At 39.6% G+C, this 117829-nt stretch overlaps 7 protein-coding genes and 2 long non-coding RNA genes across 24 annotated transcripts; 7 read left to right on the top strand and 2 right to left on the bottom strand.

Moving 5' to 3' along the window:
• Positions 1–5497: 5497 nt before the first annotated feature.
• LOC147870857 (kinesin-like protein KIF21A) lies at positions 5498–42399 on the top strand. Of its 3 annotated transcripts, none has more exons than XM_087341815.1 (19): positions 5498–5737; positions 6560–6796; positions 10896–11114; positions 11484–11648; positions 12307–12415; positions 13946–14148; positions 15355–15544; positions 17956–18153; positions 19881–19931; positions 20049–20249; positions 22615–22814; positions 23643–23892; positions 24413–24536; positions 26456–26687; positions 28041–28202; positions 29821–29954; positions 31471–31710; positions 33574–33723; positions 41923–42399. In XM_087341815.1, exons 1-18 carry the CDS (start codon positions 5549–5551, stop codon positions 33644–33646), a joined length of 3177 nt encoding a protein of 1058 aa, XP_087197941.1. In that variant the 5' UTR covers positions 5498–5548; the 3' UTR covers positions 33647–33723; positions 41923–42399. The 3 variants fall into 3 exon arrangements, with proteins under 3 accessions (XP_087197941.1, XP_087197939.1, XP_087197940.1); XM_087341813.1 differs by having other exon boundaries at positions 33571–33723; XM_087341814.1 differs by lacking the exon at positions 41923–42399 and adding an exon at positions 33873–36762 and having other exon boundaries at positions 33571–33723.
• An 11135-nt stretch (positions 42400–53534) lies between these two features.
• On the top strand, positions 53535–58296 carry LOC147870856 (uncharacterized). 2 transcript variants are annotated; one of them, XM_087341795.1, is made up of 5 exons: positions 53535–53674; positions 54073–54251; positions 55213–55293; positions 55404–55464; positions 57341–58296. In XM_087341795.1, exons 2-5 carry the CDS (start codon positions 54111–54113, stop codon positions 57616–57618), a joined length of 561 nt encoding a protein of 186 aa, XP_087197921.1. In that variant the 5' UTR covers positions 53535–53674; positions 54073–54110; the 3' UTR covers positions 57619–58296. The 2 variants fall into 2 exon arrangements, with proteins under 2 accessions (XP_087197921.1, XP_087197922.1); XM_087341796.1 differs by lacking the exon at positions 55213–55293.
• Positions 58297–58451: 155 nt separating this feature from the next.
• Positions 58452–63637, top strand: LOC147870855 (calcineurin-binding protein cabin-1-like). 3 transcript variants are annotated; one of them, XM_087341801.1, is made up of 4 exons: positions 58452–62190; positions 62670–62789; positions 63148–63313; positions 63505–63637. In XM_087341801.1, the coding sequence occupies exons 1-4, from the start codon at positions 62000–62002 to the stop codon at positions 63517–63519; spliced, it is 492 nt and encodes a 163-aa protein (XP_087197927.1). In that variant the 5' UTR covers positions 58452–61999; the 3' UTR covers positions 63520–63637. The 3 variants fall into 3 exon arrangements, with proteins under 3 accessions (XP_087197927.1, XP_087197926.1, XP_087197925.1); XM_087341800.1 differs by having other exon boundaries at positions 62673–62789; positions 63148–63608; XM_087341799.1 differs by having other exon boundaries at positions 63148–63608.
• A 159-nt stretch (positions 63638–63796) lies between these two features.
• Positions 63797–104212, top strand: LOC147870851 (peroxisomal multifunctional enzyme type 2-like). Its single transcript, XM_087341793.1, has 25 exons — positions 63797–63965; positions 84161–84244; positions 84767–84904; positions 85132–85284; positions 85758–85902; positions 86354–86481; positions 86710–86826; positions 87221–87420; positions 87809–87869; positions 87943–88106; positions 89420–89543; positions 89722–89894; positions 90292–90468; positions 91216–91377; positions 93829–93969; positions 95158–95326; positions 95721–95920; positions 96354–96414; positions 96488–96651; positions 97698–97821; positions 98000–98172; positions 98573–98749; positions 99497–99658; positions 102109–102250; positions 102604–104212. Exons 1-25 carry the CDS (start codon positions 63962–63964, stop codon positions 102663–102665), a joined length of 3405 nt encoding a protein of 1134 aa, XP_087197919.1. The 5' UTR covers positions 63797–63961; the 3' UTR covers positions 102666–104212.
• LOC147870853 (uncharacterized) lies at positions 67328–77286 on the top strand. Of its 2 annotated transcripts, none has more exons than XR_015533109.1 (5): positions 67328–67465; positions 68656–68810; positions 70018–70180; positions 70563–70692; positions 75302–77286. It is a non-coding gene; the product is annotated as an uncharacterized LOC147870853 (long non-coding RNA). The 2 variants fall into 2 exon arrangements; XR_015533108.1 differs by lacking the exon at positions 75302–77286 and adding an exon at positions 73066–73380.
• On the bottom strand, positions 70938–73068 carry LOC147870854 (uncharacterized). Its single transcript, XR_015533110.1, has 2 exons — positions 72562–73068; positions 70938–72142 (listed from the first exon to the last, which is right to left on the bottom strand). It is a non-coding gene; the product is annotated as an uncharacterized LOC147870854 (long non-coding RNA).
• LOC147870852 (uncharacterized) lies at positions 79335–82531 on the bottom strand. 2 transcript variants are annotated; one of them, XM_087341797.1, is made up of 2 exons: positions 80946–81664; positions 79335–79954 (listed from the first exon to the last, which is right to left on the bottom strand). In XM_087341797.1, the coding sequence occupies exons 1-2, from the start codon at positions 80974–80976 to the stop codon at positions 79458–79460; spliced, it is 528 nt and encodes a 175-aa protein (XP_087197923.1). In that variant the 5' UTR covers positions 80977–81664; the 3' UTR covers positions 79335–79457. The 2 variants fall into 2 exon arrangements, with proteins under 2 accessions (XP_087197923.1, XP_087197924.1); XM_087341798.1 differs by lacking the exon at positions 80946–81664 and adding an exon at positions 81809–82531 and having other exon boundaries at positions 79339–79954.
• Positions 104213–104402: 190 nt separating the features above from the next.
• Positions 104403–109318, top strand: LOC147870850 (BLOC-1-related complex subunit 8 homolog). The gene is made up of 3 exons (XM_087341812.1): positions 104403–104543; positions 105885–105992; positions 107492–109318. Exons 1-3 carry the CDS (start codon positions 104539–104541, stop codon positions 107547–107549), a joined length of 171 nt encoding a protein of 56 aa, XP_087197938.1. The 5' UTR covers positions 104403–104538; the 3' UTR covers positions 107550–109318.
• A 1106-nt stretch (positions 109319–110424) lies between these two features.
• LOC147870849 (transcription-associated protein 1-like) lies at positions 110425–117084 on the top strand. 9 transcript variants are annotated; one of them, XM_087341811.1, is made up of 9 exons: positions 110431–110484; positions 111322–111751; positions 112348–112497; positions 112982–113079; positions 113579–113666; positions 113911–114131; positions 114493–114701; positions 115236–115449; positions 116170–117084. In XM_087341811.1, the coding sequence occupies exons 4-6, from the start codon at positions 113067–113069 to the stop codon at positions 114077–114079; spliced, it is 270 nt and encodes an 89-aa protein (XP_087197937.1). In that variant the 5' UTR covers positions 110431–110484; positions 111322–111751; positions 112348–112497; positions 112982–113066; the 3' UTR covers positions 114080–114131; positions 114493–114701; positions 115236–115449; positions 116170–117084. The 9 variants fall into 9 exon arrangements, with proteins under 9 accessions (XP_087197933.1, XP_087197928.1, XP_087197936.1 ...); XM_087341808.1 differs by having other exon boundaries at positions 110432–110484; positions 114490–114701; XM_087341807.1 differs by lacking the exon at positions 113579–113666 and having other exon boundaries at positions 110425–110484; positions 113937–114131.
• Positions 117085–117829: the final 745 nt, after the last annotated feature.

The raw sequence follows: 117829 nt of genomic DNA, 5'->3' as shown, positions 1-117829 counted from the left end.
CCTGAAGCCTTCTTGTGCAGATCGTCACGTGAGAACGCGGAGGGTAAAAGGTTGCGAGTGGGAGTGGGGGCAGTGCTCACAAACGAAAAGAGTATTTAATGGGAAAATAAACTTACGAATGAAGAAGGTAATTTTTTTTTAAGAAAAGAAACTGGTATTTGCTACTGAGCCTCCTTCCTTTTCGTTTGCGGCAAGGTCATGCCTGCGCCTGCAGCCGTTGATTGCACGAAATGTAGAAGGTGCGTGATGTGGGGAGAGCGATTCATCCCGCTGTGTTTTGAGTAAAATGGAGCATTGCGACACGGCACGTCGGAATTCTGCTGCTGTCTTGCAGATGGATCCTGCTCTTATCTGGTGCTACGAACATTGCAATAAAATGTAAGACTTGAGGTTCTCACAGCGGTGAGTATGAAGATTTCTGTCTTCTGGGTTATTGCGCAATAACCCAGAAGACAGAAATCTTCATTGCAATAAAATGTTTTCGAAATTCCACCCGTAACTTTAAAGATGTTATTCAGCCGAGTAATTTTGTAAGAGGAACCATAACCACCGCGTACAACGAAGTATTCACGTTGTCTGTCCCTTGGAATTCTTGTGGGAGTTTGCGTTTGTTCCATCTGTTAAAGAAAAGTGTTTTTTTCTCTTTCGACCTTCACGTAATTGCACTCAGCTTGTGTACTTTAGAGTTTGCTTAGAAGCAATAAGACGTAGGCAAATCGAAGCCTCGGGTAAAACAGAAGATCTGCGATGCCGCGGCCACTCCGCTAGACCAAATATTTCGTTTACCAGCAACCGTGAAGGTCGTCGCTTCTGTGTGAAGGTCGGCATCGTTGTTTCGGCATACGTAGTATTGGCGGGAGGTTAAGTGAAACTGTCTTCCCGTCTCTCAGTATTTGAACAGTATTTATTTAACTCGTGGTGCTTGGAATAGTCGAGGCCTGTCCGGAGGTAAAATCCAGGCATCATTTTTTCGGGTGTTGTGGAAAAACCACGCAGAAAGCCAGTCGCTAAAACAAGCAAGTCGTAGCCGGAATACCGACCATGCCGCCCAGGCAGCTGATGCGCCCCGTCCACACTCCGCGTTCTGCCGTAACGAAACAACTCAGCGCTGAGAATCGTGTGTGGGCGAGGCGGCGCGCAATTTTGGCGAACGCCTACAACGTCCTTCGCCGTTCGCTTAAAAACCGAACATCAGCTAATGTCGACAGCAACATCGCCCACATACGCGCATTCGCTGTTACGACACGTTCGTTGCGTTAAGGCAAGATGTAGAAATGTGGGCCGGGCTTAAGAACGGCTGTCGTGCCTTCTCCGCGACCGTGATGGTTGAAAATCGGCGAGGGAATCAGTTGATAAGCAGTTTTAATTTCTTATAGCGACTTGCAGAGCAGCGTCTCATAGAAGACGCACAGACCTTCCCTGTTACCTGAAGTATCAATGTCTTGTTCGTTGCTTCCTCGTCAGGTCACGCGTTGCCAAACGTTTCGCGAACAGGAGCAGACGATTTAGATGCGAATTAGTGTTCCAGAGTGAACACGTCATGTTTGTACCCACTGAGCTTTTCCAGCGGCTTACCAACATCGGTTGTCGTGAGCGGAGAGTCACGTGAGTCGTTTGCGAGGGGGTGGACCCGATTCTGATTTAATGTTTCTTAAATTCGCCGCCACTCAGAGCCACGAGCGAACCCGTTACCAGTACCACTTTTAATAAAGAAAGGTAAAATCTATTGCGTGTAAAGTTTTTAAAGATATTTAATAGGCCAATACGCTGCAAGGAGAAAACTGAATTAAATCTTTGACGCATCTGTCGTCCTCCTCAGTTTTATAAGAACGCGGAAGGATTGTTTTGCGAAGGCGAATACTCCGCAGTAGAAGGTCGAAGGCACCCGTTTCGAATCCCGGCCGAGGTGTTGGCTATTCTGAGAGTGCCGAGGTGTCTCTTCGGGGGGGGTGTCGTTATTATACTTTCAAATAGGGCGTACCATTCATGATCGTCTCATTCCAGTCGACCCATGCAGTGAAACAGCGTCGTTAAACAGAGAGGTTCACCGTTAAGAATAAAAAGTGATATTTCAGTGGCCGAATATTGACTCCAGTTGATTCTTAACCAATTTCCTTTTTCGCTATTTCACTTCCATGAAATACTGGAGCTTCACGTCGACCCAGAAATTAAAGAGGGAAACAAATTTCTGCACGCAGTTTCCGTCAGAAGTTAGTCGGGCGGAAGTGACAAGAGGAGTTGGCAATTCGTGCCTGCACAACAGCGGACTATTTGCTAGCGGGACAGTGTTTTTCTTTCTGCAACCTACGCTCTTTGGCCGCGTTTTTGTATTCTCATTTGTTGACGCTGTCGAAGGAAACGCGTACCTCGCCTACACGATGTTACCTTATGAGGTCACACGCGAGTTTCGAGATGCTAACTACGTCAAACCTTCACAGATGATTGTCTCAACACCGAGTTCTATGCGAAGCTGTTTCTAAAACGTCACCAGCCCAAGCAGAGGCTGCAGGGATGTGCTGTGTGGAATTAATTGTCGCTTCGTCTCATAATCCAATCTCTCTGCTCACCTTTTCTCCCCCCCCCACCTCTTTTATTTTTTCTTTCTGTTATTATCTTGTGTTCTTTGTACCTTGATCACCTCCATTGTCCACAGAACAGTGTGTAGAAATTTCTGATAACTTTTATATCACAAATGTGAATGATCTGGAACCGACGACAAACCATAGCACATGCCAGACGACACTGCTAATATCTTATTATTTATTTATTTAGTGTTCTGTCTGAGGACAGGTCCATATATACAGGATCCTTCCATCCTTTTCTCTTCTCGGACTGGGACCTGTTCATATACGTTCTTGGCAGATGATCCAGAAGTGGTTTGCCATTGCCTTCTTCTGTGTGTGAATGGAGTAATTGTTGGGGTGCCACGGAGAAACCGGGGAAGCCCCCGGAGGAAAACTCCGTGTTGCCTAGACCACGGCCTTGCCCAACACAAGTTATAAATTCGATATGATGATTTCATAATGTATGTGTAATTACAATCTCAAAATTAAACCCACGCCGTCAGTTACAAACTAAGTGAGCCACTAGTTCTTTAAGTTACTGCCGTAAAGGCTGTTTCTGCACCGTTAATTGAGATACATCCGAATGATTACAAAATGTAGGTAAGGATTGCGTTCATTCCGATGCGCTGGACGCTCCGTTTTGGAGCAGTTTGGCGTACAGCAGGTAAGGGGGCTGCTCCGATGTCGCCAGAAGGTGGTCAGAACGCGATAGCCGCCTTGTCCACGGATGCATTTCAAACGTGACTCCGTTCACGCGTCTGGACTAAGGCTCGAAAGGTGACGTAGATCGTACATAATCTCTTCTGTTACGACGTAACTTTCATAATTACATCATCAAATAAGTTGTACATCCTTGGCTGTTCAGTTGTCGGCCAAGGCCACTCGGGAAATAAAACACGGAACTGATGTTTCTGTTAGCTTACGTGGATTTCGCTAAGTGAAATGGCCGCGTGATACATCGAAGCCATCGTCAAAAAGAATATTCGTAGGCGAGCGTGAACTGCTTAGTTCTTTAAGATACATAGATAATAACTTCTGTTTAGTTTCGTCGAATTTGCCGATGGATTGATTATGTTCTCTGGTTTCGTTGCTTCAACCACGAACTGTGGGCATTTCTAACACCAGCCCTGAGAATTGTTCACATCGTGATTCTGTCAGGATCTCTTGTAATAAACGTCTTTTGAAAAGTCATCGTGAAATGCTTCGACAATGTACACAGAATGTGCTGAAACGTTACCTCGCCGTGCGATCAGCTGATTTCCGCGTGCTTCGTGCGAGTCCCCGCAATCAGACAACGGAAGCTAAAAGAAAACATTTTCATATACAGGGAGTCCTAAAAAGTTGTTCGCACGCATTCAGTGAATGAAATTGAGATATTTTAAGAAACTAAACCATTGCATACGTCGGCATTGGCACTTGGCGAATCTAGTCGTGTAAGGCACCTTCCCGGTACAGTCCACAGCAGAGAGCAGCTGACTGACAAGGCTAATATTCCGTATTGTAATGTGTATACATGTTTTGGGATGCTGGCACAGTGCAGAATTGGTCTTTGTTGCCGATATTTCGAAGGAACCTGCTTACCCGATCTTCAGGGGGAAGTGTGAAGGGCAGTGATCCCGCACTTCGCATGTTATTTTTTGAAACGCCGGCGACGCAGCCCACTTGCGCGTGGGGCCAGCAACTAACTAACATTTCCCATTGCCAGTTAGTCGGCACTTCCTGCCTCATAAGTGTGCTAACGTTTTTGCCGTCCAGATGACTGGCTCCAGAAAGAGCCCTTTGTTTGCGTGGGAGGGCGGAAGCTCCGGAATCAACCGGCCAGGCAGGGAGGCTGACACGGGGTGCACGCTGGCGATTTTGGGATAACCTCACTCACCCCGCAGCGTCTGCCACCCCAAACCAAACAAACAATCGTTCGATATTCCACGAAAATATATAAGTTGTATTGTAACAGAAAAATAAAGTCGATCCAGTTTTTATCACGTGTCGACACGGTGCGATGACGGGCTGAGTATCGCCGAGGCTTCGGACATCTCAATCTTATAGGCGAAGTACATGTTTGGGTTTGCGTATGGAAGGATTACAGATATCCGAAACGTCGGCGATACAACCCAGTTCTATACTGTGCCATCACAAAAACAGGATCAGTGTTGGAAATGAACGGCTGCGAAAGCCAGAAATTGTGGGTGTATCCGAAATGCGTTTCATTCATGATTATTGACCTTAAACACGGCCATAATACGTTTTCTCTATCTGCCCCTCCACAGCAGAAGGAACTATTCCTACTACAATTCCAGGGAATAAAGCTTTCGTGTGGTAATGAGTAATGTGTAATGCATGATCAGGCATATGATAAGCCTTGGGGCAATGGACTGATAAGAAATGGAAGTATTTGTCGGATTTTCCCACATTTAGTTGTGTGCAGTAATAGTTTTGGATAAAACAATTAGAAGTCTGATAAATCCTTCATCAGGGTGCTTTCCTGGTTTTGAAACCAGAATGTTTCTCAGAATTACATACACAACTTACACAACCTCTCTGATTTTATACAGCCTATAAATTGAAATGGTGAATGTATGTTATTCATTTTTCTAAACCGATTGGAGAACAACAAAGTTTTTTTTCAGACTTTAAATCTTAGCTCCTCCATAATTTTCTTTTCTACTCCTTTAAGCAACTGTGTTCAAAAATAAGGTACTTGTGAGTTATCAGCACACATCACTTTAAAAGTAGGTTAGGTTAGGTTAGGTTAATGTGTGTGGATAAATGACACATACTTGAAAGTTATTATATTTTATTTAAATAAATTACAACTAACCTAACCTATTTTTAAAGCGATGTGTCCCAATAACCCACAAGTACCAGAAATAATATTATGTGTCACATCGTCATTATTTTAAATTTCAGAACTTCAGTAGTTGAAACGAAATTCATCTGTTCATTGTTACAGGATCAGACCGCAGATAGCACGGGAACTCATCGACATGTGTCGGATTTGTACCAGTGTTACGCCAGGCAAACCCCAGGTGACGCTGGGCTCAGACAAGGCCTTCACATATGATTATGTCTTTGACACGAATGTCCAGCAAGAGGATGTGTACACAACCTGTGTAGAAGCTCTTGTGAACGGATCTCTCGAAGGTTACAATGCAACTGTTTTGGCATATGGACAGGTGAGAATTTGTTATTATGAAAGCATTTTTTGGGAAATTCTTCACAGACTGTGTTTATCACTTTAGATTAAAGTAACCTACATTTCAGAATTCGTTTTCTTTATCCTCATGGACTCTGCGTCATACATAAATCTGGCTACACCACACATTCTGCATTTGTAACTCATGGGCCTCCTGTGTGTGTGTCAGAGCCTTGTTTGTTGTGTCTGCATCTTGTTAGTAATAGCTACGTGTCTTCTGCTGCAGTTCACGCATTCTTGTTTTTCTGAGTGATGCCTACCTTATCAGGGTTATGTCCAAATAGCAACCCCATTTCCACATCAGATTGAAAGTAGGCAGTAGATTCCTTCTAAACGCTGGGAAGCACCTCAAAGACTACATGGTGTTGCGTCCAAGGACACAATCAAAATATTATTCTGGTTGAATTCTTGGTTTTGAACAGTATCTTCTGTGAAAAACATGTTTTGTCATTAGTATGTTATGATATGTAGGATTTGAGGTTTCTGCTGCGGGGAGTCTGAAGACGGCTGCCTTCTGGGTTGTTGCGCCGTGTAATTTGGTAGTTTACTAACATTTCAGAGGTCCTTTCTGCCTTCATCATCAGGGCGATGATAGTGGAGGTAGCATAGATGTCTACCAGAATTCACAGCACAACAACCCAGAAGAATGTCATCATCATGTTGTGATATGTTTGTTTTATTACGTTGTTTTTCTTTGTTTTGGCACCGAGCCTACATTGTGCCAAAATTCAGAAGAACGTTATCATCCTCACTACCACGAAAACCTCAGATCTCATATGTTTGTTTTATATTTGTTTTGCAGACAGGATCTGGAAAAACATATACTATGGGCACCGGATTTGATGTGGAAGTCGAGTCGGAGCAGATTGGAATCGTCCCACGGGCAATACGTCACCTCTTCCATGGAATTCAGAACCGCGCAAACCAGGCTCAGGAAGCTGGTCAGCCAGCGCCAGAATTCAAAATAGTAGCACAGTTTATGGAACTGTACAATGAAGATATTATTGATTTATTTGATCATTCAAGGGGACAATATGCGGTAAGGGTGAATATAAAAAAGGTCTGTTGAAGATTTAAACAAGGTGCGGTGTAGCAAGGACTCCGTGTGGTGTGAATCAATTCAGTCAGATTTACTGATCATATTCGTCCACTATCTCTCATGGCGTTCACATCTTATTTCACAAACATTTATTATGTCTGTTTACATGAAGTGATTCAGGTTGATATTTTAGTAACACTAATAACATTGTATTTCTAAAATTGGAGTCTGATTCTGAAAAAAAGTTGTAAACTTACTTTTTAAGGTGTTCAGTTTTTCAAAGAAGAGTAGACAATAGGTGCAGAGTTGCCATACCAGAAGAATGTAATGCTTAGTATGTAGTAGTAGTAGTAGTAGAACAGTCAAGTTCCTGAAAAGTGTCTAGGAATATCACAATTATGTGGTCTGTCTCTTGGTTCAGCAAGGTGCCTTTTGCGTTGTACACTGTTGATTATACTCGTATACTCTGTACAATAGAAACCAGGCGCATGAATTTTTTTAAGTGCCAAACCAGAAGTAACGTAAATGTACAGCTGACATCATAACTCCGATCATTCGTAATCTTTTTGTATTTGTTTGTATGTGACTTTTTTTTGTATCTTCCATTAACTACGATGACTTATTCCTGATGGCCTTTAAACAAAGACACCAATATGTCTGCTTATTTTAGGAAAAATGAGAATTTATGTTTCTGTCTGTCTCTGCTCAGTCGTCCATGGTCCGTCATAGTCAGTTCTCTAGGGAAGAGAGTTATTGTTGGAATGGAGATTACGTGTATGAATTTTGATCCTGATGTCTGCATTTTTTCTTTTAATGATTGTGTTGTATTTGTAAAAATAATTGTTGGAATTTTTCTCTTGTATATTATTCATCTACGTGCTACAGACTCAAAATATACTTTGATATTCTGGCCCTTGTACAGGATTCTTTTAAGAGCTGACATTTTCAGTAAGATGTTCAGAATCTCTGAGCCCCAACCATGGATCTCATTCATCTTCACGTGGACTCAGTTATAGATTGCACATAATGCTGAGGTGAAGCAACTTCATCTGAAGTTGCTAAGACAAGGGTCAAAAGATCATCTCTTTTTCTTAGAGGGAGGTCAGGACAGGTTTCCTTCATGGTCCGTAAACTAGAACCGGCCCATCATTTGCAGAGCTGAATGTAGAGTTATCAGAGAAAATGACATCCGACTGGTGATCCACGCTGCCTTCGGCAAATGCTGGGCGGTTTAGTTTATGTTCATCGCTAATTACAGCCTTCACTGACCAGTGTATTTTAGTCTCAAAGCAACCAGCTACGCCGTTCTCTCCGGCAATGCCGGTAGCAGCCTCAAACGTGCTTGCACTGGCGAAAAGGTTCCTTTGAGCTTCGGCTGCTAACACAGCTTCCTGAGCTACGCTGGAATGCGCCATTACCCGGTTCCTCGACATCTTTATAGTTGTCCATCTACATGATATTTCTGTACTCATGCTCTTGCTGTGCGCCCTGGTCCACTATACTGTCCACCTCTAGCACTAGCACTTAGCCTGCCATCTTCAACAAGAGTGATGACTTGTTCATGGACAGAATTTTTGTTGGTAATGGTTCAAACCTGATATGTCAGCTATATTATAGAAGATTGACTGGCGAACATAAATGGACAAAATACACTGGGTGACTCAAAGTATGCTATACAAAATCATTTGTGTTTCTCATTTACATCAACAACCATAGGTCTACTGATGTGCAATTCAAATAACAAGTCAGAAATCACAAATGTAACCCACGATGAATTTAATTAAATTTGGTTAACGGTGACGTTGGTTGATCTCAGTGTAATGTTTGATTTATAATTGAGTCCATGCCGACAAATGAGATCCATGGTTGAGGCTCACAGATTCTGGATATCTAATTACAGATGTCAGGCCTTAAAACGAGTCACTTTAAGGGCAAATATATTGAATCGTATTTTGTATAAGTAATTTGAGTATTTTACAAAAACAAAAATGCTTCTAAGGTTTAACAAAAACAAAAATGCTTCTAAGGTTTAACAAATAAAACTATTTGTCTGCAGTCAGATTTGAACACAAAAGTTAGAATGTCAGCAAACAACAAATAATGGAAAAATAGAGTAAGTAACCGCCACCCTCACAGTTCTCTCCTCACTAATGTGACATAATATGGTAATAATATGAACGATAATACTGAGATTTACATATTGCTTGTTAACGACAAGTTACTGGACTTGATGAGATTTACAGAGAAACAACAGTTAGATGTTTTGTTTTAAATATGATGATCTGCTTGCTTCAATATCCATTTCTGGTATGAGTTCCACATAGAAGTTTTAAAACATATACGAGGTGCGATCGGAAAGTTTCAAGACTGTGTCAATAGAGGGCGAACCAGATGTAGTACGAGCTTCTGCCGCTAGGGGGTGCGGCCTACATTCATAGTGAATCAGTGTGCCAGCCGGCATCATCGAATTAGCATTTGTTTCTTAGTTACGGGCGTTTTGGTAGTGCATTACACCGACCCTCCTGCGATTTCGGAATGGCGGATTTTCATGAACAAAGAGTGTACATCAAATTTTGCCAAAGACTCGCCAAAACGGCTACGGAAACCTATGAAATGCTAAAGCAAGCATTTGGGGAGTCTGCAATGGGTCGTGCACAAACTTTTGTGTGGCATTCACGTTTTAAAAATGGCCGAACCTCTGTCGATGATGACGAGTGTTCTGGACGATCATCTTCGAGTACAACGCCCGAAAATGTTACGAAGATTCGGCAGGCCATTCACGAAGATCGACGTCGTACCATCAACGACTTGTGCGACATTGTTGGGATAGGCTATGGGACCTGTCAGCTGATTCTAAAGGAAGAACTCCACATGCGACGCATCCTGTCTGAGCACCAGAAGCAGAATCGACTTCTCGTTTGTCAGGAGCTCAAAGATCTTGCAAGAACCGACCCCAACTTCCTTTCTAAGCTCCGTGTGACTTCTTCATCATGCCAAAGATGAAAATTCAGCTAAAGGGAAGGAGATTTGAGATGATAGAAGAGATTCAGGCAGAATCGCAGATGGTGCTTGACAGGCTGACAAAGAAAGATTTCCAGGGATGCTTCCAGGCTTGGCAGCGGCGCTGGGATCGTTGTGTTCACTCCCAGGGGAACTAATTCGAGGGTGATGGATGAATTTAATACCTGAGATAAGTGTACGGGTTTTTATACGCACAGTCTGGAAACCTTTCGATCGCACCTCGTAGTTGTATATTATACGCGTGCCCCATTTTAATTAGTGTTTGTGCAAGTACAACATACAAGACAAAGAGATGCAGACCTCAGGATTTTAACTCTAATGCAATATTTACTTCAACGTTAGCCTGACACTGGTGACTGGCCTATGATGGAACATAAAGTGAAGATAGCCTATTAAGACAAAGATGGAAGGATACAGACTAAGCAAAGCCTGGTGTTTGTCTTCCCACCCAAACTATCTGCTTGACCACCTTCGTCAGTCAGCAGCTGCTGGTCTTCATCCACGGTGATGAGCATCGTCTGTTTTAGATCGTACGTGAACGTAGTCTGTACTATGTGAGATTTTAGGTTTTCACTGCATTGACAATGTTGAAGATGTTGTATTTGGTTCTTTTGCTATGTGGACTAGCCAATAAAAGCCAACTTTTTGGAGAAGTATCATGTCTTCATCTTCAGGACTAAAGTGACAATGCTGGGAATTGCTAAGCAGCATCCAGCAAAGAGGCAGGCTGCACTCTCCACCCTTGCTCAGTTAATTGTCTCTTCCAGATCTTTGTAAGGGAACCCTTACACTCTCAGACATTCAAAATGAATATGCCAATTGCAGTGCACGCTGAATGTTTGAGAACATGCGAAAGTCATCGTGGCTTATTTCTGAAAGCCATAGGCACACATGATGGAAGGAAGTGGTTGTGGCTTAGTGTGAGGTGTTGCCTTGAAGGACTGAGGTTGAGCATAAAGTACTTGTCTCAGGACATCTGTACTCCTGGCTGATAGGTAACCCAGGAATTCCCAATACTCAACTGCAATGTTCATTGCTTTGGGGTGTTTTAATTAACATTCAGATTCTTTAATTTCAGGGGAAGGGCGGAATTAAAATCCACGAAGATGCTTCTGGAGGCATTTATGTAATGGGAGTAACTATGAAGCCCATCATGTCGGCTGAGGATGCTCTTCAGTGCTTGCGCATGGGAGCACTCTCGAGGACAACGGCCAGCACCCAGATGAATTCTCAGTCTTCACGCTCACATGCAATATTCACACTTCACATTAAACAACAATGGATGGTGAAAGTGGAAGTGAGTACCTGCTGCTCAGAGTGCTGAGGTGTGTCTCATTGCCACCAGAATTGATCTCTGTGGTTAAATCTAAAATTGATTATGTGAACTGCAATGGAATTTCACTAACCTCATTTCTGGAATACACTTGGGGTAGAAATGATGTGAATTGCATCTTCTCCTAAGTGCTAATCTTCTCGGGTCTTCCTCTGTTCTGGTGGAGAGAGACTCATCACTCAAATCTTTCCAGCAAGTCAGTAGTTGCAGTGTCCTCAGTGGCAAATCAGACAAAGAGATTCAGTCTGCCTGTGCTCACCAGCCCACGTCAAAAGAATTTTAAATTTGTTGCCGGTGCTAGTACAGTTCTTGCATTTATTTACTTTGTTTCAGAATGTAGATGATGGGGACTGTGTGGTAGCAACTGATCCATCTAGTGAGTTTGAAACCCTTTCAGCCAAATTCCATTTTGTTGACCTAGCAGGGTCAGAACGCCTGAAGAGGACCGGAGCCACTGGTGAACGTGCAAAAGAGGGAATCTCAATAAACTGTGGTCTCGTAAGTTTTTATTTGTACCATATAATAATTTTATCTGTATGTTGATTCAGGCCTTCTGGGTCATGATGCTGTGAGATCTTGTTGCTCTTTACATCCAGAATAATTACTTGTACATTTCTTTAACAAAATCTGTATAGAAACATGCATTTTATGCTAAATATGCTGTTTCCATAAGTCTTATGGTTTTCAAGATAATTCAGCTAGACTTATCTTCATTGTGTTATCTGTACCGACTGACTGACAAGATTTGTAAGATAACCCCTAAAATTTGCATTCATAAGTTCAAAATTTGGATGCAATAACAGAACACATGAACTAGAATTATGCTATTCTTACATTTTCTAGCTTTTTCATCCTCGTGCACATTATAAGAACATCTGTACCGTTATTACTTATAGTTCTGCACGTTATCAAGTGTGTGAAATACTTTTATAAATTTATTTTAACTACCAGTATCTAAGCTGCTAGCCTTCACTATTTCAAAATGCAAGGGTTATTGTAATTCACCATTGAGAAGATTGTGGACTTTGGTCAGTGTTTGATTAAATTTTGGTTGCATGTCTTTACTTTTCTGGTATAACTTTCATGTTTCATATATTCAGAATTAATTATAGGCCCGTCACAATTCTTTGTGCATTTTTTGACTTTGCTTTTACAGTTGGCTTTGGGAAATGTGATATCAGCTCTCGGTGACAAGTCAAGAAAGGCGCTTCATGTGCCATACAGAGATTCAAAGCTTACAAGGTTGCTTCAGGACTCACTTGGAGGTAAGAATGCTCATGTGTTGCACTTCTCCTCCTCCTCTCTATTTTTTAACCAACTTATCTTCTTATGTGTTCTGAGTTAGTTATGGATGTAGTGATATAAGACTGGCTTTTATGGCAGCAAGAATTTGGATTACCAGACTGCCTTTCTGCTTACTGAACGACTCTTGCTCAGACAGGACTTCTGAATATCTGGCTGTGAACAAAGTTTAGTACTTCTTAAGGGAAGGATGGATTTTAGACAAAACGGAATATGAGTTACCACAAATACGACAACACGCGTTACAGTTAAGCGCTTTTCAAAAAGGGCAGAACACAGATGTAAGCTGAACACAGATAACTTTATTTCCTCTCATGACTTCTTGTTCTGACTAAACAGAAAATTAGATAACGTGAGAGAATGGGAATGACACAAGACATGGCCAAACAAACCAATAGAACGTGATATTTGGTCCAGGACATGAGATGACTTGAAGACAGTGGTCTGCAGAGGTACATGTAATGTGTATGTGCTGATAAGTACACATAATACACCAGCAACAGAAGACAACTTTTACGACAAACATGGAACTTTAAACTTAAATGGAAATGCTTTCAAGCTACAAATTGTGCAGGACTATAAGTTGCATGTGGGATACTTGGGCAAAGGAGACATAATGATGAAGAGTTAGTGAGTTCAATGGCAGATATGGAAATGGATAAAAACCTTTTTCCACCTGTTGGACCTTACTATTCTAAACAGCTTATTCCTCTTTAGATCATGTGATGCCACAGTTGAACATAGAAATGTGCAGCTAGTTCTTCTGCAAAACTTGACTGAAAATGCTGGGAGTTTACCGTGTTCCCATGGAGAGACTTGACTCGAGGTAAATTTCAGCAGTCACTTACCACTGCATTCCTCCAGAGTGAATTGTCACGCCCGTTTTGAATGTGGGATACACAAGAGCATGCTAATAAAATGTGGGGAGTGTTATATGGGGCAGCGCATTGGTGTTTTGAAGTGTACCATAAAAAACACAAAAGTGTAACATATTGAAGAGTGCTGGTAGCTTTTGAAGCCATAAAAAATCTCATAAAACATAAATGTAACAGAACATCTAATGTATTTTGCAATGTGTTCTGGTGAGTGAAATGCATGAAGCCCAGCGTATGGGTCATTTGTAGGATGGGGTACTAGGATTTAAAAGCCCAGCATGTGGGTCTTGCATAAAATGAAGATTGAGCACCATAAATGTTTACAGTAGTCCAGGGTTACAGCATGTATTATTAAAATTTGAATATTATTATATTAGAAATTAAGAAAATGTTATAATTAGTATATAATGTCCAATACTCTACTCTGTTCAAGCTAATCCTTCCATTGTAGTTAATTATTATTTTCAAAACAAAGGCATTAAATAAAATGTAACTTATGACTCATAGAACACAGAGTTTTTTTGTGAGTGTTATTAACTTTAATGTAACCAGTAATCTGATCTATTATCTGAATGATATATGAAATCATAGAAATGAACAATGCTCGACTGTTTGCAGGTAACAGCCGAACAATAATGATAGCATGTGTGTCACCCAGTGATTGTGACTTCATTGAAACACTGAATACGCTCAATTATGCTAACAGGGCACGAAATATCAAGAACAGGGTTGCCATAAATCAGGATAAATCATCTCGGACCATCGTTCTCTTACGACAAGAGATACAGCAGTTGCAGCTGGAACTGCTGGAATACAAACAGGTTTATTTCAAAGTTACATTATCAGTAGCAGTTATTGAACCAAACCTTTCACATCTTCTCAGACATGCATGAAATTATGTTCCTTTCCAGTGTATGATTGAGTGCAGCAGTTTTAAAATGAAGTCGGACCTTGTTTTGTGTCATGTGTTCAGATAAATGTATTCAAAGGGACATTAAAACTGCTTCAGTCCATTATAAGTCCTATAAATGAAGATGACAGTCTTCTGGGATATTGCATCAAGCAGGATGATCACCCTGATGATGGAGTCAGTAAGCACCTCTGAAACATCAGTCAACTTCTACAGGATGATTCCCAGCAGAATGTTGTCCTCTTCATACTCACCAACATGAGAACCAGAAATCTCTCATAAGTCTTACAGTTTTAAATTAAGATAAAATAAATTGGATCTGGTGTAATGTACATTGAAATAAGTGGAATTCTTAGAGACTGAAGGTGTGTAATACAAGACCTAGTGGTTCTTGAATATTATAGATACTAACTATTGGAAAGAGAGGGTTAGAATAAGGCATTGTTACTGGCCCCCCATTAAATATTTATTGCAATCTAATACAAAAATAAAGTATTTTCAAAGAAGTTATTCCTTAGGAACAGTGGCCACAAATGTTCCCGATGTTTCACTCGGGAAGTGATACGCTGCAAGGAAATTCAGAAAGAATAAATTCCAGAAAGTGCATAGTCTTCTCTAATATTTGGACTGTAATTTTCTGATATATTTTTTTGTTGTCACGTGTGTGTTTTGAATCTACAGTTAGATTGAAGGGGTCTGTATTGTTGAGAACATACAATTCTAACAATCTGAACAAATGGAACTTCTTTTGATTTCTTTGCACATAATGCGACAGTGTTTTTCCATGTTATAATACATTTTATTGCAAACTGACTGCTGAAATTTGCATTTTGTCATTTGATGGGAAGATTTTACTTTCAAGATTTATCTGATCCTCATCTGCCTCGTGGCTCCGTCCAGTTGTAGAATGTAATCGTCATAATTGGTATTCAGTTGGGGTAACAACCAGCTTTCCAACATGTCCAAAAATGAGTCACCAGTCACAGTTGCACCATTCTTTTGTGTATATCCTGTATAGTGAAAGTACAGTTTTGTTTTTTGTGGAAAAGTAAACATAAGCATGTAAGAATGTAGTGTTGCGTAGTATGTGTGATTCACAAAGTTGTTTTTTGTTTAGGGCAAAAGGATGCTCGGCGAAGATGGCGTTGAGACCGTAAATGACATGTTTCATGAAAATACTATGCTGCAGACAGAAAATAACAATCTGAGAACTAGAGTAAAGGCCATGCAAGAAACGATCGATGTGCTCAGCAGTATGAACACCCACCTTCTGGCTGAAAGGGCTGTTGGTGGCTGGATACAAGCAGGTAAACTGAAGTGTCTGAGTTTGTCAGTCAATTTGCCTCTAGGTGAGCTGTCATAACATGTCGATGCTCTGAACATTCCAAAATTTCTCTTGTATTTGAGTCATTATATTCTTCTTTCTTTCACTCATTTCACTTATGTTCTGCTGTAACTGCACAGAGTCCAGTTTAATTACATTGGCTTCCGAATGTCTTCCCACTTAGATCTACCCATTTCCACACACTTGGTGATCACGAGATTTGGATGTCGTGGGGGTTGTCATTTATGTTCCAAAGTAAATTGAAGTAAATAAAAGTGTTTACTTAAAATTACTTTTGCACAGTGTTATTGTTGCTAAAAATTGAAAAATATTGCCTCAAGTATCAAAATCATCTTGAAGATATGAAACTTTAAAAAACATTGTTGCCATGTGACATTTACATATAACTTTAGTTCCTGCAATCTCGTAACACAAAAGTCCTGCCATCTGTTACACTCTGTGGTACTACAAATACTTCCTCTGAACATTAGAGTCATCTGTCATGGCATACAACTTCTTATGGCAGAGAAATTGGTCTGTTGGAACATCTCGTAAGCTCTGGGTGTATATATGTGATTTCTACATGTGAGGCACTGGTCAGGTCTGGATATATCCGTTTTCCACTCAGGAAGAGATAATGGACCAAAGAGCCAACAAAGGAGACTTTTGAGTGTAAGTAAGGAAGTTAACCTATTAGAATCATGGCTGTCAGAATTAAGAACAATTTGTAACTACAAAATTTTTCTATCCCAGTGGGATTGACTCTGATGGTGGTAGGTGATAAGAATGGCTCTGATTCCTGTTGAATTTTTTCACATGAGAGGGGTGCAGTAACATGGCGATTGCCTCTTGAGAAACACATGTTATGGAAACTACAAATCGGTTTACATTATAAGAAACCAAAATATCACAAACACCAAAATTCAGGTTCAGGGATTTAATAGCCATTACAGTTGATGCCTCTCGCAGTGGATATATCCATACAAACATGGAAAAAGGCTTTGATACACATGAGAGCTTAAGAGTTGATAGACTATGAATTGGGAAATTTACCAACAAAATCAATGAATAACTTTTCAAGAGGTTGGCTAGCAATATCTGAACCCAGCATACGGGCTTTATGTTGGAGAATGTCTTTTGAGATAGAATACCCGAGTATGGTCTCATGACTGTCAGACTTAGACAGCCTTAGAGTATCGTCCGACCTCTGATGAGAGCTAGTATCGAAATGCAGCATGAAAAATCTAGTAAAATAGGAGCAACCAAAGGAGAAAGGGTGTCAGTAACAACATTTTGAGTGCCATGAATATGATGAACCGCAAACTTAAATGGCAAAAGTTTGATTACCCGGTGAGCTATTGTACCGAGCTGATGGTGGTGCAGAAGACACCACTTTTGGGCCTGATTGTTGGTTTCAAGGTCAAATTCAACGTGTTCATGATATGACCTAAACCTTTCCAGGCCAAATGAGAGAGCAAGACAGTCAAAGTTCAAAGGCCAGAAGTTTTCTGTCCTGAGGAGACACAGTCATGGAGGCATATGCAATAGGCTGACAGTCATTACAAGGGCCTTATAGATGAATCCTCACTTGAATAATAGGATAATGAAGGGGAGAGAAGGGTAGGATCAATGGGGAAGACATGCTATACGATTACTCACAGTTTCTAACTCAGCCCAAACAATAATTCGTATGTCCCAAATTCAGTGCGACAACCGTACATCAATAAAGGTTTAATATGAAACAGAATGTTAAATCCTTGACAACAAATACTATATTACAATGTTTTAATCAGAATAACATACCCAAAAAGGCAACAAACTCAAGCACAAAATGAAACTTGAGGATCCTTTCAGTACAGGAGGAAACACAAAATGGTAGCCTCCATAAAATTAGGTCAGATGGATGACCAGACAGCCACAGTGGGAACCGTATATGCCGAGGTAGCGTATGCCGGGCAGAGTAACTTAACCAGAGCAGCACAGATTTTCGAACCACTAAGAATGCACACAGAGTTTAGGTCTGAAAGAACTGACCACGCCAGCAGCAGGAAGGCAAGTGTCACAGGAAGGGAAAGAGAAAGGAAAAGGTAGGGAGAAAGGAAGATGGAAAGAGGAAATGGCCAAGTTTGGCATTACAAGTTGTTAACATGTGTCAGCAGCTGCGGAGGGCGTCTTCATGTTTTCCTGCACGAGTCCCACTTAGTCCTCATGTGGCCATGACAGGTGAGTTGCCTGCTGATCTTCTAGTAACATTGCTCCTTATGTTGGTGTGGCAAGTGATTGGTTCACTGCATTACTCTAGATAAATCTTTTATAATTTACTCATCTGTGTTTTCCTGCACTGTTAGGTAATTGAGAGAAATGTAATTAATATTATAAATGTTCTGTTGGCAGGCAATTTTGACATAGCACTAGGCGATACATCTTCTGTGGGCAGCCTGATTGCTGAAGCAAAGAAAGGGCTACAAAAGGACATGGAACTGCTGTCTAGAAGCAGTAGAGGCCAGCAAGGGGAAGGTGATGATGGCAAGAAAAATGGTGTGGAAGATGATGCAGAGGGTGAAAGTGATAATACTGATAGTGAAGAGAAGGGTTAGTATGTAGGATCTGAGGTTTTCATGGCGGTCAGTCTAAGGATGGCTGTCTTCTGGGTAGATGCACCATGTAGTCTGGTAGAAGTTTACTGATGTTTCAGAGGTATTTGCTGTGTCCATCATCAAGAGACTCATCAATCAGATGATGGAGGCAGCAAGGACCTCTGAAACATCTGTAATCATGATTCTTACAAATGTTCCCACGCTTGGAATGCATGTCTTAGTGTAGTGCTTCTTCATCTTTGCTGAGTCACGGACCAATAAAACAGTCATGTATTTCCTCAGGACTGATAGGTATCCTGTCTGTCCCACAAATAAGAGTCTCCAAACCTACTAAATACTAGCATATTAACACATTTTTATTTACAATATAAAATCAGTATGTTTATGTGGTTTTACTTTAATTAGATGCCATAATAACTTTCACTGAATGTTTGCATTTAAAAAAATAATCCACAAAGATAATTTGTTATGTGTTTGTATGTTTGTATTTTCCCATTTTTGAGGTATGCATTGACTGGCTCCAATACTCTTTCCTTCCCGCTTGGCCAGAAAGAGAAAGAAATGTTAAACACAAGTGGTTTGATGATCGACAGGAAATGTAAAAGTAACTAATCAGAAAAATGTGATTTTTCTGTTGTGTTATTATAATGCTGACTATAATTTGCAGTTCAACTACAGTCACTGACCACCAGCAGTTCATGGACCACTGGTTGAGGTCATTCATTTAAAGAATCCTTTTAGAATAATGAAGATACTTTAACTCGAGTATTTAACACAATATGATGATAAATATTACTTTAATTTTCAAACCAAAGGTTACTTGTCACTACATATATTTTTCTTATTTTTGTTTAACAATTATTTATTTTCATCCGTCTTATCACAATATTTAAAATTTCTTATAATTAAGATAATAAAATATTATTGATGTTCCATATCGATTGATCGATTTACACTTTGGAACATCCTTTACACAACATGTTTCAGTTTTTATAAAACCATCTTCAGGTGTATAAGATTTTCGAACTTAAAACTCAAATATTATTCCATTTGGTGATGTTTTATGCCATTTGTTTTTCGAATTTGGGCGAGGTGTTGTCTTTTCTTAAATTTAATCAGATGTACATATCGGTCTGTAAGTAGAAGATTGAAAGAAACACTAAAGAATTTGAAAGAATTTATAAAAGAATTTAGAGAATAAAATGCAAAATATATAAATTATAGATAAAAGTAGCAGTAAGATATAAATAAAAACAAATAAAACATACCTTAGATGTAGGATTGATTGTATGTTCCGATATGTCCAGAAGTACGACTGTCATCGTATAGGTGTGGGTCAATACTGACTGTGGTTGCTTGTGGAAGGAGTAAGTGAAAGGTGGCTGTCGGGGTTGGGGTTAATGATCTGTAGTGCATTGAAGATGGGGTTATTAAGGAATATGTTATTGTCATTTAGACAAATGTTTTGTTTATATGTTTGTTGTATGTAATATTTTTCTATTGTATTCCTATGTTTTTTGTTTTGTACTATTTTTAATATGTCCATTGTTTCGTTTATTGTATTATATGCATGTCCTGTATTTGGAATATGTTTTGCGTATTTTTGTTTTTCTATTGTATTTTGGGTTACAAAAGAATTTCCCTCTCATTCCATTATTATGTCTTTAAATTGTCATATTACTTTTAATTTTGATGATTGAATATTTTTATTTATTATTGCAGCTGGTGAAAATGAAGAAGACAGTGACAGCGACACAGACACAGAGGATAAAGGTAAGCATTCCATTTATTCAAACTTTGGGCTCAAAGCATCCATAATTTTTCATGATTTGTTATGTGTATTACAATTATAAATGAAACATTTGAATTACGTCTGTGGTAACTTTTCAGATGAAGAAACTGCACGTTACGGTTTGGAGCTGGCGGAGTTGACCTCAGAGATCAACATCAAACAGAAGCTGATAGAGGAACTGGAACGGTCTCAGAAGCGAATCCAGTTTATGCGACAACACTACGAGGACAAACTTCAGCTTTTACATGAACGAATCAGAGCCACTCAAGAGGAGCGTGATACTGTTCTTTTGTCCTTCAGTGAGTAATTGATAAAAGCAAACAGACTGCTTCATTCTGACTGGAGATAGTATCATAGAAATTCATAAAACATTAAACACTTAATTGCATACTCTCACCACACTTTTGTTTGCGAGTTCCCTGCATTTCTTTTCTGTCCCGTGTCAGAATCTGTTGAGAGATTTAAAATTTTTCCCTGTGCATGTTAATTTGTAGGAACTTAGGGGGAATAACTCATATGTCTCCAGATTAGTCTGTAACATTAACTTTGGCTGAACAGTGATGAGGTAGGAACATATATTGTTTTCTCATTTTCTTTATCTGTAATTTTAATTATGTGTTTTGGCTACATAAGGAGGGTGATTTATTATATGAGGAAAAGATGAAAACTGATTTCATTCTGCTGCAGTAACAAACCAAAATAGGAGGTTGACAGTTTTAGTTGTTTTGTAGTGTGTGTAAGTGGGTTGGCATGCACACATCCACACACACAGGCAAGCGTAACTTACAAATGTGCTTGCATACTCCATGTGGTTTTAAGCTAACCTAACCTTTCCTAAATGGACTTCTCTTAACACAACCTGAACTAATATGGCCTAACATATATGAACACTTCAGCTGATTCTCCACTTATATCAGTATGAACCATGGTTATCATGGTAACCAAGGAAAATATTCAAATAATGCATAACCATGGTAATTATGGTAATCATTGAAAAGTAATGAATTCATATTTAAGTAGTTCTCAAGTTGGCCACCAGCTTGCAGCACCACAGTGGCCTACTGTGTGTGTGTACCTCACGATTTTCTATGTCTTTTTTATGACTACTATTGGAACATTCATAAGTACGATTTTGACATTCTGCAGAATGGCACAACCTCCGTACCAGATTTCTTTCCAGTCCATCCAGTGGTTCTCAGGTGTAATCAACTGGACAGACGGATAGATGTGACCAGCCCATAATGCATTTTTCCCATGTGCTTCGTGCAAGTAACGCATAATAACTGAGCAATATTGTTTGTGTCATTACTCTCATCAGTACTAAACAAAAGCTTTCAAATTGTTTTGCTTTGTTTCTGAGTTCATTAAGTAAGTCACTACTAATATCATTGTTGCACAGACAAACTTATAATGTGAGGAAAAAATTCTTTTTTGAACATATTTCTTGCGCTGTGTGTTGAAAATATTTTCTTATGAATTTCCCATCAGAAAGAAGTTTGCTCGTTAATCGGCAAGTGAGTAGCAAAATAATTTGCTTGCAGTGCAGAGGAACTATCACTCCATTGTTGTTACTCAGGCCCCCTTTTTAAAACCACCACTTGTTCTTTTTTCAGAGCACTGATACAGTTTTTGTATGTTTATTTGTGCTTTTAATTTTAATGTCTGACAGTATTGTATTCTTTCAAAACAACAGTACTCTCCCATTTGTAGAAACAAATTCAGATTGCGCTTTACTGTTTTTGATAAAAATGTTATGTATGGTATTTTCTTTAATGTAGCTCAATTTTCTTTAATTATGGTTCCCCAAAGCAACTAATGCCAAAGAAATGTGCGTTCTGCATACACTTTGAAAATTACATACCAGAGAAAAGAACTCATATAAATTTTGCAAAGAATGATATTTATGTCTGAGAAGGAAATGCCACATTTCTGTCTTGAAGCAAACAACAGTAAAGTCTTGAGGTTTCAGGTTCTCATGGTAGGAAGTCTGAAGATGGCTGTCTTCTGGATTGCTGTACCGTGTAGTCTGGTAGAAGTTTGCCTACATTTCAGAGATGCTTGCTGCATCTGTCACCCTGGTTATGGAGGCAGCAAGCACGTTTGAAACGTCAGTAAACTTCAGATAATACAGCATAACAACCCAGGAGAATCCATCTTTACTGTAAATTCGGTTGTGTCAACAATGCACATTGCAGTGAGCATGAAAATTTATGGTCTCAGTTCTGCAATAAACACACCGTGAACATCTGTAGATGTTGGCTGACTAATAGGCCTACTTGAGAAATGCATTTTGACTTGAACGTGTTCTGGCAGTAACTTTGAAGATTACTGTCAACCCTAAGTACTGCATTTCTCTTGGAGAACCGGTTAGGAAATTCTCACTCCCCAAACTAGGTGGCACGTGTAGAATAAGTACTAATATTTGTTGTTATCGGCAGTCATGCTCTTGTTTGAGGTAACTGACCACTGCCTCACTAAATCTTTGTGAGGTCTTGACCACCTCTTTCTAGTGACAGGTTTCATATAGATTGTGGTTCATAGGTTGAAGACCCTTGATGTGTGTATGTGTGTGTACAGTCGACACCATAATGCATAATAATAATGAATAGCAAAGAGAACAGACCTTATTTGTCAACCAAGCTATGGTGCATGCCATGTTCACAGCTAATCAAACCAACAAACCAACTGAGAAAGAGCGGAAAGTACGTGATGAGTATGAACGTAAACTATCAGAAATGCAAAAGGAGATGAAAAGACTTCAGTCGGCAAAGAAAGAACATGCAAGATTACTTCGCAACCAGACCCAGCATGAAAACCAGGTGAAGGCACTGAAGAATGACTTGGCTGAAATGAAACTTGCAAAGGTGAGCTTGTTCTGATACTTTACGTATTTTTAAGATCTTTGAAACTTGTGTGTGTTACATTATAACAATCAGACTAAGGTTTTTCTTTCTTCTGAAAATAAACTACACTTAGCAATGCCATTTAAAATTACCGTTCTTGATATTGTCAGACTGTGTAAGTTGTTGTCTTTTAAGTTTGAATGCTGCACAGTCTTGTAGGTGGCTATCAGTGATTTGGAGGATTATGTCACCTCCATCTACTGGGTGTCTCTGAAAAGTTGGTAGCCAAGTACAGTTTTACACAGCATCATAACCCAGAGGACCACCGTTGACATCTTTACTGCTATGAGAATTTCAAATCTTGAACTGTTAGAGTACGTAGTTAATGCATAAAAGTAAATGAAAACTTAAGGGCAGCTTTATTATAAGTTTTGACAATTTTTACTCTGTAGTTGGACATATATAAATTATTATTATTATTATATTTTTTTTAAAAAAGAAATGGCTTCTGCTTTTTAACTATTCAGAGAGGTAGATTCATCAGAGAATATTACTGTCCCACTGGTGATCCACACTGCTCTCAGAAAATGCTAGGCAGTGTAGTTGATATTCATTGGTTGAGTACAGCCATCACCACAGCATGTCATTTTCTGTTGATCACTTCTTCAGCACAGTAGAGTCTGACTGCTGACAGAGTTTTTAAATAAACTAGATAAAGGAAACATTCTGTCTTCAGAAAAATCAGATTACATATTGTTCTTTCTGCGAAGAATTTGATTAGGCCTGTGCGTTAGATTACAATTTATAGCACTTTTGAAAATGGGACTGTATCTGGCCTTTCATTCTCAGGTAAAACTCTTGAATAAGATGAAAGAAGAATCAGCAAAGCACAAGGATGTGGAAGTACGAAGGAATCGTGAAATTGCACAATTGCGAAAGGAATCTCGCAAAAGGGAAAACACGATTCGATCCTTGGAGGCAGAGAAACGGGTAAAAGAAGCAGTTTTGAAACGCAAGCACGAGGAAGTTACTGCTTTGCGCAAAATGCATCGTGGACCACTCAGCAATAAGGCCGTTGGCAGAATCGGACCTAGGCACGGTAGGTTGTTGGAGTATTTATGGTTATTTGATATTATATATACATGTTTATTGAAGGTTATGGCATGTTATAAATTTTTATTCTTCTATTTCCTTCCAGTTAGATCCATTGTATTAAATGACATATTACTCTGAGTTACTGCTTTGTGCAGCAAAATTTATCAGCATCCACAGCTGCCTGTAGTGCCATATGTGGGACTAAATAATAAAATTTTGTTGAATTTTGTAAATCATACACACTCTAGTGTGGTATAGGTGATATGTAATGCTGAATTTATAAAGTAGTATGTTATGTGTTGTAGTTATGTGACATAAGGTATTTGGCTGTTTGTACTCTCAAGTATTGTGCTGTAGGTGCAGAGGTTATAAATGTTTAGTGAACTTACACGAACTCAATACAAATGTGGACTTAATACCAAGTGAATTCTGCTATCTTTCAATTCATAGTCTTAAGTTGTAGCATTGTTTGCAGTCAGTATAATTTATTATTTCTGAGCTGCATTTTTTTTTTTGATAAACAGCTTCGAAACGACTTGGTGTTTCTCCAAAGCAAGTTAAACATAGATGGCAGCAGTTGGAGAATAATATCAGAAAGACTGCAACTAGCAAACAAATTGTTGCATCCATGGAACGTGACATGGACAGGTACTGAAGCATATAGTATTTTTAAATGGAATACCCGGAGTCTGTATAGGGTCTGTTCTCTTGAAACAGTTTTAAGAGAATTAGCAAAGTATGAATTAGGTTTGTCAGAGCTTTATGTCAGGTAGGAAAAGGGAAACACTAAATAAACAGTCGATTATACTCTTTTTGTGGACGTGGGAATTCTAATTGTTGCTTAAGAACATGCTTTTTTGTGCAGACAGCAGTCATATCAGTTAAGAAGGTAGAGTCTGTTAGAGATACGATGTAATATTTATATAATATTCAGAAGTTGTGGAGTGATGTTATTGTTCTGAACATGGGTGTATCAACTGAGGATAAAAGTGTTGATACAAAGAACACATTTTATGAGGAGATAGAGCTTGTATTTTCTCAGTTCCATAAACAAATGAACATTTTTTTTTACAAGATTGCAATGCAATTGCCAATTGATAATGAGAGTTTACATGAAAATAGTAATGATAATGTAATGAGGTTAGTGAATTTTGCCATGTGAAAAATGTAATTGTCAACGTTACACTGTGCCCACATCACAGAATTTGTTGATGCATTTGGACTTTAACTCATGGAAAGGTATGCTTGGTAGCTGTTCTTTTAGAGGGGCTGACTGTGATGCTGACCATCATTTGGTGGTAGCAAAAGTTAGATAGATTATTGGTAAGTAAACAAGCAATACAAACAAGAGTTTCAGTCTCAGAAAGCTAAATTATGAAGAGTATCAGGTTAAAATCTTGAGCTGGTTTGTGGCTTTCCAGAATTTAGATGGTAATGCTGACATAAATAGGGCTTAGGAAAGTGTTTGGAGGGGATCAGAACTTTTTTTTCAGACAAAGATTTTGACCTCATTGCAAAATGTCAACTCATTCAGGCATCTTTCCTTGTGACAGCCACCAGACTTCACGATGATGAAGTACATACATGTAGTCAGAACCAATGTCAGTGCATCTGGCTAAAAGTCCTGTTGTTGACCAACCTAAATTTTATAAAATTAAAACTTGAATGACTTCTTTCATTATAATATCAAGCTCCTCCAATAGCTTCTTAGAATCAGTATTGCCACAGTGCAGGAGGCAAAGAATTTTCACCAGATTCACTTCCTTTGCTCTGGCACAAAAGCCATAGCGTGCTCCAGACTTTGTTTGTGTAACGTCAGTCAGTACACAAACTGAAACACAGATTCAAGATCATACTTTATTAATTGAAAAATTAGTCTTTTTTTTTTAATATCTTCCCCTGTTGTGGTCGTAGTCAGTGGCTGGCAAAACAGAAATTCTTCTTCCATGTCTATTATCCCAGGATAGCATACTTATGCTATGAGCTGTGCGTTGTCACTGACATCAGTTGTTTCATACAGCTGAAGACTAAAGTGCGTACTTGTCTTTATAGCTGCAGTCACGTGCTGTTTAATAATATTGAGTAATAGGTACAGAGTGATGTGTGTAAAATGAGCTTCCAGCATGTGGCAGACACTGGCATTGATGCACTCACTACATTCTTCTTCCTCCCCACCTCTATTTTGTTTCTTGGTGGTACTGACAGTCATAGCATGGCACTGCAGTGTGTCGTCACTTCACTAGACGGCATGGGTTGAGACAGTCTCAATACAGTGACTTTGCGGCTGCCAGGAAAAATGATTTGCTGCAAGTACATCTGGACAGTTCTTGAAAAATAAGTGGCTGTTAAAAGCTGTTTCTCAAAATTTAAGTCACTTATATAAAAAAAGTAAAGCTATTTTTGATGTGTTGTGAATGCATGGATTATCCATGTTTTGTGATTATTTGTGCATCTTCTCCTCTTCATTAGCCCAGATAATTTGAAGTTTGCTGTATTTACTTTCTTGATTTTGAATGTTTGCCATTGTCATACTTCAAAATGCTTGACATTCTTAGAATTCTGTGTAGATGGCTGATCTTGGTGATGTTGGTGTGCAGGCAGCTACGATATCGGGAGGAACTTGGACGATCTCTGGACCAGCTGATGCATCGTAGAGACCATGCTCTTATAAGTCGCCAGGATTTCTCAGTGATTCGTGACTTGGAGGATCAGATAGAGCGCATGAAAGCCAACATTGATTATGTGCAGGAAAGCATTGCAGAATCTCAGGCAAACATAATGCAGATTGAGGAGAGCAAGGTTTGGGCTGGATTTTTATTTCCTTTCACACTTACTCTGGAATCATGTTACAGCTGTCTTATTATCTTTGTGAGGAAGTGGTTAGGTTATTCTCATTCAGAACCAGTCCACCTGGCCTGGCCTTCTCATAACACTAAATAAGCTGTCCACTTACTCACTTCAGCTCACATAATGGAGGCAATAATATATTCATCTGAAATGCTGATATTCAATCTAAGGTCTGTATGGTGAAGTAGCCCTTTGGGTCAACATCCATTCTCACATTACTATGAAAACTTCAAGTCCAACATATTTTATGTTAGTTGATACTCAAATTGATGAGAGGGCTGTCCCACGTCAGTCCTGAAACTTTGGTATGTTCCTGCAAATCCACATTGTGTTACAACTAGGAAGACCAACATTAACTTAGGATACACACATTAATTCAATTTTTACTTGTGTTCCAACTGTCAGATGATTTTTATGCAAGTTTATGTGCTTATTGCCATATATATATACACACACACACACATACACATATATACACACACACAGGTTGTCCCACCTAACTTTGGAACCTAAATTTTATCATTTTAAAGTTTACAAAACAATAACATTAAAATGTACACAGTGTCTAATGGGGTATACATTAACCAATAAAATATTGATTATGGAATCGTTGTTATGAAGTTATCAAGGATACCATCTCTTTTTTAAATAGAAGTATTTTTAATCTAGAATTACTGCCAGATTTGAGACGTTTACACAACACATTCATTTTTGATGAACTGTTACTGAGATGTCACCACATAAACTATGAGAGACAGATGCATCAGTACATATTTAAATTGAAAATTTTATCTTTGAACAAAGGTTACAGTTAATAACTATTAAAAATGGTGACCACTGTCATAATTAGTACTTCACTGCTTAGTGTATAGCCTATTAAACATGATATACATTTTGTTTGAATCTTTTTTTTGTGTTAAAATGAGAGAATGCACACATATACTTATGTATGTGTGAATGTGTGCATATATATGTATGTGTGTGTATTTATCACATGGATGGACATGTTAGTCCAGTGACTGTAACTGCTATAACTGTAACGTGGGCATGTGAAAAACGATTCCTTTCTTTCCTTCAGTCACTGTTTCTCTGATTGTAAGATCTTTATTCTTTCTTAGTAAATGTTTATATTGATATGAATTATTTCCTCATGTACTGTTTACCCTAGTGCCATGTTTTCAGAATATGAAGTTACATTTCTGGAGGAAGGAAGATTTGCATCTTTCCAGATCTGTGACCACACATTCTGTTCAACGTGGTTTTATAGCTGTTACGATTGTGTTCATACTGACATGAAACTTGCAGGAGAACTTGGATACTCTGGATGTAGCAAGCTTGGTACAAGGCCTGACAGAGATGGACTCAAGATACCTGATTGAGAAACTGTGTAACATGGCTATCAACCAAAGTTTCTTGGCTGCACAGAAAGAACTTGCTGTCAAAGAGATGGAAGCCAAGCCAAACGAGGTAGTGTATTAACTTTTAACTCTTTACGTGGCACACTGGGTGGACGATTAATTATTCTGTTGTTAGCAGAATAAATATATTAAAAGACGCTTTAACTTCGGATTTCCAAGTTCTTTTAATTTAAGTACTGCTATAGAGATACTAATAGCACCCAGAAAGAACACTTGGCACGAAGTCAAACAAAGGTCGTACGAGCTGGACAGACAAGTCTTAGCATGATGTCAAGCTGTGGGTAAGGAAAGTTGATACATTTATTACCAGTCGTATTTACTTCGTCATGCTTGTTACATCCACCAGCCGTGGTTTTGATACATGTATATTTTCCAATTTACTTGTGAATTTTGAAATGCATCGTATAGAATGCAGTGAATTATTACTGTGTTCAGTAGTGTGTCGGCTGTGGTCATTATAGCAGAGAGCAATGAAGTTCACAGCAGTCAAAAAGGAAGAGTAGAGTATCAGTGTTCATCTAAATATAAATGTGATTGGAATATTATTTTTTATCTCCAGACATGCAGCATATCATCCAAGTACATGGATGACTATAAGAATAAATAAATATGGTTTTAGATAGAAGAAAGATTTTAAGGAGAATTTCTTTAACGTTTATACTGCACAACAGTTTTGTGCTCCATCTTATCAAAACTGGTTTGCCATTGAGTACACAATGATTAAAGCTAGATGGGTCTACACCACACACACACACACAGCAAATGTTGTCTTGGACTTCACACAAGACACTTTCAGTCCACATGTGATTTCCCATGGACATCCTGCTTGCCATGTATGTGGACAGAAGTGGCCACCCAGTAGCCTGGATATACACCCCTTTGACTTTTTCTTTTGGAGTTACCTTAAGGAAAAACTGTTTGAAAGAACAGCTTTGATAATGCAATGCAGGGCTGTGGACATTCAGATGTGTGGCGAAATTATGGAGGATTTGTATTGTCAAATGTAGCCATACATGTTTTGGAGGATACATAATAGAATGTTGGTCATACTGAGCATATGATCCATAAAGGATGAATCTGTTTGTGTGTTTATATGTACAGTTATATGGATATTACAGCTTTTATTTAATGTTTTAATCAGGTATCATTTTATGTGCTACCTTGTACACTTTATGGTGTTCATGAGCATTGGTGCTTCCAATGTGAGAAGTGAAGGTGGGTACTTACTGTCTCCATCATCAGGGCAGTGAGTAAGCTGCATGTGAGATTGGGTTTGAGGTGTAGGAACCAGTCAGTGAAGGCAGAACCTCGGCCAGACCAGCGGGGACGTGGGTGAGCATTGACAATGGCGAGGTAGCCAACAGCAGGGCCAGATTACAGCTTCCTGATCATCCTGATGATACAGGCAGCAAATACATCAGAGACATTGGTAAACTTCTACCACGCTACACAGCGCTACAACCCAGAAGGCGGTCGTCTTTGTACCTGCTGCCATTAGAGCGTGAAATTGTACTTCTATTGTTTATGTAACCATTTTCAAGTTGTGTTCTAAAATTTTTTAAAAGAACTGGTTTGAGCTCAGATATGTGATCTTAAGTTGTATCTGTCATGAAGGTTTTTATAATTTTCTGTTCCTCTAACACTGGTTTTTGTCTGCATGTTGCCAGCTCAAACAGGAGAATAGCACACAGCAGCAGCTACTGGAGCATCTGTTGAATGAGCGTGCTGATAATGACAACATTGCAGTATTATCATCAGATAGTTCTGCAAAGTCTTCAAGGTCTAACTCTCCTACAGACACGTAAGCAATTTCTTATACAGTATTAAAGTTTTGCATGGACTTCATCTTTAAATTGGCACATGAAAATAATATTACAGTCACCTTCTGAGATACTGTCCCTCCTTCAGAATCTGTTCTGGAAGTTTCATTTCAGAGAAACAAACTGTTCCTGTCTTCAGGGCTCCATCTCCTTGCCTTCCAAGATAGAAGAACACAGAATCTAAGCAAAGATTTGAATAATGATTATTTAGAGAAATCTGCTATGTTTTATTTTATTAGAAGCATGTGAAACCTTGAAGATATCCATCTTCTGGGTTATTGCCCTGATGACGGAGGCAGTATGACCTCTGAAACGTTGGTTAGCATCGACCAGACTACACAGCGCAATAACCCAGAAGACGGATATCTTCATACTCACCGCTGTGAGAACCTCAAGTCTTACATGTGAAACCTTTGTTGTGTCTGTGGTATTGTATGAACAAAACAACATTTCTTGTTGAGACAGAGGCAACTTTTTTCTCAAATGGAAAAGGGATTAATGAAGGTTATGCAATTATATCTCCATGTTATTTGGATGTGGGTTCAGATTCTACCTAAGAGTTGGAAGTTTTTGCTTTTTTATCTGTGCTTATCATCTCCCAGTAATCCAGAAGTAATATAAAATTCACTATTCCATTAACTACATCCTCTCACCTGCAGTATGCTGTACTTAATTGAAGTGTTTGAAAAGATATTTAAAAAATTGGGATCCAAGCCATAAGGAGTAAATATGGTGGGAAAGCTAGTGAGGTAATGCTCGAGGGGAGGAAAATCCCTAAAGGGTGGCCAAACTTTAATGGGATGAAGGCCAATTGGGAAAGAGCCCTGCTGGGACAAACCCCAGGGTGGAACCCCCAGGGAGATATAAGTACAAGCCCCTGGGTTCACTTCACCCCTTGTGGATACTTTGGTGGGGGGAGGGGGGGTTAGCCTTGCATGGGGTTAGTTGAAAGATCAGACAGATGTGCATGTTCCTATAAGGTGTTCTTCGTTTTACACTGAAGTGTGAGAAACACCAAAAAGTGATGAATACAAGGAAAATATTCCACATTCAAAAATAACTCTTGGTAAATAATTTATTCTTTTGTCTGAGATAATATGAAATAGCCTTTAATGCTTTATTAGTAGCTCATGATAGCAGCAAGATTATTTATTTTATGATTTGTATTTAATTCCATTATTGTCTCTCCAAGTGATTTTTTGATGTGTATAGTTATATATATATATGTACTATTTCACAGTTAACTTTAAAAAAGCTAATCTGTGCTCCAAGCAGCAAATAATTTGAAAAGGTAAAGGTGAAGCGCACACTAAAGTTTATTTTAAACTTTTTTTGGTTTCCCCATCGAGTATCAGTAGACATTGTTGGTGTATTCTTAGGCCTGTTTGTTACAAGTTATGTATATCCTTCTGATATGTCATAATGTAATGTTAAGTGACTTTGCCTAAGTCACTTTCAGTTGTACATAATATTGTTTAATGTTTTTTGTGTCCGCAGCTCTAATGATAATGCGCAACGAATGAGTGTTACAATACCGCACAAGATTCGACGCTTAACGGCATTACCAGAGGAACTGCTGTATCCCATTATTTCATTAACCACCAACCAGGACCGGCTGACTTGCACAGAATTACTTGGCACCACAGCCATTCGAGAGGAGATGACAGACTCAAATTTGATGCCACCGCCATTAGCTGGTGGCATTGTGAGGGTGCCCAGTGCACCAGGTGCTCTCAAGTATGTGAATCTTTAGCTTATTCTAATATTTTTGTGATATAAATTGCAGCTAAAATATCAGTCTTCATAATACAGGGTGTTGCACCCTTGTCACAAGTCCCTGTTTGCTTCAGAAATGTGTTTTCCTCCAGTTAAATCTGGTTCAGATGTTGGCAGACAAAGAAATGCATGCCTTTTGGTAGAATGTTAATGTCTTAACCCTTTGCATGAGCTCTGAGACAGTACTTGCAAATTTCCCAGTTATCAACAAGGCCAGGTCATCAGTGCAGCCTTGTGCACTGACCCTCCCTCTTGAGCCATGCAAGATGTCCATCCCTCACCAGGGTGCACAGTAGTGAGGACGAACCCCTCCCCTACAGACACCCTCAACCAATAACTCATTCGGGCTGTCACAGTTTTCTAGCTTCCAAGCGTCCATTTTATTACAGCCCAGTCCACCCCCTGCTGTTTACTTACCTTGTACATTGAAATGTGGTATTGTCAAATGGACCCTCTGTCCAGAAATATTTCCAGAGTGCTAAGCCCACCCTTGAGTGCCCTCTCAGTCTTGTAAAGAAGACTGAAGAGCTGTCTCTACGGACCTGCCGGTGTGGTATGCATGTTGTTGGGAGCACAATGGTTATTCCACCAAGGCTCTGTATTTTATATATCTATCCATGAGCCCTTTCATTGTTTTCAAGAGGAAAAGCTTGAAACTGATATGATGAAAATATTTTGCCTGAACATAACTCAAATGCCCAGGTTTAGGTATCATTACCAGTGACGTCCTCTGGGCCCTCTCGTGAGATAGACAAGAAGACGGCTTCCTCCCCTTGAGACTTAGAGTCATATGGAGTCTCCCAGCACATCTTCTGTTCTTATATGAATGTTGCAATGGGTTCTCCAAACCATATGCCTGCCCATTCACTATCAGGTTGTGTTCCTCAAAGAAGGCTGTGTGTCCCTCTTCCTAGCATCCTTTAAATATGCAGTCGGACCCCTCTTGCTCTTCCTTGCTGCCATTGAAAAGACATTTATGCCAACTTTCAAGTTTCTTATATTTTTCACCACTTCCAGCTTAGTAAAAGTTAAATTTGGATGTACAGACAGCCTTCCATTGCCTGTTTAATTTGGGAATTATCCATCCATTTTCATAAAATGAAGAATTCAACATTCTTTGTCATTAAATAAGAGTCATGTGAACAAGACAGCAGCATTAGTCTGGAGCATGTATGTTAACCATATTTTTGTTGTTATTAGGCTGAGATGTGTGTTTGGTGTGAAGTCAGCAGTACTGTTAATTTTTTCCTAGCCAATACCTGAAATGTCCTGTCTTTACTGTCTCCAAAATTTCAATATTTGTGGTATTATCAGTCCTATTACATATCAAATTTTCCATGTCTTGAATTAAATATGTGCATTTTAGGAAATATACTTTTTTGGAACCTTCTGAAATTATACACACACTAACCTTCTAACTACTCTAAGAGAGAGAGAGTTTGGTAATTTTGATTGCTTGCAGTGTGTCTACGCGTGTTAGCCTTGGACATTACCATGATAAATCTTTAATATTTCCATGTGGTATTGACCAATTTTATGCATTTTTATTTAAACAGCTGTTTACTTCCTTAGTACTTGTTATGTGAATAGCTACATGGTATAGCTGAAAGTGAAGATATAGATAGCTCCCTTTCTTTGCGGTACGAGTTCTGCAGCAACATGTTCAGTTGTTACCTGATGTTGGTGTTGTGCTTGGGCTACACACACATATTTGACTTGTAGGGTTTTTTTCCAAAGTTTAGAGTTGGAAGGAATGATTCTTGTGCTTCATTCAGTAATTTTTGATGAAAGTTGAAATACTATAACCTTGTGTCATTTCAGCAGAACACTAGTAGCCAGTAGGCCAGATCAGCTGAAACCATCACCAGTGGCAGCACGCAAAGTGTATGACCGATAGGAATCAATCTCTCCCCGTCTTGGTCGACGCAACATGAATCTTGTGCAGGGCAACCTCTTGGGCAAGCCAGGGTCCATGTGAGTAAAATTAAAACCTTGTCACTGGTGCGAAATTACCTTCTTTTCCAGTTGAATTGGTGGATTCCATCTTAATTTCTTCTTAGTTTTAAATTCTACTGTGTAGCTGAGCAGGAATGCTTTATTTCATGTTGATTTTTATGTTGTAGATGATGAACTCTCAACTTTTTATGGGTGTTTCTAGCTGCATACTAAAAGATGGTTGTCTCTATAGTAGTCTTTGATGTTACGATATTGAAGTTTGTAATCAACGTGATAATGCTGGTTAGCCTTATTATATGCAACACTGATAATGACTCAAAACCTTGTTATAGCCATGTTTTAATTTTGGACAGATCATAGTGAGTGGTAGTGGAGATTGGAATTACTGAAATTGTCACAATGCTGTGAATTTCTTCAGAGGGACTTGGACTGACCTGTTTTATTTTTGTGTAGGGTCACATGTCAGAACCCCAAAATTAGGATTTTCATGCTAAATGAATGTAGACACGTGCCCCTTACAGTCAGCTTGCTAATGTAGTCCAAGCTTATCCTTTGCAATTGAAAAGTTTGGAATATGTCAGTGTACAGAATGAAATCACGTTGTAAAATTAGGTAATAAAGTTCATAATTGAAGTTATTATAGAGACCTATTTTTTTGTTGGTTCCTTTCTTGGGTCTCCAGAGGATTGTTATAACTTGGAAGGCCTGTATTATAATTTGTTTAGATACACACTCATTGAAAACCAGAATAGAAAATGTAATACCTTAAAGAAAGTTCTGTCTGCATTGATTTGTTATAACGTGTCCAGAATATACACAAAAGTTGTTATGAGTGTTCTGACCTTAAGATTTTCAGGTGGGAAATGGGAGGAAGGTGTAAAATATGAAATTTCTATGACTGATACAGAAATTATCTTCTCAAGTGACCATCTGTTTTGATAAGTGATTAAACCTCAATGTTTTGGAAGCTGCGTCTTTGCAGGCTGAGATGCACACAGCCGGTCACTCAGTCTCCAGAAAGTTGTATAAGAGGCAAATGTCTCATCACACAACGAAGAATCAGAACCCTTACCTCGTTCCCTGTCGCGAAATAAGCACCCACTACTTTACTCTCCCCTTTTAAAATAAGAAATCCTCACGTTACTTTCATGCTAAAAATTAAATTCTGGCTTATGGTGAACTGCTCAGTCATTGATCATCCATTACTAATCTTTGATCCTCTCTTTCTCTGTTTAATACCTGTAAGTAATGAGAAAAATAATCATTCTGAGTCCCCCCCCCCAATATGGGCACCATCTTACTTTAAACACTAGAATATTCCGATGTTTTCATTGTTATGTAGCAACCAGGTAGATTATTGCACAGAATAGAAGCCGCTGTGATAAATTGTTTCCTTCCTTTCTTGATTTCTTATTGAAATATTTACGCAAAAGACATTAAGTTTCAAATATTATTTAAAATTTGGTATGCAACTATTCTTTTCATTATACATATTGCATTATTGTCAGTCCTGCTCTGAGGGACCCCTTTTCCTTCTGCTTTGATCTTTCCCACATAAATGCTTATCTGTTGTTTCGAAGCATTAATAAATACTCTGTCATGACGTTTGAATGTTATTGCACCAGAAGGCATGCTGATTTGAAGATTATTGTTATGGTCACACTTTCAAGTCATTGTGTGTGTTTATGTAGGATTATTTTTGCATTTCACGTCGGTGTTTTTAACCAATAACTATTTGTAATACATGTGTAAAAATTGAAATCTCATGCTATAATAATTAAAATACCGAATAATAAGTAGTTTTCCGTGTGGCTGTCATCCATGAAATTCAACATACCTGGATTTGATATTTTAAAATTACATTTTTTTGTGAAGGAACTTAAAGGAAATGAACATCTTGGCACAGCTGAATACTAGCACATACATTTGGATTTGCACAATTTCACTTGTGCTCTCTCGCTCTCTCTCTCTGACATATCATATATACTTAAATCTTAGTGTCTGACCAGTCCAGAGCCAAAATTTTGTAAAACAGCAGAGATGAAGTTGCTAAGAAGACAGCACAGACTCCATTGTTAAATGTTAAAATCCGGGTCACTTTAGCTATAAAGATAACTGGCCAATTCAGTCATAAGTTTCTTGAATCAACGGATGTCGGTGACAGTGCCTAATTTGTATCTTGTGTACATCATCATGGTTCAGCAGGCATGGCAGAAGAGTTTTTACTTCGCTTTGCTTCCTGTTACCCACTCCCAAAGCCAATGAAGATTGTCAGGTGGTACAGAACTGAACTGGAAATCATTCCTCCATTGATGGTGCATCATCTGTTTTCGCTGCACCATTTGTGAGATGTAGAAAAAAACTTGCCTATGGCAGAAGTCTGAAGTTAACGTGGTTGGTTTTTTGTGTCAAGAGCGTGATGCAGGATATTTCAGCTTGCTGCCAATGAGATGTTTTCACATTTAGTTTAGTTTATAAAGTAATGTTACAAATTAATGTAATTTAGGTGCAATTTGCAAAGATAATGCTGCAATAAATTATATTACTGTTCAACACAAAAAATCTTAATTTCCATCAGCTTTGATGGTACATAGGTTGTTATGCAATATAATATTCCCATTGGCCAATATTCTGTTATTTGCATTTATGACACTGCATAATTTTCACTTTGTGCATTAAACCATGGCCTTGCAAAACCTGACCTATGTCCAGTTTCAGTATGGCCTGCAAGAGCTCATAATTCATATTAATGTATTGAATATCTTGTGTCTGTATTTTGTTTTCTTGTTCTGGTCATGAAGTTCTTCAAGTTATGCAAAAGGCTTAGATGTGTGGCACTCACAGGAAATACACCAAATGTTTATGAAGAAGTTCTTTTTTGAGACTTTGTCATGATGTGGTCCTCTGTAGAAGACGAGGAAGATACGTTATAATTCCATTCTCAAGAATATTTTTTTAAGCTCATCATTTAGGGATTTTAAATATAAGTTCTTGTCAGATGTAATCTTCTCTCTTAAAGATTCTAGTAATTAATATGAAATAAAACTGTTGCATGAATATGTAATTACTCTATCTGGCAGTTTGCTACTGTTTGTACAATTCAGAATTTAAGAAGATTTTCGCACAACTAACAAGAGGAGGAAGAACAGTTCCAATTATTATTTATATTCATACAGAAGAAATGGGCAAAATCTTTACAAATATCTTTGAAACTTATTGTTATAGATAACACTACAAATGCAGATATTTAAGGATAACAGATTTTTGTTTTGAAATTAACAATGCCCGTCAGATGAGCAGGCCTGTGATAAGCTTGTGGGTAAGAAAACCTGATAAATTCAAACACATGTTAAGTTTTCCCTCTGTAACACTGCAGGCATTCTGCTGGTGATAAAGGAAAACGCATCTCAAGTCCATCAGAAATGTGATTTGAAATCATTATCCAGTTCAGATGTGCTGTCAGTATCATACCATATTGATCAGAAGATTCTCCATTGTTTCTGAGTCATGAAGGGAAATTGGAATTATGAGCTATCAGTGTGTACTTGTTAAGAACATTTGCTTGTTTTCCTGCTGGCAGATAACAATGTTTTTGGTTTTCCACCACTTTATTTGAAAACATCAAGTTTTTTGGTGCAGAACCATCAGTTCCTGAACTATTGCCACCATATAGGTCTGAAGTCACGCATTTGTCTTGTCCTTCAGCCAATTATTGAACAGTGTCTGTATGAGTTGGTATGACGCAGAAATTTAGACGATACATATGTTCTCATAGCATCTCATAGATCTGATATCTTAACATACATAACACCGAGGAAGCTATTTTAAATCTTGTTTGTCCGTATCATGTGATCCTTCCATATGGCACGTCCATTTCCTTGAGAAACAGCCGACAGCTGAGAGGCCAGCATCTTGTGCCAGGTGATTGGTTTCATTTTAAATCTGTGTAATATTTTTGTGCATGTTTTCAAATTTTAATTTTTCTTGCAGATCTGCATCTGTGTTGCTGTCGTTCATGTTGGCTTTACTAATTTATACTTGTTATGCAGTTTGTTGAATCTTTAGAGTTGCTTTTAATCATGACTACACTGAGTACGTGAAGCACAAAATTTGCCATAGAAAATTCTACATTGGAGAAAAGAAGGGCTTGTTATCAGTGTATTCATATTTTAATATCTGCTATAAGTGTCACCTCTAAGTAAAGTAATTTAGCATTCTGTTACAATGGGTGTCATAGGTGTAAAGTATAACCATAATGTTACTATAAAACAAAGCCACAAATATGTTTAATTTTATAATTTTAACAGCTTTCATGGCAGCTGAATGCGATGAAGTCTTCTTAGGAGATCAGGCATGTGAGAATGTGATTAATATCCAATGTTTTAGAGGCTTCCTATTCTTCTATTATCAGGGTTGATATGATGGCCTATTGTATTTGTACTTACAGCTCTTAGAGCCCAGTGTCCTTGTCCTTATCTTAGAGTACTACAGCAGCGATACAGTGACAGGAGTTTGGAACTCAGTCATCTCGTAATCTCTGTTTCTTAATCTGTACAATTTCGGATGATTGGTGCCATTGCTTCTTCCCTCTACTTCTCTTAAATGGTCAGTAGCTGTATTCCATGATTGACTTTGAGTGAATTTGATGTCTGTTTAAATCATTGGAGCGTGACCATGTCTTGATGGCCTCCTTCACAAAGGAATCCATGTAGCTAATACAATGGTGCCCTTGAAATTGTTACAATCCATAGCCTCCGTGCTGTTGTCCAGTTGGTACAGACATGTCCTTTGCATGGTTCTTGCACCGTGTCTCAGTGGCTCAGTCCATCTCTGCAATGTAAACTTACCACATGTACATGGAATGCAGTATGTGCCTGGGGCATTGAGGTATAGATTATCTTTTACCAGTTTCAACAGATATACATTATTTTGGTTTAAATATGTACAGTTCTTTAAGAATAACCATGCCAAAAGCATGCAGATCTTGTCAGAAGTGCCCTGCATATATTGTGGTTATGCCTGCCAGCTTCTCCAACTGTAAATAAGGTCTCTTTATGGAAATGAGGGCACAGTATTTGTCTGATTTTAAGGTGAGACATCCTTTTGTAATATTATAAATTAAAATACCGTTGCCATCTGCACAACAAATGTGCTTGCATTGTAATGAGTCTCAATTTCTTGCTTGTTCTTTACAAAGATGGATTTATTAAACACTCAATTGTAATTAATACGAACTTCTTCTTGACTGCATTCAAAGCAACTGAAGGAATATCACTCGAAATTATCGTTCTCCAGTAGTTACTTTTCATGTCTTTCAGTTTGTCGGTCTCTAAATCACATTTGTTCTCTTGACCACTGCTCGTATTTACATACCTCACATCGTTCTTCTGTCTTTTTCTGTTTCTGGTAGCTATTTGATTCACGTTGCACCTCACACTTAGGTTGTTGTTCTTACAACAAATATACCCTGTCCCTCAACTACGCTCGCCTTTTATAAGTGCATATAAGTTCTGGTCTGTCCTAGAGGCCTGTGGAACCTTCCACTTGCCAGTTGATAAGAAGGAAGGCTTCTAGTTATTCTCTTGTGTTCCACATTGTGTTACTACATTTTGCAGTGCAGTTTTAATAGATTTACGAGCTCGGTAAGGGCAGGCTGGTTTTAATGTATGGGTTCATCCCTCAATACAGTTTTGCTAAAATGGCTTTTCTGCTTCTTTCTCCATTGACTTGAATGAGAAATGTGCTGGATTGATTTGGTGATAAGCATTAATCTCTTTGAAACTTGTTTTCCCAGGCTGTGGTATAAATGTAATTTTCATTTGTCTCCGGGCCCTATGAATATATCGATATGCCAGACAGGCTCTGAGAATATGTAAGACAACTGTGAGTCTAGATGCGCTGTCCCATGCTCCAAAAGTGAAATTATAGTTTAATATTTCCTGCCAGTTAAATTGGTGAAAATGTCCTTATTGCCATTATCATGCACTAGTTACCCTACAGTGTACTGAATTTGAAAGACATTTGTAGCTCAGAGTAAGTTCTTGAAAGAACAATTACAGTAAACTTTGTCCATCGTGGTGTTCTGGTGTACGATACCATGTGTACGTGGAGGTAGTATCAACAGTTTAGAGGAGCTTATCGTTGGAGAAGTTTGTTATCTAACCTAGAAGTCCACCATGGAACCATGGACATATTTGCTGCAATGACAGTCTCATGTCTCATTATGTGAACTGTGTGTAGACATACTGATCTGTGGTTGGGATGGACGTCTTGGTAAGGAGGGTATTAGTTCCTTTGACAAGGTAAGGGACTTGCATTTTTCAAATGAAACTTAGCACAGAGCATGCATAGTTGGGCAGTTCATTGTCTGTCAGCAGAATGCATTTGCATCTTTTCGTCAGTGGAACAAGCTGTACATGACAGGCCAAGGAACAATTAGCATTAATAACAGGTAACAGTTCTGTATAGCTTTACCTCAGTTTTGCTTTTGTTTTGATGTGCTTGAATACCAAGGCCACAGTGGAAGTACCGAAGTCTGGGACTTTTCTGTTGTTTAACTTGTGTTGTTCATGTAACAGTTGTATTTTGCTATTATTTATGTTGTACTGATACAAGAGTTTTATTTCATGTTACTATCTTATATGCCATGTGTAGAATCAGTAATCTCATAAGAGAAGTGGCACATGTGGCATCTGGTTACTGAGATATGAGATAGGTTTGCCCAAATTGTAGTACAATTGTTATGAAGATACACTATCTATAGAAGACAGTGCAATAAAACAGGGAAACGTTTTCCAATGCTGGCTTTTTATGTAGCTTCTTTGGTTTTATTTATGTTACCATATTTTTAGATAATATTCTTCAAGTGTATAGAATTGATGGTTAAGCAGTCTTGCTTTGTTTTCTTTTAAGACTGGTATAGCCATTTGTGTTACATGTAAAAAGTTAAGCTTTATGCATAGGAAATAATGAAATTGTTGGCAATAATGTAAGACTTACAATTTTTCATAAAATCCACATAGAGATGATATAAATATTACCACATATATCACTTAACAAGAATTAAACACTATTACTGCTTTTATAATGGCAACTCAGGATGCATTTAAGATAATAACTCAAGGACCAAAATAGCTTTTAGAATTAGTGCAGTGTTGTGTCATTTTGTCTTATTTTTAATTTTGTGTTCCTGCAGTTCATGGGCATGTGAGTGCTGTGTATTTACTTGCATCTTTTATATACTAATATTTTTGGTTCCATCATTGTTGTTTGTGTATATGTTTACAATGAAACAATTAAAAGGGTGTAAATTTATCAAGTGTGTTTTAAGTTATATATTATTAATCTTTGAATGTGAAATTTTTACCTGAAAATAAGGTGAAAACCCATGTGAGTCTAGTTTCTCAGTTGAATTTGTGTTACATACTCAAACCACCCCCCCACCCCTGGAAAGGAAACTGTTCATTATAAGAAAATATGTGTGCCTGCCATCCTTAAGATCTGTGACTTGAGCTTCAAAAATATGCCAATTTTAAAAATATATATAGCATTTAATTCAGGTAATCTAGTAATTTGTCGGCAAGTAGTATAAGATTCGTTAAGTATTCTTCAACTGAATCAACTTGCAGTTCACATTCTCGTAATGTGCACACAACTGAGGAAAGTGTATTCCGTACCGGAATACACAATATCCTCGTGTGTTCTCTGCAACATGCATTTAGAGGAATTAAATTTGTTCAATAATTTCTACTTTGTCCGCCAGGCTACAGCATCTCATTGTCTACCTCATGACTTCCATCATTCTGTTATCACTGATGCTCGTAGAATATTCAAAAATATGATTTTGAGGTCATACAGAATAGCACAACCTCCACATCAAATTTCATCCCAATCCATCCAATGGTTCTGTGGTAGAATCGACTGGATGGGCAGACAGACAGAGTCAACCCATAATGTGTTCTCCCTATGCACTTCATGCAAAGAGCACATAATAACTTATAATTATGTATTTCTTATAGTTATTTTTGTGAGTTTCACAGTTGTGTAATAATGCCTATTGATTAGGAGAGTGTGGTGAAGTGTATTTAAAGATGAGATTGAATTGATGCTATTACTAAGACAGATAATGAATGCTTAACATGTATGTTTCTAACCAGGTTGAGAATCTCATTACTGATGTAAATTTTGTACAAACATAACAGCGTGTTTTCCTTTCAGTGATTGTGCCATCCGTTTCTGGAAGCTTTGCAGCCACGATGACATATCTCCGGATGCCGGTGATGACATCTGAAACCCTGCTAACTTTCAGAGACTAATCTGGTGTCCATCGCCTTACAGTCAACATCACAGCATCATCGTGTGTGCAGCATTTCATGAGGTGACTTGTCTCATACTGATCTCACATTGTTGCTGCATGCAAGAAACCAAGAAGTCCATTGTGATGTGTTGTGAACAAAAGATTTTTTGGGACCACATTAATACTCATTATGTTCCACTGTTACCTTCTGAAAAATTTTAAAAGTTAGAAACAACTGCAAGGTTGTGTGATTTGGATTATATTAATTTTGTAACTAAAACACAAATATTCTCTTTTAGATGATTTTAATAACTGTAACATACCGTTTTAATTGTTATTTTTAAATTTTAGCATCTATATTATAGAATTACTAATAAAATAATTTTATTTGTATAGAATGCTGATAATTCATATGCAGAAGTCCATAACAATACTTTATATTATTTGTATAGATGCGCTAGACTAAGAGTGATACTCTGGTCCTCCAGGTTGGGGGTTGGGTGTAGGGCTAACAACCTTTCACCTTTAAAAAAATATGTGTTACGAAAAAATCAACCAAGCCTCGGATCAGGACGGACTCTTTGGCACGACCACAGCAATTGAAAAAGGACATGAGATTTGGTACTTGGAACATTAGGAGCCTCTATAGGGCTGGGGCACTGAAATCAGTGTGTAGGGAATTAGGGAATTATAAGTTAGACTTAGTGGCAGTGCAGGAAGTGCGATGGGAGGGGGAGGGCACGATCCCAGTGGACAATTTTACATTTTTCTATGGAAAGGGGAATGACAATCATCAGCTAGGGACGGGTTTTTTTGTTCATAGCAGAATTAGGGCAGCAGTTAAGAGAGTAGAATTTGTTAGTGACAGGTTGTCTTACGTAATTTTGGAAGGACGTTGGTGCGACATCATTGTCCTTAATGTTCATGCCCCAACTGAAGACAAAAGCGATGATATCAAGGATAGCTTTTATGAAGAATTGGAATCAGTATTTGATACATTTGGCAAGTATCACATGAAAATTCTGCTAGGAGATTTCAATGCAAAAATTGGGAGGGAGGATATCTTCAAACCCACAATAGGCAGCGAGAGTCTCCATGCACTTAGTAATGATAACGGTGTTAGAGCAGTAACCTTTGCTACGTCAAAAGATTTAATTATAAAAAGTACAAAATTTCCACACCGTGATGTTCATAAATACACTTGGACTTCTCCAGATGGCAGAACACACAATCAAATAGATCATGTTTTAGTAGATAAGAGAAGGCAGACAAATGTAATTGATGTGAGATCATTCAGAGGAGCAGATTGCGACACTGATCATTATCTGGTGGTAGCAAAAGTGAGGGAGCGGCTTTCAGTAAGCAGACGAACTAAACAAAATTTTGACACAGAAAGATTTGATTTGAAAAAATTAAGTGAGGGAGAGGCAAAGGAACAATATCAAGTTGAAATTTCGAATAGGTTTCAAATTTTAGAGACAAATTAGGATAATGAAAGTGTGGACATCAACAGGGAGTGGGAAAATGTCAGAAACTGCATCAACATTTCAGCAAAAGAGAAACTAGGATACTACAGGAGAAAGCAAAATAAACCGTGGTTTGATGAAGAATGTTCAAAATTAATAGATCGAAGGAAGCAAACAAAATTTCAATGTTTGCAGAACCCAAACAAAACAAATGCGAATAATCTATGTAACGTGAGACGTGAGGCTAGTAGAACCTTTAGGACTAAGAAAAGGGAATACCTGAAGGGCAAAATTGCTGAACTTGAGACAAATAATAAGGGAAAAAAACATCAGAGACCTGTACAGAGGCATTAATAACTTTAAGAAAGGATATCAACCCCAGACCAATTTGGTAGAGGATGATAGTGGCAATTTGCTTGCAGATCCAATAAAAATTGTGAATAGGTGGAAAAATTTCTTTAGCGAGCTCTTAAATGTTCATGATACTGGTGATATTAGACAGATTAAAATGCATACAGCTGAACTGTTGGTGCCAGAACCTAGCTTAGATGAAGTGGAACTAGCCATTGGGAAGTTGAAAAGTTATAAATCTCCAGGAATTGATCAGATTCTGGCCGAATTAATTAAAGCAGGTGGCAAAGGGTTGCATATGAGGATCCATAAGCTTATTCAGTTAATTTGGGATAAGGAAGAGATGCCACAACAATGGAAGGAATCCATAATTATTCCTATTCATAAGAAGGGGGACAAGACTGAGTGTGGTAATTACCGAGGAATTTCGCTGCTATCAACCTCATACAAAATTCTATCCAACATTCTTTTGGCAAGATTAACCCCATATGCGAATGAAATTATTGGGGATCATCAGTGTGGGTTCAGACGAAACAGATCAACGATTGATCAGATCTTTTGCATTTGTCAGATACTAGAGAAAAAATGGGAGTTCGGTGGGACCGTACATCAGTTATTTATAGATTTCAAAAAAGCCTATGACTCTGTGAAGAGAGAAGTGCTATATAATATTCTTATTGAATTTGGTATACCAAAGAAGCTAGTGGGTCTAATAAAAATGTGCTTAAATGAAACCTGTAGCAAAATTCGAGTAGGTAAATATGTATCTGAGACATTCCTCATCAAGAACGGTCTAAAACAAGGAGATGCTTTGTCTCCCTTGCTCTTTAACTTTGCGCTAGAATACGCCATCAGGAAGGTCCAAGGTAGGCAGGAGGGTTTACAATTGAATGGGACACATCAGCTATTGGCATATGCTGATGATGTTAATTTATTGGGGGACGATATAAGTACAATAAAGAGGAACGCAGAAGTTTTACTAGAGGCTGGTAGACAAGTAGGGGCTGGAAGTAAATTCAGAAAAAACTAAGTACATGTTAGTATCTCGTAATCAGAAGACAGGCGGGCAAAATTATCTTAGGGTGGCTAATAAATCCTTTGAAAGGGTTACAAAGTTCAAATATTTGGGAACAACAATAACAAATCAAAACGATACTTGTGAGGAAGTTAGGAGGAGACTAAATTCCGGAAATGCTTGCTACTTCTCAGTCCAAAATATTTTGTCTTCCCGTCTGATTTCTAAGAACCTGAAAATTAAAGTATACAAAACAATAATCTTGCCTGTTGTTTTGTATGGGTGCGAAACATGGTCTCTCACTCAGAGGGAGGAACACAGATTGCAGGTGTTTGAGAATCGGGTGTTGAGGAGGATATTTGGGCCTAAGAGGGAAGACGATGGGGCGTGGAGAAAACTGCACAATGACGAGCTTAAAAATCTGTACTGCTCCCCCAGTATTGTGAGGGTGATTAAGTCGAGAAGAGTGAGATGGGCGGGACATGTAGTGCGCATGGATGGGACAAGAGGTGTGCACCGGGTACTGGTTGGGAAACCTGAAGGGAAGAGACCGCTGGGGAGACCTAGACGTAGATGGGAGGATAATCTCAGGCGGGATCTATGGGAGATAGGAGTTGAAGGAAACTGGATTTTGTTGGCCCAGGACAGGGTCCGGTGGAGGGCTTTGGTTAACTCGGTGATGAACCTTCGGGTTCGGTAAGCCATCTAGTTAGTTAGTTAGTTATGGGTGTGTGTGTCCGTGTAAGGTGTGGATATTTTTGTAGGGGTGGATGTCTAGTTATGTGTGTAGGGTGTTCTACGGAGTGTAGTAAAATAGTAAAAATGTCTGCCGCAATCACATTGCGAAGAGACTGCTTCATAGTGTGGTGGCCAACACATCTTGGAAAGAGAGAGTTTGTCATGTTTGAAAGGCTCTAAGTTGCAGGTACTCTTGGCTTTGGCCGCAGCTTGTCACCAAAGATGTGATTCCCCTTCCTGGAAATAATATGGTATTTCCTTTTATCAGCTTCATTCTCAGTTCAAACTAATGCCACAGGAAGAATTTCAAAACGTCAGTCATTCTGAATCTGTTTGGAAGCAGATGGGGGGGGGGGGCTCTGCAGTTTCACTCATTTAGGAAATGCGGTGATGAAGATCTCTGGCATAGCTATACCGGACAGTTTTGATAATAGTGGATGTCGGTTCTCTGACCCAGGAGGACTTTAAAAGTGTGCTGACCACGCATTACTTAGTTTGTATTTTCTCTATGTAAATCTGTAAAGAGATGTCAAAGCGGGAGGTATTAAGTGTTGATTGCTGCATGTGCCAAAATGAAGTCTGACGAAGGTAAGTTCGTGTTCTTAAGTATGGTTACCAGGGGACTTGGTCATTGGGTGTGTTATAGATGCTCGTGAAGTAAAACCTGGTGGCAGAGGGGCTGTGTAGTGGCGACATATGCAATAATCGTTTATAGTGCTTCCTTCATTGAGCTGTAATTTACAAAATCCCACCTGTTTTCATAAATGATGGAAGATATTTAGGTTATGGAAATGTTTGGTAGTTTGTGTCTTATAGGTGATGTTGGTCGGACTTTTCAAATGACGCAGCTCGCGAGTCGTCTACGCCCTCCTGCAAATTTAGTTGTGAGAAATTATCGAGCAGGGAAAATGTCGCTGCTGAATTTGCGTGATGTCTTGAGTGTCAACATGAAATGTGACGAGGATAAGTTCGTGTTGGAAAGGACGTGGACGATTTCACTGAGTGATTTATAGGTAGACGTGCAGGTATTCAAGATTTGTGTCTGGTATCGATCTGAGCAGGGTGTCGAAGGTTGCTGGGTTCAGTAACAATCCGGTGACCGAGAGGTTATGTGATAAATGTGCGCTAGGATGTAGGTCATCCAGTGGCGAAATTTTGGTTATTTGTTTCATAGTCTCCCCCGCAGGTATTTCCACCTTGGCGTGGTGGGGGGGCTTGGGTGTCCCGATAATCCCGAGAGCTATGCCGGCGGTAGCTTTGCTACCGGTAGGGTCTCCCAAGCCGGACAGGTCAAGGGTAGGGACCAGACTAAGAGAAATACCCTGGTCCTCCAGGTTGGGGGTTGGATCGTAGGGCCAACACCCCTACATCTGTAAAAAAATTATATATGTTGAGAAGCCTCTATTGAAGCCTCGGATGAATGGGAAAAAGAATGTACGGCAACGACCTTGGCGACGGAATATGGCTTTCGAATTTGGTACTTGGAACGTCAGAACCCTTTATAAAACTGGAGCCCTACTATCAGTTATCTCACAAATACAAAAATATAATATATCAGTAACAGCTGTCCAAGAAACCAGGTGGCATGGGAGTGGAATTAGTGATGTTAAGAAGCACACTGTGCTATATAGTGGGAAGAATGAAGGTAGGCATGAATATGGAGTAGCATTTATCGTAGGACCAAGATTTAAAAATAACATTTTAGATTATCAAGCCATCAATGAGAGAATGTGTGTGATGAGACTTAAGATGAAATTCTACAATGTAGCAATGATTAACATATATGCCCCAACAGAAGAGACAGAGTCGAACCATAAACTGGAAAGGGTGTTAGATGCTTTACCATCGAATGATGTTAAAATAATTTTAGGCGACTTTAACGCCAAGATAGGAAAGGAAGAGGAATTTAGAAGCATCATTGGGAGGAACAGCTTACATGATATCTCCAATGATAATGGGAGAAGACTGATAGACTTTGCTGAGAGTAAGAATATGGTAGTAAGTTCAACACAGTTCGCACATAAGAACATACATAAGCAGACATGGAGGTCACCAAATGGTCAAGTGTTTAATCAAATAGATCATGTATTAATAGATAAGAGAAGAGCTTCGGGAATACAAGATGTGAGGTCATTTAGAGGGGCTGACGGAGATACAGATCACTACCTCGTTAGAGCAAGATACCTGTGTAAGATAACCAGGACACCTAGACAGAATTTGGAAAAAATTCCTAAAATTCCTAAAATAAAGGTGGTGGCTTTGGAAGAACAAGAAATTAAATTTAACTACCAACAATCCATTGTAAGAGAATTTGAAGACCGGAAAGATAAAATGGAGGAAGGAGTCGAGACTTGTTGGGAAGAGTTGAAAGCAGTGATTAAGAGAGCAACGGAAGAAAATATCGGATATGAGGAAAGGATACCAAGGAATGAATGGTATGATGATGAATGTGCAGCAAGTCTCGAGGAAAGGAATGTAGCGCGTAAAATATATCTGGGGCGCCCAACAAGAATTAAATACAAAGAGTATCAGGAGAAACGTAGAATAGCGAATCATATATGTAGACGGAAAAAAAGAGCAGTATACAATAAACGCTTGGAAGAAATGGAAAATAACTTCAAAGAGAACAACCTTAAACAAGCTTATAAAGAAGTGAACTATAATAGGAAAGGCTATGCCCCCAAAACAAACCTGATTAGAATTGGAGATGAAATTATTGGTACAACGGAAGGGATCCTGAATAAATGGAAGGAACATTTCCAACAGCTACTTAACACCGAGGCAAGTAAGGAAGAGACCGGAAGGAGCATCATTGAGGTAGAGGAAATGGAACTAGAGCCACCAGATAGACTGGATGTGTCCCTGGCCATAAAAGCCCAAAAAAGAGGTAAGGCCCCGAGCATAGATAATATACCAGCAGAGTTAATTAAATCGGGTGGAACAGCATTGGAAAACATAATATATACTCTCGTGAAGCAGATATGGCAAAGAGAGCAAATACCCGAAGAATGGAAAATCGGATTGATATGTCCAATATATAAAAAAGGGGACAGGTTGAATTGCCAGAACTATAGAGGTATAACCCTATTATGTACGGTCTATAAAATATTTACTTATTTACTGCGGAAAAGACTGGAGGAAGATTATAATAAAATTATAGGGGAATACCAATCAGGCTTCCGCGCTGGAAGGTCGACAATAGATCAAATCTATACTGTGAAAGGTATAGCTGAAAAATTTTGGGAATTTGATCTCAATCTCTATCATCTATTTATTGATTTTCGAACGGCATATGATAGCATAAGTAGAGAAGGACTATATAAAATCATGGCGGAACAAGGGATACATTCAAAGATGATACGACTGGTAAAAATGACTATGTCTGGCTCCAAGGCCCGGGTTAAGATCTGTGGCGGTATGACTGACCTATTTGAAGTTGGATCGGGACTTAAACAAGGGGATGGTCTAGCACCAATGCTCTTTAATCTTGCTCTGCACTGGGTTGTTAAACAAACCAAGGTGGATCTCAATAGCACATTATTGTATAAAAATGCCCAAATAGTAGGATATGCCGATGACCTCGATATAATGGGTCGAACGCTACCAGCATTAGAAGGAATATATAAGGATCTGGAATTAGGAGCTGCTAAAGTAGGGCTACATGTTAATGAAAGGAAGACTAAATGGATGATACAAAGTAGAGATAGACAAAGAATAACGATCAAGCCTAACATGACATTGGAGATATTCCAAGAAGTACAAGAATTTAAATATCTTGGAACAATCCTGACAAGTAATAATGATGAGTTGACTGAAGTACAAAGTAGAATAACAGCAGCAAATAAAATATATTTTGCGTTAAAAAGGATTATGAAATCTAATTGTGTACATAAAAGCAGTAAAATAAGGATACATAAGACCATCATCAGGAGTATCCTCTGCTATGCAAGTGAGCTCTGGACACTGACAAAGAAAACAGAAATGATGCTGGGCGCACTTGAGAGGAAGATTTTGAGAAGAATCTTTGGACCAGTTCAGGAAAACTCGAAGTGGAGGATACGCTACAATCATGAGCTATATAGACTATATAAAAGTGATGATATAGTAACTCACATTAAACTGAGAAGGTTGGAATGGGCTGGACATGTTTACAGGATGGAAGAGTATAGGATACCCAAAAAAATATTGGAAGGAACAATATATGGGAGAAGGCCAGTGGGAAGACCTAAAGGTAGATGGCTGGATGCAGTGACGACTGACTCCAGAAATCTCCTTGGAACAGCAGCTTGGAGAAGGATAGCGTTGGATAGAGAGGATTGGAGGAAGAAGATAGAGGAGGCTAGGGCTCGATTTTGGGCTGTTACGCCATAGTAGTAGTAGTAGTAATTTCATAGTGCTTCGTGCTAAGTTGATTGAGCTGTAGTTTATTGGGTGTGGTTGGTTTCGTAAATTATTTTAAGATTTTTGAGGTTATGGAAGTGTTTGGTAGTTGGTTTCTTATAGGCGACGTTGGTAGGCTAGTTTCTCCTTCATTTTCAGTACTTTAGTTCCTGCCATTATTAAGTGAGAAGATGTCACTAATGGTAGTCACAGAAGTAAGTTTCATATGCTTATAAGTTTACAATCTGTGGAGTGGTATTTCAGGCAGCATTTGGTTCGGCAGTGTCGTGTAGTGTTCGTTGACGGTCATGTACCTCAGAGGAATTGTCGGCAGATGAAAGGAGAGGTCGTCAGGGTGCGCACATAATGATCATCGAATATCCCTCGTGCTCCAGGCGGTGGCGGGATGTGTTCGCTGTTTCTCTGACGTTGGCGTCCCTGCGTACGAGAAAATGGCGCAGCTCTTGTGCTGGTATTGTTTCCTTCGGACGGTGTGATGGTAGGATGCATGCTCAGTCGAGTGCAGCTTCACTCTCTTATATTGCCAGAGCGTGCAAGTTTATTTGAACTGATGTTTGTCATCTTTCTCCTGTGTGAAGTAACTTGTATGTGGAAAGGATGCGGCCTTCAGACCAACTAGGGAGAATATGGCTGCACTGAACGTATGTAGCTTTACTGTCTACTTGTTAATTTAAGCAGTTCTTGATTTGGGAATTAGAATTTTTTAAATAATTTTCAAACCTGCAGAAATATTCTTTAACCCAGTATTAGGCCAATACAAGATGTGTTTTTAGACCTTCCTAAATATTTTCCTCCTGCTGGTTGGTCTTATCTTTTTCTCTGCTGTGGGCAATCTATCCAATCTCATTATTTCGACATCTTTCCAGTGTTGTATAAAATTTGTAATTCTTCATTGTGTGTTTTTGTGCATAAGAGACTTTATTGTGTTTGTCCATCTAGGTCTACTCTGTTTTCAAGGAAGACTGTGTTTTTTTAATTGGGCTGTTAGTCCCCATGGAAAAAGTTTCAATGAACCCCTGGGGGGTGGGGGGGGGGGGTTGCAGCTCCCTCTTAAGGAAACACTTCACTCATTTTTGTGTTATTTCCTGTCTCAAAATATTTTTACCTCCAGGGAGATTCTGTATATAAGCTGAGAGCGTGTGTTAAAGAATACAGAAGTGAGCTAAAATTCCCAGTTTCAGGGGATGAAGAGACAGTGGAATTTTTCGTGATGACAGCAGTGATCATAACCATCCTCCTCAAATGTCATTTCCACCATCGTATGAAAATGAAATGAGGTTAAAACAACAACTGGAAGATAAAAAAGCTGAAGTCGCTGAGTTGCGTGGAAAACTCACGCAACTTTGGGACCGTCTCCCTGAAGAATACAGGCACAGAGAAAACTTCCTCTCTACTCATGGAGACCACTCTTCTGCTACTTTGAAAGCTGTATGTGTAACTTCTGTTCTTTAAGAAAATAAAATGATGTTCTATACATGCCCCTGTAGCACATCTGGGTGAGGACAAAAGAAGCTACCTTAATGGAAGGCCTCTTTTGTTCAATTGCCTAGGAATGCTAGGACACTACACTACAGAAATTCCTTTGTATAGCATTTCCCTTAAGAGCTAAGCCCTATTGTTAAATCTTAAGGTAGGGCAATGTCTAATGGCACTACCTGTAATAACCAGGTTGACTGATGGCCTTTGAGACCCCTTTGTTACAAAATTTAGGCTTGGGTCTCAAAATTAGGGGATCCAATCAAAAGCAAGGATGTGCTGCAGGTACCCCTGGTTTTGGAGAGCTGAGGGTTTTTTAGTCCTGTGTGCAGATGCTTCTAGGCTCTTCCCTTTTGGACATCAAGTAATTCGGTGGCAAACTGCTCAGCCACAATTCGGCCTATATATTGGATATTGTACCAAATTCTATAACTACCAAAATTTATAAAAATTTGATAAAATATATTGGGACTGCATACATCGGCAAAGGCGAGGTGAAGAAGTGTACTTGGGTGATTTAGTAAGTTATATAGACAGTGTGAACATTTGTGTACAGTTTAATTCCAATTTATAACAATAAAGCTGGGCTTGTTAAAACCTACAACTGTGTCATAAGTCCGAGCGTCCGCTGCATCACCGTGAGTCCGGCTGTTACACTAACCTGAGTGTACAGACGGCGTGTTTTATCGGCTGGAGCTACCCTGAGCAACCATCTCTCGTGGACACAAGAGGTCCACTGGCGCCCAACAAAATAACCAAGAACAAATTAAAAAAGGGAGATCGGTTACAATATCTTCCCCTTTCTTCTTCCATTTATTCATTACATGTCTGTACGTCCTTTCCTCTGTGTTTCTTCTCCATCCCTGTTATTTTATCATTCTTACCTCTCATATTAGAAGCACTTCTAGAAGCTGCATAATGGTAGCAGCTCCTGTAAACTAGAATGTTTTGAGATCTAGCATCATTATGAAAAACTGTTAGGTGCCTCCGGGAGCACAAACAAAACAGTCATTAACTGTATCTTATTGTATATATTGATTGTTCTTGTGTTTGTATGAAGTAAGAGGTGTCCAACACTTAATACAGTTTTAACATTTTCATAATTACAGTTCAAGGATGAAGTAGAGAGATGCGAAGTACTGAAACGCCAGAACATCAAACGCTTCGTCGAGAAGATTCGAGAAGAGCTCAAACACTGGTTTGATAAGTGTTTGATTAGCGAAGAAGAGCGCGCGCAGTTTCGACCATATTCTTCCGAGTGTTTCACTGTAGATCTCTTGGAACTACATGAACTTGAAATCCAGAAGCTTCAGGCTCACTATGAGCAAAATAAGTAAGTGATTCGTGATCATCAAATTTTTGGAGTGAGCAAATAGTTGTAATGTATGACTTTTTATGCAGTTTGGAATTCAAGGTGTTAGCAATTCCAATAGGTACCGAATTCCTTGCATGAAGTATAGGAGAATATCAGTACGAACATTTAAAATTGTCACTTTTGCAGTAGGCTTTTATTTTTTTAATTTATAAAACTTACTGCTTTTGCTTTCAGTGAGATTTTTGAATTGGCTTACCAGCGCCAGAAACTTTGGGACAAAATGTTAGATTTAGAAAATAGAGAAAATGACCCGAACCGGCTATTCCATAACCGTGGAGGCCTGCTGCTAGTCGAAGAGAAAGAAAGGAAGGCAATCAAAAAGGTAATCTGATAAAGTGCCTCTTAAATAAATAAATACATTTTGTAATTTCTAATATCAGTTCTGAGTGAGGCCAATAATTTTGAAGTATAAATGTTGATTTAAAAAAAATGGTGGCTTGAAGTTCATAGACCTGGGGGTTTGAATCTGTACGTACACATCTGCCAGTGCATTTCTGAGATGTTAAACTTTTCCTCAGTTCGCTTCGCTTGCAAACACTTCCTTAGAATCCGTCACACTGTTGGTCGAGGAAGGTGGAGCACTTGTCTTTTTTCATGATCTACAAATGATCATTTATCAGTGGCAAGGTTTGGGGTTCCGTCAGAGAATTAAGTTGATATGTTGCTGAATTTTGGTCGTCTTCCCTCTCGTTAGGATTTGCCGAAGGTTGAAAAGGAGCTTATGAAGTATGTCAGCCTTTACGAGGAACAACACAATAAACCTCAAGATACATGGCCAACCAGTCTCAGATGTAATTAATAGTCGGTGGGCATTGCACAAAGAGCATAAAGAAGAAAAAAAGAACGCAAAGGTGAGTAACTGACTGACATCTAGATTTACTGATTGTTTTAATCTATTGAGATTATGAAACTGCTGCGATGGGCTGGTTCAGCTGCGTCCGGCAGACGATGCGGTGGATTCGACGATCAAGAACAGCCGATTGACGGCTGAACTCATCGTTGATGCCCAAGAATATGTGTCAGCTTAGAGTAGATGTTTTAATCATGGGAGTGATTCTGATTGTTGATTTGAAAGTACGGTTAGAAATGAAAAGTCACGTGGCTCAAGATAGGGCCCAGTGGTAAGGTTTTATGATGACGCTGATCTTTGGTGGGATGAATAACAGTGAGTTGCATGAAAATGACCCTGTGCCATGAAGTTGATTACATATAAAAATAATGTCTGTCATTTCTTTATTTTATTTTGCAGAAATTTGCAAGAGATGCTGTTTGATATTGAATCCAAAAATGGGATCTCAATTAAGAGCTCCTAAACGTAAGAATGCACCAGGAACTCCTCCTCTCGGTTCACATAAATTACGGAAGGTGGCCAGAATTGAAAGGACTGCTACCTTAGGGACCATCGCTCGTCCTATTCAGCAAACTGTGGTATGTTAATTTATTTATTTTTCCACCCCCCCCCCCTCCCCCAATGCTTGTTTTATTTCTGGTCATCACCTTTACTACTGTTTTCTAGGGACAGTACCTTTTCATTTCCTGGATCACATGTAGATGCTGTGAACACCAGATGCTAACCGTGGACTTATTAATTTGATTGCTAATGTGGAAAGTTGACTCATCTGAAACAAGCACTTTGCACACGTAGGCGTAACTCATCTCTGTCGATGCAGTCGAGAATCAAAGCTGCTTAAGGTTATATGTGTGTAAATGCAGGAACTTGTGAATAATCTTATGTACTGCTTTTTTGATGTGGTGGGTTTGTGTGATGCTGTCAAGGCAGATGTAGGCCAACTTTGTTGTTACACTTCATGAAGAGCAGGGTTTATTTAAATTTTTTTGTTGATTTGCATCCAGTACATCATCTGTGAGACAGATGGTGACAAACTTTTTGAGTTTCTCAGAGAGTGCTGCCATCTGGATAATGGAAGCGCCTGCTGATAACCGTTCGACATAACGCAAGACGTTACTAAATATATCAGACTTAAAAATTGCATGTCGTATATTTTCGGAACATTTGCAGCTGAGAACAATCCACCTCATACAGATTATTAAAATAAAAAATTGTTTGAGGTTGAGTTCTAGCACAATTCTGGTGATACAAAATGTGTGATATTTTCTTGAAGCAGGTATTCTAATCACCAGATATCTTGCAGTCACCGTGAATAATACAAAAAATAAATGTGTAATAAACAGATTCAAACACTACAAAGATTTCTTCTAGTCTTGAGACATGTGTTCTGTCTTTGATATCCTTAAAACCTCAAAATGTAAATGTTTTTTCTGCATTCATGTAATGAAGTACTTATACTTTTGTGACATTCAGATCAGAATATTTTTTAAAACTGAATAATTTGGCACACATTGTACTGTGTTACTGTTTATTTTTTAGGTTCCTAGGATTATTTTTGCTCGAGTAGGAACAAATAATGATACAGAAGCTTCGAATATGACGACGTATACAGACTTCCAGGTTTGTGGTAAATGATTATTTGGGAAATCAGTGTCTTTATTCGCTTGGCACAGAATGTATAAACCTGCCTGTTCTGTCTGACCTGTTGGCACCAGTGTTTCTGCTTTCAGAATAATCTACTGCCAACTTCTGATGGTGCCACTGCTTGTACTTCTGATGCTCTTGCATGTGGTTAGTTTATAATTTCAGATACTATTCCTGTTTACTGGTGGCAGATAGAAATAATGGTTGTACAGTGAAACGTCTATCCATCGTTCCCGGATGCATCGTCCGTTTTGTTCGGTCCCGGATACACCCCATATAAAATAATGTTACGCTTTCCTGCTTCTATCGTTCCTCGAACTATCGTTTTATCGCATCGATCGTTCAAAAATTTTAGTCCCGGCCCACAATTTTCCCGCAATGATCGTTTCTGAGAAATTAAAATGCTGGGTTTTGAGATAAATTAATACCGAAAGACGCACAATGTTTTTGGAATACACAGTAGCGGTAACCTGTTATGTCGCCCAACCATTCTTTTGGAATGAGGGGTGATAGTTGGAGTGAATGGCGGTGCCCATTGTCAGATATTTTACGAATTTAATTAGGGTGCACTCATATTTCGTTCCAGCGACGCCAGATGGCATGTGCAGTGTGAATTTCTTCACAAATGCTTTTATTACAAGTACAAAGGAAAGGCGGGCGGCACTTTTCATTCTTCTGGTTCATCTCGTTTCCAGCGGTTCAGGGTCTTCTACAGCTACGTTTCGTTGAGTTCGGCAGTAACAGTATTTCCATTCTTCCTGTTATTGTCCGCGAAGGGGGTGGGAGTGGTGAGGAAGAGGAAGACGACGAATGCGAGCCCAAAGCTGTGCCGAGTTTTGCCGAAGCATTGGCAAAAGTGAAGTCGTTCTTTTATGCGCGTAATATTAGTGAACGTGATGAGGAAAACATTTTGAACGTGGAAAGGGCTCTGTTTGGCCTAAAACGTGAAGTTTCGACAAACCAGTTGTCCATCAAAGACTTTTTTGGTAAAAAGAAGTAACTTTGAAAGAGAAACGTTCAGTTTTTTAAATTTTTTTAATGCTTTCCTGCATCTATCGTTTTCCCGTATTCATCGTTTTTATTTCCCACCCCCACCGAAAACGATGCATCGAGGTTTCACTGTAGGTGTAGCAGTTTATCTGTAATTGTGGGTGAATATGCTATATGGGGTGAAATGAACAGAACTAGTTTCTTTAAATAATTGGAGGTCCATAGACAGTTTTTAAAAATTCTCACTGTATGCAATTTTTACATAAAATTTATACGGTGTGGAGAGTTCATATCATGGTCTTTTTTTGACTCCTTGTAATCTTGAAGGTGATTACCGATGTTTTATGAGGAACGTAGCGTCTGTCTTTATTCTTGTCGTTAACTGCGATTTCAACCTGTGTTTGCTGTGTCGTTAGTGATAATTATATGATGATATAAATAAGTGTCTCTACTTTGTTCAGTTCTTACAATGTGTGTAATACTTAACCTCTATTGGCTGTCCTTCACATCCTACGCACGGTCCAACTGTCTGTGTATTGCAGTAGCATACTTATAAACAGTTTAACTTTGGATTAAGGTCTGGTTGGTAGCTGTGTAGAATGAAGGTTTAAATCCCATGTGATAAAGGCTGACGAGCATTTCTCTACAAATATTGGTGATTGTTTTAAAATGTATGTCAATTAGTATAAAATTGTTTTATGTCACAGATCCCCCTGAAACATTATTTTTTTGGTAATAGAGTCTAATGTTTCTGTATTTCTAACAGCAGAGCCCAATGATGATAATACTGAGCAGTTTCATCCCTTTCCCCATCTTGATAACCTAGATCTTGTTAGAAGTACAAACATCAGGTTCTTTGCAAGAAAAATAATTATAATGAGGCATGTTATTACATTATTAAGTAGGAGTTTGGTGTACTGTGAATATTGATGCTACTAATACTAAGTTTGCTTACATAATGTCCTTGCCGCCTTTTGCTAGTATGCTCATATTGTAGGTGTAGATGTATTAAATTGAATGATACTTGTTATAGGAACATCTGGAACATGCAGAAGCTCCATGGTCGCAGGTCACTGCCTCCGTGAGCGTAACACCCCTGCTAGAACCCTGTCTAAAATACCTTCAAAGATTTTACTGCCACGTAGCACGAAGAAGATGTCACAGGCACGAGTAACACTCCTGAAACCTCTGTGGAAAAATGTTGCAGCTCAGGGGTCTTCATCAAGACTGCAAACTTCCTGGGGCACACCGAAAACCCCAATGAATCAAAGAGGCACAGCAGTAACGTGCCATTTAACGACTCGTAGATGACAGCTCCCGATAATTATGTGATTTGTGGTGTGAATGTCTTGTACAAATAGTTCCCTGTTAATATATTGTATATTTGTTGCTTCCTCTTTAGGGTAACTTGCTAAGACTACGGAAATACTGTCTGTGAAATTGAGTAGATGTCATTTGAAATTAGTTGTGTTCTGTGGTGGTATGATGTTTGTCGGTATAGGAATATTTTATGTGAAGTGCAGTAATGCATATATTTAATTTAAAGTATTGTAAATTTTGACCTCAGCGGTATGTAACTTTGTTCACACACTGGAAATACTGCGTATTCTTCCTGACCATTTTTTTTAACATTTTTGTAAGATTCCTGGACAGTAATATTTTTAAACTTCATAGTGTGTTGTCCTTACTAACATTAATTGTGCTGGCTTTTGTTGTTTTTAATTCTTATATGGAGAGTATATTACTTGTTACAACTTTGTACAACAGAACGTTCTCCTCAATTAATTAACTATGAAAGACTGCTGGTTGAGATGTTATTTAATGACTTTGTGTTTTTAATTGTCCGTTTTAATATGTTAAGTACTTGTATGATATAGATTAGTTTTATACTGTTGAACTTGCTGCAAAGTGCAATTATTTTTAACATTATTATATATAACTATATGTCATCAGTATTGAATTTGATAATAAACAATTAGTATTCTATAAGTCTCCTTACTCAACATTAAGGTGTACTGTTTGTTTGTTTGTCGTCAGTGTTCCGACTGGTTTGATGCGGTCCTCCATTTTCGCCTATCTTGCGCCAATCTCTTCATTTCCACACATTTTTTGCAGCTCACATCCTCAAAAATCTGCGTCACATATTCCAATCTTTGTCTCCCCCTACGATTCTTCCCTTCAACTGTTCCTTCCATTACCAAATTAACCAATCCTGGGTGCCTCAGAATGTGTCCTATCTCTTCTTCTCGTAAGATTTTTCCATATTCTTCCTTCACCTATCCTCATTTTGTACTTTATCAGTTCACTTAATTTTCAACATCCTTCTATAGCACCACAGTTCAAATGCTTCAGGTGAATTTAAAAAAAAACTGTTTTCATTGCCATAATTCTTATTGGTTATTAAATATGTGTATATAGTGACTTTAAAAAATGTGTTGTGTATATTTTGGTGGTGACTATGTACAAAATTCATGTTTTCTAGACAATATAAACAATATCAATACAAATACCTACCATACTACGCGGCGCAACAACCCAGAAGACGAATCTCCGTACTAGCTGCTGTGAAAACCTCAAATTCTACAATATCTGCTTGTGATTCACAGCTGTAAGTTGCTACGTTAGGCATATGTAAAGTATTACAGTCAAAGCTATTTATTCCAAGAATTATCTTCATTTTGATATACTTTGGGCAATGTATTTCTCACGTGGATTATTTGTCAGCTTTCAGTTTATTTTTTGAGAGTGTTTTATTTATTTCTTGTGAGAGGTTGAGATATTGGTTGAGTCTTCGTTGTCGTGGTTTTGAACTTGTAAATGTGTGCCCATGTTTGATTCTTTATATCTCCTTATCATTGTTCATTTACATCCAGTGTACATAAGATGGGATCGCCAATGGGTGTAATGACACTAAGAGCCTCCCCTTTTAACTTCAGAAAGGGCGATACTGTTAAAATATCGTGGGAGGGTGTTATTTTCTTTACATTTTATCGATCTAAGTTGGTTTTCTTGGCGATCGTCGGTTGGGTGTGTTTGACTTATAATCTGTGTTTGTGTTTCATGTACGCCAGTGCATCGGACAGGTACCAGTGGACGCGGACTGTTCTGGAGGGTCTCCAGGGGAATGGCTCTTTGTGCTGTCCTAGATGTTCTGTGTCGAAGAGCGGTATGTAATAATATTGCGTCGCACTGCGCTGGTGGCTGTATACCTGTACTTTACCTAGATGTAATTGTGCACCACGCTTCTGTCTTCTACAGATAACAGCTGACTGGGTTAATCTTCCGAATGATTCCCACAAGCATGGCTGTTGCAATCGGTGCCTGATGCAGGACTGACTGCCGTACCTTATGTAGGTGAAGCGTTGCACAAACAAGCCACTTCCCACAAGGAAATCTTTGTTGAATGCCGAGGTCTGACGCCTACTTCCCGTGTTTGTTGATACTGCAAGCCATTTGCTTGAATAGTCGCAGTTATGCTTATAGAAGTGAAGTGTTTCAATTCAATCATCAACACTAAGTGTTCCATAGATATAAGTAAAAAACAATAATGTCGCTTCACACTGCTAGTTTTAATATTATTGTGTCATGTCTTAGAGATTTTGGGGTACCTTAATGACAGATGTGACAACACGGGAACAGTTTTTCTACCAAACTGCAAGCACCACGATCATATCAACAAGGAAGAGGCAGAGAAATTGCTCGCAGCTCTGACAAGGTAAATATACATGAACATGCCACATCTGATGTGTGGGCTGTTGTTCTTGTGGCGACTAAATTCAGTTAAGCCTTGTTGGGCGATCAGCTGCGTCAGGTAGCCGTAACAAACCAGCATCTTAAGCAACTGTTAGTAAACATTAAATGTGTTAAATAAATGCGCTCCTAGAGCACAGCATTACTTGTTTTAATTTCATTAACTAATTCTTGCTAACAATGCAGTGTGACAGAATGTTTATTAGAACTTTTTTGATTAATTTCGTGAGTAGAAAACGATTCTTATATTTATTGCATGTATTGAAGAATCACCTTGTATTTATTTGTGTATATGTTTTTTCAGAAACCAGAGGCTGTATGAAGTTCAACATCTCTATGATGTACAGAATTATGAAGAACTGGTAAAAATTCATCAGGAAACTTTTCACTACTCGCAACAAATGCAGCTTCCATCAGCTTTAAGCTGTAACGCCGCTTGTCCTGATCGGGCTACTCAGCTTGCTATGTTAATGGATGGTCTGTGGCAACTCAGGAGGTACCAGGTACTTGTACCTGTGCTCTTAATTTAGACTTTTCTTACTTGGAGATTGGTTGAGGATCCACTCAGACTTCAGGTGGAACAGCTGACCTTGTATTTCGATTACAGTATTTGTTCCTATAGAACAATTTTTTTTCTCACTTCAGTCTTCTTGTAATAGGCCTATGTGGTGAAGACCTGATTTAGTGAATATTTTTTCTGGTCCTGCCTGAAGCCAACTATAAGCATTAGTGGTTTCCCCATATCTTGGTGTGTGGGCTTACATAGAAAAATATGTATAAAGAGAATGCAAGTGGGCAAAAGAGTTTGGAATGCTGCGAGTCAAAAGACGCACTTCATGCTGATGAAATCTGCATCTTATTCGGCCTTCTTCCTTGGTAAACACTTCTGTTAGGGGAGGACCGTGCCGTAGCAGGAATATCGTCAACGAAGGGAAAGCTGCCGCGTGAAAATTAATGGGGAAATGTGCCAGGTCACGACGTTTGAAGAATATGGCGCCCGCTTATCGTTACAGTGGCAGTGCTAAATTGATAAGAGCTTAAAATGTTCAGAAAACACAGGTGTGTACTTCACACTTCAATTCAAGATAGCTTTTCAGTTTGTAATTTGGACAATGTGGAAACCGGCCATCTTCCGTCTGAGTAAATATGGCACTGGTGTGTGTGTGTGCTGTTCCATAGGACTGTTTCTACTGGGGAGAGGAGTGCTGTAATGAAGCACTACACAAATACTTAAATTCTGAAGACAAGGAACAGAGCAAGTGGGCTTCCACTGTTGAGAAACTCCTTTCTGGTCTGGAATCCTGTGTGAAGAAGGCTGGTCCGTCAGTTGGTAAGTGTTGATTGAAAAAGAGCATAACACAGTGGCATTGTGGGTTTGAAGTGCTGTCTGCTCGTAGGTGGCATTTCTTGTACATAAATATACGAGACTCATCTTATCTGAGCTTCCTTACAAAACTCTTCCGACAGAGTGCACCTGCATGGGAAGAAAGATGACGCACGCTTTGTGTTTATGTCGTATGTGATTAGTTGTTTTAGAAATTAATTTCATAGCACTGATTATGTTTTTATATTTAATTTTGTGGAAGGTGTCATTAATTGCTTGTGCAAGGTGTGCACAGTAAGTGTTGTGTACGAGGTATGAAATGGCCCTGACCAAGCAGCGCGTTATCATACCCTTGGCTTCATATCTCTTCTGGCACTTGGCTGGTCTTCAAATAAAGATCATTTATACGCGGTTATCAGTCTCTCGGCTCGTCAATTTCCGATCTTTATGGGACCCTAAGGATTATTTCAGTGTTTAAAAGAGGCTGCCACTGGTCCCAGTCCTGAGCCAGATGAACCCACTCTGTTTCCTTCAGTTTTACTTTGAAATTATCCTCCCTTCTATGCCTAGGTCTTGTGAGTGGTCTCTTTCCTTCAGATTTTCCAACCAAAATGTTGTATGAAGTGCTTTTCTTCCTCACGCATACCATGTGGTGTTGCAGTCGATAATATTCCAAATGGCAGATTGGCCCGCCTGGTCCAAAATTTGACCCACATAGTGTGTCACCAACTGGATGCCCCAGAAACAGCTGTGGAGATGCCAGTAGAATCTATCTGTCCGTGGATTCTGCTCCAACAGATCCTGCAACAGTGAGTATTGCACGGAGCGTCTTTCTTTATGTAATAAATTTTGAACTTTAGCATCTAAATTTCTTGGACAAAGGTTCCATACTGATATGTTACATATTGCATTTGCTGGAGCCTCAATCACTCATGAATATTCCAGTTGGAATGCTGCCCTGTGTTTCAGAACTTATTATTGTCTGGCTCGGCATAAAACCTATGGAAGTTATGTAACAATCACGCTCGCTATCTTTCCCTAAGAGCAGTGAGAATTTCATAACTGTTTTTAATTACCACCTGAAGCAAGTCGTATTATTCAGCCCCTTGAAGAAAAGTTTTCTTTAAACATCAAAAGCCTTTAGAAACAATCTAAACAGAAGAAGTTGACAAATGGTCTGTCACTTCTCATTATGTTTCTGTACTTATTTTGCATGAAACCAACTGACTGTGTAAACTGTGGTTTTACTGTCTGCTGCTGACACGTGACAAGCGTTTTCTTGTGACAGGAGGAAGGAGGAGGGAGGGAAGTCGTCTTCCGGCTCGGACGAGGAGCAGGAGATTCATGAAAGTGAGGATTTGCCGGGCCACATCTCGGTTCTCTTTACTGCCCATGACTTTCTTGGGAGGTAAGATGTCGGCCCTAAACGAGACCCAGTGGTAATTCCTGAACTGCTGTGTCAGTGGTGGAGATTGATAAAATCTTGAAATGAACAAATTCCAGAACTGATCTTTTCATTATGTTTCCTTGAATCCTTGTTTGTTTCCTTATAAATTTGATCCATGTAATGCAATCCGTAACACTGATCGGGGAAAAGAGCAGCGATGTGAATGTGGTTGAGCGTAATACATTTACACGGGTGGCGTAAAGAGTAAAATTTTACTTGAAATAAAATAAAGCATTTGTTGTTTTAGTCCCGGAGCAGTTTTTACCATTCTTTGTTGTAATAGACTTCTGCTGCGTGTAACTTCCTTCTTGTCGTGCAGGAGGTCTTGGTGCTGCGGCAGTGAAGGGGCACTCCTCTTACACACGTTGGATGTGGTAATTCCAAGGCTGAGAGATGAGAAGTTAGCTTCTGTTAGGGACAGACTAAATCAAGGCCTGGAACAGGTGTTCTTTTGCTTGTATGCACATCCGAATAAGAAAACCAAGGTAAAATGTTTTCTCTAACAGATTCAACTACTTGCGATAATTTTGTTGGTTCTGTTTATCAGCTCATCAAGGCCGTGTTTTAGTCACGTGTCTCTTTAGTTGACTGGATTGTTCACTGTATAGTTTATTCATTTTTGTTTATTTGCATCGTCCAGAATTATGTTCAGAGTAGATTCATCATGTGATTTTAGGTGTCAGGACACTGAACCTACAGTGCACTTGCAGCTCCCTGCACAGTACAGAACAAGGAACAGTCCATTGCGTAGAACAGCCACTTGCATGAGTGAAGAAAGAACTCTGATAGTCACTTGTTTATAAAGTCACCAGGGAAAGGTACCTACTAACCTAACGTAATTAGGATACGACAGATATTAGAACTGTGTTTGAATCATGAAAAAGTTTGTACTCTCAAGGGGCTCCACAATGTTGACTTACCTGCTTCTGCCCCATCTATATCGGCTACTGCGAGCACGTACAGAACTGATATGAATTTGTGTTGCTTTCAGCACATCTGGTGGAAAAAGTGATGGCATATATCGATGGGACGAGCCCGTCTTTTCCCGTGTTGGGAGATGCTCGTAGTCAGTTGCCTCGCTCCATGTCAGCGATCTTCTACCTCTTGGCTGACTAGTATTTCAAAGTTAATGAATGGGTAAGTAGTTGATAAGATATGTGAATTGTGCTTCCTTTAATCTTAATTTCTTTGGATTCTCTTTTTGAATATTCTACCTTCCTTAATGCCCTCGCTTCACTTCTGTACTGTAACACCAAGACAGACATTTCATTACAAAACTTTGTTAGCATTTCTTCCTTGATTTTGTCTTCAGTGTCCTTGTAAGTATGAAGCTAGTAATTTAGTCCTGTCAGTAACTGTTTCAGGTCGTGTGGGGTAATTCCTGTAAAACCCATATCTTACTTTTCTGTACTGAAATTTTAAAATTGTGCACATGCACATGAAATGTTCAACTCGAACACGAACCTTTGAAGTTCCTCTCCAGAATTATTAATGGACATACATAAGTGTTTGTGGAAGAGTCCTTAGTGTTATGGGTGCAAATATCTGAATGATTTTGACACCGATTATTGCCGTGCAGTGTGGAAACAGTGAACACAAGTATATATTTATTTTCACAGTCTATACACAAACGTTGTAATTAAATGATGTTGTTAAAATTATATAATATTAAAACATTATGTAGTATAAAATATTATATTTTGGCGCTTTTTATCGTAAATACGATTTTACATTATTTAGCGCTTTTTTACGACATGTTTCGAATTTACAAGAAATAACCCAAAGGAAGCAAACAAAATTTCAATGGTTGCAGAACCCAAACAAAACAAATGCGGATAATCTATGTAACGTGAGACGTGAGGCTAGTAGAACCTTTAGGACTAAGAAAAGGGAATACCTGAAGGGCAAAATTGCTGAACTTGAGACAAATAATAAGGAAAAAAACATCAGAGACCTGTACAGAGGCATTAATAACTTTAAGAAAGGATATCAACCCCAGACCAATTTGGTAAAGGATGATAGTGGCTATTTGCTTGCAGATCCAATAAAAATTGTGAATAGGTGGAAAAATCTCTTTAGCGAGCTCTCAAATGTTCATGATACTGGTGGTATTAGACAGATTAAAATGCATACAGCTGAACTGTTGGTGCCAGAACCTAGCTTAGATGAAGTGGAACTAGCCATTGGGAAGTTGAAAAGTTATAAATCTCCAGGAATTGATCAGATTCCAGCAGAATTAATTAAAGCAGGTGGCAAAGGGTTGCATATGAGGATCCATAAGCTTATTCAGTTAATTTGGGATAAGCAAGAGATGCCACAACAGTGGAAGGAATCCATAATTATTCCTGTTCATAAGAAGGGGGACAAGACTGAGTGTGGTAATTACCGAGGAATATCGCTGCTATCAACCTCATACAAAATTCTATCAAACATTCTTTTGGCAAGATTAATTCCATGTGCGAATGAAATTATTGGGGATCATCAGTGTGGGTTCAGACGAAACAGATCAACGATTGATCAGATCTTTTGCATTCATCAGATACTAGAGAAAAAATGGGAGTTCGGTGGGACCGTACATCAGTTATTTATAGATTTCAAAAAAGCCTATGACTCTGTGAAGAGAGAAGTGCTATATAATATTCTTATTGAATTTGGTATACCAAAGAAGCTAGTGGGTCTAATAAAAATGTGCTTAAATGAAACCTGTAGCAAAATTCGAGTAGGTAAATATGTATCTGAGACATTCCTCATCAAGAACGGTCTAAAACAAGGAGATGCTTTGTCTCCCTTGCTCTTTAACTTTGTGCTAGAATACGCCATCAGGAAAGTCCAAGGTAGGCAGGAGGGTTTGCAATTGAACGGGACACATCAGCTATTGGCATATGCTGATGATGTTAATTTATTGGGGGACGATATAAATACAATAAAGAGGAACGCAGAAGTTTTACTAGAGGCTAGTAGACAGGTGGGGCTAGAAGTAAATTCAGAAAAAACTAAGTACATGTTAGTATCTCGTCATCAGAAGACAGGCGGGCAAAATTATCTTAGGGTGGCTAATAAATCCTTTGAAAGGGTTACAAAGTTCAAATATCTGGGAACAACAATAACAAATCAAAATGACACTCGTGAGGAAGTTAGGAGGAGACTAAATTCCGGAAATGCTTGCTACTTCTTAGTTCAAAATATTTTGTCTTCAAATCTGATTTCTAAGAACCTGAAAATTAAAGTATACAAAACAATAATCTTGCCTGTTGTTTTGTATGGGTGCGAAACATGGTCTCTCACTCAGAGGGAGGAACACAGATTGCAGGTGTTTGAGAATCGGGTGTTGAGGAGATTGGAGATAGCTGTCATCATATTTATGTTCTTTTTGTTGGTCTTGCTTAGTTGAAGCATTTGTAGGTCCATCTTGTTTTATGTTTTTCTTTTTCTTAAAATTTCTCATTTTGATTCAATGATCTATTATACGGTTTCAAGAAAACAAAAATGGCAGATACAGTATTTATTGATACTTAGTTTTTATATTACTAAGATTGATAAATAATCAACACCTTTCTGCTCCCAGCACAAACTTTCTGAAAACTTAATGCAAAGTGATAAAATGTATTGGAAGAATTGTCATTCAGTGCTAATTCCAGTTTTCACCAATGTATAGTATGACGGGGGTTCAATCCCCAACAGGGGCAGGGGATTTTGCCTCTAGCCTCTGTGTCCAGACTGGCTGAGGCCCATCCAGCCTCCTATCGAATGGGTGCTGGGGTCCTTTCTTGGGGGTAAAGCACTGCCAGAGTGTGATGTTGGCCAGTCACCCATATCTAGTGCGAGGTTAACTGAGTAGGAAGTACCTTCTTCCCCCCCCCCCCCCCCAAGCACTTACATGGTGTGTAATGGGACAGCTTTACTTTACTTTTTACAGATGTATAGTTGTATACATTCTAAAAGTGCACATCAGCTGATATACTGTCCACAGATCAGGAGAAATGCCCTGCGAGGGGAAGTCGTTTCTGGTGTGGTGCAGGGGGTATGTTTACTATCAAGTGGACTAGAGGGCTGATATACATTATTTAGTCTGTTGGTGCTACTGAATTTATTCCAACAGTGTTTAATAAGATTCCCATCTGAGAATAAACACAAATAACAAATAATATTTTGTTAACTGTTTTATCAGCAGGAATGCATATTTGTAAGTCTGTCATAATAAATAAGCAATTTAATTATTTCAGTTAATTTTATTTTTATGAAGATCTGAGAAATAACAGATGCTTTTACTGGATTTAAAAATTACTTCTGAGAATAAACACAAATGGTTATACTAAAATATCAGTTAATGTGGTACCTGTTTAGTGGAGTTCTTAAGCCTGCAATAGAATGGATTCATACTTACTAAACCAATATTAATTTCATTTAGGTGTGAGACATCCAGTTCATTGAGATTCCAGATTTAATGAGAATTTTCTTTCTGTAACAGCTATGTTTGCGAGATCGTGACTTGGTGGGTGGTCTGACCTTTGAACACGAGGCCATCATGCGCCTAATTGCTAAGCGGTGCAACCGGTTGATTGTTATCGCTTCACCTAATTTCCTCAAAAGTGAAGCGAATAGATTCTTTGTGACTTTGGCTACAGCACTTGGAATTGGTGAGTGTCGAGATTCTTTCAGTGATTGAGTGTTTCAAGAAGTTATAATTCCTAGATGTTCCTCCTCTTGACTTGTGATATTGTGAATGGTTTACCTGGACCATACATAATTATTCTTCAATGTTATTCAGCACTGAACAGTTCCTGTAGTTACAGCATTGAAATTAAAGCATTCTGAATAGTAAGAATTAATTTGCAAAATCCAGAAGAAGAGTTAATGCAGCATTGATAACCTTTTCATATTAAATTTCTCTTTCTATTTACATGCTTAACCCACATTCCCCCCCCCCCCCCCCCCCAAAGTTTTAGTAGCATAAGAAAATTATATATTTTTCCTTTCACACATGTCACAGCTGTTTGCATAATTGTTTGTTCTTTCTTACAGTTTATGATGAAAACATTTTTGGGTGAAAATTTAAAATTTCTGCCATGGGTTATGGAAAGCAGATAAGTAGAAAATACAGTAATATTACGGCACATACTGTTGTTATGGGGAAAAAATAATTGCTGTCTGTCGTGAAACAACATCGATCAATTGTAATAGAAAGCTGTTTCTGGGTATAACACAGTCGGAATAAAGTAAATAAACGTATTCAGAGAAATAAACCCTAAGTGCACGTATGAAAAATTATTACACACAATTAATGCATTCAGATAAACAATATGATGAACCACTATAGAAAAATTTCATTCATGATGGTGAATCCAAAATCTCTACCCCTAACCCCTAAATTCCAATTGATCCAATGGTTTCTATAACACACTTTTCCCCACACCTTGGAGTTTTCCAGGAACACTACTGTCATGTAAAAGGAGAAATGGCTCTGTATAATAAAAATAAAAGTAAGAATTTTATCTTATAGTCATTTAAATTTAGTATATTTCTACCACAAATATTATTAGAAGCATAGGAAATATAATAAATACATACAGAATTTTGGTTGGAAATCCTGAATGGAAGAGACCATTTGGAAGATGTAAGTGTAGATAAGAATATTATATTAAAATGATTCTCAGGGAAAAGGTGAGAGGATTAATCTGGCTCCCAGTAGACACCAGTGATGGATTCTTATGAACACAGTAATGAACCCATGGTTTTCATAAAAGGCAGGGAGTTTTATAACTACCTAAGCGATTGTGCTTATCAAGGACTGCTTCATGGAGTCTGTTATATTTACAATCTCTTCTAGATCAAAGATTACGCAAAATTGTACCAGAGGTGCCAGCTGCCTCCAGAGTTGACTTACTACTTCTGGCTTGACTACTCCCGGACTGGAAAACTGTATGATTTTTGGACAAAACTGCACAACTCCGTACATTCTCCCTCAAGTCTGCAACCTTCCAGGTATTTGAAGCATTGAAAGTAGAATAACTGTAGTTTCCAAATGCATGTCTTGCAGTTAACATTGTTGATGAAGCTAACATATGTTATAATGTATAATGAGGTTTGGTGGCAAGATCTTGTGAACGCGGGTTTTTTCAGAAGGACTCTGCTCCTTGGAGTAGGTTAGTTTATGCAGGTTTCTTACTCAGAAGCAGTCTCTTCTTGTCTGAATTTGTGTGTGTTTCTAGGTCAGTGAAAAGAACATAATCCTTATCTCTCAACACCTAAAGCTAATTGGCTGTGGTTTATCAGTAGAAATCATATGATACAGTGGAGTTATTTGTACGTTAGAAAGTTTCCTCAAGTGGAAGCCAACACAGAAATAGTTTGGCGTGTTATTTATTTTATTTGTAGTGTTCTGTCTGACGATAGGTCCATATATTATGAACAGGATCCTTCCAACCTCTTGAGGTTGTCAGGGACCTGCTCATACATATATACATTCTTGGCAGAGATGATCAGAAGTGGTTTGCCATTGCCTTCTTCTGTGTGTGAGTGGAGTAATTGTTGGGATGCCACGGAGAAACCGGGGAAGCCCCCGGAGGAAAACTCCGTGATGCCTAGACCACGGCCTTGCCCAACACAAGTTATAAATTCGGGCACCACCGGGAATTGAACCCGGGACCCCAGGCTTACAAGGCTAGTGTTCTGACCGCTAGACCATACAAAAAGGTTTCAAATATTAAGTTACAGATACTAAGCCTTTCATGTCAAATAAAGCTGACAGTCCTGTTTTACGTACTTTAAAATTGTGAACAGCCACTCTTGAATTTTCCCAGTGTATGTGATGGACAAATTGTTACTGGGCAGGAGTTTCTGTGTTCCCCTGCCAATCAGCACAATTTTACCAGTGCTCCGTACTCATCGCTCATTGCCCCTGCTGCATGTGGTAGGCTGAACCAAATGACAAAGAATTACAACCACGGTGCACACGTGGCTTCTTTTCGGACCTGACACTTGGCTGCTCTTCAGTAGTTATAAAAATGCATTCACAAATTTATGTGATCTGGAGCTTTCATTGTGTCTAAGTATAATAAATTCTTTGGCCACCAGCTGTGTCAAGGGGTTGAAAGGTAAAAAAAAGTTAAGAACTTATTATACATTTACAAATTCTTTACCATTCTATACATATACGCTATGTTAATAATGCAGTTGTATGTTCTTTTAGGGCTCAGTTGCCAGCTGTTAAAGCCAGTGGTGAAGAAAGCCGTAGCTTCAAAGCTGAACCTGTGTTGGAACAAGACACGGTAGTTTCTTCTGACTGGAAGGATGAGGACACTGCAGATATGTGCAGTTTAGGAAGTGAAAAGTCGAGCTCTCACGGTAGAAGTGTAAGTTATCTACTAATGCTCACAATGATTATACAGAATTTCTTATGAATGTGGTGACCTCATGTTGACTAACATACACATGCGTACACTTACAGAAAATGGCATTTAAGATATCAGCTTCTTGTCATGGAGATCTGGGTCCAGTCTCAGTGTAATTCATGTGGGAATTTTGATAGATTTTTAAATTCATGTTTGATAGCAAATGGGACTGTAATTCTTAATATTTCCTGTTTATGATGTCATGTAGAAGACGTGGTACCTCAGAGTTATGACTTTAAAATTTAGTTTCTCTTGCACACCAGCACAAACATTGTATAAGATTACTTGCAGAACTAATTGAAATTGAATGGTGTCATTACATTTCATTTTTCTATCATTTCAGTTTGAAACACCACTTTTAAAGAAGCAAAAGTCATTAAGTATGGAGTCTTTGAAGTACAAGGCATTCACAAAGCTATTTAAGAAATTATCAAAAAGAAAACCACAATTAGCTGAGGCCACATGATTCATTGGTAAGTCTTGGTTTCGTATATTTCTGTATTTATAGTTCAGAAATCTTTAATAACGTGGCAGAGTTTCAGAATTTGTTTTCCAGCTGAAATAACTTCCATGAAGGAGGCATCTTATCTTAATTTTGTTTATAAAATCATCGCTCTATTGTAATAAGTAATGGCTAAAATATATTTTGAATTAGTTATGGATAATATTAGGAGCTGCTGGGAATGAAAGATACTACAAATGAAGACAAGAGTTCCAGTTTATGGATTTTTAACAAATAGTTTAATATTAACTTCATGTAGTAAAAGCCGAGGATAGAAACAATTACAGCTGCCGAGATGACATTTGTGAGATGTGCTGCAAAGTACACTTGGAAGGACTTACTTAAAGAGTTAGAATAGATCCCATTTTAGACAAAATGTTGAAATATGAAAACAGTTGGCTTCAACGTGTTAGCAGATCCCAAATTATTAAGAAACTACACACCATGTGGACAAAGAAACTCTGGAAGATCGCAAAAGAGACTTTTAGACTATGGGGATGGAAAAGGTCAATACGCCCTAACTCCTTGATTGTGTGATGATGATGATGGTAGTAAAAATCCTATCATTTAAAATTGGTTGGATCAAAGTATTTAGTAGTTTCAAAATGGTAGTTTTTATCAGTGTTCCATTCATAATATTATTGAATTTGTAAAAAGTTTTATTAGATGGTGATTTATATTAAATTTGTTGAGTAGTCTTTAACAAACAGGATGTTTTACATGCTTCAAACTCCACATTGCAGCTGGTTTTACTTGAAAATTTGATATTTACTGAACTGCCAGGAAATACTCTGCTCTTATGGAGCCCAAAGCTTCATTAGTATGTTCACAAAAGCCCACATTTGAACCTGAGCAATTTCGTGTGGTCCATTACCTTTACATCTGCTGTAAGATCCATTTGATTCATTCTACTGTAAGATCTATTAATATTAACTGTAACTATCTTCATTGTCCTGTTACCTCCTCTTTGTACTGCTTCTTAGTTTGTGTAAGGAAGCCTTGGACAGATCATGTAGTGAGAGAGAGGACACAGCTTTGAATTTCAGATAATGCAGACTATTACTGCACACACACATAGTGGAGTAAGAATATGGGTCTGTTTTTTATTTACGAGAAGTGGTTATACCAAAAGAAAATGTAATTTTTCTTCCACTTTCTTTCAGCTTGGTGCACCTTGTGTACCAACTTTTTGGTGTAGGAGATGCGTTGTAGGAAGGGAGTATTTTTTGTCTGTAGATTATGTCTACTTTCTTTGAGTCCTGCATGAACTACACAACCAAATGGACTCAACGAATATCTCAGTAAAATATTTAAAGCTATCTGAATAGACATTGTTTCTGTCATCAGTGAATGGCAGGAGGGGTGCGTAAAAAGTCAAATTCCAAGACTCCTTGTCCACAACCACACCTCCTGACAGCAGTCTAAAAGACATAAGAATTCAAATATTCTGTCACTAACAGCATGCTGCAACATTTAAAACCATATGCTTGAATGTTCATCTTACAAACAACAAATTCTACCTTACAGCAAGCTCGAGGAATTTTCCCTTATATTTTCAATAAAAAGCACATGATAATACACTCCATAAAGCAGAGCCCTTCTTCATAGGCTATCAGGCACTCAACGAGTTAAAAAATTACCCAGCTTTACAATAATTCATTACCATGTTCACAAGAGCCCCACAAATGGACCACAACCCAAACCAAATTAACCGAGTCCGTATTCTCACATTCTACCTCTTTAAGATAAACTTTTATACCGTCCTCCTTCCCCGACATTGCTGACATGTAATATTTGTATACAATTTGAATTATATTATCATACAAAATGAAATAAAAACCTTGTAAATTCAGCATTTTCTGCCAGCAGCTTCTCAGCTTCAACCCAGGCTTTTAGAACTTCGGAGGTGTCTTCCTTTGAAACAGGCTCCTTATTCAGTGTTCTGATTATAACTTGAGTTGAAATTTCAGGATACATTTCTTCCACACACTGACACAATATGGCTCTCCGGTCCATATTTGGTCCATGGCCTCCTCAATTCTCCTCTTCCATTCGGTCCTCTGTTAGGTCCATTCTATCCGAGGCTTTGATTGAGGTTTCGAAACATCTTTCTTTTTACGGTGCAAGGTTGTCAGCCTTGCGACCAACCCCCAACCTGGAGGACCAGGGTACCTGTCTTAGTCTGACCTCTCCCCCTCGACCAATCTGGCTAGGGAGGCCCTACCAGTAGCTCTTGGGGTCACTGAGGTACTCAAGCCCTACCACCACGACAAGGTGCAGGTACCATTAGGTGGGGTCTACCAATGCGTTTTACACGTGAATATAAGCAATAACTGTTCCACAGCTGGCAGACGAGTTCTCCAGTCCCCATCACCAGACCTGAAATTATTTCTTCAGAGAAGATAGCAGATGCCGTTTCATCAACTTCTTCTTGACTAAGATCTCTTTCCGCTGGAACACAACCAAGTTGTTATTTTCTGCTGTGTCTTCTTTGGTGGTACAACACCTCCTACTTCCCGCCACAACTTTCCCAACCCGTGATCCCACTTTCTATCCAGAATTTCTTATAAATATACAAACAATGTAATGAAACTGCAAAGATTTTGCAAAATTGTAAGTACCTTATATGATTCCTACAAGAATGACAGGTGAAACACAATCCGCACTTATATTATTCTACCGTATATTCCTAGGATTCTGAGACCTGCCATTTTACCAACGCAGTATTTCATGGCCAATCCTCTCAAGGTCATTTTCTGTCAACCGACCTGAGATTAAAAAGCGTATCACAGCACATATTGTGCTGCCACCTTTGAATAATTCACTGGAAACCACAAAGAAGACAACACAGTGGGCCAGTAGGAAAAACATCAAACTACTCAACAGACTAAATTCCTCATCCATTCCACCTATTAAAAGAAACATAAAACTTCTGTTCCTGAGCGAATGGCTGCTGCTCAAAATTCGTCTCTAACAGGATTTCTGAAGGAACGTATTAAAGACACTTGTGTTAAAAAAAAGAACATCTGGGAAACATTAAAGACATCAATTTGCTGCGTTACATAAAAAACTACCGTGTTCATCAAAAAGTCAAATTGAGTGCAGGACGTCCTTACAGTGACATAAAGTTGGTGGGAAATTATTGAAATTTCGTATGGACTTCATGCCACGCGTAAGTTAGTAACATCGAAACATTCGAAAGTTCCTCAGATACTGCAATGTCAAATTTCACACTTATGATGAAGCCATACTTACATATCTTAGTGCATCAATGGCTTCAAGATGCGATTCAAAGTCTGGATCGAACATATTTGCCAATAGTGTCTTATTTACTCCTGCAGCCTTCATTTGTTTTTTTCAGTAAATTCACAAATTCTTCTCTTAGGTATGTGAAGTTCCATTTTAAAACCTGAAAAAATGTTTGGATTTTTATGTTCCATTCCTTTCAGAAGTTCCTCCTGAACAGCTTCAAATTTCTCTTTTCCTATGAGAGTAATCTGAACAGCCAGTTGCCTTGTTCTTGCTTTTGGTGCAGCAAAACACTTGGAAATAATTCCAGGCATCACTTTTCCAACAGTTCTGTAACCAAACAAAAACAAAATGCTCAACTCATTACCACACACACAAAGCATGATGATCGAACACAGAATAAAAATTTATTTTATTATTACACGCTGCATCTATGTGTACTCTATTGAAATGTATTAAATTAAATCCGTGGCGTAACAGCTCCAGAGAGCCAAAGCCGACTAGCTTGACTGCTGGCCTCACGTTCACATGCCTAAGCAGAGGTGAACGATCATCCAACCAGATCTAGGGTGACGTGTGGTCAGCCATTGCTAGTTTCCATGACCGGATTACGCTATCCAATTTCCTCACTATCCTGGGTTGGCACTGGTTGAAAGCTCATGAGAAAATTTCTCCTCCCCCGAGACTCGAACCAGCGCACATTCCGTCTCCGAAGCACGATGCCTCAGACCGCGCGGCTACGGCGCGGGACATTGAAATGTATTTTCTTGTGTTTTCTAGTGAAATGTTCAGGCATCTAACAAATTGCATTTTGATTAGTGAATTAAGTAAACATTCGCTAACCCCCACCCATAATCCTCGAAAGAAATGGGCTCTTCAAAATATCTCTACTTTTATGTTTATGTAATCTGTTGCACCAAAAAAAGAGTTCCCACTCCCTCACAAAGGCAGACTGTGAAGAATAATATACACAGCAGATGAACACCGAAGGTTGCTTACGATAATATTTGGACCTAAGTGTAAAGGAAAGGTTGAAGGCTGGATGAAACTGCATACTAGGATTTATACTTCATAAAATATTATCAGGAGGATGTAACATTAATGGAGATGACAAGAAATTCATATAAAATGTTAGTTGAAAGAACTCAAAGGAAGAGACCTCTTGAAGACTTATTCATGGATGGGACAATTTTATTTGAATGGATCTTAGGATAATGGTTGGGGGGTTTAAACCACATTCAGTTGGTTCAGGACAGAAAAGACTGTATTTGGCGCACCCTTCGGGCATTACGAATATAATCGCTTATGTTTTGGTTTATGCGATGTTTCAGTCCCTGATGGACAAAGTGTTGGGAGGTCATCTGCTACACAGATGACTTGATGATTTTCAGTTCTACTCCTGAAAACTACGCGAAAAGGCTAGAAAGAAAGACCCATGGCCTGTGCTTCTGGACAGTTAAACGAACACGAGCAGATATTGAGCTCTAGTGAATTAGAACTTTTAGCTCTAGTGTGGGCCACACGTCACTTCCGAAGCCATCTGCGTGGTCGTCAGTTCGTAGGCCGATCTGACCAATTCTCAGACACCAACTCCCGGTTAATGAGATGGTCTCTCAGATTAGCGGAGTTCGATTTCCGCCCAGGAAAGTCTATGCAGCATGTAGACGCCCTAAGTCGACACATCGCGACCCTCGAAAACGACCCCTTGAGTCGGGAAAACATGGCTAAAGCAGCAGAGCGACAGTTTTCGTCAGCGTCTGTAGAAATAGCTTTGACAAAGGTCAGTTCTACCTTGACAAAGATGGCTTACTACATCGGCGAGCGGGAGGTCGTTGCCCCGATCAGGTGGTAATACCACGTGGGTTAGTAAATGACGTCATAGCCTCGCGTCACAACCAGGACAGAACAGGATTCTGAAGACACGCATGAACCGAGCGATGTCAACAACTGCGAGTCGAGAGACCGACGGAAACAAGGCCATGAGAATAAAGAAAGCCCCAGTGGGAGACCCGGAAGGGGCGAGGGAGCCATCTCAAGCGTGCGCCGTGGATCATAAAGCATCAAGGATTGGACTGCGAGACGCGGGATCAACATTTCTAGATCAACGATCACGCAGGTTATGAATTGGCCGTGACACCAACTGAGACTCGAGTCCATGCCTACCGATTCGCTAAGCTAATTAAGAATCCCTGAGACAACCCATCAAAACCCCTAAAAATCCCACCAGCTACGTCACTCTCCGGGGTGGGACGCAGTGTGCGACCAGCCACGTCGTAGCGGACACCGCGATGTACGCGACAGACATTAAGGAGGCTAATAAGTCCTTTGAAAGTGTGACAAAGTTCAAATACTTGGGAAAAACAATAACGATTCAAAACGATGCTCACGAGGAAGTTAGGAGGAGATTAAATTCCGGAAATGCTCGCTACTTCTCAGTTCAAAATATTTTGTCTTCCCGTCTGATTTCTAAGAACCTGAAGATTAAAGTATACAAAATACTAATTTTGCCTGTTGTGTGGTATGGGTGCGAAACATGGTCAATTTCATTGACATTACTGTGTTGAATATTTCGGGCACAAACCTGGGTCCACATTTTCGCCTTCCGCTGTTATGTTATGGCAGTGCGCGTCGGAGTGGACCGGCTTTAGAAGGCCGAGACGTAAAAATGAAACTTAAAGATAAAAAGAAGAAGAAGAAGACAGAGCTAAGACTCGAGAACAAGTGTCCGTATCCAGAAAATCATTCCGTACCGAGCATATTTTATTAACCACGTGATCTAATTAGAGGTTTGTAGAGACTATTACCGATTGGGTACAAGATTGCTTTGTGGGGTGGAGTTATTTTATCACGTGCTCGTGGCTGATTTTCAAAAGACATGCGTAATTTAGAATTTAAAAAGAGCCGGTTATTTCGACAGGCTTCTGTACGCTGTCAGAACTTTCGTTCACTGTTTAACGTTCAAATGCGGCAAGCAAACTTTTTAAATTTTGGGACTTTACTGAGTTACGATGCAACTGACCATGAATGCAGAATGCAACGTGCGTGTTATTTCAACAATTTTAGCGTTCCTGAATTTCTTGTCACAGTGAACTTACTAAAACTGCAGCTGTGGTAGCTTGCTTGGTGACACACGCTATGCGACTCCACCCCCATTTAAAAGAAGGTTGAGCTGAAACAGGGTGTTTCATGTTAATTGTCGTTGAAATAAAATTTACTGTGCGTTAGATGTATAACACACCTCTTTCGATCTTTACTTTTTATGTATGAGGGGATGGTTATTCATGTAATAAATGTTTCGAACCCCCTCTGAGCTTAAGATTATGGCAGAGCAGATCTCTATCTATCTACCTGTCCGAAAGTCCATCCACCTGTCTTTATTATCCAGAGTTTCCGCATAAAACACAGTAACTAAGTACAACAGCAGAGCATACAGGCTTGGATTCAAACCAGTAACCTGCCGAGTACGAACCCCATTCCACAGCGCCCAGTTCCCAAGCCGCGCGTCGATGCCTGTTCGTTGCTTGGTTCTCAGCGTCAATAACAAATATAATGCTCCATGCGCTGTGATCTAATAGGGCAAACCACGGAAGTCTAGAATACTTTTCCAGAAGTCAGATTTCTTGAATAGCCCAGCGACTATTACGTTGTCAAGAAGCATTCTGTTCTATAGTTTCTTTCGCAGTCAAATCTAGAGCTCATAACGTGACGAGAACAGTCCTAATGTATTTGAATACATTTATACAAAGACTGAATAATGGCTACAGAATTTCATGAAGCTAAACCTACGATGGTTCAATTTTGTGGGCCCTCAGATTTTAATTGGGAAACTTGGATGTTTCCAAGTTAATGTATGTTCAATAATTCTCTTGTGTTTGGATTATTTACGACGCGAAACTTGGTCAGTGGCATTTATGCAGTGTCACAAACGCCTACATTTTGCGTTTTGGGCGAATGCTTTGTGTTGAAAAGCTTGAAACATTGGGTACTTGGCATAAAATGAATTAATGGTTTCATCATCGCACTCAGCTGTGCTGATGCAGTGAAAGGTTTCGACGGACTGGACTCGTAGGTCGATTGAATCTGGTGTCAGAGTTGCAATATTAAGACGAAAATTCTCCGGGATGTCGCGCCGTATAATACAGTAGAAACTGGCCGACGTTTCAGAGGTGCTTACTTCCTGCATCATTGGGCACTCATCGCCCTGATGATGGTAGGTAATAAGCACCTCTGAAACGTCGGCCAGTTTCTACTAGATTACTTGCCGCTGTGAGAAGCTGAAATCTCACTTACAGCAAGGATGTTTCTGGCAAAGTGACAACTTGCAAGATCAAGAAGGAGATGGGGGATACCATTGAGGTTGGTTTTATGGAAATAAGTTGCGAGTACGTGGACTGGATCCGTGTGGCTTGGCACTGGGACAGACGGAGGATTCTGTTAAAGGCCTGCTTCGTGTTCGGCAGGTCCCGGATTCAAATCTCGGCTCAGAGCCCGGCTATCTCAGCCCCTCCAGGCAAATTCCGGGATGGTACCGTAAATTAGGCCACGACCGCTTCCTTCCACATCCTTTCTAATTCATTATTCATTGTCTTCCTCTCATTCGACGCTGTGTAATCCGTTGAATTGTAAAAAGATAATCACGAGGAGGTTTTATCATTATCGCAGCTGCGTCGTCTCACGCACGGTTCTGTCTGATTTCCGCTGGCCTTGACCTAAGTAATTGGTTCACGCGGCGATTTCTTGCTTCAGGCAGGATCCGGTACGAGAGCTCGTGGCAGAATTTCCTGAAGAGGACGTCTGCATTTTATGGCTGTCGACACGATCACTGTGATGGAAAAGTTCTCTTATCACGGAATGTTAAACTGCAGGTCGTGTCTCAAATATTTTTAGATGCATTTAACTCTTTGAAGCACAGTGGTAACTATATGTACCACCTGCAGTTATATTTATGGGGTCTTCTTAAGGTACAATTTGGCTGCACGCGACAGAGACGGACTCATCGCAGCTTCCCGCCACTCACTTTTGAGGTGACGACCGAGACATGCGGCAAAGTGTTTGTTTTGTTGAGACGCGTGCACATATTCTGTGAAAAATGAGTATAAAAATGCTTCTAAAAAGGTTACTCGAAGAAGAAGAAGAAGATGTGTTGCTGTGTTATTTGTTGCGAAAGAAAGAAAGAAAGAAAGAAAACCTACGAGTTCAATATTCAAAACCAGACGCGAAGAAGGATCTTTCTGTCTGTTAATAAAGAATCATTTATCATTAGAAGAAGAAAGTTTCAGGAGTTATTTCAGATTGAATCAAAAGCAGTTTGGTTACGCACTGAGTTTAATAGGAAAAACATACAAACAACAAAAACTGTCGTTCACGTTACGGTTAAGTTTCTTATATTGTATTATTACTAATTATGTCACAAATGTAATGACAATTGTCTTCATTCTGTGATGTTGGTTGGTTCGGGGGTCGAGGCAGTTCTTATAGGAGAATACCTCAGATGAACTTGGGTTGGACATCCCATGTTGCTCCTCGCATATCCATCTGAATCACTTCATAGTGACTTAAAATGTTAGCTTGTATTTTCAAACGTGGAGCCTTTACGTGGTTCCCAAATGAAGCAATTTCGTCTTCAATTTCTGTATCAGTGTTGGCACTTAACTGTTGCACGAGATTATCAAGAATATCATCATGATTGTTGTTGCGTCTTTTTCGTCGTGGAGGCTGTGGTACAGAGGACTGCGATGCTTCATCTGGACAACCTTCGCTGTTTTCAGTCCGAGTCTCAAACTGTGCGTTTGCCGCTGAATCTGACTCAACATTAGATGCAGTAGGTCTTTCTGTTGAAACCGGTTCTAAGAATTGGAGTCTCTTGAAAAAATCCCACTTAGAATTTTTCGGTGGTGCAGCTGATCCGGTTGACATTTTTCTTTTGCGTTTAAATCGATTGTATGAATCCCGTATATACTTCCAGCGTTTTCTACAGTCTCCATCTGAAATGAGAAAATACGCCCATTTTCGTGTGCGTGTTCTTTGTGTACGATATCACTTATTGAGTGATTGACAATTTTTTCCCTTCAGATTTATGGCGACTGGCGAAAGTTACGCTTCACTATCGTTTGCTTACCGTATATCAGCGCGTCATATTTCACCAATCGTGAAAGTGGTTCTTAGGTGTCTAAGAAACAAGTTGGTACCTCAACTCATGCCTGAACCTACGCAACGAGAGTTTCAACGCATTTCAAACGAATTTTGGATAAAATGGAATTTTCCGAACGCCGTTGGAGCCAATCTCTTTCAACTACAAAGCTTTCTTTTCTATCGTTCTTTTAGCCATCGTGGACGCTAATTACAAGTTTATTGCGGTCGACGTCGGTGCATATGGCAAAGAAGGTGATTATTGGAAATAACTTTAATCTTCCGGGTCCTGAGTGCCTTCCGGGAACCATTTCTAACTTTCAGACGAAGCATTTGGTCTCGACGCGTATCTGATGAAGTTGCAAAGAATGACGTAACTGAACAGACATTCAATTATCGCCTTTGTCGTGCCGGAAGGGTATCGGAAAATGCATTTGGGTTGATTTGCCAAGTATTTTGAGTGTTTTATACACACATAAACATTTTGCCGGAGACATGTGATGATTTGATATTAGTCGCCTGTTACGCGATGGATTCCTAGTAAAAATCTGGAAAAACTTTCTATCACTTCAGTAATGACGTGGAAACAACGCCACCAAACACGCACTCCTTATCTCGAGCAGGAGGCGAGATAAGAGAAGAGTTGAAAAAATATCTCATGTCAGACGCTGGTGCAGTTTCTAGGCAAGTAGATCGCAAAAACCTGGTAATAATCCGTTCATTGCATGACGTGTTTAAGTCTAGAAGACGTTATATTGTATTATAAAAACGCAAACAACTAACCACTTTTGTCTAATTAGGCGAGCTTCTTGAGTCTGGCATTTATGAAAGCGACAGTGAACTTACGAGTCCTGCAAATATCGTGACTGTCAGGCATCGAGCAGGACCCCGTTCCTTGGCGTATAAAAATGTATTCTGTGAAAGTTAAGTTGCCACCACGCCCCGCAGTAAAGCTGACAACCGATTTCAGACTACGTTGCCGATAACTGGGTTACACCGAACGCCTATTGATTGCAGCATCCTTGGCGATGTAAAAGTCTGACCAGAACGAGCTGCATGGAGCAGAGTCCATCTTCAGCCCTCGGTCGGTCGGCTAGTCAAATTCTGAACGAAATTCTTATCTCCTTATAACGCAGTTTCCTCCTCGCTCTTGTCACTTCATCCGTCTCGGGTCCAGATATTACCCTCAGCGCTCTCTTCTCAGACACCCCGAGTCTGTGTTTTCGCTTGAAGTGAAAGACCGGGTTTCACACCCATACAAAACAGTAGGAAACATTCGTTGTTAGAGAGGAGACGGGAAACAGAAGATTGTGAACTGCGGGCGGGAGAATGTGAAGGTGCGTCGTGCAGTTGTAATACGCTTGGAAGTGCCTGAGGTAAAGTTGGTAATCGGCTTCCTCAGACGTTGGTAGTATTTCGTAGGATTGGCGGGCAGATTGAAATAGCTGAAGGTTGTCAGTTTGTAGATAATAATATGAAGAGTTTTATTCAGTCTCAAGACAAGATCAAGTTCACGCGCCCTGGGACCATGAAGTTTATGTATAATATCGAAGAAGGTGGCGTGATGTCATTCTCTTTATGAGTGCGACCTCATACGTGATCTCGTTACAGGCGATGACATCATAAGGAAACTGTTATCACAGGAGGCGTTGCGAGCTGTGAGGGCGCTCTCATATTACATCTGCTTAATCTCAATACGTGGAACTTACACAGTGTCTGAATTTAATTCGGATGGAGTTCGGACCTCAGCTTCTGGGGAATGCGGTGATGATCCTTCGCGGAAGTGTAGGCAACTGTCAGTTGCTCGAGAGACGTGCTAATTCCTTTCTTGTAGCTCCTGAGAAATGCCGCCAGTCGTTTTTCTGGGTCTCTCCGACTGTCGGTTGTTTCCATGGAGACGGTTCCCTGACCTTGACCGCTATTTGTGATCTGGCCTTCGGCGTTGTGCGAGGGCTGGGCCTGCCAAAGAATTACGGAATGTTGGTCGTTCGCTTAATAACTCGCCCTGCTCGATTAATCCAGACCCGGGGACTAACAGGAATCTTTACTCGAATTTACCGCGGGCCGGCGAGGGAAGTAGGTTGTGTGGATAAAGCTGGCTCAGGAGGAGAATGCCCCGCGTAGCGAACTTTCGGGTTGCTGCCCTCAACAGCGCTGAACGGATTTTGATGAAACTGAACGCGAACTGGCGTCGGTAGGCATCGCTTCGGGAAATTCTCCGCTCCACATTTAGCTCATCTCTGGTTTTCAGAGTTCACTTGGCAAATGTTCACATTCGCTGGCTTCATATTTTAGGGTAACAAGTTTGAATCCACGAAGTCATTGTCATTATCGGAGATAGAATTGAAGTTGCTCAAAATCTGCCACCACGCGAGATCCGACATACAGACAATTGTCTCAGTTCCTTGCCCACGTAAAACCGACGTTTCGGGAACAAACCCTGAAGATGGGGACAGAGTTTGTTCCCGAAACGTCGGTTTACTACGGTAACCAGTTGATTATGTGTAATAAAATTGTTTGTATCTTGTGAATCACACAAAACATCATATTTGAATGGTTAGTACTCCTGCTACATGTTTGGCAGGTCCTGGGTTCAGATCTTGGCCTGCAGACTGGCTATCGTGACGAAGGCTTGTTGTGGTTTTCCTCAGTCCCTCCAGAAAATGCTTGGATAGTTCCTTAAATTAGGCCATGATCACTTCTGTCCACATGTTTTCCAATTCTCTGTTTACTATCATCCTCTCACTCGACATTATAAAGTCTCAGCTAGTGACAGCATCGTTAAATAAAGTATAAATAAATTGTGAGTCACATGAAGATGGCTGCCTTCTGGGTTGTAGCATTACAACACAGAAAACGAGTCATATTCGTACTCGCCACTGTGAGAACCTCAATTCTTACTGTGACTCGCATGCTTTTGTTGTGCTGTAACTTTGTGTGCCTGAAACTCGGGACTGTCAGTGTGATGGTATGAGATAAGAAATTCATGAACATGTGTCTGCACGACCTTGAATTTTAAGACATCCCATCTTACTAGTGACATCTTATAAATTGATCTGAAGTTGTCACTGACATGAAATCCCACAGTCTTGGACTGGGGACATTAAAATATCATAGTAATTTATAAAAAATACATTTAACACTGCTTTAGCTTTATTCAGCTTTCAGTATCACATTTAATTTTCATTGTTGCAATTTGAATGCTCTTTCCTAATGTTCTTCAGTAAGACACATCCTAGTTGCTGATTTAACTTCCTTGTGTAGAGCAGATGCTCATGGGAAAAGAGTGTGAAGATGACAGCGTTGTGGGATATTGCGCAGTGTAGTGTAATATAAATTGACACCATTATTAGGCGATCTCTCTGGTGATGAAGGCAGTAAGCATATTCCCCTTGTTACTTCATGCTTTTAAGTTAGTCATGTTTCTTTTCTGTATTAATAACATAGGCAGGAAAACTGTGACATGAGTTAAGAAAAATAAAAGCAGTAAGTACAGTTTCTATGGGATATTATGATACAATGTATAAAATGTGAAAGTAGGGCAAGGAAATATCTCAATTTGGGAACTCTACATTCAGACAGGTAAAATGCCATTTGTTGCTTTCGAACATTTTCGCTAGATCTACTGATACTATTGGTAGCACTGCATTAATCTAAATATATCGATATGGGAAAGAATGACTAGCGAAATTGCGTCGATCACTTTCGTAACCTGTTTTGAAGTACAGTACATATTTCTTGTACAGAGGTTTTGCAGTTATGTCAGACAGCAGACTGGCCGTATCTGATGCGAAGGTCTGAAAAAACAAGCACACAAACTGTGATGATCTCGTGGTAGTGGATTGTGTCTTGGAGTCTACGACTAGACAGCGGCGGATTTATCGTACGTAGTAAGATTTAGCAATTTGTGCGTTGTATTATAATTTTAACGGTTACATTATTTCTTGACGATGACTTCGCAGTTATACACACGAAAGTAAACAAGGTACGAAGTACTGGTTAATCTTGCACTTGTACTACCTTATCCGTGTGTTTGGTCACGTAACTTCGTCTTGTTTCAGGTTCGGACTTCTGTAGGGCCCTATTAAGCATGACAGATCTGCGATTCGATGGCCGAGTGGTTGTAGTTACAGGAGCTGGTGCAGGTGATTATCGTACACGAAAATAATGTTTGTGCCTGATCGCTTTTCTAGTATGCAAGACTTTCTTTCGGAAATATTTAATTCTTGTCGAAATTATTTTAGGTTATCGTTCTTGTCTTCGCGGTTTCAGCTTCATTAATGACTATATTGTACAAAAAAAATATAGTTCTTTCCCTCATTTGTTAAGACAAAAATATGAAATTGAAGGGTGTGGGCTGCTACAACAGTATGTTTCCAGTTTTAATTGTACCAGTTTGTGTGTGTCCATTTCCATGGATAAAAGTTGTCATGATAATATTAAAGTATGATGAGACTCCACATGCCATGTGATGTGTGCACTGCAGAGGTGAGTTAATACCCTTCTCTTTTATCATTTGTCTGTTTCCATTGTCTCATAATCGTATTAATCATGGCATTTGCTTACAACTTCTTGCAATGAACAGTTCTGTGTGTCGTTTCACCCACTTATCATTTCTTGTGTGCCAGTTCCTCATAATTCTGACCAGCCATGACTTTATGTTTCAGGCCTGGGTAAAGCATATGCCCTGCTGTTTGCGGAGCGTGGAGCATCAGTTGTGGTGAATGACCTTGGTGGTGGTCGCCATGGCGATGGGAAGAGTAGCAGTGCAGCAGACAGTGTTGTAGAAGAGATCCGGCACAAAGGTGGGTTTAGTGCATTATGATGCTTGTTGGCTGCTACTGCATTTGCATGTAAGTTTCTTCTTTGTCCTCTCACCTCTTCTCTTCCTTCTTCCTTCTTACAAACTGCTTCCTTGTGTCCCCCTCTACCACCTCCGTCTGATTCCCTTTCCTTTCCAACTTCTGTTTTACGGTGAAGTCGCAGCACCGCGGGATTGCATCTGTATCGTAGATTGTTTTGTTTCTGGTAGGTGGCAAGGCTGTAGCCAACTATGATTCTGTGGTGAATGGAGAGAAGATTATACAGACGGCTCTGGAAGAGTTTGGACGAGTAGATGTGGTAGTGAACAATGCTGGCATCCTGTGGGACAAGTCATTCTCCAGGATTAGTGACGCAGACTGGAGTATGTTTGAGATTAAATCTTATTCTTGGCCATAATATCAGATTGTGGGGTACTTTCAGTGTATTTGGACTGCTACAGTCAGTCAGTCAGAAAACTAAGAGCGCCAGTGACTGGATATTATGTAGCTGTCCCAGGGGCCATTTTACGTTAAAGTCTGATAGTTCAGTGAAATTGGAATATCATTTTTCTGCAGAGACTAATTCTGAAAGAGTTAAAATTCACAAGCGTCTATTCTCATTGTGGTTCTGACCAGTTTCAAGAGACTGTCCATGGCATTTGCCTAGAGAGGCTGAGGAAAACCTTGACAAATACTGTCTGCTATGCCGAGCTGTTTTGTCTGTTGTTGATTTTGTATAGGAGGCCAAAAGAAAAGGGACTATGGTAGATTTCTTGAGTTCAGGGATGGTTTTGCATGCTTTTTTGTCTAGTTACTAGTGCTGTTGAGGTTTAATGATCATTTGTTACTGTTGCAGGCTTAATTCAGGACGTACACCTAACAGGTGCTTTGAAGGCAACTCGAGCCGCGTGGCCTCACTTCCGTAAACAAAAGTATGGACGTGTCATTGTGACATCCTCCAATTCTGGTCTATATGGGAACTTTGGGCAGGCAAACTACAGGTCGGTGTTAGTGACACTTTAGTATATTTATCTTTCATAGGATTGATCATTTGTATAATGTGTGCGTGATATCTTGGACATTAATCTGTTCTGCTTTGAATATCTTTGGGATTTAAAAGTATTAATTACAATACACCCCTCCCCCCGCCTATGAAATATTGATTTAACATTCTGGTTATTTATAAAAATAAAAGTTTGTCTTTGGTTGCCAGAAATGGTAGAAACTGTTTTCCCCCACAGTTCCTCAAGACAGATGCTGGGTTAGTGTGTTATATAACCGAGGGTCACTTCTACATCCTCTCCAGTTCGTCATTCACCATCGCTCTTCCTTTCAGGACTGTGTAATTCGTGCGGCTGAAAAGTTGTTCTCAAATAAGAAAGTTGGTGTGAGTGATGGCCGCTTTATGCATTTCTTGGGAAGAGTCCATGTATGTTTTTTTTATGGTTGCAGTGCTGCCAAGATGGGGCTGGTTGGTCTGAACAATACGTTAGCGATAGAGGGCAGGAAGGACAACATCCACTGCAATGTGATTGTGCCAACTGCGGCATCCCGGCTTACTGAAGACATCCTGCCACCTGGTGGGTGCTGCTGATACTAAAGCCTGACAGTGTGTCACTTCTGTTTACAATAAATGAACATCAAGATGATGCAAACAGTGCATTTTGGAAGTATATTCACCCTTTTGTCATATTATCAGTTGTAATAAATAGTTCATGTTTTGGAGATCTGTTATCAGCAGTTTTTAATATTGTCTCATGATTATAAACACTAATGTGATACTGATAAGTCACTTGTTTGTTGCACAGATTTCTTTGCGCAGCTGCGCCCAGAGCTGATTGCGCCAGTCGTCGCGTGGCTGTGTCACGAATCCTGTGAGGAGACTGGCTCCATCATCGAGTCTGCTGCTGGCTGGGCAGGAAAATGTAAGGGTCAGTGGCACCCCTGTTCGGAATATGCTCGATGCCTGTAACGACACCACTGGTTCTGAGTCATGTGATGCCGTCCAAAACAGGACTGCATTTCATTAGGGTCATGAAGGTTGGGTCTGTTGTTGCTCTTTCAGTGAAATGCAGAAATGATTTTTTCACTGCAAATCACAATCGTAGATAAGTCGCAGAATCTGCATGTGGACTTCCGTAGATGTGTCAACAGCGGTAGAATGACCGGATTCATGTTTCAAGGGTCCTGATTTCAGTGAGACAGCTTGGAATAGCCATGAAGCGCAGTAATGATAGACAAGCAGAGAACCGTTTACCTCCCGTGCTGAGTGTCGGCAGAACTTTCCATCAGGATGCGTTCTTGTCTGACAACCTTCAGGTTATCTGGTGCGTTCACCGGGTGGCCTGCTGCGTGCGCAGATGAATGAGCTGGTGACGCCAGGGGCTGTACGTGAGAACTGGGGCAAGGTGACAGATATGTCTGCTGCCGTTAAATTGGAGTCCATCCAGGAGGCATCTGGTACCCTGATGACCGTTCTGGAGCAGATGAAGTCGAACTCTGGGCTTTCTTCTGATGGCGTGAGTTATGACTCGATGTAGTTTTTTGCATATGCTTTCAGATAGTAATTATTCAAGTTACCCCTGTGTCTAAGCACCATCCAGTGGAGGTGTATAGAGGGAGTGTAGTATAAGACGTATGAATGAGCAGAATTAATTTTGTTTATTGTGTACAGGATTTTAGCCCGTCGCCATAATTGTAGTACGTGGTTTACGTTACTTCAGTTGTGGCTTACGCCACTGGAGGTCCAGTATTTTGTTAAATGAGGTGTACATTAGTTTTGGCAATGGCTGGTGCTGCCATCCAAGTATTGATGGTGGCTAATCTTTGTGCAGACTTGAACTTCTTTTGTCTTCTTGGTGACACTTATTCTGTGAACATGGTTTAAGGTCCTGATTTCCTTTCCAGAAGAGTGTTGTGACAAAGTTCCAATACACTCCTCATGACCTGATCCTGTATGCACTGGGAGGTGAGTAATGTGCCCTTATGTGCGTGTGTTTGTGACAGTGTGTCAGACAAGTAATGTGTTTGTTTTATTGCAGTTGGTAGCACTGTGACCAACCCAAGTGACCTGAGATTCCTGTATGAAGGCCACGCAGACTTCTCTGCGTTGCCGACGTTCCTCGTGTTGCAAGGCGTGTCTGCCGTGATGGAGTCTAGTGTTACTGCTGAGGTGTTCAGTGGCAGGGATTTCAATCCTGCCAGGGTAAGTGAGGTTATGTCTTGATAAGCAGACTCTTTTGAGGATAACCGCAAGGTTCAGCATCGGTCATTTCGAAGCCTGCCTTCGGATGCAACCCTGAGCCACCTCACAATCTTCTTGCTGTGTTTTCATCTCTGTATGTGCATTTCTTGCCTTCGCAGCTGAACATGTCCATATATCTTAACGCAAGGCACATTTTACTGCCTGTGCTTTGTCTATTACGAATATAATAGCCAGTCTCCATCGCACTTGACTTGTTTAGTTCACTGTACATGCAGTGAGGAAGAAATTAAAAGTCTGCTGGTCCTCATGGAATGAAAGCAGATCCAGCTTCTGCAAAAATAATACTGCAGTGAGTTGTTTTTCTGTTCAGTGCAACGGAGGATCATTCAGGTCGTATTCTATGCTAGTGAAGTTGTAATTGAGCAGTGTGGTGTGGACTCGGGGAATGCTTGCTATCATTCAGTCCAAAATGTTTTGTCCTCTCATCTCACATCAAGAAAACTAAAGATACAAAAGTTGTGCTGTATGGGTGTTAAACTTGGTCTCCCACTTTGAGGGAGGAACATAGATTGAGGGTCTTTGAGAACAGAGTGTTTAGGATATTTCGACCTAAGAGGCAGGAAGAAAATTGCATTATGAGCTTCACGGACTGTACCCCTCACTTGATACTGTTAGGGCGATTAAATCGAGGAGGATAAGACGGGCGGGACATGCGGAACGCATTGTGGAGGGGTGGGGTGTTTACAAGATATTGGTTAGAAGGCCTGAAGGGAGGAGATTGTGGGTGAGACATTGGCGTAGGTGGGATGGCGTTAAGATGGACCTTTGGGAGATAGGAATCTATGGAGCAAACTGGATGCAGCTGGCTCAGGTTAGTCTTATGGCAGGCTTTTGTGAACTCAGTGATGAACCTTTGGCTTCTATAAAGAAAGTGTTCTATTTTTTGAGAAGCCAAGTATACAGTCAGTTTTTCAAAGAATATCCTGCACCATAGAGAGAGTGAGGATAGAATTCACACTGATTCAGTGAGCTGCACAAAGTGTAGATGCTTCCCACTGGCATGCCACTCAGTCGTGTAAACAAATGACAGTATTCAGTTGTTTTTGCAGATATATCATAAAGTATTTCTTTCTTTCTTTCCACTAAATGGATTCGAGAAGTTCTGCTAACTTAAAGATAGTTCAGTGGTTTCGACGTAGAGACTGATTGGATTATGAACCTTAGGGTTGCTGATGAGGCACAAAGGAATGAGAAACGATTGAGTACATAATTGGAGTTGACTGAGGAGGATCGTGTTGCTGCTATGTTGCCAGATGTTGCATGGTGAGCAGTACTTGGAGGTTCTGCGTCCCATCAACAGTGAAGGGACTCTTGAGGTGCACTGCAAGGTGGTGGATGTGTTGGACAAGGGATCCGGGACTGTTGTGCTGGTGGAAGGTGAGATAAAATTGTGCAGTATGATCATTCCATTTGTAACTTCTGTCAACTTGGTTTGTGCAGTTGTAACGTGTCTCTTTTTCTTTGATCTGTCTAGGCTAGGGGGAATATAAGTGGTTTAAAAGTCTAGTCTTCAAGGTGATACAAATTCAGTTGCTGTCTGTTGTCATTATTGCAGTGGAGACATCTGATGAAAGTGGTGAGAAGGTGGCACAGTCCCTGCTGACAACATTTGCTGTTGGAATGAAGGGTGTTACAGACAAGCGTACTTCACCCTATGATGTGCCAACAGCAGAACCACCAAAGCGGATTCCTGATTTGTCTGTTGAGCAACACACGTCTCTTGATCAGGTCAGAATAGAGGGAAGCATGTGTTACGTGTGAGGCTCTTTGGTTATTTTTCTTTGAAGGGGGGGGGGGGGTGAATGTAACTTTTCTTATTCTGTGTATGTATTTTTAGTTTCTTCTGTCAGTAGTACTAACGTGTGAAATATGGAGAAGAAGCACAATCTAATTAAGATCTTGACATATTTGTGGTGATAGAGCTTTGTAAAATGTGCATCCTTCAGATTATTTGATGTAGACTGAAAATGCTGACTGCTTTGAATCTGCACTTATTGCTGTGTGTGAAAATTATGACTAATGAAGCACTGCAGCTAAGTCTGTAGAATTTAGTATGGAGAGAGATCATAAACACACCTACAAATTAATTGTCAATGTTTCTTCACTTCAACATTATTTCCTGCAGGCTGCACTCTACCGACTGTCTGGAGACCGCAACCCACTTCACATTGATTCGAATGTGGCTGCATTTGGTGGATTTGATCGGCCCATCCTGCACGGTCTGTGTTCGCTGGGCTTCTCAGCCCGCCATGTCCTACAGCAGTATGTGGATAATGATCCAACCAAATTCAAAGCCATAAAGGTGTGTAATAGAAACATCTCTTTTTGGGGCTTTCCTATTTTCACATTCTCATGATAACATTCCAGCACCCTCTTTCTGTTGTTCTATGGATTGTTTGTGTTCACAGCATTTTTCACTTGCCTCTTCCGTGTCTGATGTACAGTTCAGTTGATGTCAGTCATTGTACTTTCTTATTCTTTCCACATGCTTTCCTATTTTCTCGCATCCCTGTTGGAATACTTCATAACCGTGACTCCCATTCACAGTGGATACGTTAAGGGAGGCCTATGGTAAGTAAAAAAATATTCATGTGAAGCATGGTGCAATGGTGTGGCTTGATAGTAGATTTCTAAGTTGTAATTCCGGAGGACTGTTCATAACATTTTACCATTTCAGTCTCTTCTTTTTAATTTTATCATCTTGTTGCTTTGTAAGTTCTTTGTACTTTTTTTCCATCAGAGAGATTGTTAAATATGATGTTATTTCATGAATCTGTTTCATTTTCAGAGGTTATATAGCATCAGATAGAATGAGAGGATAATGAATGGGTATGAATTTGGAAAGGGGCAGTAATATTAATTTTCATGTTACTATGCTGGAAGTTCTTTGGAGGGACTGAGGAGAACTCTGATTAGCCTGAGAAGGATAGTCAGAAACTGGACTGAGATGCAACCTGATATCCCCATTAATATGGTTTAGATCGTTGCACTACACAGGCCATCAGAGTGCGAGGGTATGAAGAAAATGATGACTGTCACTGGTTTACAGGCTCGGTTCAGCAAGCCGGTTATCCCTGGGCAGACACTACAGACTGACATGTGGCAACAGGGGAACCGTATCCACTTTCAGACCAAGGTGAAAGAGACGGGGAGCGTGGTGATATCTGGCGCATATGTCGATCTCACCGAGGCATCCGTCCCGCAGCACAAGGTACGTTTTTGTGGCTGACTGATGGGCCAAGATCATCTTTGATGATGGTTGTTCTGCTGGTGAGAAATTTCGTTGCTGCTGGCCTTTCATCACGTTCACATAATTCTGCCCTTATGCTCTGTCATGAGCTGGTTGAGTCCTATCTATCTCTTCACATCATATTTCTCTAAGGTGCATTTTAGTAATGTCTGTGTGTGTGTGTAGATCTCCCAAGTACTGTTTTCCTTTCAGCTTTTCCAATGAAATTTTTGTGTCAAATTTCATGTCTACGCAGTGGAAATAAAAAGTCACACATATTGCAGGTTCCTCACAGAAAAATGCAATTTGATTATGCAGTACACTGCTACTAAACAAGACGAAGTATTTGAGCTGTGTTGTTTGCATGTAAAGCTTACTTAATATAAATGTACATTTTGATGTAAATTCTGTAATTGTGTGTTGGAGAATGTTTAATTTAGTGTGGGTTTAATGAGCCAAATATAAGATTTAATTCTGGAGTTTTAGTAAAATGATAAGAAAGCTCTGATGGGCAGGGCATACAGCATGCATGAGCAAGACATGAAATGAGTACAGAATTTTGTGTGGAAAACCTGAGGGAAGAGATGGCTTCAGAGACCAACTCATAGATGGGAGTGTAATATTAAAATGGATCTTTAAAATACTGGGTGTTAGGTTGTGGATTGTGTTCAAGTGGTTCAAGATAAGTCCATGAGGCAGGCCTGAGCTGTGTGGTGTTTGTTCCTACAGATTGCAAGTTGTGTTTATAATCGATATAAAGTGTAACTGATATTCTGTTATCTTGTGATAACCTGCATTGTTCAGCCTAGCAATTTCTTACTCTCAGTGACAAGGTTATGTTTCCTTTTTGTTAAGATCCCAAACATTACAGCATTGCTAGTATCACATCTTCAGTAAGATCTATTTTAACCCTTTAAAGCTGAGTTGTAACTGTATGTACCACCTGCTGTAACAGTCATTATCTCTGCATTTTGCCCACAGAATATATAATGTGGGTTTTATATTGATCTCAGAATAAACAGTAATTTATTTCTCTAAGCAGCATTAACTAGTTTAGTGTTGTCGTGGAGACATGTTGTGTTTTCTTTGAGGTAACAATGGATTGATAGAATATTATGCACCTTCACTGTGGCTGAAGGGGTTAATTATTTTCTTTAATTATCTAGTTGGTCTTCAGAGGTTACTCAAGAGCTCTATGGAATTTCTTTGTTTTCTCTTTCCTAGTTACATTTCCAGCTTATGGTAAATATCTGCAAATCAATTTCTCAGGATATTTGCATCTTCAGTGGGCAAAGTGAGGAACAAACTTGACGATTTGTACAGTTCACTTAGTGCTTTGTGAATAGTGAACTGTGGGAGACAAAGAGAAGTTGTCACATGAATACATTGTTTCACTACACTTGTTTATGTAAAATGTCATTAGGTCAGAAATTGGCTTAGACTTGGAAAAAAATTTTGGCATGAAGCTGGGGGTGGAGCCGAGTCATGATATGGCCATTTGTGTGTGTTTTGTGTAACAGAATAATGAACCTTTGTTTTGTAAAAGCAGTAAGTTTTTTGACTAGCTGAGTCACTGTCAAGGAGGCAGGAAAGACTTTGCACTTTAGCCTACATGTAAGGTTGTCTTGATAACATGTACAGTACAGTACAGTACAGTAGCTGTGTTCAAGGTCATGGAAGAAACACAAGTGAGTAGCTCTGATGTATGCTGGTTGCATCAGTCAGTCACTATGCCTGCTGTGATGAGGTCCACCAAGGTGAGGGAAGTGAAAACTGGAATTTGTAGTTCAGAGGCACATCTCATGTCCTGACATAGAATGAAAATATGAACATTGTTTTGCATTTGTTTTTAAGCTAAAAATATAGTATTCATAAATATTTAACACGTTCAGGAAGTACTCATTATTGATTACAGAGTGTGTAACCATCGAAACTACTCTCAGTAATGCTAAAGATCAAATTACATCATATCCATATTTTTCCACTTTTGTATGGTTGTAAAATATGGTTTCTTTCTTTGTGTGAAGAACCTAAATTGTGTTTGAAAACAACCAAATATTATTTGGGATCTTGAAGGATCAAATAAGTGGATTCTTAGGATAGTGAACTAAAGGACTAAATGTGTTGTTCATAAGATGAAAACACATAATGTATGCATAGTTTGGTGGGAATCCTGTTAAAAAAATTGGACATAAGTAAGACTGAGAATTTAAGGGGAAGATAATATTAAGCTGGATCTTAGACAAATACAGATGTGTTTGAACTGTGCCAAAGTGGCTTGGTCCTGCAGCTAGTGATACTGTTTGGTATTGGCAATGTTCGACCTTCGTTTTCTATCACCAGAGAGTTAACAGGTTCCTAGAGACATGCAGAAATGGTGTATGATGTTGGTGGCTTTGTAAACTGTAATGTGAGGTTGCATTGTTGGTGCAGGCATCCACATCAGCGCTGGATTCGGATGGTGTGTTTGACTTGCTGAAAAAGCGGGTTGCGGCAAACCCAGAGCGTGCCAAGAAGATCGGTGGTGTGTTCCAGTACAACATCACCAAAGATGTCAATACTGTTGCCACCTGGAGTATGTATCACACAGTTGTCATGGATTTACAGCACTGTTAGAGAGTAAATTTTATACAGACTAACTTAAAACTTTCATCTGTTAAACGTTTTGTCTGTGCGGTTAACTCTCCTACTTCATATCTGGCAGATCTTGGGTTTGTATCTCATTTGAGAGACAGGGTTTTCTTATCATAGTCACGGAAGGCAATGATGAGACCCTCGCCGGGTTCGCTTGTCACGGCCACTTGCAGCTGAAACGGAAAGACTTGTTATGCATTTCTGTTGCGTCCTACAGGAGCAGTGTGTGACGATGTTAACAGAAACCCAAAAAACAAAACAAGAGATAAACTTAGGAATTTTACATGATTACAGGCTTTGTGGCATATGTATTTGTCAAGAAGTTCTGGAAAAATGAAATGTATGCAGAAATTTGATGGTGAAACCTGAGGAACACCACTTGGAAGACTTGTAAGAAGTTTGGAGATTACTATTCAATTTTAGCTTTGATGTTAGCTATATTCAGTCCTCAGTTCATTTTAATTATGAGCTTTGAATATCAGAGAAGCAGACAGAAACAAGTATGGTGTCCATAGATGGATTTTCCAAGTAATATTTAAATGTTTCAAAATGAAAATCATTTTATCAATCTGAAGAATTTGTGTTTTATGCTCATTATTTTACAATTGCTTCCTGTACATTCTAAATATATAATTTAGGACCAGCACATTGGAAATTACAAACATTTCTATGAATTTTGACCACGGTCCATGCAAGTGATAACTCACTTCAGAGGCATCCTCTGTTGGTCTGTAGTTGACTTCTGCAGCTGTGAAGTTGAAGTATCCATATTTCCTTGGTCTGACAACTACTACATGAGATACATTTGTCCCTGCAGGGATCCTGTCAATCTTGATGTTGAGCTGACCACCCACCAAAGTGAAGGCCTCTTTGTGAAAGCTACTGTCACTCAGCTTAACACCAAGAGCAGTACTTGTGCCAACATTATATAGTGTGTACTGCAAAGAATGTTGTGTGTTATAATGAAACAAGTTTATGAGGTATGTTGGTATTATATGGGTACTAAATACAATATTATCATGAGATGCTCCATATTCTTTGGCTTGTAACATAAACGGCCTATGATATGTAAAAATTTCTATTCTGCAAAAACAACCGGACGATAATTTTTCTGAAACAATATGACATCTAAATATCCCAGCTGTACTAACCTTAACTACTATGTCCATGTCTTCAACCAGATATCTATTCAGTATCTGTTTCGAGCTGATTGCGCCAGTCGTCACGTGGCTGTGTCACGAATCCTGTGAGGAGACTGGCTCCATCATCGAGTCTGCTGCTGGCTGGACAGGAAAATGTAAGTGTCAGTGGCACCCCTGTTCGGAATATGCTCGATGCCTGTAACGACACCACTGGTTCTGAGTCATGTGATGCCGTCCAAAACAGGACTGCATTTCATTAGGGTCATGAAGGTTGGGTCTGTTGTTGCTCTTTCAGTGAAATGCAGAAATGATTTTTTCACTGCAAATCACAATCGTAGATAAGTCGCAGAATCTGCATGTGGACTTCCATAGATGTGTCAACAGCGGTAGAATGACCGGATTCATGTTTCAAGGGTCCTGATTTCAGTGAAACAGCTTGGAATAGCCATGAAGCGCAGTAATGATAGACAAGCAGAGAACCGTTTACCTCCCGTGCTGAGTGTCGGCAGAACTTTCCATCAGGATGCGTTCTTGTCTGACAACCTTCAGGTTATCTGGTGCGTTCACCGGGCGGCCTGCTGCGTGCACAGATGAATGAGCTGGTGACGCCAGAGGCTGTTCGTGAGAACTGGGGCAAGGTGACAGATATGTCTGCTGCCGTTAAATTGGAGTCCATCCAGGAGGCATCTGGTACCCTGATGACCGTTCTGGAGCAGATGAAGTCGAACTCTGGGCTTTCTTCTGATGGCGTGAGTTATGACTCGATGTAGTTTTTTGCATATGCTTTCAGATAGTAATTATTCAAGTTACCCCTGTGTCTAAGCACCATCCAGTGGAGGTGTATAGAGGGAGTGTAGTATAAGACGTATGAATGAGCAGAATTAATTTTGTTTATTGTGTACAGGGTTTTAGCCCGTCGCCATAATTGTAGTACGTGGTTTACGTTACTTCAGTTGTGTGTTTCTTGCGTATGGTGTTGGAAGAAGCTGACTGCTTCATTGTGGCTTACGCCACTGGAGGTCCAGTATTTTGTTAAATGAGGTGTACATTAGTTTTGGCAATGGCTGGTGCTGCCATCCAAGTATTGATGGTGGCTAATGTTTGTGCAGACTTGAACTTCTTTTGTCTTTTTGATGACACTTATTCTGTGAACATGGTTTAAGGTCCCAATTTCCTTTCCAGAAGAGTGTTGTGACAAAGTTCCAATACACTCCTCGTGACCTGATCCTGTATGCACTGGGAGGTGAGTAATGTGCCATTATGTGCGTGTGTTTGTGACAGTGTGACAGACAAGTAATGTGTTTGTTTTATTGCAGTTGGTAGCACTGTGACCAACCCAAGTGACCTGAGATTCCTGTATGAAGGCCACGCAGACTTCTCTGCGTTGCCGACGTTCCTCGTGTTGCAAGGCGTGTCTGCCGTGATGGAGTCTAGTGTTACTGCTGAGGTGTTCAGTGGCAGGGATTTCAATCCTGCCAGGGTAAGTGAGGTTATGTCTTGATAAGCACACTCTTTTGAGGATAACCGCAAGGTTCAGCATCGGTCATTTCGAAGCCTGCCTTCGGATGCAACCCTGAGCCACCTCACAATCTTCTTGCTGTGTTTTCATCTCTTACTCACTTCTCTAAGTGGCTTCTTTTCCAAGAGATTTCTCCACCAGAGTCCTATATGCATTTCTTGCCTTCGCAGCTGAACATGTCCATATATCTTAACGCAAGGCACATTTTACTGCCTGTGCTTTGTCTATTACGAATATAATAGCCAGTCTCCATCGCACTTGACTTGTTTAGTTCACTGTACATGCAGTGAGGAAGAAATTAAAAGTCTGCTGGTCCTCATGGAATGAAAGCAGATCCAGCTTCTGCAAAAATAATACTGCTGTGGGTTGTTTTTCTGTTCAGTGCAACGGAGGATCATTCAGGTCGTATTCTATGCTAGTGAAGTTGTGGGGTGTTTACAAGATATTGGTTAGAAGGCCTGAAGGGAGGAGATTGTGGGTGAGACATTGGCGTAGGTGGGATGGCGTTAAGATGGATTTTTGGGAGATAGAAATCTATGGAGCAAACTGGATGCAGCTGGCTCAGGTTAGTCTTATGGCAGGCTTTTGTGAACTCAGTGATGAACCTTTGGCTTCTATAAAGAAAGTGTTCTATTTTTTGAGAAGCCAAGTATACAGTCAGTTTTTCAAAGAATATCCTGCACCATAGAGAGAGTGAGGATAGAATTCACACTGATTCAGTGAGCTGCACAAAGTGTAGATGCTTCCCACTGGCATGCCACTCGGTCGTGTAAACAAATGACAGTATTCAGTTGTTTTTGCAGATATATCATAAAGTATTTCTTTCTTTCTTTCCACTAAATGGATTCGAGAAGTTCTGCTAACTTAAAGATAGTTCAGTGGTTTCGACGTAGAGACTGATTGGATTATGAACCTTAGGGTTGCTGATGAGGCACAAAGGAATGAGAAACGATTGAGTACATAATTGGAGTTGACTGAGGAGGATCGTGTTGCTGCTATGTTGCCAGATGTTGCATGGTGAGCAGTACTTGGAGGTTCTGCATCCCATCAACAGTGAAGTGACTCTTGAGGTGCACTGCAAGGTGGTGGATATCTTGGACAAGGGATCTGGGACTGTTGTGCTGGTGGAAGGTGAGATAAAATTGTGCAGTATGATCATTCCATTTGTAACTTCTGTCAACTTGGTTCGTGCAGTTGTAACGTGTCTCTTTTTCATTGATCTGTCTAGGCTAGGGGGAATATAAGTGGTTTAAAAGTCTAGTCTTCAAGGTGATACAAATTCAGTTGCTGTCTGTTGTCATTATTGCAGTGGAGACATTTGATGAAAGTGGTGAGAAGGTGGCACAGTCCCTGCTGACAACATTTGCTGTTGGAATGAAGGGTGTTACAGACAAGCGTACTTCACCCTATGATGTGCCAACAGCAGAACCACCAAAGCGGATTCCTGATTTGTCTGTTGAGCAACGCACGTCTCTTGATCAGGTCAGAATAGAGGGAAGCATGTGTTACGTGTGAGGCTCTTTGGTTATTTTTCTTTGAGGGGGGGGGGGGGGGAGTGAATGTAACTTTTCTTATTCTGTGTATGTATTTTTAGTTTCTTCTGTCAGTAGTACTAACGTGTGAAATATGGAGAAGAAGGACAATCTAATTAAGATCTTGACATATTTGTGGTGATAGAGCTTTGTAAAATGTGCATCCTTAAGATTATTTGATGTAGACTGAAAATGCTGACTGCTTTGAATCTGCACTTATTGCTGTGTGTGAAAATTATGACTAATGAAACACTGCAGCTAAGTCTGTAGAATTTAGTATGCAGAGAGATCATAAACACACCTACAAATTAATTGTCAATGTTTCTTCACTTCAACATTATTTCCTGCAGGCTGCACTCTACCGACTGTCTGGAGACCGCAACCCACTTCACATTGACCCGAATGTGGCTGCATTTGGTGGATTTGATCGGCCCATCCTGCACGGTCTGTGTTCGCTGGGCTTCTCAGCCCGCCATGTCCTACAGCAGTATGCGGATAATGATCCAACCAAATTCAAAGCCATAAAGGTGTGTAATAGAAACATCTCTTTTTGGGGCTTTCCTATTTTCACATTCTCATGATAACATTCCAGCACCCTCTTTCTGTTGTTCTATGGATTGTTTGTGTTCACAGCATTTTTCACTTGCCTCTTCCGTGTCTGATGTACAGTTCAGTTGATGTCAGTCATTGTGCTTTCTTATTCTTTCCACATGCTTTCCTATTTTCTCGCATCCCTGTTGGAATACTTCATAACCGTGACTCCCATTCACAGTGGATACGTTAAGGGAGGCCTATGGTAAGTAAAAAAATATTCATGTGAAGCATGGTGCAATGGTGTGGCTTGATAGTAGATTTCTAAGTTGTAATTCCGGAGGACTGTTCATAACATTTTACCATTTCAGTCTCTTCTTTTTAATTTTATCATCTTGTTGCTTTGTAAGTTCTTTGTACTTTTTTTCCATCAGAGAGATTGTTAAATATGATGTTATTTCATGAATCTGTTTCATTTTCAGAGGTTATATAGCATCAGATAGAATGAGAGGATAATGAATGGGTATGAATTTGGAAAGGGGCAGTAATATTAATTTTCATGTTACTATGCTGGAAGTTCTTTGGAGGGACTGAGGAGAACTCTGATTAGCCTGAGAAGGATAGTCAGAAACTGGACTGAGATGCAACCTGATATCCCCATTAATATGGTTTAGATCGTTGCACTACACAGGCCATCAGAGTGCGAGGGTATGAAGAAAATGATGACTGTCACTGGTTTACAGGCTCGGTTCAGCAAGCCGGTTATCCCTGGGCAGACACTACAGACTGACATGTGGCAACAGGGGAACCGTATCCACTTTCAGACCAAGGTGAAAGAGACGGGGAGCGTGGTGATATCTGGCGCATATGTCGATCTCACCGAGGCATCCGTCCCGCAGCACAAGGTACGTTTTTGTGGCTGACTGATGGGCCAAGATCATCTTTGATGATGGTTGTTCTGCTGGTGAGAAATTTCGTTGCTGCTGGCCTTTCATCACGTTCACATAATTCTGCCCTTATGCTCTGTCATGAGCTGGTTGAGTCCTATCTATCTCTTCACATCATATTTCTCTAAGGTGCATTTTAGTAATGTCTGTGTGTGTGTGTAGATCTCCCAAGTACTGTTTTCCTTTCAGCTTTTCCAATGAAATTTTTGTGTCAAATTTCATGTCTACGCAGTGGAAATAAAAAGTCACACATATTGCAGGTTCCTCACAGAAAAATGCAATTTGATTATGCAGTACACTGCTACTAAACAAGACGAAGCATTTGAGCTGTGTTGTTTGCATGTAAAGCTTACTTAATATAAATGTACATTTTGATGTAAATTCTGTAATTGTGTGTTGGAGAATGTTTAATTTAGTGTGGGTTTAATGAGCCAAATATAAGATTTAATTCTGGATTTTTAGTAAAATGATAAGAAAGCTCTGATGGGCAGGGCATACAGCATGCATGAGCAAGACATGAAATGAGTACAGAATTTTGTGTGGAAAACCTGAGGGAAGAGATGGCTTCAGAGACCAACTCATAGATGGGAGTGTAATATTAAAATGGATCTTTAAAATACTGGGTGTTAGGTTGTGGATTGTGTTCAAGTGGTTCAAGATAAGTCCATGAGGCAGGCCTGAGCTGTGTGGTGTTTGTTCCTACAGATTGCAAGTTGTGTTTTAATCGATATAAAGTGTAACTGATATTCTGTTATCTTGTGATAACCTGCATTGTTCAGCCTAGCAATTTCTTACTCTCAGTGACAAGGTTATGTTTCCTTTTTGTTAAGATCCCAAACATTACAGCATTGCTAGTATCACATCTTCAGTAAGATCCATTTTAACCCTTTAAAGCTGAGTTGTAACTGTATGTACCACCTGCTGTAACAGTCATTATCTCTGCATTTTGCCCACAGAATATATAATGTGGGTTTTATATTGATCTCAGAATAAACAGTAATTTATTTCTCTAAGCAGCATTAACTAGTTTAGTGTTGTCGTGGAGACATGTTGTGTTTTCTTTGAGGTAACAATGGATTGATAGAATATTATGCACCTTCACTGTGGCTGAAGGGGTTAATTATTTTCTTTAATTATCTAGTTGGTCTTCAGAGGTTACTCAAGAGCTCTATGGAATTTCTTTGTTTTCTCTTTCCTAGTTACATTTCCAGCTTATGGTAAATATCTGCAAATCAATTTCTCAGGATATTTGCATCTTCAGTGGGCAAAGTGAGGAACAAACTTGACGATTTGTACAGTTCACTTAGTGCTTTGTGAATAGTGAACTGTGGGAGACAAAGAGAAGTTGTCACATGAATACATTGTTTCACTACACTTGTTTATGTAAAATGTCATTAGGTCAGAAATTGGCTTAGACTTGGAAAAAAATTTTGGCATGAAGCTGGGGGTGGAGCCGAGTCATGATATGGCCATTTGTGTGTGTTTTGTGTAACAGAATAATGAACCTTTGTTTTGTAAAAGCAGTAAGTTTTTTGACTAGCTGAGTCACTGTCAAGGAGGCAGGAAAGACTTTGCACTTTAGCCTACATGTAAGGTTGTCTTGATAACATGTACAGTACAGTACAGTACAGTAGCTGTGTTCAAGGTCATGGAAGAAACACAAGTGAGTAGCTCTGATGTATGCTGGTTGCATCAGTCAGTCACTATGCCTGCTGTGATGAGGTCCACCAAGGTGAGGGAAGTGAAAACTGGAATTTGTAGTTCAGAGGCACATCTCATGTCCTGACATAGAATGAAAATATGAACATTGTTTTGCATTTGTTTTTAAGCTAAAAATATAGTATTCATAAATATTTAACACGTTCAGGAAGTACTCATTATTGATTACAGAGTGTGTAACCATCGAAACTACTCTCAGTAATGCTAAAGATCAAATTACATCATATCCATATTTTTCCACTTTTGTATGGTTGTAAAATATGGTTTCTTTCTTTGTGTGAAGAACCTAAATTGTGTTTGAAAACAACCAAATATTATTTGGGATCTTGAAGGATCAAATAAGTGGATTCTTAGGATAGTGAACTAAAGGACTAAATGTGTTGTTCATAAGATGAAAACACATAATGTATGCATAGTTTGGTGGGAATCCTGTTAAAAAAATTGGACATAAGTAAGACTGAGAATTTAAGGGGAGGATAATATTAAGCTGGATCTTAGACAAATACAGATGTGTTTGAACTGTGCCAAAGTGGCTTGGTCCTGCAGCTAGTGATACTGTTTGGTATTGGCAATGTTCGACCTTCGTTTTCTATCACCAGAGAGTTAACAGGTTCCTAGAGACATGCAGAAATGGTGTATGATGTTGGTGGCTTTGTAAACTGTAATGTGAGGTTGCATTGTTGGTGCAGGCATCCACATCAGCGCTGGATTCGGATGGTGTGTTTGACTTGCTGAAAAAGCGGGTTGCGGCAAACCCAGAGCGTGCCAAGAAGATCGGTGGTGTGTTCCAGTACAACATCACCAAAGATGGCAATACTGTTGCCACCTGGAGTATGTATCACACAGTTGTCATGGATTTACAGCACTGTTAGAGAGTAAATTTTATACAGACTAACTTAAAACTTTCATCTGTTAAACGTTTTGTCTGTGCGGTTAACTCTCCTACTTCATATCTGGCAGATCTTGGGTTTGTATCTCATTTGAGAGACAGGGTTTTCTTATCATAGTCACGGAAGGCAATGATGAGACCCTCGCCGGGTTCGCTTGTCACGGCCACTTGCAGCTGAAACGGAAAGACTTGTTATGCATTTCTGTTGCGTCCTACAGGAGCAGTGTGTGACGATGTTAACAGAAACCCAAAAAACAAAACAAGAGATAAACTTAGGAATTTTACATGATTACAGGCTTTGTGGCATATGTATTTGTCAAGAAGTTCTGGAAAAATGAAATGTATGCAGAAATTTGATGGTGAAACCTGAGGAACACCACTTGGAAGACTTGTAAGAAGTTTGGAGATTAATATTCAATTTTAGCTTTGATGTTAGCTATATTCAGTCCTCAGTTCATTTTAATTATGAGCTTTGAATATCAGAGAAGCAGACAGAAACAAGTATGGTGTCCATAGATGGATTTTCCAAGTAATATTTAAATGAAGATTTCTGTCTTCTGGGTTATTGCGCTGTGTAGTCTGGTCGATGTTAACCAACGTTTCAGAGGTCATACTGCCTCCGTCATCAGGGCGATGAATATGCCAATAGGGTGTGAGGAGTTGGATTTTATAGGCAGGGAAGTGAAAGGTGTAGCCTGCCCCGAGCCAATGGGAGCAGGTATGGGAGTGGACCAATGGTAGCACGTGGGCGAGGGTGGGAGAGGGAGAGAAAGTAGAGAGAGAAAGGTGAGTGTAGTTGTATGGATAAAGGCCCTGAAAGGGGCCGAGTTAGTGGTCTGGTTGGTTCTGGCGGCGCACTCTTGCTCGTTCTCGGAGTCCTCGGAGTGTGTGGATCAGAGGCTTCCAGGACCGGCTCAGGTGAAGTCCATCTTCCCTGTTAAAGTTATCAGGATGAAGTTCGATCTCGATGGCTTCCCTGATTAACCGGTCCATGTAGCCGGTTTTTGAGGAGAGGATAGAAGTGTCCTCTAGCTGTATCTTGTGCTCCAAGTTGAAGCGGTGTTCAGCAACCGCAGATTTCTCGGGCTGCCCGAGCCGGATGTGGCGTTCGTGCTCCTTGATCCTGGCCTCAACGGAACGGCCTGTCTGGCCGATGTAGACTTTTCCGCACTCGCAGGGAACTCTGTATACGCCAGGCGTCTTCAGTCCTAGGTCGTCCTTTACCGGCCGGAGAAAACTGGGAATTTTCTTTGGCGGAAGACCAACAGACTTGATGTCGTGCCTGGCCAGCAACCTGCTTATGCGGTTGAAGGTCGTCCCGACGTAGGGCAGGAAGGCAACCGAGGCTGGTTTTTCAGTAGGCGGTGGCAGCCTCGCAGGCGGATTGAGAGCTTTCTGAATCTGACGGTTGCTGTATCCGTTTTTCCTGAAGGTGGTGGTGAGTGCATCCAGTTCACTCTGTAGGCTGTCGTGGTCGCAAAGGGCTTTAGCCCTGTGTACCAGGGTCGAGAGCACGGCCTGTTTGTTGGACGGGTGGTGATGGGAATTGGAGTTGAGGTAAAGGTCGGTATGGGTTGGTTTCCGGTACACCTTGTGGCCTAATGAGCCGTCAGGTTTCCGGTGAATGTCTATGTCGAGGAATGGGAGATGGCCGTCCTTTTCAGTCTCCATGGTGAACTGGATGACCTCTGAAACGTTGGTTAACATCGACCAGACTACACAGCGCAATAACCCAGAAGACAGAAATCTTCATATTCACCGCTGTGAGAACCTCAAGTCTTACATAATATTTAAATGTTTCAAAATGAAAATCATTTTATCAATCTGAAGAATTTGTGTTTTATGCTCATTATTTTACAATGGCTTCCTGTACATTCTAAATATATAATTTAGGACCAGCACAATGGAAATTACAAACATTTCTATAAATTTTGACCACGGTCCATGCAAGTGATAACTCACTTCAGAGGCATCCTCTGTTGGTCTGTAGTTGACTTCTGCAGCTGTGAAGTTGAAGTATCCATATTTCCTTGGTCTGACAGCTACTACATGAGATACATTTGTCCCTGCAGGGATCCTGTCAATCTTGATGTTGAGCTGACCACCCACCAAAGTGAAGGCCTCTTTGTGAAAGCTACTGTCACTCAGCTTAACACCAAGAGCAGTACTTGTGCCAACATTATATAGTGTGTACTGCAAAGAATGTTGTGTGTTATAATCAAACAAGTTTATGAGGTATGTTGGTATTATATGGGTACTAAATACAATATTATCATGAGATGCTCCATATTCTTTGGCTTGTAACATAAACGGCCTATGATATGTAAAAATTTCTATTCTGCAAAAACAACCGGACGATAATTTTTCTGAAACAATATGACATCTAAATATCCCAGCTACTATGTCCATGTCTTCAACCAGATATCTATTCAGTATCTGTTTCGAAATTAGCAATCTGGCACCCGTTTCTTCTTCCTCATTACCATCTACATAAGCAGCTAGGGCTGCGAGAACAAAAATACTTATAAATTTCATTCTTTCAAGACTTTTAACGAAATATTAATTTATACACTCCCCAACGTGTTGTACGCACGAGTACTTCGAATCTTTCCCAACGGAATGGCACTTCTTTATCAAAACTTCCAACTCGTTGCCAACTCACAAGCAACAAAGCATGTAATTCGACTCCTACTGGCAATGACCGCACTTAAAAATTAGTTCCGGTTCCCTTCATTGTCACCAATTTAAAAGTTAATGACGATAAAATATACCGTTCCAGCCGTTGCCAATGTTAAAATGAAACTGTTTTGGCTTCACTGTTAAACACGGAAGTTTAGAAGTTCCATAGTTTGTAACATGCTTTGTAACTCAGAACTGTAGTTTGTTAATCGGCTGTACTTCGTATGCGATTATTTGGAATAATTATTAGGCACATATGGATGTGCTTTGTTATCGGTAATATAACGTAACTGTGTTGAGAATCATGTCGATGTCTCTGTCATCAGACCCGGAATTGGAAATGAAAGTTAAAAAAGGTTTGAAAACGTGTCAAACATGGATTGAGTTGTTTATGTTGAACTTATATACGTAACATTGCAAAGCACTGCCCCCGATGGTGGAGAAGAGGGTAGAAGTTACCAGACTGCATCATGAGTTGCAGGGACGTTGCTACGATGTGGAGTATGCCATTGGGTAAGGTTTAAAGGAAATTCTGTTCGTTCACTAGTATTCAAGAGGAACCTTGTTCCCAAGTGAATACTTTTCCACAGGCTTGTAGCAGCATCTTGCTCATTTCTAGTTGACATTTTGAATTATGTGAAGTGTAATTTCTTTATGTTACAAGGAAAGCTTATTATTTAATCAATTAACTTAGTGATTTTAGACCTTCATTCATTTGACATTTCTGCCTGGCAAAGGAATAAGATCCTGAGTCCTGACACAAAGTCGCCAAATATGGTGTGTGTGCATGTGTCTATCTATCTATATATATATATATATGATTTGGAAGAAAAGTGAGAATCACAAGACCTTCCCAGAACTTTGTGTAGTTTTTTCAGCAGTTGTATTGTTCTCCAGGGCAGTGAAGTCTATGGAGGGGGCAGAGGATAACCTTGGTAACATACAGGAACTGCTGAAGAATGCGGTGTTCTTGCGACAGCAGATTAAGTATGAAGAAGCTCGCAGGTGAGTGTTATTGTGAATGTTGTGGACGTGATTTCTGTGGTCTGTCTGTGCCTTCTCTCAGGGTTCTTCCCATTTTATTCATATGTGAACTGAATGTAAGATGAGCAAATGTGTTTCAGTTGGAAAAGAATGTACTATAGCAAGTACAGAATGCTAAATTTGTGGGTTACCTGTGTTTTAGAATACATGAAGGAAATAGGGTTTGGGGAATTTGGGACACAAACTTGTTTTATAGCAACAGGAAGGAAGTCTGTCACTAGTGTAAATCCCCCATAAATAAATATCTCCTATGCGTAAGGAAAAAATGATCTGAATTGTTGTGTAGTACATGGACAAAACTATTCTGTGCAAATCCTCGTTTGGGAAGGAGTGATTCTACCAGTAAATTATAGCAGTGTTGTGTTAGCACTCCTGTTTCTCAAATGAATTACGTCCTATGCACAAGTCTCAGCAGGGGATTTGCTGTCCTGACTGAAGAGGGTTTTTTTTGTCAGTTTCCTCAGATCTTCCAGTTGAATCTGATCATAGTGTATCAGAATATGCCAGTTGATCCAGTGGTTTTTGAATGACTTATAAAGCAGTCTTATTAATTAAGTAAGCTGCATGTGTATGTCCATCTAGCCTGATTCAGTTACACAGCAGTTGACTGGTTTTTGTGAAATTTGGTGTGAATATCTACCATTTCAGTTCTCTTGATCTTCTGTTCATTTTAACTTTGTCATCTGCCATTACTGAATTGAGTTTTGAGGTTCTTATGATAGTGAATATGGAGGTGGCTGTCTTGCAGGTTGTTGCACCATTTAATGTAAAAATCAGTTTGTGCAACGTCGCAGGCAACCATCTTTGTAATGAGTTGTTTTGTAGGACACTAAATTAATTTTATTGCTCTGTGGATCACTGTTTCATTCACAGTAGTGTAGAATACCGGTCAGACAGTGTGTTAGTGATTTTTCACCTTGCTGTGATTCTTCATGTGTGTTAGAATTGTGTTTTGTTCTTGTGTGCTGATCCAAGAACATTTGGATTGGCATGCGCATATGCGCAACGCATGTGATTTATGTTGCATGTCTTGTCTGTGTAGGCTCCCCCACTAATGCTGTGACATGCCAGGTAATTGCTGCTTCCTGTTGTTTATTATGTTGGTAGTATATTATGGTAAGCAGTCACTACATGATCATGATGAAATTGGGGATATCACATGGCCTTAGAATTGTTACTGTGTAGGAGAAAGAGTGCATGGTCACATGGACATAATGTTTCATTGATACAGAGGACACTACAGAACAAGGGAGCTGTGGTCCTATAAGTGGGAAATATTAACCTGTCAGTGTGGGCTGTGTCGAATGGACGTCTTTGCACGGTGTGATAGGTGCCATGTATGTTTCCAACATCAGAGTGAAAGAAATGACTATATTTATTCAATTGTGAGGTGATACTGAACTGTGCAATATCGTTATACTAAGAGACAGTATATTTAAGACATTTATTTCCTCTATTAGGTTGAAGGCCAGTTCATGCTTCATTGTTCAAAGTTCCTGCTTTTGGAAAAGTTCTTAATTACAGATAATAATGGCTACTTATTTCACCTGCTGTTTTGTGTGGGTGTTAAACTTGGTGTCTTGCACTGATGTCTGTGATGAGCAGAATACATGTAACTAAGAGAAACATACAGGCAGCGAGAGAAAATTACATAATGAGGAGCTTCATGAATTGTGCTGTTTTTTTGGGAAAGTGTTCAAATCAAGAAACCAGTGGGTGGTTGGTGTTGCCCAAGGAATGTAGTGGCACTTTAGTATTAGCAGTGGATAGTTATATAATCAATATTGTTTGTGCATGTTTTTTTTCCTTCAAATTAGCCATTTAATTACTATGTATTTGCATCGCTGTTTGTTTAATTTTGTTCAGATTACAATTTCATGTCTTGGATCCTCCATTCACAATAATCCTAATCCCATTTAGTATTAAGTAATTTGTACGGTTGAAATATAATTATTAAATAGCCTACGAATCAATTAGTCAGTTCATTCACCCTTTTAGCCACTTGATCTCTTAATCACAGTCAGGCGGCTAAGCAACCAGTGGATCAATCAACTGCTCATTCTGTTCAAAGATATTTGTTCGTACAGGAACAAGAAGGAGTCATACTAAATTAAGGGTTTGGTGCAGTCTTTACTGTATGATCTACTATTAGCTTCTCAAGGACTCTGCTTCATGAAAATTTTATTTACAATCACAAAATCATGTTTAGATCTTCAAGGACACCGGTTGACCACAGTTTGTTGGGAACAATACTGGTGATTCATGGTTAGGATCATTTTGGTTATATTTTGAGGATAAAATTCATATTTTGGGTATGAAATTCTTACTTGAAACTACATTTCTCGGGCATTTACAGTGAATCCTTCATTTAGTTCAGATGCCAAAAGTGGTGTTCTGAAAGTGCAAAGTTAAGAGCTTTCATTAAAGATTTCGGTGAGGAATATTTTAGTTCTGATGGAACAATTCTGTTCTGTAAACTTTGTGAAGTTAATGTTACAGCTGGTAAGGGATTTAATGTGCAACAACATTGTGATACAAGCAGTAGGCAGGTCAGGTTTCTGTTGCGATATGAAGTGAGCCTGCCAAGTGTACTGAACATACTGCACTGATTTCCTGGCAAGCAGTAGGCTGGTCAGGTGACAGACAGCTTTTCCCCGAGTAAAATCCCAAGGATCAATTAAGCTTCTTCTCTCAGCTATTCCCAGAAAGACAAAATGCATTCACTTTTAACTAACACAAATGCAAAAATAAACAGCATTCTGATGACGCAGTTGATTGAACATGTACTTTTGTTCTTGGGGAGGGGGGCACACCACACACACTTCTGAGTATATAAATGTCACTTATCAATGCCGTAAACGCCTCATGGCGTTTATTTATTTGATTCCTCGGGAATCATCGACACATAACCTCAACCGTTAAACGAGAACACCCTATCATTCCGTAACCTGATGACAGCCCACCTAGATCGCTGTTCGCACACATAAACTTACAGCACCTAAGACTAGATTCACGCAACAAATTTTACCAACTCTCTCTCTCTATCTCTGCGCGAACTTGACTACAGCGAATTCTAGTAGCGAACCCAGTAAACTACGTATTGAGCGGGAAATGCAGGGCATCGATATATCAGGAAGATCCAGAATCGTAATCTTGTAGGAGCCTGGTAGCCGAATGGATAGCGTGCTGGCCTGCGGAATACGACATCGGCAGTTCGAGACCCAGCGGATTCTTACAGTAGTATTAATTCTTAATTCTTACAGTAGTATTAAGTTCTAAATATAAAACGAGGGCAGGACTCAGGACTCAAACGATTTCTGATTTCTGATTTCTGCCCTCTAAAAATAATTGTGGGTTACCGGGAGGGTGGGGCGCCTAATATGATAGAATGAGGGGGGTTATGCACAAATATATAAAAGGGGGCTCAGTTGGGGGTATACCAACAACATACAGACATCAAAGCATATGAGTCGAAAAAGAAACAATCCAGCGAAATAAATCAAACCATCAAACCTGCATGCTTGTCATGTAAGCTGTTGAGTGTGTTCGCAGACTGACTTGATATCTGAACAGGAAACCTGATGGGACAATGAATGAAGTGTGTAATTACCTGACCTATAGGATGCACTTTAAATGTTGTGATTGTAAGTGTGAGATGATATGTTGACAGAAGTAAATGCAGTTTGGGATTGACATTATTGCTGTTTCCAGTTGGTATAGGTATCGTTTGTAGGCGTGGGTGGAGACTATTTGTGAAGTGATTTTGGTTTTTGTTATGTAGTGCTGTGACCTGCCGGGGTATTTTCTGTGCTTGTGGTGTGTTAAGCAAGGATAAAGGTTTTAAAACTTGTAAACTTGTAAGTTTGGCGTGTGGTGTTTGTTATGAATTTGGATTTGCTTGCAAAAATCTCATGCCCAGTAGATGACAGATTTGTTGATTTATTTGGCTGGATTTTTTCTTTCGACTCAAGTGCTTTGAACACATTTTGGTTAAAGATTGTTGATTGATATGATGTCTGTTTGGACCACCTTTGGCTGCTCCCTCATAAATATATTTTTGCATAACCCCCTCATTCTCTCATCTTCGGCTCCCCACCCACCCGTTAACCCTCAATTATTTTTTTAGAGGGCAGAAATCAGAAATCGGTTCAGTCCTGCCCTCGTTTTATATTTAGAACTTAATACTACACTTAATACTACTGTAAGAATCCGCTGGGTCTCGAACTGCCGATGCCATTCGGCTGCCCTTCTGTTCCCGCTCAATACGTAGTTTACTGGGTTCGCTACTATAATTCGCTGTGGTCAAGTTCGCACAGAGAGAGAGAGAGAGAGAGAGAGAGAGTGAGAGAGAGTGAGAGAGAGTGAGTGAGAGTGAGTGTGTGTTGGTAAGCGTGAGTCTAGTCTTCGGAGTCTTGGAGGTGCTGTAAGTTTATGTGTGCGAACAGCGATCTAGGTGGGCTGTCATCAGGTTACGGAATGATGGGGTGTTCTCGTTTAACGGTTGAGGTTATGTGTCGATGATTCCCGAGGAATCAAATAAATAAACGCCATGAGGCGTTTACGGCATTGATAAGTGACATTTATATACTCAGAAGTGTGTGTGGTGTGCCCCCCTCCCCAAGAACAAAAGTACATGTTCAATCAACTGCGTCATCAGAATGCTGTTTATTTTTGCATTTGTGTTAGTTAAAAGTGAATGCATTTTGTCTTTCTGGGAATAGCTGAGAGAAGAAGCTTAATTGATCCTTGGGATTTTACTCGGGGAAAAGCTGTCTGTCACCTGACCAGCCTACTGCTTGCCAGGAAATCAGTGGAGTATGTTCAGTACACTTGGCAGGCTCACTTCTTATCGCAACAGGAATTTGGCACGTGGAAGATTGTTTTTTGTCCAACAGTTCTCAGACTTTTCCTGCGTAAGACGTAGTTTACTACTACTCTGCTATGACAAGGAGGTCGGATGAGTTCGCTGTTTTTCAGACGTTGCCGTCCCTGCCTATGATAAAATGGCGTGGGCGTTCTGCCCCTCTGTATTTCTTTGGTTGCTAGGATGCATTCTGAGTCCAGTGCAGATTTACTCTCATATATATTGCCAGGGCGTGGAAGTTAATTTGAATTGATGTGTGTCATCTTTCCCTTGTGTGAAGGACATAAGTGTGAAATATTTTGGTTGCATGGAGGGTTGGTTTAGTTGGCCAGTTGATTATTGATGAGGTGTAGAGTGCATTCGTAGTAGCAGTTACGACTGGTGTCACAATGCGGATATTTATTTTGGTATTTGGTATTGTTTCAGGTAGGAGTGCCTGCAAGCATGTGGGATACTATAGCCGTTGCCCACTTTTGATTCCTAGTGACCAAGTATGGGGTGTTCGTAGCATGCCTCACAATGCCACAAGGAAGACCTCAGGCCCTCGTGCGATTACCTTGCTTTCCGAGGAGGTGTACGGTTATAGATTTAGTGGGAGTGCCTAGTCTGTCTCAAAGAGTAGTTTGAGATCAGGGGATGTACTGAGTAGCAACTTGCATGTGAACTGTAGCTGTAGTGTGTGTTTACTGGTATCAACGAAGACATGGAGGACTAATTTGTCTGAATATCAGCGTTTCAGAAGATCAATTGTGTGCGTGATGGGGAAGCAGCTTTTTTGGAGTTGGAGATGTGAAGAACCAGACAGAACGAAGCACCTGTAGTGTTTGTGACTTGGATAAGGAATTGCATTGTTCAGGTATGTTAGAGAGTACAGTTTATTTACATTCCATAGATCCTTCTTAGGACTAAACCAAAGGATGGAGAACAAATCATTTCATACAATACATATAAACTTCAGTACTTTTGACACAATTACAAGGATGTGTTTCACATGTGAATGTACATAACCTTCAGATTCTGCAATTCAATTATGAAAAATAATTTAAATGCAGGCTTGAACACCTTTAAATCATTTAGAGTTTTAATTGTTGGTGGAAGATCATTAAATGACTTGATACGCGTATAATACGTTCCTTTTTGACGTTTATTACGGTTAGCATAGACTATAGAAAAATTATATACTTGTAATTAATTTTTATTTTATTGTTGAGATTTGTCAAAGTCCACTTACAAAATAAAAGTCTAGTCAATGATATGTTGGTGTCCATGAATCCCAAAGGTTCTGGAAATAAATATGACATGCGCCCTGATGTGGAGAAAAGGTGTTTAGAGTATTACAGTAAGTGCAGTACTTGAAAGTTACTGTAACTAAAACATTTGACTTCCCTTACCAGTGAATCTGGCCTGCGTTGTCACTCGTTATAACTTGAAACTGTTGCTTGTGTTTTCCAGGTCGTGGAGACAGCATGTATTGCTCTGAAGTCAAGCACGACGGATCCGTTACCGTCGTCAGTGCTGGGAAATAATTTGCTGTTTCTTGGTGGCATCCCTGAATTTTAATGAAGATGAGAATACAGTGCAGCAGCTTTTCTCCTGTCCAAGGTATATAAGAGCAGTTGGAGGCAGAAGAATATTGTAAAACTAACCTCATTCTTGATATTAAAAAAGTGTACAAAATAAAAGATGTTTTTCCAGCCTGATGGTACTAACATGACATAACAGATTGTTAATCACTGGCTTTTCAACGCAGAATTGTAAGCGAGTCCCATGGCAGTCTATGAGGCACTGGTATAGATCTTTCTCTGAGCACCCAGAACTCATTATTTACTGGTACAGTGAGCCTGTTAGAGGCTGTATCACAATTAGTTTGTGTTTAGTATCCTGCCAGTACCAGGAGGCATCTGCACGTAATGTATTTCTTTCTCATATCATAAACCCAGATTTCCCATTTTCTCTGTCCCTTTTACATCAGTTGCTGATTTAGGAAGCAGCTACTGCATTGGCCACTGTTGTGACCAACATTTTGTACACTGAACATTAGGATGTGAGTGTAATTATCTGTACTCATTGTGATTCGCCGTTGCAGTTCTGATGATCCACATGTGGAGATCTCCGCAGTCCATGGGATTGCGTGCAGATTGCAGGACAAGCAAGCCAGAGCCACTCACCAGATGGCAGTCACAGGCAAGTTCATCCATTTGAGTAAATTGTTTAATGAACTTATTTTCTGAATTGCAATGCCATTATTGAAAGAAGAAGACCTTTTTTCCTGAAAAGTAGTAAATGGTTTTAATGAAATAAAGAACTTGTCTATTTCTTCTATTGAGACTACAAAGAAACAATGAAGAACGTGATTTTTCTTTGCCAGTTTAAGGAACCACATTTTGAGGCTGACCTCCACATTGTTCTATAATTGAGAATGCATGGAGTGTACCTCCATGCTCCCACTGCCTCATGGCATTGCGCTTAGTCACAAGGATAACTGCAGCTGATATAGCGAACCATTAAATGTTTAAAAATCATAATCTGTGTTGGTTTTCTGTAAGTCCAAGTGGTGTTAGAACCCAAAGACCACTGTGAGAACCTGAAATCTCTCTTAAAACCACATTTAGTATGTGAACTTGTTGAAAGCGTCTGCTTCATATCTGGAAAAGCCAGTAAGGCCTGTTGTGTATGTTGGTAGGAGTGTTTGTTGCTGCAGCCATGAAAGAGTTACGACGGTGTGTTCCTTGTTTGTCACTACACAATGGTGGCGATATCTCAGGTAGCTGGTGAGTTCAGTTTTATAAATTTAGATTGTTCAACATTGAAACAATTTATATTACTGATGGTGAAGTTTCCACCTTTGCTTCCAGAAGGTATGATAAAGTGGCATTACTGATGGTAATATGGAAAAAAAATCTAATTGCTACGGCTACCTCTTGCCCCTTGTCGGTTGAATTCACCTTAGTAGTAGAAGTGCTACAGATGTTGGGTGTGTTGTAGTGGCTTGCCATTTCTTAATCTTTCATTTAGGTCCTTTCTCCATGACATCAAAACAGGCGAACCTGAGGGGCATGGACCGACTGGTGTTTGTAGACTCCCTTGCTGTCATAATGGGGCACGAGGAGAGGGAGCCGTGTATATTGGAGACAGCGATCAACATCCTCGGTTCCAAACAGACGGCAAGCGAACTGTTCGTTAAATATCCACTGAATCAGTGGCAACAGAAGTTGCGTGGGACTGACGTGATGTGTGTGAGTTGTAGAGTTTGTAGTTGCAGTATTATGACGTGTGGAATAATGGCCCACTTGGCGAATGCTTTAAATTTGCTGGGGGGGGAGGAAAGAAAGGCTCCAGTATGAATCTGTGAGTGAGGGAGTTCAGAATTTGTCAGGTCGCTGGTTGTGACACTGTCGTGACCCGTATTTAAAGTTAACTTGTGAATGGGTTTGTAATGAACTTGACAGAATTTGTCTTCTGAAAATGGAAGGTGCTTGTTCATTGGCTAAGGTAGGAGTGTTAACTGCTTGGTGAAGTAAAACTGTGTGCTCTTAGAAGAGTGTGATGTCTTGATTTCTTGAATGTGACTGTATTTTCTCTTTCTGGGAGTAGCAGATTACGAGAAACAGAATGATCCTTCAGATTCTACTGAGCACCATGCTGTTTGTCACGTGACCTGCGTACTGCCAGCCAGACAAGCATTGAAGTACGTGCGGTAACAGTTGGCGGACCGACTTGATGTCAGAAGATTAAACCTGCTGGGACAAAGAAGGAACATCGTATCCGCAAGAAACTGATATCAGTCTGAACGAGGCATTCGTTGTGTGAGTACATGAGCATTAGAATGTATTTGATGTGGTTGTCGTGTGAGAGAGATGAGTCTGTCCAATTTTATTAGGTACTTCAGATGTTGTGAACTTAAATGTGAGATTTGATATGTTGAAAGACCTATGTGCGGTGAGAGATTGGCATAATTGCTGTATCTGTGGTATGCTAGAGGCATTCATGATTCTCTAGTGAATATATTGTTCATAGGACATCAAAATTGGAGGTTAGGTATAGCTTGTAGACGAGGGTGGTGACTATTTGTGATAAGGTTTTGTTAATGAGTGGTTTTGTTACATGTGTGATGTGTGTAGTGCTGTGGAGCCTTTAATGTGATGTGTTTACTAATTAATAAGTGATTAATTGCGAAGGTAAGGAATTTAGTTTTGTTGACGTGTGAGTATTGTGCACAGTGACCGGAGCTGCTGGGATATTTTCTGTGCTTTTGGTTAATTTTGAGCAAGGGGATCGGTTATGAAACCTTTAAATTAGGTGATGTGTTGAATGTGATTGCATTTTTTTTCTGGTAATAGCTGCAGAGAAGAAGCTTGATTGATCCATGGGACTTTACTGAGGTTGAAGGATGCGTCACCTGACATGACTACTGCTTGCCAGGAAAAGAGTGGAGTATGTGCAGAAACACTTTGCTGGCTCACTGATATGACGACAGGAAATCAATCGGCTGTTATCACGAAGGACCTCATGTCTGCGAGAGATTTATCTCTGTGTCTACTTGACATGCATTGTGTAAGTATACGAGAAATATGATTATGAAATGTGCTAATTCATGATTCACACAATCAAATTCTTTGGCAAGATAGCGAAATATTCCACCATGCACATGCACTTGTTTATGTTTACAAGATGTTTTGATATCTGCATTGTAACAAGTTTCACAGTTTGAAGGACTTGTCGTAAGACAGAACACTGAATAATAATAATAATAGTATTCTACCATGTTTTCCATTGGAGGTAGCTCTGCCTTCATTTTATGTGTTTGGCATTGGTATTTTAATTTGGCCAAGAAAGAGGATTTCCAGGATAGGTAAGGTAGCTTCCCTATCTCTCGGTGAGAGACTGAGGGCGAGTTTCTTTTTTTTTGAGAGAGTGTTTTATTTATTTCTTGTGAGAGGTTGAGATATCACTTGAGTCAGATTGGTTCAGTCTTCGTTGTCGTGGTTTTGAACTTTGTAAATGTATGCTCATGTTTGATTCTTTTGAAATTGGTATTGTATTTATATCTCCTTATCATTGATCATTTACATCCAGTTTACGTAAAATGGGATTGCCGGTGGATGTAATGACACTAAGAGCCTCCCCCTTTTAACTTAAAAAAGGGTGATACAGTTAAATTATGGTGCGAGTGTGTTGTTTTCTTTCCATTTTATGGATCCAAGTTCTGAGCATTGGCGATTGCTGGTTGGTATGTTTGACTTATAATCTGTGTTTGTGTTTCATGTACGCCAGTGCATCGGACACGTACGAGTGGATGCGGCCTGTTCTGGAGGGGACTCGAGGCGAATGGCTCTTTGTGTGTGTTGCGGTATCGTTCATCACCTTACTTTGAATGGCGTATGGTGTAGTACTTGGTGCAACGTGCAAAGGTAACTTATATCTTAATTGCGTCATGCTTGTGTTCTTCAATACAATAATTTTATTCACCGTCTTTACACAAGCTTATAGATTGTTAAAATCACATAAAATTATAACATTTCAACATATGATATTGTTACATTTTAAAATGACGACATGTTTCCATGTTCATTCCATCATCGTCAGGTCTATCAATTAAAATTAAAAACTGTTGCACTTGCTGCCCTGCGTATACTGATTTGTTCTACCCGATAGATTTTATTTGTTTAACCTCCAGGCTTCTTCCGTTTAATTTTTGAAGACTGCGCCTGGATGTCTTAAATCTGCAAAATCAATTTTAATTTTCATATCCTGATCCTGGCTACTGACATAGGAAATGGAATAATTTTAAAGAATTACTCAATATATCGTAATACAAGCAAAAGAAAAGTAATCACAAAATATTTAAAGTATTATAACATACCGGGTTGTGTGTGAGGTGCGTGTCCGATATTACGGAGCTGTAGACTGCAACTAAGCTGTGAGTATCGTGTATGGCTATATATATTGGGTGAAAGTTGTTTAGGGGGTTGGGTCGATGGACTGTAGAATGTTAAATATCGGATTGTTCGTGTAGATGTTACTGTCGTTTAATGCAAGATTTTGTTTATGTGTTCTTTGTATATGATATTTTTCTATGGTGTCTCTATGTCGCTTGTTTTGTATTATTTTTATAATGTCCATTGTTTGTTCTATTTTGTTGTATGTATGTCCTGTGTTTAATATATGCTTTGCATATGCTGAATGATCTTTATTGTGTTTAATTGCTGTAATATGCTCTTTGTATCTTTGACTAAAGGTGCGTCCGGTTTGGCCTATATAGGTTAACGGGCAATCATTGCATTTTAACCTATATATGCCTGGTTTTTCGTATTGATTTGTTGTGTCTATTTGTGGCTTTTGTTTCAAGATGTTTTTTATTGTGTTTTTTGTTCTAAATGCTATTTTTGTTATTTGTTTTAAATGTTTTTGTTATATATTTGGTTTCTTTTCCTATATATGTGAATGTGGCCCATTTGTTTTGTTTATTTTCGTTTTTGTCTTCATTTATGTTGTTTACATTGTTTATTTTATTTTTGGGTTTTAATTCATAATTATTATATCCGTTTTCTATTAGAATTTGTTTTATTATGTTACATTCAATTTGTTTGTTTATTGTGGTCATGGGATATGTATTTTTTCGGTTTATTAAGTAATTAATAGCCATTTGTTAATGTTCATTTGGATGGCATGAAGAGGCATGAATTATGGTGCTTGTATTTGTAGGTTTTCTGTATATTTTGAATTCAGAGTTGTTTTCGTTTCGTATTATAGTTAGATCTAAATAATTTAATTTGTTATTTTGTTCTGTTTCTAAAGTGAATTGTATATTTTGATTTATGTTGTTAAATTCATTTAAAACATTTTTTATATTTGTATTTTTTGCATCAAAAATCATGAGTATATCATCAACATATCTACTATAGTATTTGATTTGATATTTGTTTAATATATT

This window comes from Zootermopsis nevadensis, unplaced genomic scaffold, assembly GCF_977971745.1.
Source record: "Zootermopsis nevadensis isolate Lab colony 2312 unplaced genomic scaffold, Znev_1.0 Znev_ptg000091l, whole genome shotgun sequence".
Taxonomy (NCBI): Eukaryota; Metazoa; Arthropoda; class Insecta; order Blattodea; family Termopsidae; genus Zootermopsis; species Zootermopsis nevadensis.
This window is presented reverse-complemented; position numbering and strand designations above follow the sequence as displayed.

Coding starts and splice junctions, on each gene's coding strand:
- LOC147870857 (XM_087341813.1), top strand. CDS start 5,549: ATGTGTCGGATTTGTACCAGTGTTACGCCAGGCAAACCCCAGGTGACG. Junction 12,416..13,945: donor GCTTCAGGACTCACTTGGAG/GTAAGAATGCTC, acceptor GACTGTTTGCAG/GTAACAGCCGAACAATAATG. Junction 24,537..26,455: donor ATGGAACGTGACATGGACAG/GTACTGAAGCAT, acceptor AATTCTGTGTAG/ATGGCTGATCTTGGTGATGT.
- LOC147870856 (XM_087341795.1), top strand. CDS start 54,111: ATGGGATCTCAATTAAGAGCTCCTAAACGTAAGAATGCACCAGGAACT. Junction 54,252..55,212: donor GTCCTATTCAGCAAACTGTG/GTATGTTAATTT, acceptor TTTATTTTTTAG/GTTCCTAGGATTATTTTTGC. Junction 55,465..57,340: donor TTCTGATGCTCTTGCATGTG/GTTAGTTTATAA, acceptor TACTTGTTATAG/GAACATCTGGAACATGCAGA.
- LOC147870855 (XM_087341799.1), top strand. CDS start 62,000: ATGAAGTGCTTTTCTTCCTCACGCATACCATGTGGTGTTGCAGTCGAT. Junction 62,191..62,669: donor CTCCAACAGATCCTGCAACA/GTGAGTATTGCA, acceptor TTCTTGTGACAG/GAGGAAGGAGGAGGGAGGGA. Junction 62,790..63,147: donor GCCCATGACTTTCTTGGGAG/GTAAGATGTCGG, acceptor CTTGTCGTGCAG/GAGGTCTTGGTGCTGCGGCA.
- LOC147870851 (XM_087341793.1), top strand. Junction 90,469..91,215: donor CCAAATTCAAAGCCATAAAG/GTGTGTAATAGA, acceptor ACTGGTTTACAG/GCTCGGTTCAGCAAGCCGGT. Junction 95,327..95,720: donor TGCTGGCTGGACAGGAAAAT/GTAAGTGTCAGT, acceptor GACAACCTTCAG/GTTATCTGGTGCGTTCACCG.
- LOC147870852 (XM_087341797.1), bottom strand. CDS start 80,976: ATGCCTGACAGTCACGATATTTGCAGGACTC. Junction 79,955..80,945: donor TCACGATATTTGCAGGACTC/GTAAGTTCACTG, acceptor TTCTCATTTCAG/ATGGAGACTGTAGAAAACGC.
- LOC147870850 (XM_087341812.1), top strand. Junction 105,993..107,491: donor AAGTATGAAGAAGCTCGCAG/GTGAGTGTTATT, acceptor TTCCTCTATTAG/GTTGAAGGCCAGTTCATGCT.
- LOC147870849 (XM_087341802.1), top strand. CDS start 112,455: ATGAAGATGAGAATACAGTGCAGCAGCTTTTCTCCTGTCCAAG. Junction 112,498..112,981: donor CAGCTTTTCTCCTGTCCAAG/GTATATAAGAGC, acceptor TCGCCGTTGCAG/TTCTGATGATCCACATGTGG. Junction 113,080..113,936: donor TCACCAGATGGCAGTCACAG/GCAAGTTCATCC, acceptor ACATCAAAACAG/GCGAACCTGAGGGGCATGGA.